At 37.4% G+C, this 110667-nt stretch overlaps 1 protein-coding gene across 2 annotated transcripts; it reads right to left on the bottom strand.

The window, feature by feature from the left end:
- Positions 1 to 21420: 21420 nt before the first annotated feature.
- Positions 21421 to 106529, bottom strand: ACVR1C (activin A receptor type 1C). Of its 2 annotated transcripts, NM_001192879.2 has the most exons (9): positions 106225 to 106529; positions 76508 to 76738; positions 54311 to 54550; positions 48260 to 48490; positions 45529 to 45696; positions 44065 to 44221; positions 42103 to 42227; positions 39474 to 39604; positions 28740 to 28865 (listed from the first exon to the last, which is right to left on the bottom strand). In NM_001192879.2, exons 1-9 carry the CDS (start codon positions 106292 to 106294, stop codon positions 28740 to 28742), a joined length of 1479 nt encoding a protein of 492 aa, NP_001179808.2. In that variant the 5' UTR covers positions 106295 to 106529. The 2 variants fall into 2 exon arrangements, with proteins under 2 accessions (XP_059731614.1, NP_001179808.2); XM_059875631.1 differs by lacking the exon at positions 106225 to 106529 and having other exon boundaries at positions 21421 to 28865; positions 76508 to 76764.
- Positions 106530 to 110667: the final 4138 nt, after the last annotated feature.

The raw sequence follows: 110667 nt of genomic DNA, 5'->3' as shown, positions 1-110667 counted from the left end.
TAAAAACCCTTTATTATGCAGAGCTGCTAATAAAGAGAATAATATAAGTTAAATAAATTATTATGTTAAAAATATACTATTTTTGTTAAAAACCTACTACAATAATATCAACATCATTGCCATTCAGCTTTTTACCCTTTAAATGAGCCAAGACCATATTCTATTCCTATTATAATAATTACACTGAAGAGAAAATGGTATGCTTACGGAATTGCTACAGAGGACGAGAAAGCTAACCACTGAAGCAGTGACAATACTAGCTGAAGCTATTTATTTCCGGTTTCAAATGAAACTGGAGAAAAGAAGCGAGGGATAGGAAGGGCCCAGAAAAAAAGAGGAAAGAAGAAAATGGAGGCTGTATTGCTGTCAAAAATTATCCTTCAGATTCACTTTTGCCATTTTTCTCTTTATTAAAGTGAGAAAAATAGATGTTCTTATAGGTTGTACAGAAAGAACATAGTGACAGTCAGTTGAAGATAAATACTGCTTAGTAAACAAGCCGTTTTGTCTCTAGGGGTTCTTATAAAAATTATTTACAGGATATCCTTTCTTTTCATTCTCTGGATTTTAAATATTGATGATCTGTTTTCTAGTTTTGTGCAAATAAATTTCAGGAATTCAATAACTGAACAATGTGGATTTGTACATTAGTGTGAACTCTTGTATGGTCTGTCTTATGTAAAGTTAGTTGATAAAGCAGCAACAAGTTTTCAGAGGATTGATTCTAATTTTGAAATAAGTTCTACTTTGGATAAAATGTTATTAAACAGCATTGCAGACTGCAGAGAAATCATTCATGAAAGGAAGAGTCAACCAAGGAAGCAAGCTAACTGCTATCCTATTTTAAGAAGATGCCACAGCCATCTAAGCCTCAGCAACCACCACCCTGATCAGTCAACAGCCATCATCCTCAAGGCAAGAACCTCCACCAGCCTTGCTGAAGGCTGAGACATGATTAGCAGTTTTTTAGCATAATTTATAATTTAGGGATATACGTTGTTTTTTAAAGACATAATGCTATTGCACATTTCATAGACTATAGTGTAAACATAATTTTTATATGCACTGGAAAACCAAAAGTTTATTTGACTCAGCTTATTGTGATACTTGCATTACTGCAGTGATTTGTATCCGAACCTGAAATATCACTGAGGTTGGCCTCCTCCACATCACTTTGTGCGTGTGTGTGTGTGTGTGTGTATTCTGTGTGTGCATATTCTGGTGTGAATCTGTGAATAGCATATATATTTAAGATGTCACACTTTCAATGGACACAGTGAAGTGCTTTCTCATTCCTTATTAGTTCATCTGATCCTCACAGATGAAGAGACTTCATCTCAGATAGATTGAGTTAACTTGCAGAATTTATACATAAACCCAGGCAGTGTGACAGTACTCCCAAGGTTCTTCCATCATAAACCATGTGAATACTTCAAAAATTATTAAAGATGCAGCGTTGATTCTTCACATTTCTTTAAAAATGCTAATATTGTACCCCTATTTACTGAGCAAGAAGTATGCATATGCTACACAAAGGTTTTTTTTTTTTTTCCCTGATGATTGGAAGTCTTCTAAGAAGCCACATGTCATTCAGGGGATGCATTCCTTGGTTAATTAGTCCTCATCAACACGCAAGCAAATATTTAGTTTCAGATAAAACCCTGAACTCTCAACCTTCATTAATTCTTTAACAGGCAATGCAAATTTGTTTTTCCTGCCAAAGCCAGCAGAGGGCAGGATGCTCCCACCAACAGCCAGCTAGTTGGTGCCACCAGCCAAACCAGGGTAACTACTTGGTAGAGAGTGTTGTGATGTTAGAGCAATCATCATTTTCTCACCTGAATCTGAGAACGGGTGTGGGCTTGAGCTGAGAATAGTGGCTGTGGTCCATGGTCTGAGAAATGTCAGAAAAAGTATTACTTTGAAGTTTGCCCACATTTTGTTTGGAATTTGATCTTTAAGATACCTGGAAACCAGCCAATTCCAATTATCTTCCTGAAATATCTTGCTGAAGTAGGCTACATGAGAGAATTAATTTAAAAGGTGGCATGATAATTTCTGATTCTGGTGTGAGGCTGTCTGAGGTCACAGGTGGGCCATTATACTCACATGCCCTATCTCAGGTCGCCATCTCAGCCCATCCTGCACTTACCGCCTCTCTCTGTTCTTCAGAACTTCTCATGGCTTCCCACTGTGTGCCCTCCTCTGCTTGTCTTCACTGCACAGTCCCCAGTGATAAGGGCTAATGACCTCCTGCTCACTAATTTAAATCCTCTCTTTCTCCAGGCCCAACTCAGGGGCCCACTACTTCTAGGAAGTTTCTGGAGATCCCAGCCCCAGTGATCATGATTGAGAAACTTTCATCAAGTGAACTACTATGTGATGGCTTTGTACCAGGCCTTGGGTCATAAAAAGTATTGCCCATTCCCCTAGTCCAGGTCTTAGCATGGACAATGCAAAATGAAAGTAAGCAAAAATAAACACCACAGTTCCCAGGAGAGACAAACCAGGGCTTCTGAAGGTGGTAGAAAAATTGTAACGATCTGCGAGTGTTTCCAAACTACGGACTAGAAGTTTATCATTGGTATCATTTATATCTCCCTTTTTTGCTCTCCCTCTCTCTCTTCCTGTATGTATTACATACATAATAATTTATAGGCAATTATTATAAATAAATATATTTATGCTTTTGTGTGTGTTAGTCACTCAGTGATGTCTGACTCTTTGCAGCCCCACGGACTATAACCCTCCAGGCTCTTTCATTCATGGGATTTTCCAGGCAAGAATACTAGACTGGATTGCCAGTTCCTTCTCCAGGAGATCTTCCCAACCCAGGGATCGAACCTGGGTCTCCCACATTGCAGGCAGATTCTTTACCATCTGAGCCACCAAGGAAGCTAATGTTATGTTTTTATGTGTATATAAAACTAGTAGTGAAATTGATACCTATAATTCTAATACATAAGGTTCCCTCTAGTCTTCTCCCTTTGTTCATTTGTAACTCCTTTTTCTGACAGCGATAATTCAGCTCTCATTCTACAAAATTTATTTACTTATTTACTCAATTTCAGAATATGCACAGTTTCAGAATTACTAACATACATAACCTCTGTGAAAAACAAATTTACTAAAATGAATGCAATATTTACATGCAGCTCTTTTGTCTTTGGGCTTCCTTGATGGCTCAATGGTAAAGAATCCTCCTGCTGATGCAGCAGATGCAGGTTTGATCCCTGGGTCAGGAAGATCCCCTGGAGAAGGATATGGCAATCCACTCCAGTATTCTTGCCTGGAGAATTCCATGGACAGAGGAGTCTGACGGGCTACAGTCCATGCGGTCTCAAAGAGTCGGACATGATTGAGCAACTGAGCACTCACGGGTGCTTTTGTCTTTGACCTTGTAGAATATATTCAAATCACTGTAATATTACTTAGGTTTATTATTTTTTATCCCATTTGTTATAGTTGTGGTATTCATTTCTAGTACACTTATTGAAAGTGAAAGTCGCTTAGTCATGTCTGACTCTTTGCAATCACGTGGACTACACAGTCCATGGAATTCTCCAGGCCAGAATACTGGAGTGGGTAGACTTTCCCTTCTCCAGGGGATCTTCCCAACCCAGGGATTGAACCCAGGTCTCTCACATTGCAGGCGGATTCTTTACCAGCTTATTAGTAATCTTTTATATTGTTTGGATTCCTACACGTCTTGGTTAGTACTTACGTTTTTCATATGTGAACCACTAGTTGGTCCTCAAAATCAGAACAATACAAGATTTGTTTACAGAAGTGTCCCCATTCATCCTTTGTACCCATTCCCAAACATCTCTACAGATAAATTAAGTTTTGATTGTAATAACATTAAGATTTTAATTTATTCTTGCCATATTACTTTTTGCCCAATGAGCAGATATATGTTTAATTTCTTCTGTCTTCTTCATTTTTACTTGAAGGGTACCATACTCTAGATATATTTTGACACTTTGCTTTTTTATACAAAAGCATATTCTGGATATCACTATTTGTTGGTTCATTTTACTTGAAGGGTACCATACTCTAGATATATTTTGACACTTTGCTTTTTTATACAAAAGCATATTCTGGATATCACTATATGTTGGCCTTTCTCATTCCTTTTTATAGCTGCATAATACTCTCTATAGAGAGGATGTATCATAGTTTGTTCAATGGCTCTCCCACAAATGAGCATTTAGGTGGTTTTCCAAATTTAGGGTTTACAAACAATGTTCTAATGAATAATATTGTGCATTGTGTTACTAGAGACAGTTCTTCAAAATAACTTCCTTGAAACAGGATTCAGTCAAAAAGCAAATGCATATGTGCCTTTGTTAAATATTGCTAAATTTTCCTGGAAAGCTTTTAGTATCTGTTAATGCCCAAGCCCTACTCCCAGAGGTTCTTGTTTAATTGACTGAAGAATATGGCCAAGCATTATATTAGTATCATGTTTTTATACTTTCTATCACTTGAGAGGTATAATTTGCCCCACAAACCCATATAATCTAAGTGTACAATTAAATAATCTTTAAAATAAATGTGTAGATTTGTTCAAATATCACCACAATTGGTATCTTTTCAAAGCTTCCTAATCATTCTATTGACAATGAAGAGTTTAAGGCCCACTCCTGTTGGTGCTTTTTGCTACCACATGGTGTCGCTATTAAAGGCTCATCTGCTACTTGGGGGCAGAGGGCTTTTCCTGCGCTGCAGCGCCCCTGCTGGTTTAGATTCAGTGGAACCTGTTTCACATGGAACAAACCACCGGGCAAAATCAGTTCTCATTCTTCAGAGTGAAATCAAAATCCCTAAGCTACAAAGGCTCCATTTGAGGGAGCTTCCAGCAAAAGTTACACCCTTGTCCAAATCAGTTCTCCACTAAACTAGTTGTGCTAAAACCTTGTCATTAAGACAGACTTCATTTGTGACTTCTTTAAGGATAATCTCTTTTACATGTCATTTGGTTCCTTCTATCTCAGCAACAATCTGAGGATAACCCTAAGAAAGGAAAACCCAACATGAATTTTAAATATCTCCAATATGAGATACTCCTTTGAATGTCTCCCTGAAAAACCACTCATACTGCTTCTTACAGACAGGGTGTAACTAGGGCAGACTCAGTCTGGGAGATGTTGAAAGGGTTTCCTTAGCAGGAGATATTTGAACAAAGCTTTAACTGAAGACTACTAATTAACCTGGTGAAGCAGGTAGATAAAGAGGACACATCCCAGCCAAAGCAAGAGACATGAATATGCAAAGAGCTTGCAGGAAGGTAGAAAAGTAAGGCTAGTGTGACTGGTGCAGAGAGAGATGATGGGGGAATATGCTGCTAGATAAGGTTCTATAGAAGCTGAAGGATTTTGCTCCTAATCTTAAAAGCAGTGAAGTCTCACTGAAAAGAAAATTAAGTCCTGTATTAGGGAAAGATAGGGGGATTGCATGACTTGGCAACATTTACTAAGAAAAGTTCACTGACTGCAGCAAAGAAAACAGACTGGCAAAAGTAGCTAGTGGAAACCCAATTAGAAAACTAACGCTTTGAAACAGGGAGAAATGATTTTTTTTTTTTAATCCAGTGGGTGACTGAAGTGGTGCTAATATTGAAAAATGCAATAGACTGACAGGACTTAATGACTGGCTGACTCTGGAGGCTGGGAGAAAGGTTATCAAGGATGACTCAAGCTAACATACTATACCACCTACTTCCCCTCCTCATTGCAGTTATCTTCAGCCCTCCTCATCATTCATTTTAAACTTTTAGCTCATAACTCTCTGTCACTTTCTCCAAGCGACAATTCTTGGTTATTGTTGCTTGGAGAAAGAAACAATAATCTTGAATTGTGATAATTCTTGATTATTTCAATATATCTGCAGGAAATCCTTCCATTATCCTGGTTGCTTTAGTTCTTTGATTTCCTCTCCTTCAATCATTTTGTGTTCTCTGTCACCTTAGTAACAGATTCCCGTGGACACATACCTGACCTTTCACTCTTGTTAACTGAAATCCCTCCATAGTCTCATTTGCAAAAAACCCTCCTAGCCCTGTAATAACTTTTTGACTCTTCTTGGCCCTGTATGCATTGATTCTTCCACATCCCATCGTATGCTTACCTTCATTACTAAACAACTTAAATTCCAGAATTATTTTAATCACCCTCTTTCATATACCTTCAACTCACTTAGATCCCTTGCAATCTGTAGACACTCATGGCCAACCCACCATTATGATCATTAAGCGATGCTCTTTGAGGTTGTGTAAAAATAAGGCATATGCCTGGTATCTTATGTTTTCCCCTTAAGATCTAATCTCTTTCCTCTTCCTTCCCACTTGATGCCCTGAGAAGCTGATCTGTATTATTTCTGTAGTGTTCTCATGTCCTCTGCTTTCAAATGTGCAAACAATGGAAAGTCCTAGCAGGATATAGAAAGGATAGAGGATAATAGAGTTCTGGTTATTTATTCTATTGGTTTTGTCCCTGCAAGTTCACTGAAGGCTGTCCACATCCCTAAATGAAGTCATTCACTGGCCCACTGTAGGGGACTCATGCTCCTTCTGGATTTTGGAAATCTCTGCTTTCACCCAGGCCTTCCATCTAGAGATGGTAGTAACTCTATTGCTAGTAGACCTGGATTCCTGCACATATCTATGGTTCGACTGCACTCCACTCACAACTTTTGTTTTAGATTTATTATCAAAGTATAAGTTCACAGTGTAATGCACACGAGCCACTCTCCTTTGACAAATGTATACACCTAAAAATCCCACATTCGAAATAAAATATAGAAAATTTCCATCACATCTGAACATTTTCTCATGACCCTTTCCTGTCAGTAAAACGCTATTCTGCCACAGCAAGCACTATTCTGATTTCTGGTCACCATAAATTATATTTATCTACTTAAACTTTCATAAATTAAATTACATAGTTTTTATTCTTCTATGTCTTGCTTTTTGCTATCAACATTATGTCTACGAGATTCATAATATAGGTGTATCTGTGGTATATCTCTTTTTACTGCAAACGTTTTCCCAGTGTATGCATATACTATATACATTAAAGTGGTTTCTAGTTACTGTTTTTTACACATAAAGATATTATGAGTGTTCTTCTAGAGTCTTTTTGTGGGCATATGTTTTCATTTTTCTTAGATAATTAAAGAGGAGTGGAAATGCTAAGTCATAAGGAAAATCCGTGTTTACTTTTGTAAGAAATCTCTAGTTTTTCAAAGTGATCAAATGATTTTATATTCCATAAGTAAGTCATGATGGCTCCAGTTGCTCCATGTTTTCACAGTGTTTGGGGTTTTCTTTATAATTTTAGGCATTTTACTGAATGCGTGGTAGTATCTCATTGTGCTTTTAACTTGCATTTCTAATACTGAGCACCTGCTCATGTGCTTTTTGAGCATTTGTCAACCTTCTTTTGGGAGGTGTCCCAGTCTTTGGCCCAGTGGGTAAGGGAGCATTTATCTTTCTATGAGCAAATTATACATAGTTCTTTTTATATTCTCAATGTAAGGCTTTTTCATATACATATATTTTGACGGTATTTTCTTTCATTTACTGCCTTGCTTAATCCACATTTTCTGTAGATAAGAGACTATTATATCAATGTTAATTTCCTGTTTTGATCATTATATTACTGTGGTTATCTAACAGAATGTCCTTGTTTTAGAAGATATACACTGAAGAAGGCAGAAGTTAAGAAGCATCATGTCTGATATAGGTAGATATCTCTCTCTCTCTCTTTCTCTAATATATTAGAGAGAGAGAAAATGCTATAGCAAATATGATAAAATGTTAACATGGAGAATCTGAGTGAAGAGTAATAAGGAAGTCTTCACACTAGCAACTTTTCTGAAAGTCTGAAATTATTTCAACATAAAATTTTTAAAAATAATTTACGATATGAAAGAAATCATAACAAGAAAGTCTTTTAGTGAGAAGGAAGGTGTTAGAGACTGAATCTTTGTTTGGCTGTGCCATGCAGCTTACAGGATCTTAGTTCCCCGACCAGGGATCAAAACTGGGCCATGGCAGTAAAAGCACCGAGTCCTAAATACTGGACCACCAAGGAATTCCTGGACTGAATCTTTTTATGTCCCCCAAATCCATATGTTGAAGCCCTTACTCCAGTGTGATACATTAGGAGGTGGGGCCTTTGGAAAGTAATTAGGTCTAAACAAGATCATGATTGTAGCCCCTTAGTGATGGGATTAGTGCCATTTTAAGATGTGAAAGGGAAGCCAGCTTCCCTTTTCTGCTATGTGAGGATACAATGAGAAGTCAGCCATCTACAAACCAGGAAGAGGGATCTCATCAGACACTAAATCTGCCAGCACCTTAATATTAGACTCCCCAGCATCCAAAACTGTGAAAAATACTTCTTTGTTTTTTAAGCTATTCACCCTCTGATATTTTGCTATAGGAGTCTAAACAAAGATGGAAAGATTCCTCAGATTTATATACCAGTGGGATGACAAGTCAGATGAGGATCGAAGTATGTTGAAAATGTTATGTAGAAGCTAAATTGTAGAATATTTAAATGCCACACTAAAGATAATTGATTATATAACTAACAATAGAGCAACAATCATTAACAGTAACATTACAATACGTTAATAATTATTAACAATATGTTAGCAATTATTGACTATTGGGACAATATGTGTGATGTACTATTTTAGGAAAATTAATATGGCAAAGGCATTCTTGGGGAGACAAGAGACTAGTTGGAGGAACCAATTAATAGATAATTGCAATAACCCAGCAAAAGAAGGTTTGAACTTGGGTGGTAATGAGAATGAAAAAGAAAGAATAGATATGAAAAGCATTATGATGCAGTACCTCCGGATGGGTCTTAGAAATCCATAACCTTTCAAAAGCTCCTCAGGAAATTCCCATACACAGCCAGCCTTTGAGACTAGAAGAAGTAACAGTACCATATAGTGACATAAATGAAGCAAGACCACTGGACAGAGGAATTTGTGATCAAAGAGAACAAGACTGATGCTTAAGAAAGTGAGGGTTACCATAATAAAATTGTGAGTTTAATTATCATCAGACAGAGCACTTGAACAAAATGAAAACTCAAAGTAGCAAATCCTAAAGGAATGTAACAAAATGGAAAACTTTATATTGACTAGAAATGAAGCCAAAAATTTAGATGAAGGCTGATCAGTATTGTTTGCTGCTGCTGCTGCTGCTGCTGCTGTTAAGTCGCTTCAGTCATGTCCGACTCTGTGCAAACCCATAGATGGCAGCCCACAAGGCTCCCCCGTCCCTGGGATTCTCCAGGCAAGAACACTGGAGTGGGTTGCCATTTCCTTCTCCAATGCATGAAAGTGAAAAGTCAAAGTGAAGTCGCTCAGTCACGTCCGACCCTCAGTGACAACATGGACTGCAGCCTACCAGGCTCCTCCGTCCATGGGATTTTCCAGGCAAGAGTACTGTTGTGGGGTGCCATTGCCTTCTCCAGATCAGTACTGTTTAGGACAACATTTTTTTATATCTTTATTAAATTATAATGAATTTTAAGTTTTATTGTATGTATTTAGGAGAATATGAATTAATAAAAATACATAGATACAATGCAAGCTATATCTACTCTTATTCCTTTTGTTCATCTCCCCCATTGGCCTGAGCTGTAAAAGTCTTTCTTGCATATTTCCTAAAGAATGAACCAAATGCCTGTTCCTAAAACCTTCTAGATATACACTTAATTCTCTGTAATTTCTACCTCGTGAGCCTCCACAGGGCAGCACAGCACAGAGTAGTTAGTGCTTTACACTCAGTGTCAAACAAAATGGAGTGAAGTCACCCTTCCAGTCATAAGATCAACAAAAAAATCCCTTTCTCCTGCCTCCTCTCTCTCTAATAGGATTCAAATAATTGCATATTTGAATGTTTTTTAAGAAAACAAAGTTTGGCTGATCCAGACAGTAAATACGCAAGCAAACAGTGGAATAAAATGAGAGCTACATCATGCACTTCGAGGTGGTCGGTAAATGGTATCTTCCTTCCCCAACCAAGTCCACCTACCATGAGAGGAGAGTGAGAGGTAGAAGAGAAACTGCTGTCATTTTAAAATAAAGTTCATTCGTGTTCTTGCTGGCAACCTCAGTTCTCTCTGACAACAAATTCATTTCTATTGGGCCCTGTTGGGATACAGAGTGTTTTACCAAAGGAGTGCAGAGAGGTCATAAAGTAACATTCAGGAGTATTTTCTGCTTAATGTGGGAGGAAAGAGAGAGTAGGCAAAGATCTCTGGGAACAATCTTATCTCCCCCACTAATTCTACCGATTAGAGATTCATAGTAGTTAATGAGCTGTTCTTTTAAAGTACAAAGGTCTTATACGGTTAAGCCTCACTTGCACCTGAATGTCAGCAAACAAATATTCTATTTTAGCTAAAATTCAAGGCAGAAAAACTTGTGGTAGGGGAAAGAGACATGAAACTTTCTGAGGATTAGGGATAGTGGCAGATTTCTGATAGCTAGAGACTCAAATGGCAATGAGTATCTGAAACTAAGGGAAGAAATGGCAGGATCTCTAAAGTCAAAGAGGCAAAGGGGAAGTTCAGTGTTGACATTTTGATCAAAGGTCAAAGAGCAATGGATGTGTGCCACTCATCTTCCAGCAGGAATTTCAGATGACTACAGTAATATAGACTGATAATAATAGTTTCTCTAATTTTTATACAAAAAAATTATAATTCTTACAATTTTATGACAGGTATTATATCATCATTTCCTGATTGAGGAAACTTGCACACAGACATTATATAGCGTGCTCAAGTTTTACACTAAAACTCATTAATGGAAGGACAGAATTTGACTATACATTTTTTTTTTTTTTTACTACAAAATGTACCTTGGCTTCAGGGAAGGCCTCTGTATTTGGCAGGCTATAAATCTCATCTTCCTTCTGCTGGCCTCAATCTTCTCAGTTGAGAGCTTAGTGGACTTGTCTAGTTCAACTCAATGTCTATCTGGTCAACCTATGCCCTTTTAAAGAAGGGTGTCAAAGAGTGGAAAGGATTCAAACTGTGGGTTAACTCTGGGACTGCATCTCAGCTCTGCTATTTATGTGCTATGTGCTGCCAGCATAGTTCTTTGTCCGTAAAATCAATGATCATTCCTCTTAGAGTACTCTTGGTGATTATTTGAGTTATCTACTGCTGCATAACAAACCACATCACAATTTAGTGGCTTAAAAAAATGATATTTATTGGGGCTTCCCATGTGGCTCAGGGGTAAAGAATCTGCCTGCAATGCAGAATATGAGGGTTCAATCCCTAGGTCAAGAAGATTGCCTGGAGGAAATGACAACCCACTCTAGTATTCTTGCCTGGAAAATCCCATGGACAGAGGAACCTGGCAGACTACAGTCCATGGGGTTGAAGAGTCAGAAGCAACTGAGCACACATTGTGCTAATAATTCTGTGATCTGATCAAAGTCTGGTAGGGACAAGTCATATCTGCTCTACTTAATATCAGCAGGGGCAACTTGAAGCCTAGGGCAAGCATCATGTAAAGCAGGGATTTCCAACCTTCAGGATCTAATGATGATCTGAGTTGGAGCATAATAGTAGAAACAAAGTGCAAAATAAATGTAATGTGCTTGAATTACATTTACAATTCAGCTGAATTACAAAACTTTCCTTCCCAGTCCATATAAAGATTGCCTTCGATGAAACTAGTTCCTAGTGTCAAAAAGGTTGGGGACTGCTGATGTAAAAATGCTTCAGTTCAGTTCAGTTCAGTCACTTAGTCATGTCCGACTCTTTGTGACCCCATGAATCGCAGCACGCCAGGCCTCCCTGTCCATCACCAACTCCCAGAGTTCATTCAAACTCACGTCCATCGAGCCAGTGATGCCATCCAGCCGTCTCATCCTCTGTCATCCCCTTCTCCTCCTGCCCCCAATCCCTCCCAGCATCAGAGTCTTTTCCAATGAGTCAACTCTTCGCATGAGGTGGCTAAAGTACTGGAGTTTCAGCTTTAGCATCGGTCCTTCCAATGAACACCCAGGACTGATCTCCTTTAGAATGGACTGGTTGGATCTCCTTGCAGTCCAAGGGACTCTCAAGAGTCTGCTCCAACACCACTAGTTACTCACAAATCTGGCTACTGATTCTGGCTGTAGTCTGATCCCTTCACTGGTGCTGTCAATCAGAACATCTACATCTCCCTGTAGCTTGGGCTTCCTTGCAGAATGGGGTTCCAGAATTACTCAATCCAAGAGAAAGAGCTGTTAGGTGGAAGCTCTATTTCTTTTTATGTTCTAGCCTCAGAAGCCATATAACACCACTTTTTATAGCATGTTATTCTTTGAGGTAGCCACTAAGGTTTGCCAGGTTTTAGGTAATGGGACATATATTCCATTAATGGGGGGACTGACAATGTTCTGGAAGATCACTGGGAACCAAAAGTAGTGTAGAGGCTGCTCTTGGAAACTAAAATCTTCCAGGATTAACTTTCGGTCATACCAATTCATTTCTCTCCCACAAGCAAAATAAACTCACTCTTCCACAAGACCTCTCTTCCAAGCTTATCAGGCTTAGACTTGAGGTTTTGGATCTTGTCATCTAAATCTGATGAAGTTCTTTGGGTGTGATTCCTTGGGTAAGCACCTCGAGTACCATTTCTCTTGATCTGCAGATCTGTGAACTGTAGAAATGATTCATCTATTCCACATACACCTGAGATACAATAATGTATTAGAGGGAAGAAAACCATTAAATGTATTCATATTCAAATAAGATAAAACACAGCAGTCCCTGGTTTATAACAGTTCTTACATACAGCCAGATACATGTTATTACCAGTTCCCTGATTAGTGCTCAGTTCTACTACCAGAAATTCTCCATGAGTCTTTGCTTTTTGGGCTCTTTCCAACCACTAATATATCTTTTCCATTCCATAAAATGTAGGTTACCTTTGCAGTTTAGTGGGGTTTTAGTCTGCTTTTTGTCCACAGATTTTGAGGAGTCCAAAGTGAAAAAGGGTTAGTCGCTCAGTCATGTCCGACTCTTTGCAACCCCATGGGCTCTAGCTTTCTAGGATTCTCTGCCCATGGGGTTTTCCAGGCAAGAATATTGGAGTGAGTAGCCATTCCCTTCTCCAGGGGATCTTCCTGACCCAGGGATGGAACATGAATCTCCCACATTGCAGGCAGATTCTCTATCATCTTAATATATCTTTCAAAGTTATACTATCTCTATCTTTTTCAGTAGAAGGAGATAAAATTCCTTTAAACATTTTGTGGGTTTCTTATGAATCAATTTACAATTCACCCCATTAGACAATAGAAATATATCCAGATCTCACTGGGATAGACCTTTTTCTGACTTGAGGTCTCCTTAAGGCCATTTCCTTTAAGCTTCTTAGAAAGCTTATTATTTTTATAGAATGAATCTGTGAGGCACCTAGTGAGATCCCTAGAGGGCCTTCGTCTGTTTGAAATGGTCTATAAGGTACTATCTAAAAACTTCATGAGGCTTTAACAAAAGATTTTATATTTAGACCACATTTTCCTGACAGCCCCCTGGATTTGATCTCTGCTCAGAAGCCACATCTTAATTTAGAATCATTTGCCATCTGGAGAGGCTGGGAATGAGAAACAGTTTTCTTTTCCAACCCAGCAAGTCCTGGAGACTTTATATATAACAGTTCTTTCTTTAGCTCATCTTTCTTCCTTGCATTTTACTACAGGAAGCTAAAAGCAGACAAGAGGCAAATCACATTCAACCCTCTTTCAGCGATTCTTCTGAGCTAGAAAATAGGTGTATTTCTTATTTCCCACCTTATTGCAGGAGACATTGTTGCTAAACTTTCTTTTACTATGTAACAAAAGTACCTTTTCCTTCAGCTTCCAACATTTTCCTCTTTCCTTTAAATTTTCACCAAAAGTCTTTTTAAGGTCCATTAAGCTTTCTCATTTCCTCTACCCCTTTCAGATCTAACACTATCCTAAAGATGCTTCCCATTTCTGCCTGCTTCCAAGTCCTAGAGCTACTTCCATATATATTTGGTTTAGTTTTGGCTGAACGTTGCTTCCTGAAACCATAATGTATTCCAGCTGTTTACTCCTGCCTATAAAACCACCCTAAAACTCAATGACCTAAAAGAACCACCCTAAAACTCAATGACCTAAAAGAAGGACGTTTATTTTGCTCAGAAATCCCCAATTAGAGAAAAACTCTGTTTAACTCAGCCTTAGCAGGGGCAGCTTAAAAGCTGATGACTGAATTCATATTTTGTCTCTGCTCCATGATGTTTGGGATGTCAGCAGGTGAATGATTTGTAGGCTAGAGACTGGACCTGAAGACTTGTTAACTCAAGACTGATATTGGCTGTTGGCTGAAATCTTTTGGGGCTGTTGGACAAAACAACTACACGTAATCTCTCCATGTGTCCTGAGCTTCCCTACAACATGGTGGCTGGATTGCAAGAGTTCACATTTTGAGAGAAATGGTGAGCCAAGAGAAGTTTCATTACCTTCTATGATTTACCCTTACAAGTCATGGATGTCACCTGTGCTGCGTTCTTTTCGTTGAAATAGTCACACAGGTCCTGTAAGTTCAAGTGGAAGAGAAGTGGTTTCCCCAGAAAGGACAGTGGCAAAATTCTGGAGCAGTATGTGAAACCAAAATATATTATTGTCATTTTGGGAAAATATGCTCTGCCTCAAAAGGGAAAAATGAAATAATTTACATTTTAAAACATATGTCAGTTCACTGTCTCAAGTAAAACAAGTTTCTCTTCTATCTTCACCCAAAATATAGCCAAAATAACATGGGGTATATTCATGGTCTTTAAAGACACCTTGGATTGAAGGTACAATCTTATGAGTGTAGATGTGTGTATAATTTTTATGTGGCAAGAACACATCACATTCTTAAAATATCATTGACCAGAATCTATTGACTAAGAACTGTTGCTATGATCTATATTATAGAGTGGGCTTCCCTGGTAGCTTAGATGGTAAAGAATCTGTCTGTAATGCAGGAGAGCTGGGTTCAACCCCTGGATTGGAAAGATCCCCTGAAGAAGGGAATGGCAATCCACTCTAGTATTCTTGTTGGGAGAATTCCATGGGCAGAGGAGCCTGGTGGGCTATAGTCCATGGGGTTGCCAAGAGTTGGACATGACTGAGAGTGACTAACCACCACGTATTATAGAGTACAATGTTTAAAACTGTATTTCCTATTCCAGTAATAGGACCTATTTCCAATAAGGCAGAAGGTCAGTTTTACAGATGTTTCCTTCAGAAAAATTAACAGAAGGAAAAAGGAACATCATTATAAAAAGTTATATTTCCTATCATTTTTATAATCTAACTGGTATGTATTAGACAGTCTTAAGCAAACACATATTCTCTCTTTGCTCCATTCTGCCCTTAAATAAACTCCCTCAACTGAAACCATAATCAATTTACAGTAATTCAGCATTCCTGTTTCTTTAGAGTGGGCATCAAAAGGGGTACATTATGATAGTACTGAAAGCCATTGGGGACTGTGTCAACCTGCCCCTAGAGTTGTTCTCAAATTTCAATAACAAGCTCTAGTTTCATAAATCTAGCCTCAAAAGATGTTAAGTTAGATTCATGTGGGTCATGACTCAAAAGTGACCAAGCTATGTGAAGAAGGAAGTAATAAAGCAAAATTCTTTCCCCTTCTAAACCAATCCTCACCACTGTAATTCCCATTATCTACTGCTTCTTGCGTTACTAGAGTGGAAAATGGAAGAACACACATAATCAGAAAGGAAAAGAAGAAAAAGCGGTAGTAAGAATGAGGACTGGAAGTATTCCACTAGGAGGCGTGTCAGGCACGTGCCACTCTAATCTCCAGTCCAAACAAGAAAAATTTGATATCATCAGAAATTGGATAGAACTGTCTAAAGTATATATTATTACTTATATTCACTTAGAATATTAATCAATGGTTTTGTTTCTAGTGTTCTATAAAAATTGCAAATTGATAGGGATCTAAAACTAAAGATCTGAGTAACATGATCATGCTAGAAAATATTATTTTCCAGCTACTTCTACACTGACATTGAACATTGCAGAGACAATTTCGAAAATGCTTACAAGTAGTCTGTACCTCAGAAGTTAACATTCACCACCTCCCACCATCTGTCTATACTAACTCCTTAATATGAACAAATGATTGTGATCTTTCTCTCTCTCATTGCCTGTTAGAACCCCCTTTAATGAGTTGGACCTGCCCAAAATTTTATTGCAGTTACTCTACTTGATTCAGTCTCAAAAGACCTAGTCCACTGAATAGACGAGCTTATTGATAAATAATTAGGAAAATACATATAATACATTAAAAACTTAAAAGTTAAAATAGATACTTCTGCTTTCATCCATGACAGACTATCTGGTGCAGTAATTGGTTCTCTGCCATCTAACAACGTGAATGATTCTCAAATATATTATGCTAAGCAAATGAAGTCAAATACAAAAAAAGAAGACATTTTAACATTTGAGTCTTTAGTAACTGTAGCACATCAGAGCGGATACATCAAGAAGCAACTAAAAATTAGGACTGCATCTTAGAAGAGAAGTTTGGACTATAAGCATGTAGGTTTGTTAAAGACAAAAGAGCAGATGAGATCACAAAAAGAGAATTTTTAGGTTGCAAAGAGCCAAAGCCAGAATGTTAGCATTTAAGGAATACACAGGGAAAGGAAACTATGTGAAGAACGCTGAGAAAGAGAAAAAGAGGTAGGAAAAGAAGAACCAGGAGACAGAGATATTTCAGAAAACAAGGAAAAATAACTCTGGGAGAGGACATTCTGTGTCAAAGACCCGAGAAGGACTAAGAAAGTGAAGGGTGACGTGTTTTTTGCAGTAGGCTATGGACGGCCATTCCTGAGCATAGAGAAGGTGATTTTAGATGAGTGTTGAGAACAGGTCTATTACAGTGGATTGAGGAGTGGATGAGAGGGGGAGATGGGGACAGAGAATATATCCCACTTCATAAAAGTCTGTTTCAGAAAGTAAAGAAGAAATAATAGAAATAAAGAAGAAATAGCCAAGTCTTTGTATCTTTATGAATATTTCTATGAATGTAATCTTCCTACCTGATTGTAAATTTAGGCTATTTAATAAGTACTTTTCAGCAAATGGATTCTCAATAAGAGATTCAGGATATCACCCATGTATATCTGACAAAGGAAAATGGACTTAAGAGAAAAACACATCTTATGAACTACACTTCACATATAGAAAATCACATTTTATGAACCAGAGTTCACATGTTATGTAAAAGCAAAGATCCAGATTGTGGTATAGAACTGAAATGAAAGTCTTGTTTTTGTTCTGTGCAGAAAACTAGGCTGTACTTCCTCGTTCTGGTTCACTTGCATCTCACACGATTGTGTCACCTTGTATCTTTCCTTTTGAAAATAAAAGGCAAACTCAGCAGTTTTTTTTTCCTAAACTGCTTCAGGAACCAGCCGTTGCCACATTAAAAGCTTTAGTTGGAAGATTATAAAAATAGTCTAATGCTTCCTAGCAGGTAACTACTTGTGAACCAATTCTCCTTTCATGGATGTAGTGAAGTTAAATCAAATGGCCCAGGAAAGAAAGGCTACGAGAGAGAAGAGAGAGCTGGTAGACATTTAAACAGCAAAAGTGCATTGTGTTTGGAATGTTTTGTGTAAATGTTAAACAGAACCCACATTTAACCACCTGCTTCTTGGAAGGGTTCAAATGACAATTTCAAGCACAACTGAGTAACACTCAAAAGAAAATCAAGTGTAATTTCCTAAGTTGCTGAAGCAAGGGTTCTTCTATGAAATCACCATTAGTATTTCTAAACTGAATTTGATAATATTTGAAATTTACTACACACAGTTCAGTGGCACCTGGAAACTTCTTCATGCACAGATAAAATTATAAGAAAGACTTTTAAAAATGATTGTTTCTCTGTGTGTGTGTTTTAAAATATCTTGTATCATATTTAAGATAAAACCAAATTATTAAAGATGAAATCTTTAATAATTTTTAATTTTTCTCTTTCTTATGAAAAAAAATGTTTTTAAGACATATTAAAAAGTAGGGGGAAAAGTACCATATGAAGACACTTACATGACACCAACCATACAGCTTGTCTTGAAATTCTTAACCTGTCTGCTATCTCTCAATTAGGGGAGGAAAGCTAACAGTAGAATTTTCAGGTTTCTTTGATAAATCTCCTAAGATAGCTCTTTTACTACCTTTATTAAATACCAACTTCAGATTATCACTGCTGCTTTAAAACCTTCAGTTCAGTTCTGTTCAGTTCAGTCGCTCAGTTGTGTCCAACTCTGCAACCCCATGAATCGCAGCACACCAGCCTTCCCTGTCCATCACCAACTCCCGGAGTTCACTCAAACTCATGTCCATCAAGTCGGTGATGCCATCCAGCCATCTCATCCTCTATCGTCCCCTTCTCCTCCTGTCCCCAATCCCTCCCAGCATCAGGGTCTTTTCCAATGAGTCAACTCTTTGCATGAGGTGGCCAAAGTATTGGAGTTCCAGCTTCAGCATCAGTCCTTCCAAAGAATACTCAGGACTGATCTTTAGAATGGACTGGTTGGATCGCCTTGCAGTCCAAGGGACTCTCAAGAGTCTTCTCCAGCACCACAGTTCAAAAGCATCAATTCTTTGGTGCTCAGCTTTCTGTATAGTCCAACTCTCACATCCATACATGACTACTGGAAAAACCATAGCTTTGACCAGACGGACCTTTGTTGGCAAAGTGATATCTCTGCTTTTTAATATGCTATCTAGGTTGGTCATAACTTTCCTTCCAAGGAGTAAGCGTCTTTTAATTTCATGGCTGCAATCACCATCTGCAGTGATTTTGGAGCCCAAAAAAATAAAGTCTGACACTGTTTCCACTGTTTCACCATTTTTAAAATCTTCAGCCTCCCTCAAAGACATAACCAAGTTTAAATGCTATAATCTGAACCCCATCAGACCCTCCATTCTAATTCTATAGTTATTCACCACTACCAAGGACTTCTCTATTATACAAATCTTTCCTACCCTACAGCACCAACTCATTAATTTTAATGATGCTTTCAACTTAACTCATACTTCATTTCCATATCTGTGTTATGATTTAATATCTGTACTCATATTCAGCCTTAATAATTTTCTTCCTTATAACATTTCTGTATTACTAACTTCTAAGGTTGGATAGCAATTCGTGTACATGCTTTGTCCTCCTAAATAGATTATCTTCTTAAGTACAGGAACTTACTGTTTCCTTAGCGCCACCTACAGTGACTGTTATGATACTATGCATTTAACAGCAATATTTGACAAAGATTTGTTGACTAATATATAAGAGGAAAATAATTTAACTTGTTTTAGAAGTGATTGTAATTACAACTTTGTTAGATATAGCGTTAGCAAAAACTATAGAAAAACGCTTCTTTTCAAATAATTTTAAAGAAACTATTCAAGTAAAATTTTAACAATGCTCCTTAACTGAATGTACACTCATTTCCTCTAAAAGTCATAAGGCATCTTTTTAAAATCTCACTTCTAGAACAACCCATAAAACAGCCTGGATTTAATAATTCTTTGACGTTCAGGAATCCATCCTAACGGAAAAAAGGTAACTCTTCAATTTTAAGTTCACCCATTAGGTAAATTATTTCATTAGCTTGTTCAACTTTTAAACACATTAGTGTAAAAACAATCAAATGCTGGGGGAAGAAGTGGGTAGGACAAATTGAGAGAATAGCATTGGCACACATGCCCCACAATGGGTAAACTAGCTACCTAGGGGAAGCTACTGTACGGCACAGGGAGCTCAGCTCGATGTTCTGTGATGACCCATAAGGGTGGGATGGGAGGGTGGAACAGAGGCTCAAAAGGAAGGAATATATGTATACATACAGCTGATTCATGTTATTGTACAGCAGAAACTGCCACATTGTAAAGCAATTACATTCCAATGAAAAATAAATAAAAATCTTAACTTAAAAGTTATTACAAAATTAGAACTGAAGATAAAACACAACCACTCGTGCTACTGAAACTAAACCACCAGTTTTATTTATTGCATAGGTTTCACATAGGATTGATGTAAAGTATTTTGTCTTTCTCCTCAAATTCAAGAAGTTAATGAAGCTCGATTTAATGATTATTGAACAAAAATATTTGGCTTGTGAATCTGGTTAGTACTCAATGCAAGATAATGAAGACACAACAAAACGGCCCCCCAAATGGAAAAAAATGAAGAAGCAAAAGAAATTCAGAACCTACACCAAAAACAAAACCAATGCAAAGTTCTGTTTCTCTATGCTAAGTCCTAGAAAAATCTTTATAGGGTTAAAACTAAAAACCAACCTAATTTTCTCCTAATGTCAGTCTGGAATAGCCACTATGAATTTGGCTAAACTATTCTTGGTTGGATTTTATAACAGATATTTGTTGGGGAGTAGGGAGGGGGTGTTAATGTATTCCATACAATATTTCTGACTGTGCAAAATAATATGTTAGTCTTAATGATTTAAAATTACATCTTCAAATTTGACTGAAATTATCCTTAATTCTAGTGCTCAAGTACCTAGTCATCATGATTCTATATACTACAGGATACATGACATATAATGTCAGTTAATACACAATGCCATAAAGAAAATAAAACAGACTGAGTAGATAGTGAATGACAAACGGTGCTGCTCTATAAAAGGTGGCAGAAAAAAAAAAAAAAAAGGCCCATTTGGTGTGATGGTTTTCAAACAGAAACTTAAGCCATACAAATATCTAGAGGGGGAACAATACAGGCAGAGAAAACAAAGCAAATCCCTTGGACAGGTATGTGCAGGGCAGGTTCAAGGAGCAGCAAGCTGGAGAACAACTGGGGCTGGAGGTAATGGGATTGTGAAATAAAGGCAGAGAAGTTTTCAGGGTTTGTGTCCCTCAGGCATCTGTAGACCTCTTGAGTATTTTAAGCTTTTAAGTGTGAAGGAAGCTATTTTAGGCTTGAGAGCAGGCCAGGAGTCTTTCAACAAACACTCAAATATTTTTCCTGTTACTCAACAGGAAAAATAAAACAAAGACTATAGTCCTAAGTCTCATGTAGAAAGTTCAGTTCAGTTCAGTTCAGTCGCTCAGTCCTGTCTGACTCTTTGCGACACCCTGAACTGCATCACGCCAGGCCTCCCTGTCCATCACCAACTCCCGGAGTTCACCCAAACCCATGTCCATTGAGTCAGTGATGCCATCCAAAGTACTGTTAAAAAAGCAAATGTCTCTTCCAGGAAGGAAGGAAGGAAAATTCCAGTGCCCATGGAGCCAGCATTAAATTTCCAAAGCCCCCTTCACAAACTACCTGCAAATATAAATACAATTTTAAAATAATAGAATAACTGTACATAAACTGGAATATGACACATTTTATTTAAAATAGAGCTCTATATGCTTCACAGAAACAGGTGCAAGGAGTGCTTAAGTTATTGTCTTTGCCACTTACAAAACAATACATTTTTGGAAAATGCATACATAAAAATATAACATTTAGGTAAATACCTATTTACATCTGGAGACAGCTAAAAGCTAATAATCGCATAAATTATTGTTATGCAATAATATTTTTAAAAGCTTTAAAATAAATACTTTGATGACTTGCTGTTGGTTAAGTTAAACATTTTGGTATGAAGACTATCACTGAGTTCTTACTAAACACTAAAATACTCTTATTTTTAAACAAAACAAGTATACATGTATTACTATAAAATGCATGTTTCCACAGACTAGAATTTAATGAAACTTTTGAATATCATTCATTTACTCTGGAATTTGGAATTCTCTTCAGCTTAAATGATTCAATTGCAACTACTAAAATCTCCATATGCATATTTTTCATGTAATTTATTGTCTAATTCTCATTTTAAAACCTATTTTATTTCTTCATATTTCATATATACATTCATTTGTGCCTGTCTGTTGAAAAGTAATATCTTTTTACATTCTTAAAAATTTCAGCTAGTTTATAATAAGTCTTTACAACAGTGATTCTTTTCACAGTAGTTCAAGAGTTCAAGGCATGTTTTGCAATGTCAAAATGCAATGGTTTTGACATTTGTAATAAGTTCTTAGGTATAAGAAAAGTCACACTACCAAAAGAAAAGTATAATTAGTATTAGTACTTTGAAAGTCAATCCAAAATTCCTTTTTTTTTTGAGATGTGAATCTAATTTTCTGTTTTTAGGACATCTTAAAACGTGAAACACAGATTAAGTTTGAATAATTTTCTCTAGTGTAGGATCAGAAGAGTATAAGAACTTAACACTAATCACTGTGGAAATGAACTAGAGTTTAATATTTTGTCTAAAATAATCTTACTTTATATAAAGAGAAAAAATTATTGGATTTTTAAAAATATTCAGCTACTTATATTTAGCCTATTGGAAGAAATGGAGATATAGGTAAGTCACACTCTAATCCTGCACTAGTTAGAATTTAGGCAAGTAATTGCCTTTTTAAAGGCAAAATGAGTGAATAGATTTGGGCGTTGAATAAAAACTCAGTGGAGATATAAAAATTAGGATCCCTGTGTCTTGCTGCCTATTTTCTGGGTTGAAAAATTAAGTCAAAAGGATAAACATGCAATCTCTTTTGCTCTCTTGGGAATGTAGCATGAAAATTTAAAGTATTTTTTCCAAGTTCTCTGTTTAATTTGCAGATGTCAGAAACCATTTTGAAATTTAGGTCTCATTTTCTGAAGATGTATAAGCAGGCCCATTTCTGAAGATACATAAGCTAATACGGTACATTTCTGTAAAATATAAAAATATTTCTGAGTTGAAGAGCCAATTGCAGGTTGGAGTTCAACCCCTGCTGCTGCTGCTGCTGCTAAGTCGCTTCAGTCGTGTCCGACTCTGTGCGACCCCATAGACGGCAGCCCACGAGGCTCCCCCATCTCTGGGATTCTCCAGGCAAGAAACACTAGAGTGGGTTGCCATTTCCTTCTCCCTGCAGACACTCAGTGTGGGGCTAATTTCCTTAATGCAGTCAGATTCTTAATGGCCAGGCTAATACTCAGGTTCCTCTACTCCCGCGTAAAAATCTATCAGTTAAAACAGTTAGATATGGAGAGAAAAACTTCTTCTAAAATAACATTGACAAATGATAAGAAAATATAATCATATTTGAAAATATTAAAATCTAGGATGAGATAGAGCTCATACTCTCCCAACTATTGTATTAATCTATGACTGAATTAAAAAGTATCTTGGAAGTTATATTAATAGAGGGATTTTTCAATGGGGATTACTAACTAATTTCAAAATAATATTATATCCCAAACCATATGGCATAATGGCTTAATTTTAAAAGATGGTCAAAGCAAAACAAAGCAATAGTATGAAGTATAGCAGAAAGTAATTAAGCAATCACATTATGGGACATATATTTCTCATTCTCTGTCCACACCACTATCTCTTAAGTGGAATTTATCATTAAGGCAAAAGTAGACATTTGTTGTATGTTAACTAAAAGCTAAAATTTAACTAGACTGCTAGTCTTTTTAAAATTTAAAAGAAAGTCTTCTCTGCCATTAACAAATACATTCTTCACAAGGCCAAATGAAAAATTGCCAGAAAAGGCATGAGATGAAAGTCCTCATATGTGGATACGGGAAATTAAAGTCTTGTTAGGAGGTTTAGTGTGTAGTGATCTGGATGGGAGCTAGAATACTAAATGAACAGTGATTGGAATTGATGAAATCCAGCAAAGATATTATTTAACGCACTGAAAGAATGAGGATGAGCTAATGAGAAACTAAGAAAAGAAAGAAGTAAGACAATGTGCTACTAGACATGATCCCACATTTTAACTATCAAATCATTTTTTATTCCCGCTCCAATGTATACAGAGAAAAAACAGTCCCTATAGAAAGGAGACAAGAAGAGCCATGAAGCGTCTCCTATCACTACTTGCATGAAAAAATTCTATATTCTCACAATTCCTAAATTTTACTCAGCACTCCAATGGCTGCCTACCTAGGTTGACAACTATTTTACAGTTCTTCCTTAGCCTACTTTGGTTTTTCTCACTAATCTCATCATAAGTGAGCAAATTGTTTTAGCAGAAATCAAGAGAAGTGAGATTTGATCATTGCCACGTTCATTAGTTTACCTTTAAGGTAGGTGCAGATAGATGCTAATTATTTTTTAATTAGTAAATGTTGGATATGGCAAGGTACTGTGGTAGGTATCACCACTGGGTTCTCATATTAGTTCTGCTAATAACTAGCAGTTGTTTAATCTCTGATCTTTGTTTTCTTCATCTACAAAATATGGGAATTGAATTATAAAATCTCTTATATCCTTTGCAATTCCCAAATACTGGGTTTCAATTTTGTCTGATACCTCTAAAATAATTTAGACCACCAAGGGATTCTCCCTTCATTAGAAGGCTAAATAGTAGCATGATTAAGTTACATAGTAACTAGTCTTCTCTTTTAATTAGAGAGTAAAAATAATTTGGGGAGACAGTGAGGGAGAATATTTTAAAAGGAGGTGAAAAATAATGAAATATAAAAGAAAAGCTAGAGGGAGAAAAAAAGTCAAATAACTAAAATTCTGCATTAAAACACTTTGAAAATTTTCTATACTACATAAATTCTATTTAACATTGCAATGAAATTTTTGTATTCCAAATGAAATTTTTTTCTGTCTAGAAGAAACTCTCAGGAACAAAGGGATTACTGTCTTTACTAAATAACACATCAAGTCCATGTGGTAGCTTGTGGAGGGAGTTAACACAAAATATTATCAAATATAGAAGTAGTAGGCTTCACAAAAGAAAAAATATTTATAAACTCTTTGAAAAACACAATGACATCATCTTAAGATACTAATTCTTATACATTTCCAAATAACTTAAAATGCTGTAGTTGTAAATTCATCTAAAAGAACAATTATTGAAAACATCAACTGACATTAACTTCACTCATTTGCTATTGTTACTTTCTTGATTTCCTTATGGGAAATAAAATATCCATACTTTAAATTTATTTAAATGAATTACATTTCCATATTTATTTTAAAATAACTAACCAGAAACTATTCCCTGCTAAGTATTTTTAAGTTGAACTTTGTATAATGGCAAACATGGGTTTCCTGCCTTCGGATGATTTGCTAGTAGTTTCCCTGGAGCTCTAGTGCCAGGCTAGTGTTAGTCGCTCGGTCATGTCCGACTCTGCGACCCCACGGACTGCAGCCTACCAGGCTCCTCTGTCCATGGGATTCTCCAGTACTTTTGCATAAATTCTAAGATAGCCCTGAGTTTTCTCTGCCCCAGTAAGTCAAATGGTGGCAAAATTCCAGGATAGTAGAAGTAGTTTTGTTTTGTTTTATTTAATAATTCTACTAAGGTAGAAGTATTACAAATAATAAATGTTTATGGAACATCTAACCTAGTGAATCTATTGTAGATTTTCATTTTAAAATAAAAGCTGATTTTGAAGTCTTCAGACACTAGAATCAGGTTACTATTTTCATATAATCATGGAAATTTAAAATGCAAAGTTAATTGAAAGTATAAAGATGAGAAGCAAGTGCTATACCTAAAATAGTGCACGACACAGTCATGTTTCACTTAACTTTCAAGTCAGAATATGAATTAAGAATTCTAGATGTGACATGCCAAATATTTTAGACAGAATAAAGCACACAACAGAATCTGTACCAATTACATCCTTAAATGCTTAGCTTATAAGGCAACAAGTTCATGCTGAAATATTGACAACAAATGATGTTTCCCTTAGTTTAAGGAAGTGATGCTGCATTTAAATTCCATCACTTTATACAGTACTGAAATTTCATAAATAGCATTTTCCCAAGCTTCACATTATACCCAAAGCCAAAATATTTGAAAGGAGAAAAGAACACTGACACTCTGAGTCTAAGAAGAATAATTTTTTGCTTACAACAAAATTCAAAAGAAATAAATATTACACAGTAAGACTCTATCAAAAAGAAACAATATAAAGTTTAACATCATAGGTTATATACAATAAATTTGTCTAATGCTCTAAGCTATATCCTATTTTGTAAGCATTTTCTATTTATAATCATTCTGAGAGTTAAGGTCCCTATCATTTTTGTTAACCTACCCCTTTTCTTTAAAAATATATTTTGGAAATTGAAATATAAGACTATTCAGTTAGGAGGTACAGTTAACCAACACAAAAATGAGGAAAATATCTCAAAATGTACAGATTGCCCTAGAGTGAAAGTTGAATCAATAAAATTATGGAATTATGGACACTTTCAAATAGATTATAAAACATAATGTCAAATAAAATGGAGATTTAAATCATCTCTTAAAATTAAGTAAGTATATTCACCCAACATACATGAATAAAAGAGAAAATATTATTCTTGTTTGAAAGTCATACAATCATAGTACATAAATAATTTCATTCTCATATATGCAGAAACAATCTATGAGAAATTAAAGTAACAAGCACAAGCAAGATTACCCCTTCACATAAGCTTTTTTTAGAATCTCTTCCCATATGTACTTTTAAAAATTGATTACATAATTTAGATTGTCTGGAATAACTAAAGATACTTTCTAAATGCACTGCAAATTGGGATTTGTTTTTGAAAACCATCATCACACAGAATTTGAGACACCCTAATCTGTATCATATTTATTTGCCAATTTACTTCCCCCAAACACCCACACCCCTGTTCCTATTCCCAAATTAGACTTCAAAATCCCTGAGAACAGAACCTATCCATCTTTTAATTTCCTTATTGGACCCAAAGTTGTGGCAAGGAAGATATTCTTTAATGAATGGACAACTGCATGAATGAGAGTGAAAGAATATGCAAGCTAGAGCTGTCCGATTCTTGCCTTTGATAGCTCATCCTAGTCAAATGAAGATGGGTTCAGTAACATATTTTCATAGTGGAATGAAGTGTAATCACTAGATTGTGCTCTATATAGAGCACATCCTTTAGAACACTGTTACCCAAGCCATGCTTTGTAGAAACTAAAACTTAGGCTAATAAAAGGTTTCCCCTCTTTTTTATAAAAAGAGTCCCATTGGTCAAATAATTTGGGAAATCCAGTTTAAAGAAATTCAAGTAACAATTTTTACTGCTAGACTTCACAAAGCACATAATATGCTAATATGCAGTATCACTTTCTAAGATGTATCAAAGAATACTTTTGGTCTTTGATCATCTCAGAAGAGCATTCTAAGGAACAGGGTTTAGGAAACAACGTTTTAGAAGAATAAAAACATTCTGAACAATGTTTTAGAAGATTTAACATTGCCAAAGCAGAATTATAGATTTGAAAAAATATTTAATATCCCATGTATTATTCAGAATGTTTCACTTCTGTCTCTACAGGAAGTAGAAGCAAAATTATCATGAGCATTCTTCCACACTCATTGCTCATTTTGAAAGGACAAGAGAATATCCTTTACAGTTACTGATAATCCTTAGTTAGGTTTGGTTATTACACTTCATTTAAGAGTTTTCTTAATTTTTCCTCAAAATATCTCCTAGTAACCTCTTCCTCTCTTGTCCTCTTTCTAAATGTGTATGTACAAAGGTAGTAGGGACCTCTGAAATGCCTTAAAAACATTAAAAAAAAGCCTTAAAAAATCTCTGACAATGGATTTTTATGACGGATTAATCTCTGGAAGTATTGAGAGAACATTAAAACTATTTAACAAATAGGTTGACTATGGAATTTCCATGAGGAAAACATCAGTGGATATTGTCCTGGGAGTTCATCCAGGTCCATTAGGATTCTGCAAAATAATTTGCCTTCTGTTGGACTAAACCACAAATATCATCATGAAAGATGTTGTTTCTCCACAGGGAGAAGAAATACTATAGGAATTAAAGGGAAAGTAGGAAGCTAGCTAAACCTACCACGTGGATCATCACAAGATCTGGACCTAACACTGGCTTTGTCACTAGCTGTGTCACTTTGGGACATTTCTCAATGATTCAAAATGTCAGGTATCTCATGTGAAAATAAGAGAAAGTAACAATCTCAGTGACTTTCAAACTGTTTGTCTCAGGAGCTGCTGTGGTTGTGCATTACGAAGAGTAGGAGGACAGGGAAGGAGAAACCAAGTAAGTGATCTGATCTCACTTCCATCTTCCAATCAAGCAGGTCTACTTTTACATATTTTGTATCCTAAACTTCAGAGCACTGTTTAATTTTTTAAAGATCCTATTCATTAAAAAAAAAATAGAAAAAACCATAGATTATATAATCTAAAGCTTTGTTTAGATATAATATGTTCCAGTTCACATTTTTAATGAAAAGTTTTCCTCTCGGGAGAAAAAGTAAATGGGCTTTTATATTTTTTTCTATTCATTCATGTGCTCCTGATTCAAGTAAAATAAAACCTTAATAACTTTTCTTACTTTATATAGCTTATTTTACACTTTTGTAATATGTTCCTTAAATAAAAAGATAAGCTGATGTGTTGCTTTTCAAAATAAAATTAAAGACAACATGGGGAGTAGATGACATCAACTCCAGCCCACACTTGACTTTCGTTATTTTTTCATGGTGCCTTTGGGCACTTAAATACTGCACTGCATTATCTTTGAGGTAGAACAAAAACAAGGACAAAACAAAGGCAAAAAATTCACATAAAAAGGGAAAATGAGAAAGAAAGCTGTGTGATTATTTCTTTTTAACATGATTTTCATCATCAGGCTTTGCAGTCTTCTTTGACACAAAGTTGAGATATAGTCTTCTTAATCCGAAGAGCAGTTAGTCTTGCTGCCCCATTGGCATACCAACACTCACGCATTATTCTCCCCATGACTCGGAGTGCCTTAAGAGAAAAAAATATCAAAATCTTTAGCACAAAACACAGTACAAGAGAAGAAAAATCACAAACGCAGGAATTGATGCTAAGCTCTGATATAGAAATAATAAATTTAAATCAATAGGAGAAGGAGATTAGGGTCAAATCACCTCAAAAATCCTGTCCAGGGTGTCTCTCCTCAGACAGACACAAGGGTGTCTCCCTTCAAACACAGACTGGGTCGTCTCCACTCAGACAGAGATTAGAGTCTCCTCTGAGACAAGGATCACGTGGTAACCAGAAGAGAGGACCAGTCTCCTCTCAAACAAGGGTCAAGGCACCTCTCCTTAGAAAAATACTGGAGCATTTCCTCTCAGACAGAAACCGGGGTGATTTCTTTCAGAAAAAAAGACCAGGGCAACTCCCTTCAGAAAGACATCAGAGTGTCTCCCCTCAGAAAAGAACCAGGGCTTCCCTGCTGGTCTAGGGGTTAAGAATCTGCCTGCTAATTCAGGGGACATGGGTTCAATCTCTGGTCCGGGAAGATCCCAGACGCTGGAGGAACTAAGCCTGTGTACCACAACTACTGAGCCTGCACTCTAGAGCCCTCAAGCTGCAACCACTGAAGCCTGTGCACCTAGAGCTGGTGCTCTGCAAAAGAGAAGACGTCTCCACAATGAGAAACCCACGTACTGCAACAGAGTGGCCCCTGCTCATGGCAACCAGAGAAAGCCAAAGCACAGCAATGAAGACCCAGTGCTGAAAATGATAAATAAATAAATCTGAAAAAAAAAAAAGAAAAACAGAAACTAGAGCACTTCCCCAGAGACAGAGACCAGGGTCCTCCTCTCACAAAAAGATCAGAGTGTCTCCTCTTGACAGAGACCAGAGGGATTTCTCTTAGAAAAAGATCAGAGCTCTACCTTCAGACAGAGACCAAAGTATCTCCCCTCAGACAAGGACCATGGCTTCTCCTCTCAGGCGAAGACCAAGACAACTTTTCTCAGAAAAAGACCAGGGTGTCTCTCCTCAGAAAGGCACCAGAGCATTTTCCTATACAGACAGCAAGGTGTCCATTCTCAGGGATCAGGGAGTCTCCTCTCAGACAAGGACAAAGGCAGCTCTCCTCAGAGAGTAGGACATCCCCCCTCTGAAAGGAACCAGGGCGTCTGACCTTGAACAGATGGGCATCTCCTCTCAGAGGAACCAGAGCATCTCCTCACCAAAAGAGATAAGGTAACTCACAAAAAGACCAGGGCATTTCCCCTCCAAGAAAAAGGTTTCTCCCTTCAGAGAGAGACCTGTGTGTCCCCTCTCAGAAAGGGACCAGAGTGTCTCCCCTCAGACAAGGACCAAGGCATCTCCCCACAGAAAGGGGCCCCAGCAACTTCTCTCACAGACTAGGGCTTTCCCTTCAGACAGAGACCAGAGCATCTCCTCCTAGGGGGACCATGGCATATCCAGACAGAGAATGACCAGGACAATTTCTTTCAGAAAAAGTTCAGGATGCTTCCCTTCAGCCAGAGACCTGAGTGTCCCCCTCAGCTAGTGTTCAGGGTGTCTCCCCTGTGACAGACATCAGGATGTCTCTTCTCAGAAAGGGACCAGGGTGTCTCCTCTCAGAAAGGGACTAGAGTGTCTCCCCTCAGACAGACACCAGGGAGACTTCTATCATATAAAGACTGGGGCTCTCCCCTAGACAGAGGGAGGGCCTCTTTTCAGAGACCTGGGGGTCTCCCCTATGACAGAGACCAAGTCATCTCCCCTCAGATAGAGACCTGTCATCTCCCCTCAGACAGCATCCATAGTGTCTCCCCTGTGACATGAACCGTGTGACTTCTCCCAGAAAAAGACCAGGGTATCTCCTCTCATAAAGGGGCCCGGAGGTCTGCTCTGCACTCAGGCAGAGTGTATGGCCCATTGCTTGCTAGATGGTTTGCAGCTATCATTTGTGGACCTTGGAGGCAGCTACAGGAGATGATAGGGAGCCTTTGCTCAATGGCATTTTGGTTTATGGAATTACACTATTATATTTAAGGGCATGTTTGATTAGCATAAGGTGAAATGAAGATCAGTTTCATTTATTTAATCTTTTCTGTAGAGATTAGTTACCAGGACTTCCCTGGTGGCTCAGACGGTAAAGCGCCTGTCTACAATGCAGGAGACCTGGGTTCCATCCCTGGGTCGGGAAGATCCTCTGGAGAAGGAAATGGCAATCCACTCCAGTATTATTGCCTGGAAAATCCCATGGACGGAGGAGCCTGGTAGACTACAGTCCATGGGATCGCAAAGAGTTGGACACGACTGAGCGACTTCACTTCACTTTCACTATTTATTTGGCTTCCACCTACTATGCTAAACATAATTTTAGGAAAGAGAATGTGGTCACGTTATACTATATCCTTTTAGAGTAAGTAAAATCAATTGAATAGCTTTATCTTCTTGAGAATATCAATAAGCATTGAAATGCAATTAGTTAATATTTTCATGCATTTTATGTATGCATTTTATGAAAATTTTTCTCTTCCATCAAAGCTGCATAAAAATAATATGCTTTCAATTAAGAAATTATATATGTTACATATAAAATAGCTAACAATTTCTACCCTTGGGCTTTCAGAGCATATAAGCTTTCTTTACAACCTTTGTAGTGAAATTAACACCATGACCTGACAGCATCAACAGAAAATTGGATTAAAGATTTACTGAGCATGGCCCCACCCATCAGAACAATACCCAGTTTCCCCCTCAGTCAGTCTCTCCCATCAGGAAGCTTCCATAAGCCTCTTATCCTTCTCCATCAGAGGGCAGACAGACTGAAAACCACAGTCACAGAAAACTAATCAATCTGATCACATGGACCACAGCCTTGTCTAACTCAATGAAACTATGAGCCATGCCATGTAGGGCCACCCAAGACGGACGGGTCATGGTGGAGAGTTCTGACAAAACATGGTCCACTGGAGAAGGGAATGGCAAACCACTTCAGTATTCTTGCTTTGAGAACCCCATAAACAGCATGAAAAGGCAAAAAGATAGGACACTGAAAGATGAACTCCCCAGGTCAGTAGGTGCCCAAAATGCTCCTGGAGATCAGTGGAGAAAAAACTCCAGAAATAATGAAGAGATGGAGGCAAAGCGAAAATAACACCCATTTGTGGATGTGACTGGTGATGGAAGTAAAGTCCAGTGCTGTAAAGAGCAATATTGCATAGGAACCTGGAATGTTAGGCCCATGAATCAAGGCAAATTAGAAGGGGTCAAGCAGGAGATGGCAAGAGTGAACATTGACATTCTAGGAATCAGTGAACTAAAATGGACTGGAGTGGGTGAATTTAACTCAGATGACCATTATATCTACTACTGTGGGCAGGAATCCCTTAGTAAAAATACAGTAGCCATCATAGTCAACAAAAGAGTCCGAAAGGCAGTACCTGGGTGCAATCTCAAAAATTACAGAATGATTTCTGTTTGTTTCCAAGGTGAACCATTCAATATCACAGTAATCCAAGTCTATGCCCCTAGCAGTAACGCTGAAGAAGCTGAAGGTGAATGGTTCTATGAAGACCTACAAGACCTTCTAGAACTAACACCCAAAAAGGATGTCCTTTTCATTATAGGGGACTGGAATGCAAAAGTAGGAAGTCAGGAGATAACTGGAGTAACAGTCAAATTTGGCTTTGTAGTATAGAACGAAGCAGGGCAAAGACTAACAGAGTTTTGCCAAGAGAACGCACTGGTCATAGCAAACACCCTCTTCCAGCAACACAAGAGAAGATTCTACACATGGACATCACCCGATGGTTAATACCGAAATCAGATAGATTATATTCTTTGCAGCCAAAGATGGAGAAGATCTATACAGTCAGCAAAAATAAGACCAGAAGCTGACTGTGGCTTAGATCATTAACCCCTTATTTCAAAATTCAGACTTAAATTGAAGAAAGTAGGAAAAACTACTAGAACATTCAGGTATGACCTAAATCTGCTGCTGCTGCTAAGTTGCTTCAGTCGTGTCCAACTCTCTGAGACCCTATAGTCTGCAGCCCACCAGGCTCCCGTCCCTGGGATTCTCCAAGCAAGAATACTGGAGTGGGTTGCCATTTCCTTCTTCAGTGCATGAAAGTGAAAAGTGAAAGTGAAGTTGCTCAGTCGTGTCTGACTCTTCGTGACTCCATGGACTGTAGCCTACTAGGCTTCTCTGTCCATGGAATTTCCCAGGCAAGAGTACTGTAGTGGGTTACCATTGCCTTCTCCGTGACCAAAAGCTAATCCCTTATAATTATACAATGGAAGTGACAAAGAGATTCAAGGGATTAGATATGATAGACAGAGTGCCTGAGGAACTATGGACAGAGGTTTGTGACATTGTACAGGAGGCAGGGATCAAGACCCCTCCCCAAGAAAAAGAAATGCAAAAAGACAAAATGGTTGTCTGAGGAGGCCTTACAAATAGCTGTGAAAAGAAGAGAAGTAAAAGGCAAAGGATAAAAGGGAAGATATACACATTTGAATGCAGAGTTCCAAAGAATAGCAAGGAGAGATAAGAAAGCCTTCCTCAGTGATCAATGCAAAGAAATAGAGGAAAACTACAGAATGGGAAAGACTAGAGATCTCTTCAAGTAAATTAGAGATACCAAGGGAACATTTCATGCAAAGGTGGGTACAATAAAGGACAGAAATTGTATGGACCTAACAGAAGCAGAAGACATTAAGAAGCAGTGGCAAGAATACACAGAAGAACTATAAAAAAAAGATCTTCACAACCCAGATAACAATGGTGAGATCACTCACCTAGAGCCAGACATCCTGGAATGCGAAGTCAAGTGGGCCTTAGGAAGCATCACTAGGAACAAAGCTAGTGGAGGTGATGGAATTCCAGTTGAGCTATTTCAAATCCTAAAAGATGATGCTGTGAAAGTATGGCACAAAATATGCCAGCAAATTTGGAAAACTCAGCAGTGGCCACAGGACTGGAAATGGTCAGTTTTCATTTCAATCCCAAAGAAAGGCAATGCCAATGAATGCTCAAACAACTGCACAATTGCACTCATCTCACACACTAGCAAAGTAATGCTCAAAATACTCCAAGCCAGGCTTCAACAGTATGTTAACCATGAACTTTCAGATGTTCAAGCTGGATTTAGAAAAGGCAGAGGAACCAGAGATCAAATTGCCAACATCTGGTGGATCATTGAAAAAGCAAGACAGTTGCAGAAAATCATCTACTTCTGCTTAATTGACTATGCTAAAGCCTTTGACTATGCGGATCAGAACAAACTGTGGAAAATTCTTCAAGAGATGGGAATATAAACCACCTGACCTGCCTCCTGAGAAATCTGTATGCAGATCAGGTGGTCTGGTATTCAGAATCTGTATACAGAAATCTGTATGCAACACTTAGAATGGGACATGCAACAACAGACTGGTTCCAATAGGAAAAGGAGTACGTCAAGGCTGTATATTATCACCCTGCTTATTTAATTTATATGCAGAGTACATCATGAGAAACTCTGGGCTAGATGAAGCACAAGCTGGAATCAAGATTGCCGGGAGAAATATCAATAACCTCAGATATGCAGATGACACCACCCTTATGGCAGAAAGTGAAGAAGAACTAAAGAGTTTCTTGATGAAAGTGAAAGAAGAGAGTGAAAAATTTGGCTTAAAACTCAACATTCAGAAAACTAAGATCATGGCATCCAGTCCCATCACTTCATGGCAAATAGATGGGGAAACAAAGGAAACAGTGACAGACTTTATTTTTCTGGGCTCCAAGGTCACTGCAGATGCTGACTGCAGCCATGAAATTAAAAGACAATTGCTCTCTGGAAGAAAAGTTATGACCAACCTAGACAGCATATTAAAAAGCAGAGACATTACTTCACCAACAAAGGTCCATCTAGTCAAAGCTATGGCTTTTCCAGTAGTCATGTATGTATGTGAGAGTTGGACTATAAAGAAAGCTGAGCACCAAAGAATTGATGCTTTTGAACTGTGGTGTTGGAGAAGACTTTTGAAAGTCCCTTGGACTGCAAGCAGATCAAACCAGTCCATTGTAAAGCAAATCAGTCCTGAATATTCATTGGAAGGACTGATGCTGAAGCTGAAACTCCACTACTTTGGCCACCTGATGTGAAGAACCGACTCATTGGAAAAGACCCTGGTGCTGGGAAAGATTGAAAGCGGGAGGAGAAGGGAACAACAGAGGATGAGATGGTTGGAAGGCATCACCGACTCAATGCACATGAGTTTGAGTAAACTCAGGGAGTTGGTGATGGACAGGGAGACCTGACGTGCTGCAGTCCATGGGGTCGCCTAGAGTTGGACAGACTGAGCAACTGAACAGTGAAATTAAGATATTTTTAAAAATTCTATAAAAACACAGATATTAACGCTATAGAGGATATACATTTTCCTTTAATTGAAAATTAATTAATTTAATTATGGGAATATGACAGAATGACTATTCTACAAAATATTCTAAGAAAGGACATTAAAGACAAAAATGGATATGGGATGGGCTGGAAATTCTCTGTGTTGATCTTGATGATAAGTATACACATATACTTTTTTTTTTAAGTCATCAAGCTGGACACTAAAATTTATGCATTTTATTATATGTAAATTATAACACAATAACATAATGATAAAAATCAGTATAAGTGAACTGGTAAATAAATAAGATAAATACTCAGAAGGGAAAACAATGAGAAGGCATGAATCCAGAGTGGTGAAAGAAATCACTATAGCAAGAAGCTGCTCTGGGGGCATCTTTGGATCTTACAGTCTAGAACTTCAGAATTGACGGACTACATGTGAAAGACAGGAAACATAGTCCACAGCACACAAAAAGTGTCACATAAAAATGTTTACAAAGTCTAGACTGTAAGGATGAATTGGTTGTAGAAGGAACTTTGCAAAGAAAATTGTCTAAATCTTGACACTTGGTAAAGAAAAAAAACCAAAGCTTAGCCTTATGATGTTGCAGTAAACCTGAATTCATAATGAAAATTCACAAGCAGATGAGGAAACAAACCATCTTTAACAAGAGGCAGTTAAAACAAAAAATAGGAAAATCAAACCTATCAAAACACTAGATGTTAGAGTTAAATGATATGAAAAATAAAATAAGTAAAAGCAACGAGAAAAGTCTAAACATTAGTATAAAAAAGTGTATTTACAAAAGAAAAAGTACTTTTCATGTCAGTAAAATTTGACATGAAAAATATAACCATTATAATAAAAACCTAAATGGATGAGTTAAAGGACAGATTGTGCTGTGCTGTGCTAAGTCGCTTCATTTGTATCTGACTCTTCGTGACTGTATGGACTATAGCCCACCAGGCTCCTCTATCCATGGGATTCTCCAGGTAAGAATATTGGAGTGGGTTGCCATGCCTTCCTCCAGGGGATCTTCCCAACCCAGGGATGGTAGAATTCACGTCTCTTGCAGCTCCCTCTTTGGCAGATGGGTTCTTTACTACTAGTGCCACCTGGGTAGCCCAAATGGCAGATTAGACCCACGTAAATATAGAACTGGTGAACTGTAAGATGAATATGAGAGATTATTCATAAATGCAGTAATATGAATAATAGGAAAGAATAAGAGACAAGCAAAGTAAAATGAAAGGTCTAACATGCATACAGTGAGTTCTCTAAAAATGGGCAATTAAAAAAATGAAAAGATGAACTATTTGAAGAGATAATGGCTCAGAATTTTCCACAACTGAAGACAGTCACAAATCTTAAGAATCAGAAAGTCCAAAACGTCCAGGCAAAATTAATCAAGAGATATCCAAACCAAATACATCATAGAGAAACTCAGAATGCAAAAGACATAAAGAAGTTCTTAAAGCGGTCTGGAAGAAAAGATAAATTAACTAAAAATAAAATTAGCTGACTTCTCAACAATAATAATGGAAGTTAGAAGCCAGTGGAATAACATCTTTAAAGTACTTAGAGAAAATAACTGCAAACCTAAATTCTAATGCCCAGATAAACTATTTGTTCAGAACTGAGGACAAAATAAAGATATTTTCAGACACCCAAACACTGAAAGAACTTACAACTTTTAGATCCTCACTAAAAAGCAATTCAAATAAAATACATTTAGAAGATGCACATGAAAAAATCAGAAAATTACCTTAAAATGAAGCTCTGAGAGCCAAGAAGGAATGTTGAACAAAGAAAATGATAAACATGTTCACAATTCCAGAAAAAAAATGATGATGGTATAAATATCTCACAAATATCTAATATGTGGGATTAACACAAAACAAAAGAGAACTAAAATATTGGGCAAAAATGAACAAATTCATTACATAAAATGTAGAAAATTCATTGTATAAAAATGACATTGTTAGGCCTATTCTAGGAATGCATGATTGGTTTAACAGTGGAAAATCCATAAATGCAATCTATCATAATAAGACACTAAAGCAGAAATGACATATCACCTCAGAGATAGGAAGAAAGCTTTTATCAAACAAAAGTCAGTTTTTATGAGCAAAACCCACAGCAAATATGACATTCAAAGGTGAGACATGTAGGAGCAAACCTATCATCCTTACCAGGCAACATTATACTGGAAGTCCTAGAAATTGCAATAACAAAGCTATGAGGATTGTTTCTAGAACTCTCATTATTTGAGAGTCCCTTGGACTGCAAGGAGATCCAACCAGTCCATTCTAAAGGAGATCAGTCCTGGGTGTTCTTTGGAAGGAATGATGCTAAAGCTGAAACTCCAATACTTTGGCCACCTCACACGAAGAGTTGACTCATTGGATAAGACTCTGATGCTGGGAGGGATTGGGGGCAGGAGGAGAAGGGGACGACAGAGGGTGAGATGGCTGGATGGCATCACTGACTCGATGGATGTGAGTCTGAGTGAACTCCGGGAGTTGGTGATGGATAGGGAGGCCTGGCGTGCTGCAATTCATGGGGTCGCAAAGAGTCGGACACGACTGAGCGACTGAACTGATCTGAACTGAATGATCATCTATGTGGACACTCCAAAAGAATCTACAGTTTTATACCCAATTTCTACAGACATATACACACAGAGCAGTGTTGTTCTAAAAGAAGCTAAAAATCACACATATGGCAATCAACAGCAGAATGAAAAAAAGAAATTGTGCTATATCCATACAATAGAGTACTATACAGATATGAAAATAAACCAATAATAGCTGTACTATATAAGGTAAAGTTAAAAAAAAAAAACTAAGAAGAATACCCATAGTATCAATAATATATTTCACAAATAAACAAAAGTTAGCCATAAATATATAGCTAAATTCTAAAGAAAAGAAAAGTAATAATAAAATTATTAGTTACAATAGCAGCCTCTCAGAAGGGTGAAGAATGTTCAAAGGTATTAGAAGTGTTCTATTTTTCAAATGTGGAATTCTAATATTATCCTTTAAATTTATATATATGTTAATATTCTTTCATTCATGCATGAAATTGTTAATGTTAGAAACAATTTTAATTTAATTTCAATTTTTTTATAAATGCCTCAAATTCTGCTTCTAAAATAAGTATATTTTACCTATATAGAATACTTTACCTGTATTCTAAACAAAATTGAAATATCAGGACATAAATCTTGCCTTAAATAGAAAATAAGTTGAGTGAAACATGAAGGAGAGGAAAAATGAGGAGAAAAATAACTATTTAAGACATGACATATGACAAAGCCAAAACTAAAATATGTCACCTAAAAAAAGACCTCAAGCATTACACTTAAACATGACAGAAGATAAACAGTTGTAATTGGGATGGGGAGAGTAAAGCATTAAAATAGTTTTGGAATTTGTTAGATGATTTATAGTCTTTCCCCTACCTTCCCTTCTACTTCCTGTGGGAGTTAGAAAAGTCTTTCTCTTCACATAGGCAAAACAAGCATTACAATATATCTGCTCTATGATGGTTACTACATGTGTGGTTCAGGATAAGGAGATAAACAACAATGATCCCTGCTATGGGGAAGTTTTCTGATGAAAGAAAACCATAAGTTAGGGATTAAGAATAATTTGTTGAATATAAGGATGACTAAAATTGTAATAATTGTGTAGCACAAACATTGACTACCCTCTGAATATGTCTGTGTTTCTGACATCCCCAGCCCCCTTCAATTAGATGGGACTGTGTATCTGGTTCTGGTCTATGAACCATGAGTGGAAGCGCTGTGTGTCACTTGAGGCAAAGCACTAGAGAGCTGGTGTCTGACCCTCTAGCTTCTCCCTTCCCCTGACCTATATCTCTGGAACTGTGTGTTGAAATAGCAGCACCCCAAGTCAAAGTCACCTGGATTACCGAGTCACCAAATACAGCACAGATGCTGATGAAAGTTGCCTAACCTGTAAGGGACTTGGCATAGCAAGAAATAAAGTCTTATGTAAAGTCACTGGGATGGCAAGGTAGTTCCTGTCACATAATTTAGCATTATGACACCAGCAGCTATAGGGAATAAAATCTTTCCGAAGCCTATACAAAGACATATACCCACATACGTGAAATGAATTGGAGGCCTAGATTAAGAGAAAGGAACTACATGGTGTCTGAAAATCCTCTCTGATACTTGCCTCAAAATTATAATGGGAAAATATATATATAAGAACATAGCCTTACTTCACAGCTTTGCCATTGGTTTGGAATACTTGGTCGGAACTTCTGGTCACAAACAACCTTCCTCATTTCTTCTACCGAGGGATCTGAAGGCACCATGTCATAATAAGGCAACTGGTACTCCTCAACAATTCCTATAAAAAATTTACATAATAAATTTCCTGGTGTGACTAATAAACAAAGATGTTTATTTGAAAATAATACCAATTAAGTTTTCTAGGAACAAGTGGCATGCTGGAAAACTGGAAAATCAAGCTTATTCAAATTATATATCACTGTAATAACCAAACCTACAAGATGAAAGCTCTCAGTTGAGTAGTTATATGTTTATAAAATTTTTATTATAAAAATATATATAATTTTGATAATTATTTATATGATATAAAACAAAATAGGATGGTATGGGGAGGGAGGTAGGAGGGGAGTCAGGATGGGGAACACATGTATACCCGTAGCGGATGCATGTTGATGTATGGCAAAACCAATACAATATTGTAAAGTAAAAATAAATAAATAAATTAAAAAAAAAGAAATATTATTCTAGAAAAAAAATTGTATAAAATATACTGTTTTACATTATATATTACACTTAATTTTATATTAAAACATTATTATATTTCTAGAACATTTAATAACTATAAAATATAATTTTATACTATAAAATTACATAAATTTGGATTTCCATAAAATGCCATCGTGCAATTCAAAAGTAATACCTAATTGCAAAATTTACAGCAGATCCTCATTGATCTGTGAATGATATATATTTCTCCATGAATAAAGTATGTTTATCCTTTTCAAAACAAAATGGCTTTCTTCTTTTTGAAAATTGTTAGGTAACCTTTCAAAAGCTGAGTTTTTTAACATTTGGATTTTAGAAGTACTACATCTGAGAAGGTTCCAGAGAAATAGCCAAAAGTATTTGAAGATGATCTTAATTATCAAAATGATACTTGAATTTAAGAATTTTCTTACAAAATCAGTCTAATTAACTATGTTTTTTTTTTAATTTAAGTATATAAAAAGTGCCATAATTTTGAAAGTGAAATTCAAATCATGTTACTAAATTAGTATTTCAACTATGGAAGAAAATTTAAAGATAAAAATCTAAAAGCAAATCTAGGCAAACATCAGTACGAAATTTGAAAAAATAATAACAAATTTGTTTTGAATCTTGCTATTTACTGAGTATCTATCTAAGTCCTTTACATGTTTTAACTAATTATTCCTCAAAACCAGTGACTAAAGAAAATATCAGATTATCCCATGTTTACTGAATCCGGAAACTGAGGCACAAGTGTCGAGGTCACGTCACTACTGAGTGGCAGGTCTGGAACTCAGTCCCGGGTTTGGGGATTCCAGTGTCCATGTTTTGCTTCTGCACCACCCTATTGTTTCTATAAATAGTCTCATCTTCCTGAATATTTTACTATCTAACCTAGGAATAAAAGGGGAAAAGCATGTTTCCTCATTCAAATATAATTTTAACCTTGTAAGGTTTTCACTTTTTAATAAAATAAGATTGATGTAAGGCAAAACGACATCAAAACAAAATGCAATAACTGACAGTGGTTTCATCTTGACAGTTCCTGTTTACGGAGTAGGCTCTGTACTAAAAGCTTTACATGAGTTAACTGAATTAGTCCATTGAATCCTTAAAACCCAAGAGGTCAGTTTTAGTAATCTTCATTCTACAGACGAGGAAAGTGAGCCCACATACCTCACCTATAGTCAGATATTCAGGAAGTTGCTAAACCAAAGCTTAGGCCTAACTCTGTCTCACTTGAAATTGAAAACTCTAAATCATTTTCTATCAGGATTTAACTTTTCTCCACTGATGCAACAATTTCATCAGCCTGTGTTTACAGGGTTTCATCCTCCCAAATTCTTCCTCTCATTAATCTCTAAACTGCTGGGAGCAAAATCAGGAAGTTAGTCTTTGCTCACCTCTGCCCTCCACTTTGGTGCTGCTGCTGCTGCTAAGTCACTTTAGTGGTGTCCGACTCTGTGCGACCCCATAGACGGCAGCCCACCAGGCTACCCCGTCCCTGGGATTCTCCAGGCAAGAATACTGGAGTGGGTTGCCATTTCCTTCTCCAATGCATGAAAGTGAAAAGTGAAAGTGAAGTCGCTCAGTCGTGTCCGACTCTTAGCGACCCCATGGACTGCAGCCTACCAGGCTCCTTCATCCATGGGATTTTCCAGGCAAGAGTACTAGAGTGGGGTGCCATTGCCTTCTCCGGCCCTCCACTTTAATTCTCACATATTCATCATCACCAGAAAGAAAAGAACAAGAAAAGCCTGAGAACCAAAACACTTTAATTTAAATCCTGTAGCCTTGGCAAGCCATTTAGCTTCTTTGGGTTTCTTTTCTGATATAAAATAGGAAAACAGCTTAAACAGAAAAAATTTCAAGGGCTTTGCAAAATATTATTATGGAAACCAGAATTATCAGGAGAACTAAGCAGTAATTACAACTTAAAATCTCCATTCTGTTCAAGATGCTCCATTTTTACCACTGGAAAGATATCACAAAAGATAACCTTTTATATGTTTAGAAATAATTTGATACAGTGCATTGAATTCAAGCACCAAGGAAAGGCAAACACAAAGAGTATTTCCAAAATCTTACCTCCAACTGAACACCTCCGGGCTATTTCCCAGTAAACCAGACCAACAGAATAGATGTCAGCTCGTTTGAAGGACTCGAAGATATTCACATTTATTGTATCATCAAGCATTTCAGGGGCCATATACCTTCAAAAACATGCATATTTCAGATTCCGTCTATGATTTTATAGCAGTCTGGTAAAACACAATCTTAATTAATCCTGATATATAAGTTAAGGCAGTTTACATCAAATTTACAGGTTGTCCTGAGCCACTATAATAGAATAAAATTAAATAATACAGTTATCAAAAGATAATTTTAAAAATTTTAAAAATAGAACTAGAGGTCATCCTAGTGTTAAAACATGTGGGTCAGGAGCCAAATACTTGGAAAGCACTCAACAGAAAAGATGGAACTCAAGTTCCACCAGCAGTTTGTAGCCAAGAAAGCTCTTTGAGGTCAAGGAGTATATTTTATTCATCATGGTGGGCCTGGTACACAGTGCTCAGAATTATTCCACAAATACCTACTCTGAATAAACAATTTTATTATATTGGCTTGGCCAATGAACTTTTTGGCCAACTGAATACACTGGCTTTGAAACATATATTCATATTACATATTGGCACCAAGATAATTTAGGCTGTTTGAGTAGAATTAAATCGAATTCCACAATCCATGGGACCTGCCTGAGCCAAGCTGTCCTAGGGAGATTTCGAGGATTTCTCAGAATAGTGACGTGAGGATGCAACACTCTTCCCAATCTTTTAAGTTTTAGACTCTCTGAAGGAATCCAGTATCCAAGGGCTTCCCTGAAGTACAGGTTGAAGCTTGCTTTTTAAGGGGAAAAGAGAAGAGATCCCTTAGGGCTTGCCCAGTCTGAATAAACCATCCTGAAGTGTTTCTGGGACCATTAAAGTCTCCCAGGAAACCAAGTGAACGACTCAGCCTGGAATCTCAAATATGGCTTAGACACTAACTATACCAGCTTAGAAATCCTCTACTATCAAGGGCCTTTAACAACTCCAGGAAAGTGTTTTGGTTGTTTCTGATTTCAAGGTCAATAAACCTGGAATTATGCCAAATAGCACAGATCCTGAAATTCAAATGAAAGGAAATGGAAGTATGCTGGCCATATGGCTACAGTCTGGCTATAATAGGAAAACACCAGAAATCCCATTACTAATGGGCCTGTCTTGACATATGTGTGGTATGCTCTATTTGTATCATGTTTGTTCTTAACTTTCAGAGATTCTGTTCCTTGGAAGTGGGAACTGTGTCCAAACTCACAGTATCTTAATACACATCAACTTGGGAGACTTCGGGATAAGTACAACCATAGCATAAGTATAACCATATATAATATTTTTAAGTATTGAGAGGATATAATAGCACATATACGTATTCATTGTAAGAGTCCCTTACTTGTCTGTATATTGATTCTATATCTATTGTTTAGAGTCTGAATATACACAAATAGCCTTGAATTTCAGATCATTTATGAAATATAGAGGCTTTGGAGGAGCTATACATTGTTGATGTGGTTGTTTTTTTTTCCTCCTCTCTGTAAGAAAATGTATTCTTGGATGTGGCACATTAAAAGTAATATATCACCATCAATTCCATCATCCCTCTATACTGATTCCCCACCCAAATAGCTACTTTCTGTATGATTAAATGCCAACTCTCCTTGCTTTATAGCCATTGTGCCACTGATTTCTCAGTGAACCAGAGAATTCTTGCTTTCTTAGGCCTAATGATGTTGCATATGCTGCCCTCCTCTCTAAACACATATCCCAGGCATTCATGTTTATGGGGCAGTCATAAGTCTTTGGAGTAGGAAATGGCAACCTATTCCAGTATTCTTACCTGGGAAATGCCGTGGACAAAGGAGCCTGGTGGGCTACAGTGCATGAGGTAGCAAAGAATCGAACACGACTTAGCAACTAAACAACAACATGCTACCAAAGTATGTTATCTTACCTTTTGGTTCCTACTTTAGGGTTCTGAGGTATGTCAATAGTGTTCAGTATTGAATCATGCTTCACAGCCAACCCTAAGTCTGCTATGGCACAAGTTTCACATTTTTTCACTAAGATATTCTTTGATTTTATATCTCGATGAGCAATAGCAGGTTTACCTATGAAGCATAAGATAAATATATTCACTTTTTCCATTACCGAAGACTGAATCTGTCCAAAAGGATTCATTTTGAAAGACTTGGCTCAGATGTTACCTTCTAAGAACAGTGTTCCCTGACCCCTAATCAACATCCCAACTCACCCTCAGCAGACTACCCCCATTTTGCCTTCTTCACAGCTTTTATCGCTGAGTTATCTTATTTATTTGTAGGCATTATTTGTCATTCCCAAGTAGACGGTAGGCTACATAAGACAGTGGTTATGTCTTACTCATTACCATCCCTCCTTGCTTAGAATACTAGGTGACATTTAGTAACCACTAATAAATATTTGTTGAATAAGTAGGGAAAGTATTAGCATTATTACATCCACATAAGAACATAGCAAAAATTCTCCTAAAAAACAAGTTTCAAACTTTTATTATCCTAGAACAGAAGTCCTCAAATTTGGCCCAAAGATCCCTGGCGGTCCTTGAAGCTCTTTTTCAATGACATATCTGGGTGATGTCACCTTTTCTTTACATACTTTAACCAATAACAACATACTGGGGCAGACTAAATGAAGAACAGGTATGAAAATCCAGACATTAAGGAGATTTGCAAATGTGTAAAACAAAACCATTATTTTAGCTAGATTGGGTTTTATATTATAAAAATTATGTTTTAAAACTGTTATTTTAATATTTAATTATTAATTATTGTACTTTAAGTAAATTAATAAATATTTTTAAATCTCTCAATTTTAGTTTCTAATATAGTAAATATTAACAGAGATAACCCACATCCACAAACTTTTGCATCCTCAATAATTTTTAAGCATTTAAAGGGATCAAGAATCCAAATCTGAGAAGCACTACAGTGACAAGAACAACTTTCTAGAGCCAATTCTCTATTAACTCAATAAATAGATGAGACAGTGTGTATTATTTGGCTTTCAAGTACATGGTATAGGAGTATTTTTAAGATCACCTTACCCTTTCCAATTTTTTAAAAACAGTTCAATTATTTGTAACCTCTGAGAATGGAAAATTTGCTACCAAAGCAAGATCTCTCAGATACATATGCTAAATGGTGACAATAGAGATGCTTGGAATAAAAATATTATTATGGCTAGTATACAAAATGATGAGTATGTAGGTAAGAATTGGCTATATCATGCCAAAATCTTCAGCTTTATAAAGTACTTTTAGTGTTTCTTTACATTTGATAACTTTTTGTAATAAACTAAAACCTAACTGAACACTAAAATACAACTTAGTGCTTCTAACTTCATATTCAAGGAGAAAAAACAGTTAGAAAATACGTACCTTGTGTACCAACAATCTCCATATGAAGGTGGGCCAGACCGCTAGCTATTGATAGCGCCAGCTTGATCATTCCAGCCACGGTCACTATGTTTCTATTCAAATAGTCATATAAGGAGCCCTGTTCATGATATTCAGAGACAAGCCAAAGCTGAGTCCAGGTTCCATTGTCTAACAGAAAAATTATTTTGTTGCTGTAAGTTTATGTTAAGAAAGAAGCCAAAAGCTTTTAACCAATGTCAGCATTCAAAGTACATTTGTATTGTTAACAAAGCAAAGTTAATTCCTTCAGTGATAATACAGTCCAAGTCAGTAGAATGACAATTTTCAATGAATCCCTATTGATAGAGTAGAACCTATTACATGTACCCACCATCACCATAGGAGGGTGAGGCAGTGATTCGCACAACTGAACAATCCTTTCTTATTCCCTCTATATCAATACCTGCTGGTAATAGCAACCACATTATAGGAGAAACTACTGAGAGATGCACTTAGGCTCAGCATTGTGTTATAAATTATTCTTGAGCTTTTAAGAAAGATTGTACCAATAGGAAACAGAAATACAGCAAATTTACACAAAGTATTATTACTATCATAAAAGCTCTACTATTCCAAGCATGTTCATCTTATTCACCTTTCAAAATACGAAGTTTACAATTTCCTTCAAAGCTTATATTAAGTACCAATCACAATTACTAGACCTTTTCAAATAATTTACCTTATTTAACCAAAAGCTAATCCAGTTTATAAAAGCTTTTTAGCAGAACACAAATTAGCCTAAAAAATTATGTAGGTGTTCAGAGTCCCTAGACTTCACTTTAGCTTTCAGAATAAAATGCCTGCAATAGCCCTGGGAAGTCCTGATCAGTTTTTATCCTCAGTGAAAAGAAACTATAATTAATGAACATTTGGTAAGGAATTTTTCCACCTAGTGCTTTACATACAAGAGCTCCTGGTTATCCAAATATTTAATTTCCAAATCCAGGTAGTGATAAAATTTCTGAGGAATTCAAAGATCAATATAACATGATAAACTTTACTAATAAAAAAACAGACTACATATATTAATAAAACTAATCCTTACTCACACCTCTCTCCCTGCTTAACACCAGTGGTTATCTTTGCCCTCTCCTATCAATGTCTTTGTCAGACAGTTGACTAAAAAGTGAAACTGTAAATGTTGCAAAAGACATAGAAATGCATGAAGATGAAAGTGATGTTAGAGACCATTTGGAATCAAAGCCACAGACAAGGAGGCCATCAACAAAGGTAAACCAGTTAAACTGAATAAAAAACAATCAGGGGTTATCTTTCTTGTGCACATTATTTTATAATCCAATAAATGTAATGATTAAATTAGGTTCATCAGGATAGACCAAATAACTACAGTCACTTTCATAACATTGTAAATTAAGCTAATTAGATAGTTTAGCTCAGTGTTACACAGAAAAAGTATAAGTTCTTAACAACTTAATCAGAAATGTTTCATTTTCAATAGTATAGTTAAGAATTTGGAAAGACTCTTTTTTTTAAGATTCTCCCTGGCTTTTCTTGGTTTTACTCACCTTCTCCCTGGCAAATCAGAAAAGACAAGGCATCAGCAAATGTAACTATGGGCAAATCGTATAACAACAATAAGCTTCTCTTTGACTATCTAATTAATCATAAATACTTTCACGATCAAGCTTATATTAAATAGAAGTAACCATAGACTTTAAATTTCATAGGTAATGGTAGGCTTCTAATAGCCACAGATAATTTGGTTTTTTAGACAGAGGTTACAATCAATACCTTTCCAAGGTTCTTAATGAGTATTACTGATTCAAATAATAAAATAATTGACTGGATTAAGTTTTGCTCACTTTTGTTCTCTGTTTGTCTTTAAGGAAACTATTTCACAGCCGAATGAATAAAAGCTATGCAAAAAGAAGAAAGCCAGCATAGGTAATACACAGGCTTTATATTCAGTCCCTGATTACTGGGCATGTGACTACTGAATTCTATACCAAAAAGGTGATGATCTGTCTTGTTCCACAAATCTCAGAAAGTTGTATTATTTGGGGTTGTTAATGTTAAACCTCAAGATATAAACCATACCTAAAGTACATTAATTTCACTAAAATTACCTTGCTTGCTACCATTCTAATAAAGTTCATAGTAAACCTGAGTCCTGGAGTTGAATTGTGATGTACAGAGGAAAGTATAGTCCTAACAAAGATGAATATTCAGCCATCGTTCATTGGTATTTTTGTATCAATTATCAAAATATTGAAACATTTCTGTCCTGTTTAATTAACAGCTGCTATTCAAAATCTCCAATGGTATTCCTTTGCCCTAGACACCCAAAGCAACTCTGGAACCCTCCAGATGCCTCCAGATCTTTTTATGACTCAGCAACTAAAGGGATAAAACCTAGCATGGCAGGGTTCTCCCAGAACTCTGTTACAGTTGAATTTTCTGTTCTGATTGGTTAGTTCCTGCGCCATACCAGTCATCAGATACTTTAAATATCAAACTGGCTATCATGTCGTCATGGCTATATATCACTCATCTGCCCTCCTTTCTTGTACATTTATTGCACGTTTACCTGTGGAGAAGAGGAAAGCATCTTCTTTTCTCAAAAATGAAATCAGACTTTCATGGAGATTTTATTAAAACAAAGAGATTATTTATTCTCCTCTGATAATAAACAAAACATTTTATTTGCTGAACTCAATTAGGTTGAAAATACCTTTGTTATCAGCAGCAATGAAACCAAGGATGTTTTCATGTCTCAGCATAACAGTCTGATAAATTTCTGCCTCTCGAAACCACGATCTTTCATCTCTGGAGGAGAATATTTTCACAGCCACATCTTCCCCACACCATCTTCCATGCCAGACCTCACCAAATCTACCTTTTCCTACTATTTCCTGAAGTACAATCGTCCTTGCAATTGTTCTTTGAACCAACAGAGGCAGACCTAACCAAAGAAAACATGAAATTGATTATTAAAAACAAGTAACTGCCAGAAAATAATTGTCATGATGATCATTATTTTCACATAAAAGGCAAACATTTAAGCGCTTTAATAATTTTACTGATTTTGAAGAAATAAGCACCATTATACCAAACTTAAATGTCAAAGTGTGCTCAAAAAATACTATAGGTTCTTGCTATGAATTTCTCTATTCATATTCACAAACAAAAATTTCCTGAACATAGCTTGCCATGGCAGATATCTAACTTTCCAAAATTGTTGGAAATTCCTTTGATTTGCACATTAAAATCAGTTTACTAAATATATAAAGGTTAAGAACTATATGCTGTTATCCTCTTAAATAAAATACATGGTTCCTAGTACAACTGAGAGTGCAGAAGAATTCTTTATAAATTATTTAAAAAAAACAAATTAAAATTTGAAAATGAAGAATCAGATTCAATAATGAAGTGAAGCAATCATGTTACATTAAAAGCAAGGTTCCACAAATATCCATTTGATATTTTCTGTGGAATAAAAGAAAGTCAAAGAAAATATATTCTGAGTGTATTAAAATGTTTAGATTCTTTTGAACCAATAGCTTTATACTTCTAGAATTCTAAAGAGGTAACATAAAATGCAGAAGAATTTGTCAAAATATTTAATATATTATTACTTAGAGCAAAATAAGAGAAAATGTCTGATAATAAAAAAAGTTTTAAATACGGTGCAGAGATTAAGACCACAGATAAGAAAGATGGATTCCAATTTTAGCTGAACCAATGGTAATCATGAACAAGTTATTGAACTTCTCTAAGCTTTGAACTGTGGTGTTGGAGAAGACTCTTGAGAGTCCCTTGGACTGCAAGGAGATCCAACCAGTCCATCCTAAAGGAGGTCAGTCCTGGGTATTCATTGGAAGGATTGATGCTGAAGCTCAAACTCCAATACTTTGGTCACCTCATGTGAAGAGTTGACTCATTGGAAAAGACTCTGATGCTGGGAGGGATTGGGGGCAGGAGGAGAAGGAGATGACAGAGGATGAGATGGCTGGATGGCATCACCGACTCGATGGACATGAGTCTGAGTGAACTCTGGGAGTTGGTGATGGACAGGGAGGCCTGGTGTGCTGTGATTCATGGGGTCGCAAAGAGTCGTACACAACTGAGCAACTGAACTGAACTGAAGCTTCAGCTTCCTTGCCTGCAAAACTGCAATAATATTACCTCTCTCAAAGGAACACTGTGAGAATTCATCAGCACGTTAAGCACCCAGCATGGTACCTGGCATATTACATGCTCCATAATGGTTTGCCCTTAACATTAAGTCTAAGGAGGGGTTGTTGTTGTTTAGTCACTAAGTCACACTCAACTCTTTTGTGACCCCACGGACTACAGCTCACCAGGCTTCTCTGTCCATGGGATTTCTCAGGCAAGAATACTGGAGTGAGTTGCCGTTTCCTTCTCCAGGGGATCTTCCTGACTCAGGGATCAAACCTGCATCTCCTTCATTAGCAGGCAGATTCTTTACCACTGAGCTACCAGTGAAGTCCAAGGAAGGATTACTTAGAGCCAAAAATAACAATGTTGTTTATAGAGGTATTTCTTAATGACAGAGGAAAATACTTTTGCTATAATAAAAACAATACTTTGTTAAATGAAAAAATACTTTTGCTAACAAAAAGCAGCAAATTCTATCCATCTAAATAAGTGTATCTAGCTATTCAAAATATGTCTAGGAAAAAGACTAAAAACAATATATGCTAGATGCTATGATGGGTATTTCTATTTAGTGGGAATTGGGTGAAGTAAATTATGAGATTCTTCTTTCTAATGTTGTATGTTTTCTTGATTTCCCCAACATTCCACAAATATTTATTACTTTTATAATTAGAGAGAAAATAACTGAAGAGGTCACAGTATAATTTATTCAGAAGAGTGATGTTTAGTGATCATTGTACTCTGATGGCTGGGAAACCCTGATAGCATCAATCTTGTAAGCTCCTGTAGGCTTCACCTCTACTCCTGAAATGAGCCACAATTTGTTCAAATGTTCTTTTCTTCATGAGAACCACCCACTATGACTAAATAAGCACAGACTATAAGTCTGCTATTATAGGTCTCAACAATTAGTCACAAAGTCCCACAGCCAGAAATTTCTTCTGAGATCACCTGGTTCAATGTTATCATTTTAGAGCTGAGAAAATTGGGCCTGCAAGGTAATCAAAAACTTGCCCAGGAATAACTGGAAGGCAGACCTACAACTAAAACACTGGCTTTCAATCCAAGTTCTTGCTCTCTCACCATTTCAAGGGATATGACTACAATCCTTGCCTGTTGGAAACATTTTTAGCAGAAAACTTTCCAGGCTATTTTTGTAAGCTATAGTCAGTTTTACTACCTGACACATAATGAAAGTTGTACGAACAGTTATTAAACCAAATTACAATTCCAATATCTCTCCTCCCTCCCCTCATTTTGCACGCACAAATTCAAAAAAGCATAACCATGACCAATCACTACCTATGAAAACACAACAATGACAACTGGCTAGAAAACTACCTAAGTCAATATTTTCAAGCTGCAAACTTATTAGGCACATGATCAAGACTGCAGACCAGGGACGAAGTAGGATATCATCTAAGGTAATCAGCACAGCAATTAAGTTGAGAGAGTAAAATTCAATGAAAGTTGCTTCAGGGTCTTTGAAAGCAACCACCAAAAATAACCTGAGTAAGTGTTACACTCTTAGAGATTTCCTTTTCGGACACAAGGACTTTGGTTTTCCCTGCAAATCGAAGATCCCCTGGAGGAGGGCATGGCAACCCACTCCAGTATTCACGCCTAGAGAATCCCACGGACAGAGGAGCCTAATGGGCTACAGTCCATGGGCTCCAAAGAGTCAGACATAAGTGAAGCGACTTAGCATGCAGCACGTAGAAACTGAGGCCTGTCTGATAGAAACATCATCATTTATCAGGAGTGTAATATCACAGCAGAAACCAGCAACCTACCCAGCCTCTTTGAAGCCACCTGAGACACCATCATCTCTCAAAGACAGTGCAGTCAAACATCAGTCAGTTCTCCTCTCTTGCAGGCATTGTATTGCTTTGAAATTTGTCCCTGACCAGGTTGGGATATGCTTCACAATTTTTGTCTCTCAACACCTGACAAAGTTGCTTCTTGTTTAAAGTCACTGGCCAGGGAAGAGAAGCAGAGGGGAAGGAAAATGCCTGATTTCCTTCCGATCGGTGAGCTTTTGTGACAGAAGCCTTGCTACACATGGACATACTCTCCCTGGTGATCCAAGGCAGTGTAGCCATCCACTCCTGTCATTCAGTGGTTACTGCCAAACATATGCCACTGGCTTTGGAGAAAAATGCCTAGAACGCTTTTAAGTTGATCATTTAAAAAATCATCCATGTCTGGGTACATTTACAGCTTTCTTTTAAGAAAGAATGTAGAAAAATCTAAAGAGAGGGTCCAGCAATTAGTTAAGTCTAGATTTAGGTTTCAAGATGAACAAAAATACCAAAAAACTTAATTTCTGATTTTATGCCCTGGCTCATGAATACTTTCTTAAACTAAATACTCAGCTTCCAGTTATAAAATCTCCATTTCTTTTATTAGAAAGGGAAATCCCTGATCATCTTAAACATATTCAAGAAGTAGTTCCAGGGCTACCCTGTTGGCTCAATGGCAAAGGATCTGCCTGCCAATGCAGGAGACACAGGTTCAATTCCTAGTCCAGGAAGATCCCACTTGCCGAAGAGAAACTAAGTATATGAGAAACTAACTATTGAGCCTATGCTCTAGAGCCCAGAACCTACAACTACTGAGCCTACCTGCTGTAACTACATGTGCACCCTAGAGACTGCACTCTGCCACAAGAGCAGCTACAGCAATGAGAAGCCCACACCACAACTACAGAAAAGCCCTCACAGCAACAAAGACCCACTACAGCCATATATAGGAAAATAAACAAATTCTTTTTAAAAATAGGAGTAGCTCCAAAACATGTATTTCTGCTTTACATCTTCATATGAACTAAAATGTTTTGGTGGGGATGAAATAGATGGCTATTTAATCACTTAAACATTTCAGAAATTATACAAGATTTCAAGGAAGTTGGCACAAATCAGAGCTTTCTGGGCCAATATTCTGAGCCTAGAATATCGCCAGGGCTCAAGAAATTAAGGCCCAGTGGCCCCCAGAATGTAACACTTAAGGAAGAAAGAGTATTAAATCCTAACAGGTTTTACTTTTAAAGAAAAAGTGCCATCTTTCTATACAACAACGTAATTTGGATGTCTTTTACAAGCTTCACAGTTTGGAGATATTCTTTTCAATATTTCTCCTTTGAAAACATGTCTCCTGATTTGTGCAGTGTTGTAAACACTGAGGCTTTGGTCAGTCAGCAAGTGATCATGCCCCCAGAGCCAGGAACCTAATTGGGCTTTCTGGATGATGTAATTAGGTCTCTTTTCTGATAAATACTTCTGAGTCCAAAGCGGCTTTGTGTTAAATATGGATGCCCATACAGAGGCTACCCACTCCTCTGTCATCTGCCCTTGTTAATTGTGCCTGCTTGGATGCTCCTAAAGGCCATGGGCAAGGGAAGTTTTCAAAATCTGTTTGGGGGTAATCATCCTTAATGATCTTTCCAAAGCAGGAATGACCGAAATGGTTCACTGAGGCTCACCCTAGTTCATGTTTCTGCAGCACCATGTGCTGAAATATACATGATAGCTGGGAGTCCTCTGCCATCTTAGGGCGTTTGTGATTACTAGGGAGAAGCTGCTCTGTCACCCGAAACCCAGAAAGCCCTCAGATGCTTTGTGCTATGAGAAAGGCTCATTTAAGCCAAAACACAGCCTGGTATTTTGAACAGCTTCATCAGGGGTTCTGAAGTTCCATTAAAGAGGGAAAGAGTTATCATATAACCTCAGCAGCAGCAGCAGCAGCCAACACAGGAATGTTGTACTCTTCCCTTTTGTTTCTAAGCTTTAAGAACATATTCTTAATTTGAATTTCAGGTCAGCTCCCTATTAACTTCACACACACACATCCCAGGGGTTGACTACAGATTCCAAAGACCTTCATAATCACAAGCAAAGAACACTACTTTGCATAACTAATATCTTTTCCCCAGAATTCAATGCTTAAGCCCTATAACTCTTTTGTGCCCCTGAAACATGACCAAGACAGCAACAACTATTATTACTAACCAGAATGTGGCAGAGGTCTGAGAAAAGAAACTCCTGGCTTCAGAAATAAATTCTGAAGGCACGTGAAAATAAGAATCTGAATACCTAAAGGCACAAAAAGCAATTGAGAAGATTTAATTCTTTAGGCCAGGACAGTTTTTACTCTTCATCAAATGCTGAAAGAAGTTTCTTTGCCAGAATTTACCGTGTACCATATCAAGTATTTTAAACAATGGAATTAATAATATTTGGGCCCCTTTTTTGTTAAAAAGCGAGGTACCTAGAAGACTCAAAGTCATAGAGCCAGAAAGTACATAGGTAGATGCCAGGGGCTGGGGGATGGGGGGAGAGATGGGGGAGGGGATGGAGAGTTAGTGTTTAGTGGGGTCACAGCTTCAGCTTAGGAAGGTGAACATTTCAGAAGATGGGAAGATGGCGAGAGTTGTACAACAATGTGAATGTCATTAGCGCCACTGAACTCTACACTTAAATACAGTTAAAATAGTGTGTTGTATATTATGTGACTTTTACCAGAATAAAAAATTTTAAGAAAAAAAATGGGATTTATTTTTAAATAAGAATTTTTCTTACTGAAAAAATGAGCAACAGGCACATACCAGAGCCAGATCCAGAGGCAGTCACATCGTAAATCAGATCTTTCAGAGTTTTCCCAGCATTTACCAGATTGCATTCAGAGAGGGGCTCCTCCACATTCGGTCTCTTTTTCTTTCTGTAGGTGCACTGTCGACCTTGGCATGCCCATACTGTCAGCACTGAAGCTATGGACAGGAGGAAAACTGGCACGGTGACAACAATGGTCAGCTCCATGGGTCCAAGCTTTGGGGCGTTTGGTGATGCTTTAATTAAGAAAAGAAAGAACATGACCATAAGTCAATCCATGTTAAGTATTTTAGAACTGGAAATGCAGTCACCAAAAATTCACATCTATAATGTGCAGCTACACAATATCCACTCATGCTAGTTGGTAAAGAGTTTCTGTGGTAAAAAGCGAAGGCAGGGAAAGAGAGTTGAGGTTAGGATGCAACTGCGGTTAGGTTCTGTCAGGTGACAGTGGAGACGGGATTAGGATCTCGTGGAAAGCTCTAGCACCCGGGATCCTTTTTAAAGCCTCCAAATCATTTAACATTTCATGAGTACTTTCTCTCCATGTTTCAGTCATCCATCCTCAAGGCATGTTCGCTCCTTTTTGCCACAGATGATCACTGAGCTCTTACAACACGTTGCCACTATTCCAGGTGCCGGAGACAGGGCAGCGAGTGAAAGAGCCCACATGCTTGCTCTGTGGTGCTTTATGCTCTCACATACCCACGGACGGAAACGTGAAACAAAAGCAAGAGATCATAAGTCAAAGAAAATAAAGTCCAATAAAGAGACAGACTGATGTGGGATGCGACTTGTAGACAGACTGGTCACGGAAGGCCACTCCGGGGAGGTATCAGGGAGCAATAAGGGAAGTAGCTCCAGGAAGCCTATTCTCAGCAGAAGGAAATCAAATGTAACAAGGGGCCCTGAGGCAGAGACCTACTGGGCATGTTCAGGAATAATCTTTGCCTGGAGCACAGTAAACAAGGAGAAAGGTGAAAGGAAATGGGGTCAGTTAGGTCAAAGAGAGAAGGGTCATGTGGGCTCTTGCAGGCTAAAAGGACTCTGAATTTTATTCCAAGTAGAAGCTGTTGCAGGGTTTAGAACAGACAAAAGATAGTATCTAACTTATATTCTGAGTGGCTGCTGTATGAACAGACGCTAGGGGAATGAAAGTAAAAGCTAAGAAACCAATTACAGCGTGTCTGGTATTTTCAGTGTAAGCATTTTTGCCACAAATATTTTTGCTGAATAACTAGTTGGCCATAAGGCAGTTTTGCTGTAAAAGATAAAATAACAAAAAATAAAAGGGTGACGTTAAAAAGGAAACAATGAGGGACTTCCCTGGCCGTCCAGTGGTTAAGACTCCGTGCTTCCAATGTGTGGAGCATGGGTTTAATCCCCGGCTGGAGAACTAAGATCCCATATGCTGTTTGGCGTGGCCAAAAAATAAATAAATAAACATTAAAAAAAAAAAAAAAAGGAAACAATGAAATGTGAAAATTAGTAACAAAATTTTAAATATTTTATAGTTAAATATGAAATATGTGAATATATTTAAAATGTGTAAAGGTTCATGGTGATACTGCATAAATAATTAATTTTATTTAGTGAGTTGTAGGAGAAGGCAATGGCACCCCACTCCAGTACTCTTGCCTGGAAAATCCCATGGACTGAAGAGCCTGATGGGCTGCACTCCATGGGGTCGCACAGAGTCGGACACAACTGAGCGACTTCACTTTCACTTTTCACTTTCATGCATTGGAGAAGGAAATGGCAACCCACTCCAGTGTTCTTGCCTAAAGAACCCCAGGGACGGAGGAGCCTGTTGGGCTGCCGTCTATGGGGTCGCACAGAGTTGGACACGACTGAAGTGACTTAGCAGCAGCAGCAGCAGTGAGTTGTACCTAAGAACTTGTCCTCCAAGTCTTTTGATCATAGTATTTTATATATATATAGGCTTGTTGATTCATCTCCTCGTTTAGTGCAACACTTTTTCACTAAAATGTATTCCTTCCTTAAGAGAGGTATCAGGGCTTCCCTGATAGTCCAATGGTTAAGAATCTGCCTTGCAATGCAAGGAACACCAGTTCAATCCCTGATCCAGGAAGATCCCACATTCCACGGAGCAACTAAGCCCCTGTGCCACAACCACTGAGCCAGCCCTCTAGAGCCCGAAAACCACAACTACTGATCCCATGTGCTGCAGCTCCTGAAGCCTGCGCACCCTAGAGCCTGTGCTCTGCAACAAGAGAAACCACCACAATGAGGCGCCCAGGCACCGCAAGTAGAGAACAGCCCCTGCTCACGGCAACTAAGAGAAAGCCCACATGCAGCAACAAAGACCCACCACAGCCAAAAAACAATAAGAAATTTTAAAAAGAGAAAGAGAGGTATCCGTTTCCAAATACTAGGGTGTATATTTGTAACTGAGTTTTGTATTGCTTTGTGAAAGCCTCTCTGCTGTTGTTCGTTCTTGGCAAACTGTCACATGTTGATAGATATGTCACATGTTGATAGATATGTCACATGTTGATAGTCCATGTCCACTGACAGACATTCCAAAGTTGCATGCAAAATGCGGGTTCAACTCTGCACCTTCAAGTCACCAAAGGATTTGAAAACCAACGTTATCATTTTCTAGTACCGTACACCTTCTCTTATTTCACATTTCAGTAACTGTTGTCATCCAATGTTTTAAGATCAACAACATCTACTCATCACTCTATAGACCATTATGACAGCTAACATTCATGTAATATAAAAATGGGGGAACTCCATCAATGGAGAAATGAAACCAAACTATCAAACCAAAGTGTCAACCAGTTATTTGATCTTCTACAGCAAAATTGCCTTGAGGCCAATTAGTTATATGACAAAAACTGTTTGTTGCAAAAATGTTTGCTGTAAAGATGCTTACCTGGAAAATACCTACAGCCCAATTAGAAACCTGATGCAATAATTGAGGCAGGAGATGATGGTTTTGGCTGACAACTCTATCTAAAATAGTATCTCCTTCTTATTGCTTGTTTATTCTCTATACCTTTTTCCTGTTTTATTTAACTTCCTGAATCTTATCACTATCTGGAACATCATATATTCATTTACTTATTATCCAATTCCTTCCAAAGCACATATGCTAGTTCTTCATGAGAGGAAGAACTAAGTCATTTCTCAGATTTCCTTCTTTGCAATGACAGTCCAAGAGAGCTTATTATATTAAATGTACTTGAATTTCACTTACAACATGTTAATCAGAATATGAGAACATAATTCAAAAATAAATATTATTTAATTCTAAAGGAAAAATCATCAAAGTCCTCAAAAATGTGTTCACGAAAGTTTCACTATAATCCTAAAAATAGTAGTCTATCTACTACTAATGAATAAAAGATTTAAAACTGTTAAGTGAGCTTTGGAAACATATTTCATGCTCTTCTATTTACTTTGCCAGGTGAATTTCGGTGGATCAAACTGTTCTGAGTGTCACAGGGTTCCTCTGAAATCATTAGAAGTTGTACAGGTGCATAGAAGGACAGCTTGGCCTTGAATGTTCTTAGGACAAGGTGCTAAAAGAGTTCTCAGACTTGACTTTGCTTAAGAAACCATCAACAATGGAAGTTGCAACTTCAAAAATTTGCTGTTATGAAAAAGTTTTATTGTCCACTTCAAAAGTCTTTCAAATCTACATTTCAAGTTGGATCCATATTTTTATGTCCTCACAGAAGTATTTCCAGAATTCTAAGAAAGCCACAGAATGCACTTAATAATTTGCAATTTACATAAACCTGTACTGACACATGATTTTAAAAAATAAAATTCCATTATTGGATACATTTATATGGATAAATTTTATTTTGATACATGTTACTAGGAACTATCAATATAAACATTATAGTTAAAAAGCTTATTGATTGCTTTCATTTTAGTAAAGCTCTATTAAGCAGAGCTCAGATCATCACTATAGCAACCAATAAAGAGGCAAAAGGTCAGCAAGCCTGAAAATAGCACAATATCTATAAAAGTGCTCTTCTCTGGTGATGGCTACTGCACTCAGGGATGTTTATTACAGATGGGCAATGTTTCTACTTTTGTGAACAAATTCACTGATATGAGTTAGTAAGAAAAAAAGATGACTCGGCTAGAAAAAGGCTAGCAACACCATCTAGAAAGCTCCCTAAGCACTGAGCAATTTTTAAGGCAAACATTTGTAAAACTATCTTCTAAACCAAATGCTGATTGTAATCTCTACAAGGGACAAATGAAGAAAACTATAGTCTATACCCAATGAATCATGGTAGAAAAAGACAGTAGTGCAGTTAAGAATACATTTTAGTAAGTTATCTTGGATGAGCCTATTAATTTTTCTAGCAGGTTTTACAGTCTTGATCATAGGAGAACTCCTATTTGACAATTTCTAATTTCTCTGACCATGTCAACTGAGATGATTTCTCCACGGAATAATAGCTCCATGGTGGGGTATATATTAATCCCAAAAGTGAGTTCCGGGAGTGCTGCATTGCTAATTCTAGTTATTTCACTCCCTAGTAAATTAAATAGAAGAAGATGGGAAAATAGAGACAGGTACTAGCCCAGACAGATGAATGCTTAGCTTACAAAAGTCTCTGCTATATAAGTTCTGCAATACATTAAACCAAGACAGAGCAGGGGAAGGAAGTACAGATAAGGCAGGAAGAAGGGCATGTATGAGGTGGGAGATTCTGCACAGCTAGAGGGAATCATGCAGAAGTTAAAAGATTGTAAGAAGGTGTGTTCGTGCGTGCTCAGTCAATTCAGTCGTGTCCAACTCTTTGTAACCCCGTGGACTGTAGCCCTCCAGGATCCTCTGTCCATGGGATTCTCCGGGTAAGAATATTGGAGTACCTACTCCATGCCATGCCTTCCTTCAAGGGATTTTCCTGAACACTAGGAATCAAACTGGTGTCTCCAATGTCTCTTGCATTGCAGGCAGATTCTTTGCCCACTGAGCCACCTAGGAAGCCCCTGTAAAAAGCTAAGTAATGCCAAAAATGGAGAAGGAAATGGTAACTGACTCCAGTACTGTCATCTGGAAAATTCCATGGACAGAGGAGCCTAGCAGGCTACAATCCATGGGGTTGCAAAGAGTTGAACACAACTTAGCAACTAAAGAACAACAAAGACCAAGGGAAAAAAAAAAAAAACCAAGAAGAGGAAAAAAAGAAGAAAGAAAGGAAAGAGGAAGGGAGGAAGGAAAAAGGAAAGAAAGGAGAAATTTTTTAATCTTTGTGAATTTACAACTTTCCCTAAAGAAAAAAAAGAGTGAAATTGGTGATGGTGAAAGCAGTGGTGGTTATCAATGCTCAGATAAAGTTCAGATCCAGTTTAGATACCTCAGCTTCTCCTAGGACAGTTTTCATGACCTCCTCGCCATCTCCTATTTCTGGCTTTAGGGAAACGAACTCCTCAAGATTAAAAAAAAAGATGACAAGATGTGAGGATGGTCTCCACGTTTCCTCCCCTGCTGACCCTTTCTGTTTATTAAAAGTATGAAAAATTATTGATGTGTATGAGATTTATATGACCTTCACATCAATTAATTTGCATTTCTTTAGTACATGCTATGAGGAGGAGATGCCTTAGAACTAGGCAGAGATGTGGACTTGATCAATTGCTTCAAATAACTTGTATTGACCATGGGCACAAAAGTCTGTAGTATATTTATGTTCAACTTAAAGGTATATTTCTTGACTGTATGTGAATGACATTCAACTGAATAGAAACTAAGATATTACAATGGAGAGATGTATAGAAAATGAAGATATAGTGACTGAAAAGATATATACGGACTCGACAGCTGTTAAAAAAACATTCGCACAGAGAAAATAGAGGCCTTCATCCAGACAACGTGAGTTTTTATGAACCATTTCCAGATTAGTGCATCCTTCCCAAAAGTTGCTATAGCAAGCAGCTACATAAATTTAAAAGGGTCCAAAACATCCTTAAAGAAACCACAGAGTAATTTATCATTAAAACTGCTCCTCTTCCTTTCATTAAATTTTTCCTCAAGTGAAAAGATGCTATTATTGCAAGGGTGAATCCATGAATGTATTAATATAAATATCAAACCTTCGACTGCCTCCCTACTATCACCAACTCCCCCACAAAAGAGAAGCATTTCTTTCTCTAAGCTTGTGGCTTTGAAATGTTCTCAGAATAAATAACCAAAAAGACAATGTTCTCCTTTATTTCCTTCCTCCCTTCCTCTTTCCTTTCTTTCTTCTTTTTTTCCTCTTCTTTGTGTAGTTTTAAATCTACTAAGGATACATGACCCATCTAGGGTGCAATTCCAAAACAACTTTGTTGTTGTTCCATCACCAAGTCGTGTCCGACTCTTCATGACCCTACGGACTGCAGCAGAGCAGGCCAGGTCTGCAGGCAAAACTATGAGAAAACTTTATAGGAGCAAGGGATATGGGAGATAAAAAGATCATAATGAAGAGTTCCATTCATGATGAATCAGTCTAATATAAAGAATATGTAACTGAACTTATATGTGTGAAGTACACGCATGGGAAGTAGAATGGGTCGAAGGAATTACATCGCAAACACTAGTTTTATTTGTCTGACACGTCACTGTAATTCTTTATTCCCGATTACAGGGTCCCTCCACCACCACCATCACTTACCAAAGCTTGTCCTAGCCTCCTACTTCTTCACAGTGACCCTTATAAATGTTACCAGGAAAAATCCAATGAGAAGTTAATTTGGTTAGATCCCTCCATTATGCTCCACTACAGGGGGCATTATATGGTCCCCCTTCTTCACAGAGAGAATAATCATGTCAAACAGGTAGTTTCTGATAAATGTGAACCTCAAGGAGGTGAACAATGGCAGAATATTTTCTTCTCTAGAGATTCAACTGAACCCTGACAGTGACAGAAATAATAGGAGAATTATTTCCGCCTTTTGACCAACTCAGATGAGGTATCGACGGGCCGTTCCATCATTCGGTGCTCAATCTGTAAATGGCTATCTGCATACACGTTCTACATGTATGGCCTGATTTCATGGGTGCGGAACAGACAGGGAGCTCCACACATTAAAATATTTCCTGGCTAGTTCTCCTTGTCCTTCTGGTTTCTGGGAGGAACACTGAGAAGCTTCAAATCTTCTTTTGTCCACCAGCACCTGAATTTAAGAATAATAATTACTTTATATTTTAAGGAAATAGGAATATTAGATTGAAGAATGAAGAATATAATCTTTGGCATCAGGGGTAGGAAGAACTTTGACTCAAGCAGAGGTGAGACTAATACAATGTAGAAGAATTTAAATTGGTTTCACAGTTTTTCTTCATTTCAGGGCATGTACCAGGGTTAGTTTATTAATCTGTCATCAAAATACATATTCTTTTATTTATTCATTTTATATTAGAATATATTTGATTTACAAAGTTTTGTTAGTTTCAGATATAGAGAAAAGTGATTTAGTTATATATTCATATATCCATCTTTTTTTCAGATTCTTTTTCCATTATAGGTTATTACAGAGTATTGAGTAGAGTTCCCTGTGCTAATGTAGTAGATCCTTATTGATTATCTATTTTATATATAGTAGTGTGTATTATACTACTATTCTATTCTATTCTAGTCTAGTCAAAGCTATGGTTTTTCCAGTAGTCATGTATGGATGTGAGAGTTGGACTATAAAGAAAGCCGAGTGTCAAAGAATTGATGCTTTTGAACTGTGATGTTGGAGAAGACTCTTGAGAATCCCCTGGACTGCAAGCAGTTCAAACCAGTCAACCCTAAAGGAAATCAGTCCTGCATATTCATTGGAAGGACTGATGCTGAAGCTGAAACTCCAATGCTTTGGCCACCTGATGCAAAGAACTGATTCACTGAAAAAGACTCTGATGCTGAGAAAGATTGAAGGCAGGAGGAGATGGGATGACAAAGAATAAGATGGTTGGATGGCATCACTGACTCGATGGACATGAGTTTGGGCAAGCTCTGGGAGTTGATGATGGATAGGGAAGCCTGGTGTGCTGCAGTCCATGGAGCCTCAAAGAGTCGGACACAACTGAGCGACTGAAATGAATTGAACTGAACTGAACTGAGTATTCTTAAATGAGGCTTCCCTGGTGGCTCAGGTGGTAAAGAACCTGTCTGCAATGAATGAGACTGAGTTTGATCCCTGGGTCAGGAAGATCCCCAAGAGAAGGAAATGGCAACCCACTCCAGTGTTCTTGCCTGGAGAATTCCATGGACAGAGGAACCTGGACAGCTACAGTCCATGGGGTTACAAAGTGTCAGACACAACTGAGCAGCTAAGACTTCACTTTTACTTTCACTTTCATTCTTCAACGATACATTTCTATAAAGAAATTAGATAGTAATTACTCAAGGAATATGTTAGTGTTTTGTTTTTTTTTTAAGTCAATCTTTTCCATAAGAAAAAATGAAAGTTTCTTGGAAACAGCACCCAATCTCATAGCGGAGAGCATTGTTCAGAGAAAGCACTTAAAATATTGATGGTGAAGGAAAAGTTACACTTCTCTGTCTTAAAGTTCCAGCTAATATAATTACTCCTGCAGATAACAGGAAGACAAGAGGAGAAGGGGACGACAGAGGATGAGATGGTTAGATGGCATCACCGACTCAATGAACACGAAGTGAAGTGAAGTGAAGTGAAGTTGCTCAGTCGTACCCAATTCTTTGCGACCCCATGGTTAGTAGCCTGCACCAAGCTCCTCCGTCCATGGGATTTTCAAGGCAAGAGTATGGAGTGGGTTGCCATTTCCTTCTCCAGGGAATCTTTCCAACCCAGGGATCGAACCCAGGTCTCTCACATTGTAGACAGACGCTTTACCATCTGAGCCACCAGGGAAGTCCATGAACATGAGTTTTGGTAAACTCCGGGAGTTGGTGATTAACAGGGAGGCCTGGTGTGCTGCGGTTCATGGGGTCGCCAGGAGTCGGACCCGATTGAGCAACTGAACTGAACTGAACTAAACAGATAACACATTCACACAGAGCAGCTTGTTCACTTGAAAGGAATGACATTGAGATAATATTTTCAGTCAGTTCAATGTCTGTATAATGACTCCCAAAAGTATTTCAATAAACAGGTAATAGTATTTACATAACTGAGAAGAGGATGGCTTATATAGTGTAAAATCCTCAATTTAGGATTGCTTATAAATTTCACTTTCAATTTCCTATTATATCTCTATGAACAAAATTTCATGATTAAAATCAGTGTACTTGTTCCTTGAGACAAGAAATGCTTCCTATATTAATCTCTTAGAGCACAAGTTTGACTTTTTGTATGCTTACATTTCACGTGCTTTCCAAATGCAAAAATTATAGCATCCTTCAGTTTATGGGGAAAAAAATATGCCTGTCTGGCACACCTGTCAGGTGTGGGTGAGTCCTCAGAGAATGAGCTACAAATGGATTTGTTGATGTGATGGCAGAACAATTCCACAAGGGGTCCCATGAGTATTTCTCAGCATGTCCTGTCACCTTACACTGCCTAGAGCTATGAGTTTATGTTTAAAATAGAAAACCATAAAAGTTAAGAAACATCAATGGGTTTCTTTAAAGGAATTAAAATAAGGAGACTTTTCAACTCCCCAAAGAATAATACTTGGTATCTGAGTCCGCAAAATTTTATAATTACAACATGCTTTAAACGTATTAATTTTTGATAAATTCAATTATAATGTTTCGGCACTTTATCTTCCTTTAAATGTAATCCTTCAGTTTGGTTTCAATAAGTCTAATTTAGACATGCACCTAATCAATATGCATTGTTCATCCACCCTAGGTTATAGAAATAACGAATTGTTCTTTTTTTCTTTACACAACTGAGAACAGGAAGGTGAAAATTGTACTGAGGTTAAGATAGTACTCACATTTTAAAGCTGTGCACATATTTTTTGTATGGAAACTAATTATTTAAATTAGTCAAAAATACAATAGTATGAAAATAGTGTACTGAACACCAAAAGGAAAAATCAGAAATTCTTGTTATACGTACCCTTTAAAGCACTGTATGTTTTGGTAGCAAAATAGGAACAAAGACACTCAGAACTTGAATGCTTTGCTGAATAGTCTATTTCCATATGAAGGTTGATAATTAGTGCAAGCATAAACTAAATAGCAAGTCTTATAAAAATGAACCCTATAAATAACAGGCTTCTCTAGCCTAGGCTTCCTGACCTTATCCTGGATGAATTTTCATGACAGTTTTGGTGTGCTCTTGATGCTATTTGACATCACCACTATTTCTCTGAGCATCTTTCTGATGTCACCTACAGTCACCAAAAATCATTTCTGCTACAAATTACAATGTAACACAGCTATGAAAGAAACAAGCAACAAAATATGACTCCTTCACGTACAAAAAGACATGTTTTAATAATAAGAAAAGAAAGTCTGACATAAAATTGTATTAAACAGAATAACTCGACTATATTAGAAAATATACTAAACTATTGAAAGTAGGAACTCTGAAAGTGCAAGTTGCTCAGTCTCATCCAACTCTTTGCAACCCCATGGACTGTAGCCCTCCAGGCTCCTCTGTCCATGAGGATTCTCCAGGCAAGAATACTGGAGTGGGTTGCATGCCCTCTTCCAGGGAATCCTCCCAACCCTGGGATCGAACCAATGTCTCTATCATTGCCAGCAGATTGTTTACCATCTGAGCCACCAGGGAAGCTCAAGGTTACCAGGATATAAGCTCAATAAGTACTGAATGAGTGAATGAATGAACAAGGAAAGCTCATGCCCAATAAGGAAGTCAGTCACTTCTGTTTCAGCCATCTGATACCAAGAGGGAGACTTCAAGGATGCCAAATCTTCTGATTTTTAGTCCATGGAATTCTCTAGGCCAGAATACTGGAGTGGGTAACCTTTCCTTTCTCCAGGGGATCTTCCCAACCCAGGGATCGTACCCAGGTCTCATGCATTGCAGGCAGATTCTTTACCAGCTGAGCCACAGGGAAAGCCCAAGAATACTGGAGTGGGTAGCCTATCCCTTCTCTAGCAGATCTTTCCGAACCAGGAATTGAACCAGAGTCTCCTGCATTGCAGGTGGATTCTTTACCAACTGAGCTATCAGGGAAGCCCCAAAATAAGCCAGGTATCTATATTTTTATTTTACGACTCAATGTTTAACATTATAAAGAAATTCACTTTTTCCCCAGAAACTATATACTTCAAATGAAAGCTGTCTGTAGGTCAAATACAACCCATAAGTAGGTAGAACTCTGGGTGACTTGTTTTGCTGTTTCTATATTCATTAAAACTGGGTTTAGCTAGTAACGACAGAGCAAACTATACAGAAGTTTCCTTTTCTCTTTCATGTAAAAGACATTTGAAGATGAGTAGTTCAATGTTTGGGCCTCCCTGGTGGCTCATCAGTAAACAAACACAGGTTCAATTGCTGGGTGGGACGATTCCCTGGAGAAGGGAGCGGCTTGGCTACCCACTCCAGTATTCTTGCCTGGAGAATGCCATGGACTGGGGAGCATAGCGGGCTACAGTTCTTGGGGTCACAAAAGAGTCAGACATGACTTAGAGACTAAACAACAAGAGTCCAGTGGTAGCAAGTTGGCTCCATGAAGTTTTTGGTCAGGCTCCTATTATCTTCTGTTTCCATTCCTGTGGTGTAGTCATTGTCCTCACAGTACAAGCAAGCTGCTATATTTCACCCTTTACCTCCAGGCAGCATGATGGAAGATGGCATAATAAGCTATCAGTTGTGTTATAAATGAGTCTTTTCAGTTCTCCAAAACTCTGTCAGAACTTAGTCATCTGGCCACACTTACCATTAAGAGTAGCTTAAAATACTGTCACTTAGGTAGACAGCCACATCTAAGACAGCCATCTAAGTCTAGATTCTGCTACTAAATGGGTATCGGAGGAAACTAGATGTCTTTGAAATACTTATAGCTTTCGTAAACTTTGAGCCATTAGATTTTTTCCATTAGAAAAAGAACACATGTGCAGCAAAACAGACAGCATAAAAATTTATAAGGGAAGAACTGAATAATGTCCTTAACCTGGTAGCTCTCCAATATCAACTCCACATGTTAAGAAAATGTATAAGTTTTGTGAATTCACCCATTGCCAAAAGTTACTTTGAAGCTTGATGTTTTGCTCTTTTGTTGTGAAATATAACAAATACACAGAAAAGTGCATATAATATACATGTACAGCATATAAATTCCCATACATCTCTGGCCCCCTTATCCCTTCCCTGTTCCCCACTCAAGAGGTAAGTCACATGATCAGATCCTTTCCCATCCCCCAGGGTATCATTATCCTGATTTGGGGAATAATCATTTCTCTGTCCTTGTGCTGTTTTCCCCAGAATCCCTTTTCCTGTATTGTTACAGGTTAAAGTTGGGATATTCGCATGTGTTGTGCTGCTTAGTTGCTCAGTCCTGTCCCACTCTTTGAGACCCCATGGACTATAGCCCGCCAGCCTCCTCTGTCCATGGGGATTCTCCAGCAAGAATACTGGTGTGGGTTGCCATGCCCTTCTCCAGGGAATCTTCCCAACCCAAGGATCAAACCCAGGACTCCTACATTGCAGGTTGATTCTTTATGTCTGAGATACCAGGGAAGCCTGGGGTATTTGCATATAATGTTCATAGATGAGAATGACTTGCTATTTCTTTTTTCATACTGTCTTTGTTGGGTTTTGATATCAAAGTTATGCACAGAATGGGTTAAGGAGTGTTTCCTCTTTGTGCATGGTTTGGAGGAGTTTGTGTAATAATTACACAATTATCTATTCCTGGAAATTTAGCAGAATTTTGTGGTAGAACCTCTTGGGCTTTGAAATGTTCCTTACGGATATGTCATAAGACTATTATAATTTATGTTATAATTTTCTAAAAGTTAGGTTGTTCATAAATCATGTTGTTTCAGCCTCATGTAGTCTCACTGTTTTTTTTTAATCTATTTATTCTATTACCAAGACAATAGTATATTAAAATCCCCTTCTGAGATCATGGACTTCTCTATTTTTCCTTATACATCTGTAAATATTTTCTCTGAGACCATATTCTTAAGTACACAGAAATTTTAATTTATTAAGAATCCCTCATAAATTGAAACTTTAGTCATTAAAAAGTGATCTTTTTTAACTCTAGTAATATTTTTTGCATTGAAGTTAATTTTACCTAATAGAAATGTCAACATTTTTATTTAATATATGCATTGTATATTAATGCACATATATCACATATATGTATATCAAACCTTCTTATACTTTCCTCTAATTATCATCCTCTCTTCCATATTTTCTATTATGTATTCTCTATATTACTGCATACAAAATAGTGTCTTCTGACCCATATTTCAGATCCCTAATTCTCTCTTCAGTTGCTGTTGTACCAATTGTTGTTAAACCTATACATTAAGTTTCTAATTTTTGTTACTGTATTTTTAATTTTAAAAAGTTTTCTTTTATTGTTCAAATCTACTAGTCCATTATTTTTTTTTTTACAATTTCCTATTCTCTAAGAAATGTTTTAAATTTTCCTTTTGCTTCTTTAAACTTAGAAGAATGGGTGCTCTATAATTATTGTCTGATAACTCCAACATATGAAACCTTGTGCTCTCTTCCGCTGGCTCATGCTCATGTCATTTTGAACCCCTGTGAACTTGGAGTGCTTGTTCTTCATTATGTACTTCTCATGTCCTTGCAAAAGTGTTTGTGTGTTTCTCTCTGAGACCTAATATTAAATTACCTTTCTCCAGAGAGTCTGAACTTTCTTCTGGCAGGCCACTGGGGACACTATTAATCTGGGTCAATTTTTTTTTTTTTAAGTTTTTCTTCTGAAGAGTTTCACTCGGGCAATGGAAACTCAGGTGTAAAATCTCTGTGATGGCTAGACTATGTCCACATCTTTCCAAAAATAAGGTTTGGGGTTTGTTTTAAAGTTGTTTATCTTTATTTGTTTTTTTTTTTTTTTGCCCTGTTCTGCTTAGTAATAAATCCAAGCCTCCTCCCTGGGGTTAGAAGGAGATGAATTTACATCCATTTTAAACTGGTAGTAAGGAAGAGACTGTTGATATTTCTGCTAAACATGGCAGTTTTTATTAGATGACTCAAATTGAGCCACCCATGTTTTTTCACTTTTCTCTGAATCATGAGATTGCTAGTAGCAAAACCCAACATTTCCCTTGCTAGAAAAAGCAGATATGCAGGAGGAAAAAACGTTCCAAATAAGAGTATCAGAAAGTTAGATAATAATACTTAAACAACGATGATGTTCACTGACTCTCAGGAAAAGAAAACTGAAAGTAGGCTGTTGACACTGTTGAGTCTGTATGTTAACAAATCAAAGAACCTATTTCCAGATTTCTTATCATATTAAGGCTGTGAACTCCTTCATTGGTTAAGATATTATCTAAGTGTCTGACACTTATAGTTGAAAACATCCTCCTTTAACTTTTACCAATCCAATGGGTGGAAAAAAATGGTATGTTACTTCAGTTTGCATCTCCCCGGCATTTATTTTTTCAGTACTTGATCATCTTTTCAATACTTGACCATTTTGAATATTTTCTTCTATAAAATTTCTGTAAAATGTGTTTTTTGCCCCTTTTTTTTCATTTAACACTCTCCTCCCTCTTTTCACTTTTTCTCTTGCCAGGTACATGGATACACACACACACACACACACACACACACACACACACAGGCTCATTATTTTTTAAATAGTTACCTTTTTCTCTAGTCATATATAATACAAATATTTCTATCCCATATTTCATTTATCTTTGGTTTCACTTATGTTATCTTTTATTATTCATTTTTATTTTAGTTTCCATGTAGTCAATTATGTCTTTTCCTTTTATAACAGTTGGATTTCCTGTCTTATTTAAAACAGCTTCCATACTGTAAAGTCATAAAAATCTTTTTTCCCTAAATTTTCCTCTGACATTTAAATTGTTTTATGTTTCACAATTAGATATTTAATCAAGCTGTAATTTATTTTTGTATACGGTATGACACTGTGGTACAGCCCTGTCGTCTTCCAGATGGATAGATAATTACGCCAGCATCATTTCAAAAATAAACCATCATGGAATTTCCACTTCTGCCAAGTTACACTTTAGATGTCCACAGAAGCCCTTCTTAGTATGGCATACACAAAAATGCTGAATAAAACACAAATGAAAAATGTTTTTCTATTATATGATTAACCTGGTGGGGAAATAAATGAATTACTCAGCAACCAAAAATAAAATTCAGATCCAAAGAGATATCTGAGCACTAGGATGGCCATTTACCCTGGAGGCATCTGCCAGTCCTTGGTAGTTAAGTGCTTAGTTTATCAGACTTATATCACAAGATCAGGAGATAAAACATGGTTCCTGAAATCACAAAAGATCAGGTCAGAGATCCTAGTATAAATCAGTTAAATATGAATGGTATTACATTGAAAATAAAACTAAGTAGAAAATGTTCTGCAGAGAGACACTGGGTCTATATTCATCTATTTGTTTGTCTCAATCTTCACTTTCAGTAGAGCAGAAAAAAAATCTCTTCAAGAGATTCTCACCATAAGTGTGCATCTGTATAGGCACAGAATTCATGCTATATGTTGGCAAAAAAAAAAAAACAAACAACTAATCAAAACACTGAATAGATTTCAGTTGGTAGCACCTCCAGATACCTGGCAGAAACTAATATAAATCTGCTCTGGAGGAATATATTTTAAAATAGGCCTCAAAAGTTTCCTCCAGATATGATTCTCAAAACATGAGCTCACAATCAAAAAATTACAAAACACACAAGGAAAGTGGCCAACCAAGAATAGAAATCAGCAGATTCAAATTCATAGAAGCTGTAGATATTAAAATGACCAGAGACTCAAACATTAGAAAATATAGGGAAAAGGGTTTAAGATGCTTTAAGAATAGATACAAAAGGCCCAACTTAAACTAAATCAGTGATGAAACTGTGAAATTTATTAGAGGGCTCACAGACAGAACCCATTACAGGGACACACACCCAAAATATCTCTTGGAACTTTTTCAAAAAAATGGAACTCTTTCATTTATTATTTGTTTTTTCACCCTACAAACAACCTCCCTCCTCCATCCTCCACCCAAAAAAGTACACATTTGGGTAAATAAGTCTTTTTTTTTTATTGAAATGTAAATATTCTTTAAGAGTTAAGAATATATCATTTACTTTTGAAGCTGAATTTTTCCTACCAAAGTGGATTCTATCTTAATTTAAGAGGAAGTTGTGAATGGACACTCTGCATGAGTTACTGTGAAAGAGATTTAATAAAGCCTGAGAAGTAGTAAATCTAAAGTCACTGGAGTCAGGGCAAGACAAGCAGCCTCTGGAAAGGTGGGTAGATATTTTTGGAGTTTAAAAGAGTTGTTTTAATCTGGTCTAAAAATAAACAGTAATAAGAAATTAGGTTACACTGCATAAAATATGTTTCTCTTAATTGATTTGCATTGCTTGTATTTAATTGTAATTTTTAAATATATTTGGTATGCTGCCTAATGAAAATAATAACATATTTGCTATTAGTAGAGACATGAACTCCAAGCACTAGTCAAAACACAACTGTTTTTGGAAATGGTTGTTGGCTTTCAAGTTTACATAAGAAAAAACCCTCTAAATATTTGTGATAATAGTTGAACTTGAAGGTCACTCCAGTGACATCAAATATATCTAACAGAATAAGCTCCAGGGAAACAAGCAATTTTTTCTAATGTTATATGTCTACCAAACTATAAAATTACTTCTATCAAAAAAATTAACTCCTAAGGATTAAACCCACATGCAGTGTCAAAGAAGTACTTTTTTAAGGGCAAGTGATTGAATTTCATGTGATCTAAATCAAATCTTGGTTACAATGATCCAAATTAATTTGACTCTAATCCAATTTAGTATTAAAAATGAATGGGTAAGGTTTTAAAAGGCCATTAAAAAAAAAAACATTGTAAATTAAAATAGTAACTAGATTCTTAATATCAACAGATTGTTGAACTAGTAAATTAAAATAATAAATGTCCTTGCTGCATTTAAAATTACATTTTAAATATCAACTAAGCAGTGTTTCTTAAACTGTAAACACGTAAGCAACTTGTGTGATATGATTAGAATTTTTACTTAATGAAAGCACATGGAGTACCTTGCACATTTTACAAGTAAGAATATTTTGTAAAATTCTTATTTCAGATATGTGTGCATATGGGGGAAATTATACAAAATGTGTTTCTGTGTGTCACAATGGAAACCTGTACAAAAGCTACTAGTCTAAGAAGAATTAGAATCAAACACTTAAAAGGATTTTAGGAGGGCAAGAGTTTGTGGCTACAGATTTCCAGGTGCTGAGTTATAAGGACACCATCAGGAAGAGGAACTGGGGAGAAAACAGTCACAAGATGTATTCAGGGTAGGAATTTTGTCACAAAGAAATATAGTCAGAGATCAAGCATCATAAGCAGGACTCAAGGACAGAAAAGAGACAGCTGAAACATGACAAGAGTAGGCACTATGTCTGCACCAAGTCAGCCATCCAGAAATGACCCCATAGTCGGGTGATGGCTAAAAGAGCCAAGAGGTACCCACTGGGTTTCCAGCTGCAACTGAAAAGAGAATCCCAGGTTTTCTTCAACCTGTTCTGGTCACCTCTCCCCCTTTTCTTCTACCATTTTACTCATGAGTACGATGCAGCGTATTAAGTACTGTAGATATGTCACACTGTCTGCTTTTCAGAGCACGTTTATATATTTCATATATATGTGATCACATTTGAAATTGATAAATTCTCTTTAGGCAAAGCAGGGGATATCAGCCACACTTATTGATGACACAAAAACAGCAAAGTTACTGGCACTGGCTTCGTCACTGCTCAGTCTGAGGGTTCCCAACTCCTCTCCAACAGATGCTGTTCCAGACACAGCTAATAACCACTCAGCGCTACCTCACAGAGAACAATCCAATCCAAGATGACTGCACATGCAAGCCTACTCAACTGAATGTCAATTTGCCATACCACGCCACTAAAAGAAACAAATTCTTAGTTTAGTAAAAGAAATTTGATATCATTAAATGTCACAAAGCATTTCTTTGTAGACAAATTAATTACTAGCGTATATACCTTCCCAGTTATAAGTAACCTTTGAAAATTAATCAAGGTAATCCATTATATCAGTAGAGAAATCATGTTATAATCTCAATAAATCCATGAAAATACTTGAAATTATTAATATTCATTCATGATTTTTAAAAAGACTTTCCCCAAACTAGGAATAAAAGCAAATTTCCTTAGTTGATAACAATGGTCTACCAAAAAACAAACAAACAAAAAAAAAACCCTTCATACTTGATGGTAAAAGAGTGAGGGCATTCCTCCTAGAACCAGGAAAAAGACAAGAATATTTAACCACTCCTACTCATCATCATATTGGTAATCTTAGCCAGTGCAAAAAAAGAAAGAAAAAAATAAAATAAAATGCATAGAGACCAGAAAGGAAGATGTAAAATTGGCTGTACTGACAGACAAAATTATTCTGTATGTAGAAAATGTCAAAGAAATTTTTTAAAAGCTACTAGAATATGTTATTCTCATAAGCTTATAGGATATAAGGCCAATATATAAAATTAATTTTATTTTCATATACTGGCAGTTAACATTTAGAAATTGAAATGTCAAAAATACTATTTATGATAGCATCTAAAAACATGCAATACTTAGAGAAAAATCCAAGAAAATATGTATAAGATGTGTTTTCTGATAACTATAAGACACTAAGAGTAACTGAAGTAAAACTAAATAAATGGAAAAACATACTATGTTCATGGATCAAAAAAGTTAACATTGTTACATGACAATTTTCTCCAACTAATCCATACTCAACTCAATCTAATAAAAATTTCAGCATTGTATTTTTATGAAAGTTCTCAAAATGATTCTAAAATTTATTTTTTCCACTTTTTCTTTTTTTGTCTGTGCAGCGGTATGCTGGAGTTACCTGACCAGGGATCAAACCTGTGCACTCTGCAGTGGGACTGTAGTCTTGACTACTGGACTTCCAGGGAAGTACCAATTCCAAAATGGAAACGCAAATAACTTAGGATAGCAAATCAACTTGAACATAAATAAAGTTGGAAGGGTCATATTATCTGATTTGAATACTTACTATAAAGCTATAATAATCAAGAGTGTTTCATAGTGGCATAAGTATAGACATTTGGAGGCCAGAAATATACCATATACATATGGTCACTTTATTTTCAATCAAAAGGTCAAAGAAATTGAAAGGATGGATTTTGCAATAAATGATACTGGGAACAACTTCAAATACACATGGAAAAAATAAATATTCCACCTAACCTCACAAAATAACAAAAATTAAATTTAAACTAAACATGGGCTTAAATGTAAAAGCTGAAATGTTAAAATTCCTAGAAGAAGCCATAAAAGAAAATATTTATGACCTCTGGATAGATAAAGATTTCTTAGGACATCAAATAAATGAACCATTAATATTTTTTAAAAAAATAAAATGCACTTCATCAAATTTTGATCTTCTACTCTCCAAAAGATGCCTTTAAGGAAACAAAATGTCAAAATCCACAGAATGTGAGAAAATCCTCATAATACACCTATCAGATAAAGGACTTGTATTCAGAATATATAAAGAATCTTAAAGTCATCCATAAGAAGATATATGAATTTAATATGCAAAAGATTTGACACTTTATAAAGAAAGAAACATAAATGTCTAATATGCACAAGAAAAAAAATAATTTAACATGATTAACCATTAAGGCAATGCAAATGAAAACCACAGTGAAATACCACTACATAATCACTGGAATGTCCACAATTAAAAAGACTGATTATACTAAGTGCTGGGAAAATATGGACCAACTAGAACTATCAGACATTTCTATTGGGGATACAAAATGGTACAAGCAATTTGAAAACTATTTGGGAGATTAAATTTAAAAATTAAACATATAGTTATCATACGACCCTTCAATTCTACTCTTAGATATTTTCTCGAGAAGATGACATATATCCAAAGACTTGTACCCAGTTGTTCATAGCAGCTTTGTTAACAACAGCCTCCAGATGGAGACAACCTGAATCCCCATTGTGGATGGGTGTGTAAAAAGAACAAAGCAAAACATACAAAGGGATATTACCCAGCAGCCAAAAGGGAACAAGGTGCATGAATAAATCTCAAAAATAGGATGAATGAAAAGAGTCAAGTGCAAAATAATCTCCTCCATAGGACTCCTCTGATGTGAAACTCCAGGAAAAATAAATCTAATCTACAGGGATCAGAAAATCAGTTTCCTGGCTTTGGTGAAAGTGGAGACTGACTGAGAACATTTTGAGATAATAGAAATGTGGCAGTTACATAAATGTATGTGTCAAAACACATCGAACCATATACTTAAGATGTGTGCATTTCATTATATCTAAATTATACCTCATAAAATTGTTTGTTTTTTTAAGAAAGGCTGGTTCCCAACTGGACTTGAAGGTAGATTACAGGCATCTCAGTAGTTAGGCAGAATTTAGAGCTGAACTGGGAAGGATTCACATCCTGACTGCACTCAGTACCTTTAATTGGCCCAGCTGTATGTGAAACATTTTGTCCTCCTAGACATTTTGTTGCACAGTATTATCTTGTACCCCTACTGACTGGCAGAACATGTTCTTATGGATAATTCTTTATCAAGAAGACACATTAAAGACGTCATTGCCACAGACTAATATGGAGACTTTCCTTCCCCTCCGTCTTTTTGATCTTGGTCATGGGAAGAACATCATCAAATACAGGGGATCTTCATGTCTCTAGTCTACCAAAATCAGGGAAGAAAGTATATGGAAAATAAATTCTCGTATCACAATAGGTATCAAATGACTACCAAACCAAGGAAGTCTATGGAATCTGAGACAGAATAATTGCGGTGTAAAATCTAAGACTCCTAGTAGCTTTCAGGGATGAAACATTCCAAGTGTGACTTCTGAGGTTATAACACATAGGACAATGCTTTAGAATAATGTTTCCCAAAGAATGAGACAAGTATCAAAGGTGGTATATGAAATGATTTTATTGAAGTGGTAAACCAATATGATACTAAATAACATTAAATCACACAAGATTTTCTTCCCTGGTTCTCCTAGTTTTTCTGATTATGTATCAAAATGTCTCATTTCATGTCAGTATGTTTTTAACATGAGTATCTTCTCTTGAAAAGAAAATGTAAAATAGCTACCAGAAATACAGTCAGTACATTTGTTTGTTTATTTACTTATTTATCTTCTATTTATGCCAAGTAAACTTGTTTTTTGCATAAAGTAAATGTTCTCCAGTAAAAAGAAAAAAAAAAGGAGCTGTTAATTTATTAATAATAATAATACATTAAAAATACTATAGTAGAATATGGTGATATATGAATATCTGAGACTGGATAACAGTACTTTCAAATGTTCATTTGTGAAGAAGAATATCTATCTCTGTGTAGATACTAACATATTAAAGAAAATTTACTATCAGGACATTTTCATGTTATAAATTAGTTTTTAATTTGAATTGCTTACCTCTTTAATAGTCCCTCAAATTTCAGATTCCAGATAAAAGACCAGATTAAGATTTTTGTATCTTATAAATTAGGATGAAACTCCATGAAATTGTGGGAAAGGCAGCAATATATTCACCCAATAATAGAGGGTCAAATTCTACTCTTTCTGCTAACAAGTGCTCTCACTTGAGTGTGGGCAGACAAAGAAGATATGCAGAAGGCACCCATGAAAAAAAGATTCTGTTTCCATAAAAGTTGGCAATCTACTATTTTTAGTTTTGCTCTCTTTTCTCTTCTTTTTTCTTGGTATACATTTTAATTTCTCTCCTTTAAAAGGATACATAAAAGTTTATATTTTATTCTAGGTTCATTAATCACTTCAAAAAATACAATTCATGAGGACAGATTTCTTCAAAATTGTTATGCTGTTGTCAGTGTTTCGACAGTCTTGTACAATTTTTTAAAAAATCAACCTCAGCTAGGCTGTAGAGAATTTTAGCAAAAAAATAGAAAGAACTGTAAAACAGATTTCCTTATTTAAAGAAACATAAGACAGTTTGATTTCCATCATGCTTATAATTTCCCAAGAGTAAAATGAAATTTGGAATGAACAAAGATAAACCCTTTACCTGTTGGAAGGTGCAGTGTTATGTTGTTGCAAAAATCTGTGAAGCAGCATTCCGTTTTGGTAACATTGTTGGAACTATGACAGAAGACTTGTGCATTTAATTCTGGGAGAGAGACACAGGACTTGATCACCTGTTCCTTTCCATTGGTTAACATAACAGAAGCCCAACATGCTCCTTCTGTTTGGCAGGTAAAGTTTGAAGAGTCACACAAAAGACAAACACACTTCAAACCTGGAAAAGATAAGGCAAAACGCTTTAAGATGCGAAAGTTATCATGCAAAGAAAGTCAATCTTAATGAAAACTGAGAGACAGTTTAATAGCACTGGATAAAACATACATGCTAAAGCTGTTACTCTCTCTCAGTCATGTGCTTTATCAAAAGTGTTGCCCAATCATCACTTACTATTGCTTATATTTTTATAAGCAATCTCTTCAGTTGATACTGTATTTTTAAACAAGTTTCTCACCCTTGGTGTAAATCCCTCCTTTTTAAACTCAACCAGCTCATTCCTAAATCAGTAGTCCCTATGAAACACCAGGATACAGTAACACAGCAACCCAGAATTGCAGTCCAGCATCATCTGTAGAGCATTCAAGCACTGTTTAAGGCGCTCACTACCCAAGCAATCCAGTGTATTCTGTTCATGTACGATTTCCCCTTTAAACTTTAAAGTCAATGTGCTAAAAACACAAAGCTAACCGCAGACAGTCACAGCTTTAAAAACCTGTGTGACTCTTTACATTTATATTCTATGATATTTTAACAGTATTGTATTGTCACAGTGCCTTTAAGGCATTGATGAGCCCTTATATATCCCCCTTTTCACTAAAGAATACATCTTAGAATGAGTCATTTGAAGATAGACCATGACCTTCAGGCAAGTTTCTTTGAATGAATACATCTATTCAATAGAGCAAAACACATCAATTGTAGAATGCAATAAATCTACATCAATAAAAATTAGACTTTGTTAATCTGTTCCCTTCACAAGTTTCCACAACATTCCCCACTTAATAAACACACACACACACACACACACACCCCACATTAACTCACATGATCAAAGTAGTAGAGTACTTCTGTTCTGATGTAAAATATCTATCATGAACAATCCAGTGGTTGTGAGTAACTTATTCAAATTTCATTTGAATTACTTTTAAATAGAACAGTACTGAATAACCCTTTTGTATCATTACTTAATGAAGGTTTTTGTTAAATCACAACACCCCCCTGCAATATCTGAATGTCCAAAGTTTTTCCATCCAACTGTTTTTACTCAAATTAGTCTTAAAATTGCTAATTACTCAAATTGGAGCTGATTTTATACCTGTAAAATATTTGATACATTAATGGCTATTTTTATACTCAACTTCAAATATCAATGTAAGCAATACAGATAATATTTCTATATAATTGCATGTGTAAGAAAGAAAAACCACATATTGATTAATAGAAATTCTCTCTTCTTTTGATAATTTTTCTTGACCAGTAAAATACTGTCTCTATAACCATTTTTATTATTACATACTAAGGGACTTAAAATCATGAAATAAAATACCATTTTGTTATGAACACTGGACCAAGCATAACAGGTTACTCTTCTATTTATACCACTGGTTATCAATGTAAATAAATATAATCTTTTGTTGATATTTATTTGCTGTGGTAGAACCTTATAATGTAGACTGGGATTCAATAGAACTAGATATATAAAATGTAGATGATTTGAAAATGTTTTAAGTCACTTTTTCTGCAGAAAACAGAGCTCATATAATTAAGATCCATCCACCTAGGTATCTTCTGACAGTAGAATCTCTCTCTCTAGCATCTTCTGATTCAAATTTGACAGAGGCCTTCATATTTGACTATTGCTTGCCTCCTCTGTGCCTCCATTTCCTTATATGAAAGATAAGGGATTCCTCCTCATAGGGCTGTTATGGAAAATAAAAATTGAAGCCCTTAGAATAATGCCTGATACCTAGAAAGCACTATGTCAATTAGTGACTACTAATTACTATGTAATTAGTGACTATGTCTCATTTTACTGGAGAAGTTAGAGCTAGTTGTTCTATCAAACAATCAAAATACATTTGTAATTCATATAGGAATGACTGAATGAACTAGGTACACAGACCATTGGAAAAACATTACAAAGAAATGCATCTCCTTTCATACTGCCGAGTGAGTTGAATGTTCTCATTCTTTTAATGGCCCAGGCTAGATCCCAGATGATGACACAGCAGGACGATCTGGTGATAGTATAGATAAAGAATTCAGGAAAAGAGGAAGGTTCCAGTCCTAGCTCTATCACTCCCTTGCTGATTGACTTTGAAGGTCTTTAACCTTGCAGGGTTTCAGTGCCTTCCTCTGAAAATGGGAAATGAACCAGGGGAGAGGCAGTAGGTCCAGAAATTCTGAAGTTTAACTGAGTATTATTTATTTTACGATTCTATTAAATTACAACTTATGGAAATTTACAATCACAAAGTATGGAAAGCTCTTTTAAAGTTAAAAAAACCTATCCTACTGTGGTTATTCTTCAGTCTCATACTTTAAGCATTTGAAGTTGGGAAGAATAAATTTCCCAACACATAGTCTCAAAACATTTGTTACTACACTCCTCATCAGCGTCCTTGAATTTTTATTTCCAAGAGAAGCATAGCCTGGAAATCAAGGCACATAACTTAGGGCTATGGGTCTACTGAGTAAAGACAAGCATAAGGTACTCAGCAGCCAAACATATGCTGGTCTCATGTGTGCTTATCATTGCGTGTAATTCCCAGTGCAACCAGAGGAGTTGGTTGTCACTCTCTCCATTTTACAGATAATGAAATGAGGCTCAAAAAGATCAACTGACTGAATTTATGCATCAGTCATTAGACTACTTAAACAAGGTTGTTTCTATCCTACCAAAGCTGATATTATTTTAAAAACAAGATGAGTGCAAAAACCATCTTCCCACCTCACCAGTTTCTAGCGATGGTAAATAAAATATAACTTATTATAACATTTATATTTTATATATAAGAAAATATTTTACTTTTAGAATAAAATATAATTCTAATACAGCAAAACAAATTAAAATAACTTAACAATGGACAATTGAGATTTTTATCTTTATTGTTCAAATAATCTTTTTAAACAAAATCTACCTATTTTTTGAGAGACAGGTAGTCAAATATCCTGTGCCTCACATCTAGTATAAATAACCTTACCTTTCAGTTGGTTTAAGTGTTTTTTAAGTGTAAGTTTCTAAAGTATACCTAATCAATACTTTCTCTTGGAAGCATTACTAGCTCCTTATAGAAATGATTACATAATAGTTCTTATCAAGGAATAATGTAGATACTCACTGAATGTTTAACAGGCTATAAAAATATCCCTCAGTTTAAAGTAAAAGGTACCAATCAGAAGAATAATACAGACCAAAGTGATACAGTTAAGTCATAGTAAATGACATGTTGACTTTAAATCCTACACAATAGAAAACACTGACAAAATTGAGAATCTATTGATAATAATGGCTTCAAACAATTGCTAAATGTCCTCATTTACTCCAAGTCAATTAGCTCGACTATATATCACTGACAGAGAACAAACAGCAAACTAAAAAGAACCTAAGGTGTGTATCTAATACACAATCGACAACATAGTTAATCTTGCACATAGTGAATTGGTGGGAAATAAAAAATGCAAGACTCAACATAGAATTCTAGTGTTACCAGTTAAAACATAGGTTGCCATTAGAGACAAGACACGTTCATATTTTGTTTTTTTAAAAATTGACGTTAATTGAGTCAATTGCACTAGAATATCCTACGATAGGATAATCTGTTAGCAGACAACAGGTCAGACTCAACATTTATTTATTTTATACTTTCTCATTATACTGTCCTTGAGTCATACAGAAAGGGATTGCAAATGAAGTTGAAGAAGAAGGTAATTACCCGTAATAAGGAGGCCTATTAGACTTTTCCCCACAAGGAAGATTGCACTTTTCTTGTGTCTCCTCCCACCCTTTTAATTATCCTCTTCTTCCCCCTTTTTGCCAATTAGTCTATAAAAGCCAAGACATCTGTTACCCACAAGACATCTGTTACCCACATGAAACCAAAGGATGTGAACATTCTTAATCAACCAGAAAATAAATGTTCATCCATATTTACACGTGAGGGCAAGCATATCCTGGCGTCTGGAAATGCAAAAACCATCAGATTACATAAAAGAACCAAATGTATCACTTGTGTTTGTGTGCTATTCTTACTCATAATATTCGGTGGGGAAATATTAACTGTTTTGAATTAGATACTATTTTCAATAAACTGATTTCCTACATTTGGGGGCTATATGCTAACACGTCTATTGGCCAGTGCCTTACCCAAATTTCTGATACATCCCCTTTCTTCTTTTCCAGAAATTAGTTGATTCAATGTCCCTAATTTGGGAGTTGGATATTAAACAAAATATTTTTTTAATTTAGAAAACTGTCTCAAGCTTGACCTGCTGCCTTTCAGCATTTGCAGTCTTCTGAGTTAACAAAAGAATAATTCAAGCTCATCAGTGTGCTGAATATGAAAAGTATAGCAACAAGAAAGGAGCCAGGACAACCAGAACTACTGTCTGTGAAATAAAGCTAGACAGGGTCAAAGGAAACCAGGCAGGGATCTGTCTTCCCTTTTTATTTCTTTTCAAATTTTTATTTTCTTGTCATGTAGTCATTTCAAAGTATTTGCCTTTCTTAATGGCAAGAAAGAATAGAGAAAGAACGTAGCTTTAATAAAATATTAGTTTAGTTTAGTGCTAAGTCATTTCAGTCATGTCCAATTATGTGCAACCCCATGGACTATAGCCTGCCAGGCTCCTCTGTCCATGAAATTCTCCAGGCAAGAATACTGCAGTGGGTTGCCATGTCCTTCTCCAGAGGATCTTCCCAACCCAGGGATCCAACCCACGTCTCTTACATCTACTGCTTTGGCAGGCGGGTTCTTTACCACTAGTCCCACATGAGAAGTCCCAAATGCAAACTTTTTGGCCAAATGACCCTTCAGCTGAAATTCAACTTCTAGAATTTTATTTGCCCAGATATATCCAAAGAAATTCATAACTCCTAAAATATTGTATACCAAACACAAAGGAAAATTATTCCTTTGTGCCAAGTGGCTATTATGTTCCCTGTTTAAGAAGGTCTCACTCTCCTAACTGAGAAGGAATGGAACTACCCTAACAGGAGAGATTCTACCCAGGACAACTGCTTTCACCTCCAGTTGCAGGGTTCAATTTAGGAAGAGTCCAGCACATCTTGAATTCTAGTACTTGCCACTCAGAATATCCTCAACCCAAATCCTGGGTTCAATGCCTGGATCAGAAAGATCCCATGGAGGAGGGCATGGCAACCCACTCCAGTATTCTTGCCTGGAGCATTCCATAGACAGAGGAGCCTGGATGGCTACAGTCCATGGGGTAGCAAAGTCAGACACCACTGAGCGACTAACACACACAAAGACCCCTCCAGTTTTACAGCCCTCTGTTAGTCTGAGCTCATTCTCAACTTAAGTAACTTTAGGGTTATCATATCTATGACAGACAGAAAGCTGGGGTTAGAAACATAAGCACCCAGTGAAGGACAGGTTTGCATTCCCATATTCATACACTGATATTTCAGTGGGTGAGCTGATCCTACCAATTTATAATCCAACAAAACTTCTCCTGTCAATATTACAGGTTATCTTGCCCTATATTCATCATATGAGAATCCATTGTTCTTTCCAGTGTCAACATGATATTTGGGAGAAGTAGAGAAAAGTTCAAAGCCTCTCTGAATTGGTGTAGACATCAAGACTCGATTAATCCCTAAAATCACAATATATACACAATTACAACTTTAGACTTTGACTATAATCATGTAGTGAAAAAAAGGACTGACTCTATTTGGAGTCTCCTGTAGCAAAGTATGTCAAAGAAAAAGTTGTTCCTAATCACAAGACATGTTTCTTCTGCTAACGTCCCATATAATTCTGCCTTAAATTGAGAAGCTATTTTTTTACTTCGGCAGCCTAAGTGGCTCTTTATCAAACTTTTATTTCAAGTCCTGAGATCTGTACTGTCCCCTTAGGAGAAGACTAATTCTCAATGGATTCTAATTACAATCCAATTGCATTGAATAAAACAAAATCTACAACTGTTATTATAACCTGCCACTACTGCTAAGTCGCTTCAGTCGTGTCGGACTCTTAGCAACCCCACAGACGGCAGCCCACCAGGCTCCCCCTTCCCTGGGATTCTCTAGGCAAGAACACTGGAGTGGGTAGCCATTTCCTTTTCCAATGCATGAAAGTGAAAAGTGAAAGTGAAGTCGCTCAGTCGTGTCCGACTCTTAGCGACCCCATGGACTGTAGCCCACCAGGCTCCTCTGTCCATGGGATTTTCCAGGCAAGAGTACTGGAGTGGGGTATCATTGCCTTCTCCGTTATTATAACCTAATAGACTACAAAGTCTGGATTCTTCCAAATCCTTGAACGTCATTTCTTATAACTAAGCCTCCTAGACCCACTTGTCTCCATTTTATAGCTCTAAATAACAAGTTTCTTTCCCACATCATGACCTTGCCACTATGGAGTCAAAGTTCCTCCAAAACATTTAAAATAGAACTATCATGAGTGTGTGCTCTGTGCTAAGTCACTTTAGTCATGTCTGACTCTTTGAACCCTATGGACTGTAGCCCGCCAGGCTCCTCTGTCCATGGGATTCTCCAGGGAAGAATACTGGAGTGGATTGCCATGCCCTCCTCCAGGGTGTCTTCCTGATCTAGGGATGAAACCTGTGGTTCATTATGTCTCCTGTATTGGCAGGCAGGTTCTTTACCCCTAGAGTCAACTGGGAAGCCCAGAATTATCATATGATTAAGCAATTCCACTTCTGCATTTCTATCCAAAGAAAACAAAAATACAAACAGGAAAAGATATGTGTACCCCATGTTCACTGCAATCTTATTTACAATTGCCAAGATAGGGAAAGAAGCTAGGTGTCCATCAACAGATGAATGGATAAAGAAAATTTGGTATACACACACAAACACACATTCTCACACACACTGGAATATTATTCAGCCATAATAAGAAATGAAGTCTTGCCATTTGTGACAAGGATGGACCTTGAACATTGTGCTAAGTGAAAAAAGGCAAAGACTAATATATGATTTCATCTATATGTAGAATCTGAAAATAAAGTCTTATTATAATATATGGTGATAAATGTAAACTAGATTTTTTAAAAAGGATATTGTATTCGTTAAGGTTTTCCAGAGATACAGAACCAGTAGAACATATATACACACACATGTATACATATATCTATAGATATAAACATCTATATCTACAAACAGAGAGATTCAGTTTAAGAAACTGGCTCACTAGATTGTGGAGGCTGACAATTCCAAATCTGCAGGTTAGGCCAGCAGGAAGGAGACCTAGGGAAGAGTGGATGTTGCGCCTCAAGTCTGAAGGTGGTTTGAGGGCATAATTCTTTCTTCTGCAGAACTTAGTTTGTTTTCCTCATAAGGCCTTTAACTGATTTGATGAGGCCCACCCAGTAAAGGACTTCCCTGGTGGCTCAGACAGTAAAGCGTCTGCCTACAGTGCAGGAGACCTGGGTTCGATCCCTGGGTCAGGAAGATCCTCTGGAGAAGGAAATGGCAACCCACTCCAGTACTCTTGCCTGGAAAATCCCATGGACTGAGGAGCGTAGTAGGCTCCTCAGTCCATGGGGTTGCAAAGAGTCGGACACGACTGAGCGACTTCACTTCACTTCACCCAGTAAAGGAGAGTAATCTGCTTTACTCAGAGACTATTGATTTAAATGTTCAGTTCTCTTCAGTTCAGTCAATCAGCCGTGTCCGACTCTTTGTGATCCCATGAATCACAGCACACCAGGCCTCCCTGTCCATCACCAACTCCCAGAGTTCACTCAGACTCATGTCCATCGAGTCAGTGATGCCATCCAGCCATCTCATCCTCTGTCTTCCCCTTCTCCTCTCGCCCCCAATCCCTCCCAGCATCAGAGTCTTTTCCAGTGACTCAACTCTTCGCATGAGGTGGCCAAAGTACTGGAGTTTCAGCTTCAGCATCATTCCTTCCAAAGAAATTCCAGGGCTGATCTCCTTCAGAATGAACTGGTTGAATCTCCTTGCAGTCCAAGGGACTCTCAAGAGTCTTCTCCAACACCACAGTTCAAAAGCATCAATTCTTCAGCGCTCAGCTTTCTTCACAGTCCAACTCTCACATCTATACATGACCACTGGAAAAACCATAGCCTTGACTAGACAGACCTTTGTTGGAAAAGTAATGTCTCTGCTTTTGAATATGCTATCTAGGTTGGTCATAACTTTCCTTCCAAGGAGTAAGCGTCTTTTAATTTCATGGCTGCAGTCACCATCTGCAGTGATTTTGGAGCCCAGAAAAATAAAGTCTGACACTGTTTCCACTGTTTCCCCATCTATTTCCCATGAAGTGATGTGACCAGATGCCATGATCTTCGTTTTCTGAATGTTGAGCTTTAAGCCAGATGTTAATCTCATCTTAAAAATAACTTCACAGCAATATCCATACTGATGGTTGATCAAAAATCTGGGTACCGTGGTTTAGTCTAGTTGACTTGTAAAATTAACCATCACAAATATTTACTATGTATCAAACACCATGGTAAGAAAGAGGTAGGGAGAAGAGCAAAAAGGCTATTCTCTAAATGAATAGCAGTGTTAAAGGATATTACTGCTGCTACTGCTAAGTCGCTACAGTCGTATCCGACTGTGCAACCCCAGAGACAGCAGCCCACCAGGGTCCCCCGTCCCTGCGATTCTCCAGGCAAGAACACTGGAGTGGACTGCCATTTCGTTCTCCAATGCATTAACGTGAAAAGTGAAAGTGAAGTCGCTCAGTCGTGTCCGACTCTTTGCGACCCCATGGACTGCAGCCTACCAGGCTCCTCCGCCTATAGGATTTTCCAGGCAAGAGTACTGGAGTGGGGTGCCATTGCCTTCTCCGAAAGGACATCACTACAGTGTGCTAAATGGAGCCAGAGGTGGTATACAGTGTATTAGGACACAGCGGCTGAATGTTTCTTAATTCAGCACTGGAGGGGGAGGATAGGTAAGGGAGGCTTCTTTGAGGTAAGTCTTGAGGAACACAATTATTCTTCACCAACCCCAGTCTCCCCACGACCCCCACCGCCATCACCCACCCCCATCCCCCCCCACCACACACACCCCTGCCATTCAGGATACCTGTCCCACCCCACTCTCTTCGCAGTCCTCAAATTAGCTCCCAGTCAGTCCCACCAGCCTGGGTAACCATGAGCAGTCCTCACCCACTGGACAGTGGGGAAATAGCTCCTCTTGTGGGGTGAAATACATGGGAAGTAACTTGTCTCCACTTTACCAACATGTTCCTGTAACACCCACTCCGCAGATGGAACTCCATTCTCAGTCCAAGCATCTTGGCGTCCAGAGCACCACCCTCCCAAGGCCCCTCTGGACTCTGCTACTATCTAGGAAGGTTCGGTCACCTTCCCCAGAGTTGCAGTTTGGGGGTTGGGCCCTCCTCCAGCGCAGGGCCCGGTAACTTCCACCTCCTGTTCGCCTGCTGGGTTTTCAGGTCCTCCCCGGGGTCGCCGGGACACGAAGGATGGTCAGCCGGGCCTTGGCGTGAGTGAATTCCGGACTGTGTCAGCTCAGCCTGGCTTCTCCCCTTGCCTCCCAAGAGAGTCTCAGTCCAGAGATGCCTTCCCGGGGATCCCGGGTGCCACCTAGCGGCAGCAGAGAGAAGACGCCGGCTTCTTTTTACAGGAACCATTCCTGAAGAGCGTTCCTCAAGCCTCGTTAATCTGCCATCCTTGGTTTTCTGTTATTTGACACTTAAAAGGAAAGTGAACGTCGCTCAGTCGTGTCCTACTCTTTGGAACCCCATGGACTAGTCCATGGAATTCTCTAGGCCAGAATACTGGAGCGGATAGCCTTTCCCGTCTCCAGGGGATCTTCCCAATCCAGGGATCGAACCTAGGTCTCCCGCATTGCAGGCGGTTTCTTCATCAGCTGAGCCACAAGCCGTAACACTCTGGCAATGCAGGAGATGCGGGATCTGAGGAGGAAGTGGCAACCCATTCCAGTCTTCTTGCCTGGAGAAGACCATGGACAGAGGAGCCCAGCGGGCTACAGTCCAAGGGGTCGCAGAGTGGAGCACGACTGAGGGACTGAACATACATACGTATAGGGAGTACGACTTTTCTAGAAACAAATCAACGCAGTGGTGACTTGAATGCGCTTCTCCATTGGAAAAGTGGGCTTCTGCTCTCCAATTCCCTTGACTGTCACACCCCTAGCCCAGGGAAAGGGCTTTGAAAGCTGCTGCTTGCTAGATCAGAATTTATTAAAAGAAATCTCTTGCTTGCCCCACAAGATCCCAGCTATCCAAATACTGCTAGCAAAGTTTTTCCAAATTGTAAGAAAAGAAAAATTGATAATTAAGCCTTTAAGTCTTATTGGCATATTCAGTAAGATCCCATTGCCCATTGAGCAGTTATGTTGATGTTCCTATAAAATCATACTTGACAATACTGATTACTAGATTTGGGGATATCACCCGCCTGTAAAAATCTCAAAAATAATTCTAGGACTTAATCAAAGATTGAAATAATTTTTGCTTTCCCAAGGAAGAACATTGGAAAAAAAGCAATTTCTACTACCATCATTTTCAAAAAGAAAGGGAATTATAAAACCAACCAAGTAAGTAAGGATATAAATCATAGATCTAAGACAGGGCTTAAAAGATCAAGGATATCTTTAAAATTTTTCAAATGTTGAAAAATAATTGCTATTATGTTACATTTCTTTGTCTTTTTCTGATACAAACTGTCAATCTGGGGGTGGACTGTGCATCAAAAAGTGGAACTCAGAGTGTTCAACCTGTTCCTAAACTGTTTTGTTGATGATTAATGGCCACAATCCACACAGGAATTTTCTCTTAAATGGAAGAGGCAACCATTCATAGTGCTGTTTCTATTCAATATGAAATGTTCAAAAAAAGAAAAAAAAACCTGAATAAAGCTGAATAATAAAAGCCATGCATCCCAAGCTACAAAGAAAGCTAATAGTAGGAGACCAGTGTTTGATTGTTTTCTTTGCTCAGAAAACAAATTGCTGGGCCTTCTGGGCTCAACTCAATGAGCTCACCCTAGGCAAATGCTCACCTGCCATTGAGTCACTGTGTAAATGCTTCCACCATTATAGGGACACAGATATTAATACTGTATTTGATCAGTCTGCACTTTCAAGTCTATTTTATTGGACAGTGGGTTTTTTTTTTTTTAATTATAATAGACCTGTGTTCAATATACTGCTTCTCAAATCTATGATGAAGTCTTGATCAGAACACATCACATAATTTTAATATTGTTTCCATGAGATTATTACCAATTATAACCAACTCCTGAAGGATATGATTTCCAGCAACATCTTGTAGTGATAAGCATGGAGAAATAAACCTATGTAAAGAAAAGAATAGCCCAGAGTCCTGATTTAGCCCAGTGTATTTAGGAGATGGGGGTGTTAATCCTAGCTCTAGTAACATGAACTTTGAGGCTTCAGTGACCTCAATTGATCCACCCAAGAAAGAATGGTGGCTCAGACGGTAAAGAATCTGCCTGCAATGCAGGAGAATCGGGTTCGATCCTTAGGTCAGAAAGATCCCTTGGAGAACAGAATGGCTACCCACTCCAGTACTCTTGCCTAGATAATTTCATTGCCAGAGGAACCTGGTGGGCTCCAGTTCATGAGAGTCACAAAGAGTGAGACAAGACTAAGCAACTAATACACACACACACACACACATACACACACACACATACACACACTGTCCTTCCCAGTTCTAAAGTTCTATGACTTTATTGTGAATGCATTGATGGCCACCAGGCAGTATGAGACAGAGCAATGTGAATGAACGCATATCCAAAGAACAAAAAAGTTATATTAGAATCTTAGTTCTCAAAGAAACCTGTTCAGAAGAATATTACATTATTCTGATAAAGACTGAATTTATAAATCAGAGTTTATACTTTGGAATTCCACTGAGTTGTAGAAGCCTAGTTTTGTGTTTTCAAGCTCACTGAAGTTGAAAAGATAGAAATCGTGTAGGAGAAGATCACAGAGAATTTGGTGATGAAGGGAAAACAGAAGACATATTTCATCTATTTGTGAAAAATGGAATAAAACACAGAAAGTTGACACAAATGTAAAGTTTTAAAAGCTAAAGAAGCTCTGGTTTATTTAAAGGAGGCAATTAAAAATAATCAATCAAGAAAAGAGTAACTAATAATTACCAAACTACAGGACTAAAAGAATAGGTAGATAGAAAAAGAGACAAAACAGCCTCACATTTGGAATGAAAGTAGCAAATAAAATTGAAAAGTTAGTCTTCAGAGTTCTCAAGGGCTCACTTGTCAGAAATTTTTATCACAATCCACATTTCTTAATTTCTATGATCAGATATGGTAAAGAATAGATAATTCTCAATCTAGAAATAAAAGGAAACTATACAAAGTAAGAAGCTGCTCTAACTAAAAATAGAGTGAGAAGTGAAGAGTTGAAAGGGGAAGAGGAGGGCAAGTGATTTAAAAGGAAGTTTTATTTAGGGCTGATCCCAACTTTCCCACACTGACCCCAAAACTGAAAAGTTTATTTAGCTTGGATACTATGAAGAAAACTTATACTGTACAGGCATAAAAGGGGCAGCATTATCTGCTCCTCTATTAAAAAAAGTTGAGTAGGAGTGGAAGCTGATGAATGGGAGATGGAATTTTTAAATTCATAATTTTAAAAATATATGTAATTCTCAGACTTTGAGGGGTTATCATAGCTTCTATGAAAGGTGGGTTACATGGCTTTCTCTGGAATTATGTTTTCTTTCTGGGCTTTCATAGTTGCTCAGAGGGTAAAGAATCTGCCTACAATATAGAAGACCTGGGGCCAATCCCTAGGTGAGTAAGATTCCCTGGAGAAGGGAATGGCAACCCACTCCAGTATTCTTGCCTGGAGAATTCCATGGACAGAGGAGCCTGGCAGGCTACAGTTCATGGGATCACAAAGAGTCAGACATGACTGAGCAACTAACATTTTTGTTTATCAAGGTATTATTAAACAAAATAACTCCTTGCTTTTTTCCAACTATGCAAATATATTTCAAGACATAAAAATGAAGAAATACAAGAAATGAGAGGACCTTGGAAGGCTCAACTCATATTAAGCCAAAAAACAGAGAAAGTCTAAGGCAGGTTGTCCAGAGTTTTGCTGCTATTGTCATGATAAGCCAGTATAAAACAAAACAAAAAACTATAGCAAAATAATAAAAACAACCCTTATCTTTGTAGCTCTCTTCATTTGGATTTAACATTGTGGGAATTCAGCAAGGTGTAGGGAGAGGATTCTCTGCTTCAGAAGACTCCACATCTGTATTTGAAATCCTGAGTCACTCGCCTGACCAGCTGCATAACCTAGGAAGTCTCTACACCTCTCTAAACATGACTATGCACTGGGGAAGCAGGGACAATAATTCTAATCTCACAAGGTTTGGTGATTAAGAGAGCTATTTTATATAAGACATGTGACACACAGATGTTAAAAACCTAAAAATTAAGTTCCTGCTATTATAAGTTATTGACTATTACCTGTTCAGAGCTCATCATTCAAAGCCCAAACCACACTCCTTGAATGTAACTGTGACTATTTAACTCTTTATGGCTTTGATTAACGTTTTCTTTGGTGGTGAAACTGCAGCACTACCGTGATAAAATCAGCAGCTTCAACTCCAAATAGACTTTCTTTGTCTTAAAAACAAAAACAAAAAACGTTGGCATCTGAGCATGATCAAAGAGTAGAAGGATCTAGAATCCTAACTCTCATATTGATTGCTATACTAAAATTTTTCTCAAATTTTATATAAAATTATACTAAACTTAACTATAATTATAATACTATAATTAACTATACTAAAATTTTTCACAAAAATGATTCTACTAAAAAGTAGAATCAATGACTTCTTCAGTTTGACAAAATATATTTGAAAAAGACAAGTATATCAGTAGAGAAATGAATGAAGTAGATGAACAGAGAAAGAAAAACTGTCAATAAACATGAAAAGATTTGATCTCATTAATAATCAAAACAGAAAATTAATACAGCAAAGATGTAATTTTTATTTAATATTATTTTGTAAGTTATAACACCCAGAAGTGAAAGAGGGGATCAATTACATTTCATCTTTATACATAGATGGAGTTTCATTTACAAACTTTAGGGAATACAATTTGACATATTTGCCTCAAGAGTCCTAAAAATGTTTATCATCTTTGCAGTTGTATTCCCACTTCCTCTATATGAAATAATCAGAAAAACAAAATTTTATTTAAAATTTCTACTGCAGAATTATTTCACAAAAGTAAAAAATGGAAATAACCTACATATCTCCAAATCAAAATGTTTAAATAAATTTTGATAATACATATGATGGCATCAGATCAGATCAGATCAGTCGCTCAGTCGTGTCCAACTCTTTGTGACCCCATGAATCATAGCACGCCAGGCCTCCCTGTCCATCACCAACTCCCGGAGTTCACTCAGACTCACGTCCATCCAGTCAGTGATGCCATCCAGCCATCTCATCCTCTGTCATCCCCTTCTCCTCCTGCCCCCTATCCCTCCCAGCATCAGAGTCTTTTCCAATGAGTCAACTCTTCGCATGAGGTGGCCAAAGTACTGGAGTTTCAGCTTTAGCATCACTCCTTCCAAAGAAATCCCAGGGCTGATCTCCTTCAGAATGGACTGAATATTTATGATGGCATAATATTATGATGGCATAATATTCTGTATTTAATAATATTTAACTAGAGCACCGTGCTCAGTCACTTCAGTTGTGTCCCACTCTTTGCAACCACATAGACTGTATCCCACCAGGCTCCTCTATCCGTGGGATTTTTCAGGCAAGAACACAAGAGCGGGTCTCCCCGCTCTCCTCCAGGGGACCTTCCCGACCCAGGGATCAAACCCAAGTCTCCTGCAGCTCCTGCTTTGCAGGCAGATTCTTGACCACTGAGCCACGGTGGAAGCCCATTTAATTACAGTAGCTCACTACTCTATCAAATGAAAAGTAGAATCATAAAATCAAATGAAAAGTAGAATCATAAAACATATAGGATATGATCTGAATTTACATACATATGCATAGAAATAAGGATTAGGAGGAAATATATCAAAACATTAATAATGATTGTCTTTGAGGTATCAAAGTAAACGATGATTTTCACATTTTCCAACACTTTTCCCTAATCTCCTATAATGAACACATATTAATGCTGCAGTCAGAAACAACAAGATTTTAACATCACTTCGCACTCTGTTAAAGTACTTAGTTCATCGACAGTCACTGAGGATATCATAGGGATATCTTCAGCCAACTCTTCTGCATATGCCTTTAAAAAAACACTGATCGTAGAGTCTGGTATTCACCCACATGTGCACTACCATGTTACTCCATTGCTTATAGCAATTCTACTTTCAAGTTCAAAAATTTAAATTTGTGTTCTGAAAATAGGCTAGTGTATTTGAAAATAAGGCTATCCCTGAAAATTCAGATACATGAATATCACATAATGACCCTTGCTCTATACTGGAAGCTTACCTGATCTCCAGGACATAAACCAACAAACTAGCCTAGCTTGATGATCTTTCTATAACATTTCCTCTCATCTTTTGTCTTAGAAGAGGGTCAAAATCAGCATGGTGACTTTCCCTGAGTGTGTAGAAGACAATCAAGAAAATGCTGACTGCCCACTGGGTGCATGACACTCTATTAAGCAAGGGGTACCTCTAACCTGACTCAGCAAAATAAGGTTTGTTAGTGCATTAATGGCTCTTTGTATAGATGGCAGCTGTAAGCAAAATTCTCCATAAGCAAGCTTAATGCTATGGTAAACCAACAAAAAGAGCCGAAGCAGCCCCTAAGTGCTCTCCTGAAGGTGATAAATGACTTTTCAAGTTGAACCAAATACTTTAACCTAAAAAAGCAGGTAAGCAATACCACTTTTACAATGGACTTTATCTGTGTATGGATAATGACCCTCAGTTGCAATTTCCTAAGAGAAGAAAAAAAATCCTCAACCCATGCTAATGAATGAAACATAGACTTATTTATCCTAATTTGATTTCATTTCTCTCTATGCCATTTTACAGACTGAAGATGATAGACACAAAAACATTTTAATGTGTACAGAAACTCCTTACTTATATAATAGAAGTTAACAAAAGTAAATCAATTATTTGTAATCAATTATTTGTTGTTTTGTTGTTATAGATGCAAGTGGTTAAACTTAAAAAAAAAAAAAAGTAGGTTAGGAAAAATTGAAATGAAAAGGATCTGTCCAGTCTCACATTCCAGAGGCACCTACTCTTAATTATTTTTGCTTTAGGGTATTGTCTTATCTTAGGGCATTAATCTAAAAATACAGTGCTTTTCTTGATTAACCAATTTGAACAACTGTCTGCTGACTTTACATGCCCTCCAATTTGGGAAGTAGGTCAAGTTTATTGAGATATGATTTACATACTGTAACATTCCTCCTTTTTAGTATACAGATTTGAGTTTTGACAACTTCAGCTCAGTCATGCCTCCCCCAAATTTCCTCTTACACCTTTTAGAAAACTACCCCCCTACCCCAACCCATGGCAAACGATGTTTTCTGTTCTTATACATTTGCCTTCTCTAGAACGCTAAATAAATGTGTAGCCTTTTAATTCTGGCTTCTGACATTCGACTTAAGGCATCTGAGATTCATTCATGTTGTTGCATACAAGTCATTCAATGAGGATGAACCTAGAGATTATCATACTAAGTGAAGTAAGTCAAACAAAGACAAATATCATATAATATCATTTATAAGTGGAATCTAAAAAAGATACAAATGAATTACTTACAAAACAGAAATAGAAAATTTTTTAAATTTTTAATTAAAGAAAGTTCATTGAATGAAGGTTTGAGTTTGTTGATTCATTCACAAATTAAAGGACATATTTCCCCAGTTTTTGCTGATTAGGAACAACTCTGTAAGAAATATTAATATATAGATTTTTATATAAAATAAGTTTCATTTCTCTTCTCTAAATATTTAGGAGTGAGATTACCACATTTTATAGAAAGTGTATTTTAAATTTATAGAAAGTTACCAGTGTTTTTCAAAGTAGTATTTTATATTCCTATCAGTAATATTTAAGAGTTCCAGGTACTTAGCAGTCCTGCCAGGACTTGGTATTGTCATCTTGCTTTTTGTTTGTTCGTTGTTTTGTTTTTTAGCCATTGAAACAGGTATGTGGTGGCATGTCATTGTGGTTATAAGCATTTCCTCATTTTTTTTGGTATGCTTATTTCTATTCAGGTATCTTCCTGTTCAGGTCTTTTGCTCGCTTCTTACTGGGTTCTTTGTTTCCTTGTTATTGAGTCCTGAGAATCCTTCATGTATTCTGAATTAAGTGTTTTATAAAATATGTATGTGTCTTGCAAATATTATCTCCTGGCTTTCAGCTTGTTTTTTCATTCTCTTTTTTGCACCTTTCAAGGAATAGAAGTTTTAAATTTTGATACAGTCCTATTTATCAATATTTTCTTTTATGGATCATGTTTTTGGTGCTTGCATCTAAGAAATGTTGCCTAACCCAAGAGTAGAAACTTTTCTTCTAAGTTTTTATAGTTTTAGATTTTATTTTTACATTCATGACCTATTCTGACTTAACAATTACAACCATGCCAGGCGTGTTTTGAGGTTCTTTTCTCTCTGTCTCTCTCTCTCTTTTTTTTTTTTTTTTTTGCCTATTTTTCCAGCAACATTTGTTGAAAAGAATGTCCTTTCTCTATTGAATTGCCTTTACACTTTTGTAAAAAATCAATTGATCATTAATGTGTAGACCTATTTCTTGTTTCTCTATTCTATTCCATTAATCAATGTTCCTCTCTTCTTTTGCCAACAACACACTATCTTAATTATTCTAGATTTATAAGCCTTGGATCAGGCACTGAAGATTTCACTTTTCTTCTTTTTCCAAATAGATTTGGTTTTCATTTCCATTTACATGTAATTCCTATCTGCCAATGCAAGAGAGATAAGAGATACAGGTTCAGTCTCTGGGCCAGGAAGATTCCCCGGAAGAGGGCATGGCAACCCACACCAGTATTCTTGCCTGGAGAATCCCATGGACAGAGGAGCCTGGCATGCTACAATCCATAGCGTCACCAAGAGTCAGACATGACTGAAGTGACTTAGCACATAATTTTTTTAAAGCTTGGTGAATTCTGCAAAAATCCCTGCTGGGATTTTGATTGTGATTACATTGAGTCTACAGACCTATCTGAAAATAGCTCACATATGAGCAACACTGAAGCTTCAGTTCAGAGAATATAGTATATCATTCCATTTATTAAGGTCTTTAAATTCTTTCAACTGTGTTTCATACTTTCCAAAATAGAGATTTTCCACATATTGTGTTAGATTGACACCTAAGTATTACATGAATTTTTTGATGCCACTGTACATGGTTCCTTTTTCCAATTTTTAAATTTCCATTACTGTTATATAAAAATAGAATTGATTTTTTTTATATTAAGTGTATCATGCAACCTTGAACTTCAACAAGAACTTATTGGTTCTAAAACTTTTTTTGGAGATTCTTTTATATTTTCTATATATAAAATCAAATTATCTGTGAATAGACAAATTTGCACATATTCCTGTGTAATTCATATGCCTTATATACATTTTTCTTATCTTAATGTATTGGCTAGGACTTTCCATTTGGTATTGATTAGAAGTAGTAAGAACAGACATCTTTGCCTTGTCCTCACTCTTAGTGAGAACTGTCCAGTCTTTCACAGGTAAGTACAAGAGAAGGCAACGGCACCCTACTCTAGTACTCTTGCCTGGAAAATCCCATGGATGGAGGAGCCTGGTAGGCTGCAGTCCATGGGGTCACGAAGAGTCGGACACAACTGACCGACTTCACTTTCACTTTTCACTTTCATGCATTGGAGAAGGAAATGGCAACCCACTCCAGTGTTCTTGCCTGGAGAATCCCAGGGACGGGGGAGCCTAGTGGGCTACCGTCTATGGGGTCGCACAGAGTTGGACATGACTGAAGCAACGCAGCAGCAGCAGCAGCAGCTGTTAAGTTTTCTGAAAAAGCTCTTTCTCATGTTAAGAAGTTCACTTCCATTCTTAGTTTGGTGAGTTTGTATTACTGATGTTGAGTATTGTCATCTGGTTTCTATGAATCTATTGATATTGCCATATTTTTTCTTCTTTACTCTACTGAAATGATGAATTGTAATATTAGATTTCCTAACATTGAAAAGTCTTGCATACCCAGGATAAACCCTGCTTGATCGTGATGTATTACCCTGTTATTATATTGTTGAATTCAACTTGATATTTTGTTGAAGATTTTTGCAGTCTCTATGAGTGATATTGGTCACTTTTCAGATGAAAAACAATTTGTTTTAATGATTTTCTTTTTTTTTTTTCCTTCAATCATTTTGTATTCTTACCACTATTTCATTCCTCTACCTACTTTGAACTTAATTTATTCCTTTTTATTCTATCTTCTTAAGTTGGTACCTTAGATCAAAAGTTTACAGACTTTTTCCTAAAGGGTCTGCTGCTGCTGCTGCTGCTGCTAAGTCGCTTCAGTCATGTCCGACCCTGCTCGACCCCAATAGACGGCAGCCCACCAGGCTCCTCTGTCCCTGGGATTCTCCAGGCAAAAATACTGCAGTGAGTTGCCATTTCCTTCTTCAATGCATGCATGCATACTAAGTTGCTTCAGTCATGTCTGAATCTGTGTGACCCTATGGATGGCAGCCCACCAGGCTCCTCTGTTCACGGGATTCTCTAGGCAAGAATACTGGAGTGGGTTGCCATTTCCTTCTCCACTTAACGGGTCAGACAGTACATATTTTAGTCTCATGGGCTGTACAGTCTCTGTTGCAGCTACTTAATTCTGCCATCATTGTATAAAAGTAAGCATAGACGATACATAAATAGGTGTTGCTGTGTTTCAATAAAACTTTATATACAAGTTGGACAGCCAATGGGTCATAGTCTGCTGACCCTTTATTAAGTCATCACTTAAGACCTTTCTTTTTTTCTGCTATAAGTATTTAAAGCTCTAAACTTCCTTCCCAGCAACTGCTTCAGCTCATCCATAAATTGTGCTATGCTGTGTTTTTGTTTTCACTGAGTTTAGAATAATTTCTATATTTTGTGATGTTCTGGGATCTGTGGGCTATTCATATATGTGTTGAATAAATTCCAAATATTTTGGGAATTTCCAGATTGTTTTGTTATTGACTTCTAATTTAAATCATTGGGGATGAAAAGACATCATCTGTATGATTTTAGTTATTTTTAATTTCATTTTTATTTATTTCAGAGTCTAACATGCATCTGACCTGAAGAATGTACCGTGTGCACTTGAAAATAATATGTATTCCATTGTCAGGTGGAGTGTTCTATAAACGTTATTCAGGTCAAGTTGCTTAACGTTGTGATTCAAATCATCTTTATCTTCACTGATTTTCTGTCTTCTTGTTTTATCAACCACTGAGAGAGGATGTTAATATTTTCAACTTATATTTGAATTTGGCTATTCTTCTTTTTAGTTTTTGAAAGTTTTGCTTCACATATTTGAGAAGTTTGTTAATGGGTACATAACACATTAAGATTATTATGTCCTCTTGATGTATATTTATTGTTAGGAAATCTCTTGCTTTATCCCTGGTAATATTTATTATTATGACATGTCTTTCTTTATCACTGCTGATATTCTTTGCTATAAAATCTACTCTCTCAAAATTAATACAGATATCCCAGCTATGCTTAATATTTTTATTGTTTCTCTCTCTCTTCATTTTGTTACTGTTAATATAGTTACTCCAGCTTTTTGGTGCTGAATGTCTGCATATTATAGATTTCCCGTCTTCATATTCTTAACTTTATGTGTACATATGTACACCTGCAAACATACATGCATGCGTGCTAAGTCACTTCAGTCATGTCCAGCTCTTTGTTACCCTATGGTAACAGCCAGGCTCCTCTTTCCATGGGATTCTCCAAGCAAGAATACTGGAATGGGTTGCCATGCCCTCCTGCAGGGGATCTTCCTGACCCAGGGATCAAACCCACGTCTCTTAGGTCCCCTGCATTGGTGGGTGGATTCTTTGCCACTAGCACCACCTGGAAAGCCCACATACATACCTGCTGCTGCTGTTGCTAAGTCGATTCAGTCATGTCCGACTCTGTGCGACCCCATAGACGGCAGCCCACCAGGCTCCTCTGTCCCTGGGATTCTCCAGGCAAGAACACTGCAGTGGGTTGCCATTTCCTTCTCCAATGCATGCATGCATGCAAAGTTGCTTCAGTCATATCTGACTCTGTGCAACCCTATGGACAGCAGCCCACTAGGCTCCTCTGTCCACAAGATTCTCTAGGCTAGAATACTGGAGTGGGTTGCCATTTCCTTCTCCAACATACATACCTATGTGTATATAAATGGTTTTCTTGACAAGAACATATGGTTGGGTATTGTTTTACATCTAGTCTTCCATACTTATCTTTTAACTGGAGTGTTTAGAGCATATACACTTAATTTATGTATCAATGTGGTTATGTTTAAATCTGTTATCTTTTTATTTTTATATCTTTCCTTTTTTTCCTCAATTTTTGCCTTCATTTGGTTTAATTGACTGTTAGTAATCTATATTATTTCTAATATTAGTTTATAAGCTACATCTCTGCTTCCTTTTTAGTTATTACTACAAGATTTATAATATGCACCTTTAAATTATCATAGTTTAATCTAAGAACCTTATTATCATATTCTTCTATTTCCCTCTTCTTGTTTTTTGTGCTATTAACCTCATATGTTTTACACACTTGAAAGAAATCAATAAAATTGATAAATCTCCAGCTAGACTGATCAAGGTAAAAAGAAAGAAAATTCAAATGCTCAATGTCAACAACAAAAGATGGGACACTACAAATACTATTGGTATTAAAAAGTAATAAGGAAATACTATGAAAATCTTTATGATAATGATAATATCCAAAGGAGAGTTCAAGTCCAGCTGTTTTAACAAAGTCAACTTTCTTCTACATGCAAAAAAGCAACACTTTTTAATATAATAGAGCTAATATTTATAGAGAACAGCTATAGGAGAAAAAGATTTTAAAAGGAAGAAAAGTTCATTCAACTATGCATTTATTCTTTAAGGAATCTTCTGCTAATCATATAATTATTCCTTATTCAGTGTTTCAAATTTAGCGTGAATGGCCTATTTCCTGGAAATAGTGGAATTTGAGGGCCAATGCAGGAGATTCAGGACACGTAGGTTCGATCCCTGGGTCAGGAAGATCTCCTAGAGGAATGGCAACCCACTCCAGTATTTTTGCCTGGAAAATCCCATGGACAGAGGAGCTTGATGGACTACTACTCTGGGTTCGCACAGAGCTGGACATGACTGAGTGACTAAACACACATGCAGTCTCCCTATGGTTTCAGAGAGGTAAAGCTTCACAGTGCAGATCTTTACCCTTGAAGAGCAATAACGGAAACAGAAAGGAGAAAAAAAAGCACATTTCTAGAGGATCAGGCCAGGAAAATGTCATGGGATGGAGCTATGATATGTGATGAATTAATATTCTTTAATATATTTTGGCTCTGTTTTAAAACAATCTGGTTCCTGAAAACTGTTAATCTGGATTACCACCCTCTAAATTAACATCTCTAAACTAAGCATGCATTTACGAAACTAGACATTTTGCATTAAAATGATCATTGTCCAGATCTTGATGGATTAGATTTTTTTCTAATCTGGTTTTTGACCAGAGTATTAATTCAATCATGGCACTGAATGAAAAATTTACATGGAGCTTAATCAACATACAGAGATGTGGCATCTATCTCTGTCATTTTACCTTAGCATGAGACAAAAATGATAAAACAAATTAGAAGAAAATATATGTGTTTTACTTGCAAAATTAGAGAACCTAATCATTTTCTCGATGTGAAAAGTTTAATGAAAAAGTAGATTGATCTAATTTGGGATGCTTAAGTCACTGACACATTTAAATTGTTTTAAAAAAATAATAAGCCAAGCTCTTGAGTCATACTGAATGATTCACCCATGAATTCTTGAGGGGATTAATTTAAAACAATTCCAAAGAAACAGTATCTTCATATACCTACTCTAAATAAGAAGAAGAAAACAATGGAAGAGGGAAGTTATTCTAGAGGAGAAAAAGGGAAGCATCAGGACAGAACAGAATCTTGCTGGTCAATCAGAGCAGGTGAATTCAAGAGCCACGTGATAAGGCAAAAGAGTGAAAAATAATGGAGGGTTGGCTTCTATGGAAATAAAAGTCTTCCTCATCTCTTTCACACTCCTACTCACCTCCTCTCTCTCTGTGTTACTTTTTGCTAGATCCCTAAATGCAAAGGAGGAGTGATCATTATTGTTCAGGTTCCAGGGAACTAAAAGGCCCACATGCTTCAGGGATCCAGTTTTCAAAGAACATGAAAGGCACAGACCTCTTGGTCACGACCCTGTCTCCTACTTCTTTTCACAGCAAGCATGGGAAGGGCAGCACCCACTTCACCACAGAACACAACCAGCCACCCTTCTCCACAGACACTGCCTTTCTCCTACTTAGCAGTCACCCCTGAGATTACGGCCTGGAACTCCTGTCAGAGCTGCCATGAAGGCTGAACTACCATGAGCTACTGAAGATAGAGGGCCCCCACTTCATCACTCTGGCTTCATCCAAGAATTGCAAGACCCTTTGATGGTATTGTAGTGTCAGGATCTAGGATTCTGACTTATCACAAACCTCCTTTCTTTATCCTAGGTTATTTAATTTTTTAAAGTTTAGAAAAAGGGAGGATATTAGAGTTCCATCATACAATTCAAGGCCAAAGTACCAGGTGGCAAAGAAAGTTACCTTGACTTATTTTGCCTCCATTTTCTACATGCCCCCCTTAGTAACTCCCCTTAGACTGGAGGAGACACACAGCTGAACCGAGACAGTATTCAGGTATTCCTAAGTCTGTTAGCAAAAGTGGAATTTCTTCTTCTTATTATTATTACTATTAAAACTACTTTTTAACAGCTTTATTAAAATAATATTCCATACAATTTGCCAATCTAAAGTATATAATTTGATGGCTTTAGTACATTCATATACTTGTGCATTCATCTGGAATTTCTATATCACTTATGAACATATTGCAATATTATTCCAATTTCTTAAACAACATAAAGATAAATCTTGAGATTTTTTACTACTAGCTGTGAAAAATTTTTAATATGAAGTCATAAGCAATCAAAAATATAAAAAAAAAGCCACACAGATATAAATGTTAAAGAATGATAGATAATACACACTCTATTACTAAATCTTTTCCTTTTTCTCCTGTTTAGTTCTGTTTTCTATTTTTTATCTGAAAATTAATCTTGTTGTTTGATTATTTATTAAAATAAACTACTTATATGCATATGAACATATCCGTTTGAGCTAATTAATGATTCATGCCCACAGTTGATCATTTATAGGATACTTTTCCCCTACATATCTCAAAATGAAGCCAACACTAATTATTTGGTAGCAGGTCAAGACTTAGCTAGAGCGGGAACTACACAGCCTCTGGATGATATTTATATATCCCTGACCCTCTCCTGAAGGACTTGAAATCACTCTCTTAGGAACATGTTCTGGAACCTCAAACTGTGTCAGGTTATTAAGTCGTATGTGACTCTATTCATTCTCCTCTCTCCTTAACTTTTTCTTATTTACAATAGGAGATGCAGTTTCTGCCAAGAAAAATACAACAAGCTTGATCTCAGCTACCGCCTAGAGTTCTTTCAGAAGGAGAATACAGTTGGCCTCCTTATGCATAGGTTCCACATTTGTGGATGCAACCAACCACCTCCAGAAAGTTCCAAAAAGCAAAAACCGAATTTGCCATTTGTTGGTGGGCTTCTTAGATGGCACTAATGGTAAAGAGCCTGCTTACCAATGCAGGAGACATGAGACACAGGTTCAGTCCCTGAGTTGGGAAGATCCCCTGGAGGAGGGCATGGCAACCCACTCCAGTATTCTTTCCTGGAAAATCCCCATGAATAGAGAAGCCTGGCAGGCTATAGCCCATAGGGTTGCTAAGAGATGGACAGGACTAAAGCAATTTAGCATGCAAGCACAGCAACTCTTTACATAGTTTTTACCTTGTACTTACAACTATTTACATAGTGTTTACATTGTTTTAGTTAATATAAGGAATCTAGAGATGATTTAAAGTATATGGGAGGATGTACATAGATTATATGCAAATACTACACAGTTGTATGTAAGGGACTTGAGCATCCTCAAATCTCTGTATCCCAGGGTAGAACCAGTCCCCGTGTGCTCTAAAAATGGATTTGAAAGTAACAATCATATTAAAAAAAAAAAAAAAAAACCAACTGCTTTCACATAATAATAAATCATTCACAGAGTCTAGAGAGTACTTCTTTTTCACACATTCTTTCATGTTAAGGTACTCCTTCCTGTCAGGAAAGTCTGAGTATCCCTCACTGTTGACTAAGCCATGGAGACATCCAGTTCAAAGGCTTGGAAGTGACCTATTCAGAGATACTATGGAGATGGCAGCAGAACAAGAACAGAAGCTTTAAGAGACAACGACAGGAAAATAGGCACATTTTCTAATACAAAGGCTTGGAATTCATATATTTGAAGCAGTTCATCTCACTACAATATTTTTTTTAGTGTTAGATTGCCAGATAAAAGTACAGAATGCCAAGCTAAATTGATATTAGACAGCAATTAATTTTTAATATATGTATATCCCATGTCATATTTGTAACATAACTAAAAAATTATTTGTTGTTTATCTGAAATTCAGTTTAACTGGACATGCTATGATTTGCTAAGTATATGACTATTTAATGTGGCTTTTATCTGTAAATGCCTTTGGCTCTAGATTTTTAAGCTTCAGGTTAGTCATACCCACAAAACTCCAGACTCAGTACAACCAACTGCTTACTTGACATCTCCACTCAGTGCTTAATAGACATTTAAAGCTCAACATACCCAACACCAAGCTCCAACTCTCTGCCTCCATGTCTCAGTCCTCCTCAGACTGCTCCTGCAGTTAGCTTCACCCCTCTTAATGGTCTCTTCTATTGCTTAGGTCAAAACTGGGTGTCATCCTTTGCTCCTCTCATACTCTCACACCTCAAATACTTCATTTTTGCATCCTTGTAGTAAAACGGAGGAACTCTCAGTGGGTCCAGGCAGTAGAGACAATGAAGGAATATGCCCCCAAGTACTCCTGCACAGAGTTGCTTCTAGTCCAAAGAAGTCTCTTTTTCAGAACCATGGAGCCTCTTGCTACATTTGTGTCAGTCAACCAATAAATGACTGTCCTTAAAGAAAGGCAAAGGTGACATCTTTTGCATGATAAACTCAGTCAGTCCAATGCTTTCACTTTCAGCTCAGCTTAAAATGTGTAGTAGGAACTGCTAACTGCTGTTAAGTGGGAAAACAAGACAAAACACATCACCTGAAACCCCCACTCCTACTCAAGTTATTAAATGAAAGTTCTCTTTTCACTTTTAGAGTAATAGCACCTAGCCTTCTAGAGGCCTAATAATCCTTTCCAACTAGAAGACAAAGGACTTTCATAAAATAAGTAGAGGATATACAATGTGTAAATCTGTATAATACCCAGGTCCAGCTTCAAATTTGAGAACCCCAAGACATTTTCTGGCAATTTGTTGTTTAGTACACACGATAAATGTTGTGAGATCATGTCAGGTCTTCCTTATCAAACACCAAGGAACACAGAAACAGATAATTAGAGCAACTCAGAGCAATCTAATTTTTTTAGCCGGTCCAGACCAATAAACATTTTCTCTAAGTTTCTACCAGACCAGCAGTTACCCTCTGAGATTCTCAGCAAGGAGCAATGATTTCTACTCTGCTGTCAAGGCTTAACGCGCCTAAGGTGCTAGAGATGCTGGAGGAGAACAGCCAAAGCAAAAAGGGTTTATTGGTTCATCAATATTTTCAGATATTTCAAGTCCTAGGCCTGGTGCTCAGCAGAGTCAAATTGGAAAGCGATGTTTTCTGTCATGCAGTTTTGCTATGTCACTGTGTCAATAGCAACTTCTCATATGTCAATCATGGCATGTATGTTTTCAAAAGATGGTAAATGTGATTAACAGTACAATTTGTAAGTGACTAGGTCAAAATTAATGAAGGTAACTACATGAGAAAAACAATTTAAAAGATGAAATAAATTACCTTGAATCCCTCTATCAAATAATCAAAGATTTTTATAAAAGCAAGAATCAAAAATGCAATGCACAATCTACATTTTTTCTGTGGGACACAAAGAGAAGTAAAGCTTCTTAAAGAGATTTGAAACTGATTTCACTCCACATAGAAAATTTCACTGTAAAAGTTCGATTTTGATAAGTACTTTTCTACTATATTGCCACATTATCTCCATATCAGGCATTTTCCATAGCCTTTGCCCAATAGCTCAGTCAGTAAAGAATCTGCCTGCAATTCAGGAGACCCCAGTTAAATTCCTGGGTCGGGAAGATCCCCTGGAGAAGGGATAGGCTACCCACTCCAATATTCTTGGGCTTCCTTGGTGGCTCAGCTAGTAAAGAATCTGCCTGCAATACAGGAGACCTGGGTTCCATCCCTGGGTTGGGAAGATTCCGTGGAGTAAGGGAACAGCTACCCACTCCAGTATTCTTACCCAGAGAATTCCATGGACTGTATAGTCCACGGGGTCACAATGAGTTGGACAAGACTAAGCAACTTTCACTTCTTTTTTTTTTAATTTCCAGGAAACAAGCAAATTTGAAGGGATGATCTATTTTCTTCATTTTTTTCACATTTTAATCTCAAAAGTTTCCATGCCTTTTTGAGAACATAGCAGGGCATATTTTCCTATGTTGCTATGCCTAGTGTTTCTAAACACCGAAATTTTCTAAAGATTCTGTCACATAATAAACCTTTCAAGCTAGATTAAAAAATAATTGAGTCTACTCTTTAAATGTCTGCAACAAAACTATTAGTTCCCTGAAATAAAAAAGGGTGTACAGAGAGCCTTCAGAGGCAACTTGAGAGGTACCCAGTCAGAACTGTGATCTCCAGCAGACTGTGTATGTGTATGTAAAAGTGTGTAAATTCAATTAAATCATCAAGAGCACTTTGAATACTCCAAGTTAGTGGAGTTTCTGCCCATTTCTTATAAAGACTTTCCTTAGCCATTTTTCTTCCCATTGATGAATTTACTGACTCTGAACACAAATGTTTCCCTTTATCACATCATCTTCTGGCTAAGTCTCTGGGTAACCGCTCTCCTAAGAGGTTGGCCTTTTCAAAGATAAGAAATGTTTTAATCCTCATATTGCATCAACTGATCACTTCCAACAATTAAATTCTCATTTGAATACAATGTTTGGTAAGTCTCTCAAACCATCTGAAACACTGACTGTGCATTTGACAGCCATCATACTATTCAAAACATTCTCCCCAATATGTGGCTAAGATGAAAACTACCTGGAGTATAGCTATTAATGTCAAACAGATTGTCACAAAAATGCATAAAAATCATCTTTGGACAAAATACAGCCCAACGGAAAAACACCGTAGTTTTTATGTGCAAATATTTTAAATGTCGTTTTGGGATGTTTAAAGAATGAGTTAGCAAGGAATCTGCTCCTGGTGTCTCTCCGTAACCCAGAATAACGTTATAATGAAAAGAGTTTTAGGGTTAAAGGATTTTTCATCATAGCACACTATAATTTTACTAAAAGATGCATTTGCCCCAGTTTCTAGTCAACATTATAAAGAAATGTTTAATTTCTAGCTTGGGCCGAGGGTTCTATTTAGCCTATCAAAGCACAGACCTGTTATAAACGCTGGGACTCTTGCCAGAACATTTTTTCCCCTGCAACTCTTAGTAAAGATCATACCTCGAAAGCACTGTGCCTTGCAAACCACGCAGATTTAAGCTCCCACTCCCACCTACGGAGCTTGGCATCAGCGGCTTTTGAGGTAACCCTCATCTCTTAAAACTCAGACTGAATTGCCACCACCACTCCCTACCCTCCCACCACCGTCTCCCCATCCTTGCTCAGCTCTCCGGAGCTCAGCACAGAGCATCCCTAAAGCCCCAGCAGAGTGAACTCAGGGTGTCACCCAACTCCCAGCCCTGCGCACACCCACAAACACTCTCCTACTCCCTCCGCTGCAAACTGCCCCCCAATCTGTCACTCAGCTCCCCTCAGCTCCCCCCTAACACCATACCCCCACGTCCCTGTAGCTTTTTCCCTCCTCCTAGTGGCTTCATCCTCGAAACACCTGTCTACCCCGCTATCAGACGTCAGGTGCCCACGCTGAGCCCTATCCCACGCCCCTCTCAATCCAACTGGCGCTACCCACCCTTCCCCGAGGAAGGTCATTTCGCTCGGAGCACCTTCTTCCCCCGTCCCTCGCCCACCCGCAAACAGCCCCCGACTTCCACCCTCGCGGGCTCGGAGAAAAGGGAGCCTGTGGTACCTGCCGAGAGTGCGGCGGCGGCGGCGAGCAGAAGAGCCTGGCGGAGCGCGGCGCAGAGCGCTCGGGTCATGGCCACAAGGCGCCGCGCCCGGGCTGCGAGGCCCGGGAGAGGAGCGGCAGGGGCAGCGCGGGCCGCTTTGAAGTTCCCGGGGCACGGAAAGGAAGCGCAGCCCGGCACCCTTTTGAAGTGTGCGGTTGGCTCTATTCAGCGGTGGCGTCCCCTTCCCCTGCCTCCCCCATCCCCCGCCCCCCGCGGCTGGCTGTGCGCGGGGCTCCAGCCACTGGCCCCGCAGCCGGGCTGGCAGGGGCGGGGGGTGGGGGGGCGACAGAGCCCGCCCCTGCCGCGCCTCCGCCCCTGGGCTCTCCGGCAGCTGCCCGGGGCCTGGCGCTGCCCAGCAGGCGGGCAAAGGCGGCTCGTGGGAGAGGCAGTGAGATCGCCCAGAGGCGGGGCGGGGATGGGTACGGAGCGGAAGAAAGATGGTGGGGTGGCGCGGAGTCCCCAGGACTGGGTACGCTGAGAAGCGGGTCGGGACAGGAGGAAAAGCCCTACTGAGACTTTAGGAAAACTTAAACCCTGCAGCAGTTGCTTCCTGGTGGCTCCGCTCTGTAGTCTCCTACTGTAGATCCACGCGTCCAGGTCTCTTGACACTCACTTGTCGTCAGTGCCCTCAAGGTTTTCTAACGTGATTGAGCCCTGAAACACCCAGGCTCCAGGCTCCGCCACGTCCTGGCTGTGCGCGCCTCTGTGGAAGGGCGCCCTCTGTGTCCAACTCTGGAAATAATCAGTTGCCCCACTGCCTGGGTTCCCTGTAGCTGTGGTTTAAACAAATTTCTTCTCTGATCTGGTGCCTTCAAGCAACCCTTCCCTCTAGCAACCCATCCTTCTATGAATGGCGCCCGAAGGCAGACTACCTGCGCCACGCGATGTGGTCGTCTGCAGTGCGTAATCCAGGTTTGGAAGGAAGTAGAGGACCAAGTCCTACGGAAGATGTTTTAGCAACTACAGTTTTAGTAATTGAAACACTAAGGGGCAGAGTGGAATCATACACAGAGTTTAAAGAGAGGTGAAGAATGATATAAAGTAATATATTAGAAACTTGTTTTAGTGTTGTTTAAATCCCTGGGGCTTATCAAATGAGTGTTTCCCATGTGGATTGTGTTTGCAAGTATAAGGGCAGTCTTACCAATTAATAATTAGCCTAAATTCAATCCACGTATTTAGCCTGTACATTAAAGTGAGTAGAATTTTTTCAAATTTTTATTAGAGTATATTGATTTGTAATGTTATGTTAATTTCCGGTGTAGAGCAAAGTAAATCAATTATCAGTTCAGTTCAGTCGATCAGCAGTGTCTGACTCTCTGCGACCCCATGAATCGCAGCACGCCAGGCCTCCCTGTCCATCACCATCTCCCGGAGTTCACTCAAACTCACATCCATAGAGTCGGTGGTGCCATCCAGCCATCTCATCCTCTGTCGTCCCCTTTTCCTCCTGCCCCCAATCCCTCCCAGCATCAGTCTTTTCCAATGAGTCAACTCTTCGCATGAGGTGGCCAAAGTACTGGAGTTTCAGCTTTAACATCATTCCTTCCAAAGAACATCCAGAGCTGATCTCCTTTAGAATGGACCAGCCTTATGGCAGAAAGTGAAGAGGAACTAAAAAGCCTCTTGATGAAAGTGAAAGAGGAGAGTGAAAAAGTTGGCTTAAAGCTCAACATTCAGAAAATGAAGATCATGGCATCTGGTCCCATCACTTCATGGGAAATAGATGGGGAAACAGTGGAAACAGTGTCAGACTTTATTTTTCTGGGCTCCAAAATCACTGCAGATGGTGGCTGCAGCCATGGAATTAAAAGACGCTTACTCCTTGGAAGAAAAGTTATGACCAACCTAGATAGCATATTGTAAAGCAGAGACATTACTTTGCCAACAAAGGTCCGTCTGGTCAAGGCTATGGTTTTTCCAGTGGTCATGTATGGATGTGAGTGTTGGACTGTGAAGAAAGCTGAGCGCCAAAGAATTGATGCTTTTAAACTGTGGTGTTGGAGAAATCAATTATACATATACATATATCCACTCTTTTTAAATCTTTTTCCCATATAGGCCTTAAGAGACTATTGATTAGCATTCCTTGTGCTATATGCTGCTAAGTCGCTTCAGTCGTGTCCGACTCTGTGCGACCACATAGACGGCCTCCCACCAGGCTCCTCTGTCTCTGGGATTCTCCAGGCAAGAACACTGGAGTGGGTTGCCATTTCCCTCTCCAAAATGAAAAGTGCACGAAAATGAAAAGTGAAAGCGAAGTCGCTCAGTCGTGTCCAACTCTTAGCAACCCCATGGACTGCGGCCTACCAGGCTCCTCCGTCCATGGGATTTTCCAGTCAAGAGTACTGGAGTGGGGTGCCATTGCCTTCTCCGTTGTGCTATATAGTAGGTCCTTATTGTTGTTGTTCAGTCACTCGTCGTTTCTGACTCTTTGCGACCCCATGGACTGCAGCACTGCCAGGCTTTCCTGTCCATCACCAGCTCCCGCAACATGCTCAAATTCATGTCCATCAAGTCGGTGATGCCATCCAACCATCTCATCCTCTGTCATCCCCTTCTCTTACTGCCTTCAATCGTTCCCAGCATCAGGGTCTTTTCTAACAAGTTGGCTCTTTGCATCAGGTGGCCAGGGTATTGGAGATTCAGCTTCAGCATCAGTCCTTATTAGTTATCTCTTTTATATATAGTAGTGTATATATGTCAGTCTGAATGGAATTATTTTAAACTGAAAAGCAAAGAAAGCCAAGAATCCAGTACTGGTGTTGTTGCTGCTGTTAGCTGGCTCTTTGAAGAATGGTTGTCATATAAATTAATTGCTTTAGAGTAAGAGATATTACTTGCTTCTGCATCTAGTTTAGCACTAAATAATGCATGTTCTTTCTGAAGTCTATGAAAGACTTCATCTGATGAAGGTGAAATGATGTATACAACTGACTTAATCGAAGAAACCACAGTATTGGGGCTGGGATGTTTGTCGGACTTTGCATAATAATGACAGTCTTGAGGATCTCACCCAGCCCAAACACCACCACCACTTTGCATGAATCAAAACATCCGTAAGCATAAAGTGACTTTGTTCTCCCTTCACTCTGGATCCAAGTAAACAAATCCAAAAAAAAAAAAAAAAAAAAATGGAGATGTGGGACAAGCCTGAGCCCTTCCAGACACCCACAAAACAGATGCTTTTTTGAGAAAAGACAAGAAAATGCTAGGACACATTACATTTTGACTGACTTGGCTTGCTTGTTATTTGGTAAGTATACCCTAGATTGGAATCTACCATTGGATCATGAGACTTGGAGCCTAAAGTTTGGGGCCTGTTTCCTCAAAAGTAAATGGAACTTCTTTCCTCCCTATTTCTCAGAACGACAATGGGATTAATAAGGGTAGTGAATGTGAACATACTGTCAAAGCTTAAGGCATTACACTAATGTCAGATATTTACCTTGCACATATTTAGTCTCTTAAATACTGTAAGCAGTGTCCCTGCAAGTTGGAAAACTCTCATCTTCTAAGAAAGCAAGGTTAGTATCCTAAGAAGTCTGATACTGAATAATGCCAATATTCTAAACAAACTTCTAAACAAACATTTTCCTCCTAGCCTAATGGTGCATTGCCCACTGTGGTATCTGCCAGCCACATGTGAATAGTGACCACTTGAACAAGTGCTGTAAGTGTAAAATGCATGCTGGATTTCAAAGACTTGCTATGAAATCAGAATATAAAATGTATCAGTAATAATTTTTATATTATTTACATTTTGAAATGATAATATTTTGCAACATTGGGTTAAATAAAATATATTACTAAAATTAATTTCGCCTATTGCTTATTACTTTTTAATATAGCTATTAGAAAATTTTAATTACATATGTGACTCATATTCTGTCTCTATAGGACAGTGCTGGTCTAATGAATCCTCTTCAAATGGCAAAAGATCATTATGTTTGTTTTGACTTAAGCACAGTATACAGAAGCCAAGACTTGTTAGGTGCCTTGCCAGTCAATATGTGGCCAGCCAATGAAGGAAGCAGGAACTCTTGAATTCTTGGTGCAACGTTCTATGATACAACAACAAAAAAAATTAATATTTAAAAATCTAAATACCTTAGTTTACAGGATTATTTTACACTACACCTTCAAATCCCATTTTCCTCTGTCCTAAGTACATATTCTTCTTCCAACATCAGTACTATGGCAGGTTTGAAGTAAAGTGTTAACCACTCTCCAAATATTAAATTCCAATGGCTGGCAAAGTACATATTTAGGCAACTGTAAAAATATTAGGCAACTGTAAATATTTTTGATATGCTTTAAGAAAAGAGTTTCACCCTTATAATATGTCACAGTTTTTACTTGAAAGAATAGACTTTATTTGTATATGCACATGAACACACCTA

This window comes from Bos taurus, chromosome 2 (assembly GCF_002263795.3).
Source record: "Bos taurus isolate L1 Dominette 01449 registration number 42190680 breed Hereford chromosome 2, ARS-UCD2.0, whole genome shotgun sequence".
In the NCBI taxonomy this organism is placed as follows: Eukaryota; Metazoa; Chordata; class Mammalia; order Artiodactyla; family Bovidae; genus Bos; species Bos taurus.
This window is presented reverse-complemented; position numbering and strand designations above follow the sequence as displayed.

Excerpts from the sequence above, each read along its gene's own strand:
- ACVR1C (NM_001192879.2), bottom strand. The coding sequence starts at position 106,294 with ATGACCCGAGCGCTCTGCGCCGCGCTCCGCCAGGCTCTTCTGCTCGCC. Across the intron at positions 76,739-106,224 it reads CGCCGCCGCACTCTCGGCAG|GTTTGAAGTGTGTTTGTCTT; the intron begins GTACCACAGGCT and ends TATCTTTTCCAG. Across the intron at positions 39,605-42,102 it reads CCGGAGGTGTTCAGTTGGAG|GAATTGTTGAGGAGTACCAG; the intron begins GTAAGATTTTGG and ends AATTTTTTATAG.